At 36.3% G+C, this 116,244-nt stretch overlaps 2 protein-coding genes and 1 long non-coding RNA gene across 3 annotated transcripts; all 3 read left to right on the top strand.

Moving 5' to 3' along the window:
• The first annotated feature begins 15,079 nt into the window (after positions 1 to 15,079).
• On the top strand, positions 15,080 to 16,768 carry LOC127787446 (uncharacterized). Its single transcript, XR_008020161.1, has 3 exons — positions 15,080 to 15,194; positions 16,161 to 16,233; positions 16,523 to 16,768. It is a non-coding gene; the product is annotated as an uncharacterized LOC127787446 (long non-coding RNA).
• A 7,092-nt stretch (positions 16,769 to 23,860) lies between these two features.
• Positions 23,861 to 75,174, top strand: LOC127786466 (protein transport protein SEC23-like). The gene is made up of 12 exons (XM_052313885.1): positions 23,861 to 24,782; positions 37,527 to 37,700; positions 45,414 to 45,575; positions 47,027 to 47,169; positions 48,363 to 48,438; positions 48,525 to 48,700; positions 48,798 to 48,879; positions 54,527 to 54,604; positions 58,255 to 58,416; positions 58,551 to 58,814; positions 59,874 to 59,978; positions 74,796 to 75,174. The coding sequence occupies exons 1-12, from the start codon at positions 24,057 to 24,059 to the stop codon at positions 74,934 to 74,936; spliced, it is 2,289 nt and encodes a 762-aa protein (XP_052169845.1). The 5' UTR covers positions 23,861 to 24,056; the 3' UTR covers positions 74,937 to 75,174.
• A 1,250-nt stretch (positions 75,175 to 76,424) lies between these two features.
• On the top strand, positions 76,425 to 114,177 carry LOC127787247 (AUGMIN subunit 7). The gene is made up of 9 exons (XM_052315202.1): positions 76,425 to 76,617; positions 76,701 to 76,786; positions 77,407 to 77,468; positions 86,537 to 86,628; positions 86,842 to 86,967; positions 93,681 to 93,771; positions 94,321 to 94,428; positions 94,852 to 94,950; positions 113,560 to 114,177. The coding sequence occupies exons 1-9, from the start codon at positions 76,484 to 76,486 to the stop codon at positions 113,755 to 113,757; spliced, it is 996 nt and encodes a 331-aa protein (XP_052171162.1). The 5' UTR covers positions 76,425 to 76,483; the 3' UTR covers positions 113,758 to 114,177.
• The last annotated feature ends 2,067 nt before the right edge of the window (positions 114,178 to 116,244 follow it).

Genomic DNA, 116,244 nt, shown 5'->3' with positions numbered 1-116,244 from the left:
TGGCCACCTTCGTAGATTTGTAAACTTAATTAATATAATAATAACTTAAAATTTTAATATATAAATTGGTTTAATATACAAATTTATTTATTTGCTCACCCTACCTGTATATAGCTCAGGTGGGATCGTAATATTAATGTTATTTTAATTTTTTTCTTAATTATAAATTTATTTAATAAAAATTAAAAATATTATTTCATTAAAAATTTTAAAAATAATATTTTTAATTAAAATTTAAAATTACCAAAAATAAATATTATTTTATTATTTTTCAATATTTCCAATCAATATTGACACCAAAATTTTGGCATTAATATTTTATGATAAAATATCTTAATATTAAATAAAAGTCAAATTTTCAAAGTTTTATTATTGTAATGGAAAAAAATATTACAAAATTCATTACCCTCGATTTTATAGTTAATTATTATATAACATTTGTAGTGGTTGTTTATTACCAATTGTGTGGGTAATTGTTTAAAAAATTAAATTAAAATTTTAATAATAAAATAAAAAATAATGGAATAAATTAATTGATTAAAAAATAAAAAGAAGAGTTAATATATATATTTTTAATTTTTTAATACATTTTCTAAAATTTTTCCATGGCTAAATTTATTTTTTTATTATTGAATGAATAAATTTTTCGATAATTTATAAATTTTTATATATATTAGTTTACATGTATATATACTTTATTTTATATTTTATGCACATAAAATATATTAATTTATATGTTTAGAATTTCATTTCTATATCTATAAATAAAAAATTTATATTTTATAAATTAATATTTTAATATTTTATATTTTATAAATTAATTTTATATTTTATAAATTTGAGAAAGATTTTGAGACGAAAATAAATTCGTCTCTAATTTGAGACAAATTAATTTTCATCTCGAAATCTGTCTCAAATTTGAGACAGATTTTAGAGACATAAATTTTTCCTTCTTAAATTAGAGACAAATTTTTTTTCGTCTCTAAATCCATCTCAATTTGAGAGGAATTAGGTTCGGTCTCTAAATCCGTTTCAAATTAAAAAGAGATTATTTTTCGTCTCTAAATCAGTCTCAAATTAGAATAGATTTTTTTCCGTCTCTAAATCCATCTCTAATTTGAGACTGAAAAATCCATCTCAAAAAATTCGTCTCTAAACTATTGTTTTCTTAATATTTGAGAGGAAATTTCAAAATAATAGAGATAATTTAGTCATGAAGATAATTTATCATGGAGATAATTCGAGTTTAATTTAGGTCATGTTTGATTGGACATAATAGAAGCTAAGGGAATGAGAATGGTAAGGAAAATATGATTCTTAAAAAATGTTGCGCGATGGTTATAAAGGAATGAAATGATCCATTCCCTAGAGAATGGTCATATCCTTTCCGTCACAAATTGTATGAAAGCCTTCTCATTTTATGAAATAAATGTTATAATTATAATTTTATTTTTAATTTTTTCTTAAAATTACATATTATCACAAATTTAAATTCATTGTCGCCATCTTTCGCTACCCACTGTAAATTATTGTTGTGTTTGTTGAAATTAATTCATCTATACTTAATATCCAACCAATTTTATTAATTACACATAATTATATTAAATTACATTTATTTTTTCGCTATTAAAAATATAAAAAATTAATTTCATAAGTTGTATTCAATTGATACATTTATATTTTTAATCAATATTTGCTATTATTTTAAATGTTACTTGAATATTATTTATGTATTTTCCATTAAATAATTAAATTTCCAATTAAATAAAATTATATTTCTATTCAATTTTTATTTAGTATTTTTAGCTAAAAAGGGAAAATAATTTTTAATATGTATTAGACATTTATATAATTTTTTGGAACTAAATTTTATTTTTGTAATATTTTTTAATTTGTATAATTTAAAAGGATATTCTTGTTAACTAATTATTTTTATTATTCTACACTATCAAAATCAAGGTGTACCGAGCATAATAATGAAATAGAATAGTCATTCAATTTCTATTCATACCAAACATAATGATATAATGGAATAATTATTCCATTCAATTCCTATTCCTTTTCGCTTTTCATTTAAAACCTTTCCATCCAACCAAACGTGACCTTAGAATAATTTTTAATTATCTTTGTTGTAGAATTTGTATGTAGATCTAATAAAATTTGTACCATCTTTATTTTTTAGACTATAAATAAGTTTTTTATGTTAACTATATTTATCACTAAAATAAATACCTAATTATTTCTTTAGTCTCTCTCCCCTATAATAATAACAATTTAAAAAAAATAAAGAGATGATTACCCGTTACTTCTTTCTAATACTTTAAGAAGTTGAGATATAATCATCTTAATATTACGTATACTAGTGGATCACCCTGATGATGCACGAATATTGTAAAAAAAAAAAAAATCATTAAGGCGAAAGTTGTATAATTTAGTAGTTATAATAAATAAAAATCACAATAAAGAAGTAAAAAATAAACAAAATAATCGTATTACAATCATGAGAATACAACAATACAACAAAAGGATTACAGATTTTGAAAGAGTTCCTTATATGCATTCAAGGGTAGACGAACAATTAAAAGCACATAACTCTATTCCGAAACCATGTAAAAAATAAACTTAAATTAACATGCAATACAATAAGCAATGCGTAAAAAAAAATACAAAAATTACACGATAACAAGAAAAAAAAAAGAATAAATAATAACCAACCTCTTTATCCTAAAATATGCATTCAAGGGTAGACGTTTTTTTTCTGGATTTTCACGTGTATTTGTCTCAATATGTGCATTCCACACGAACCCTTGAGACCTAATTTTTTTTAGTTACATTCACATCACTCACTTGACAGAATAGTGGTGCTATGTTACATCCAAAGACCAAATTGGGTAAAAAAAATACGATTAAAATTTACAAAATAAAAGTAAAGAAAAAGAGAAAATTTGAGAAAAAGAATTGAGGAAGAAAAAGAGAGGAAATGGAAGGGTTGAACGGAAATGGAGATGAAGAAAAGAGAGATATATTTTTTATTAATTTCTCTTCCTTCAAATTCTCTTAGGATGTGTTTGATAGTATTTAGTTGAAAAGGAAAATATTTTTCAATTTACATGGAAAACAAAAACCATCTCCCCCTAGATGGATTTTTCCATGAAAAATAGCTAAAAACATACTTTAAGGGTTGTACCATGGAATTGAATTCCATGGAAAATATATTATGTCAAACACCAAAGATGGAATTCAATTCCTTGAATGTGACATTTTTCATGTATTTTTCATACTATCAAACATACCCTTATTTCTTTTAATTTATCAAATCACATGCCACCATTATGTTTTCCTTTTTCCCACGCTTTGCCACACAATCCAAATCTTACTCACTTAAATAATAATTTTCAAAACACAAATTTAATTTGCATTTAATTTTCCCAAGTCCAACATACACTACAAGAATAGAGGGTATTGCTGGCGAACTTTTTCCGGCAGTTTAAACAACTGTTGGGAATACATCAAAATCCCCGACGGTTTTAACAATCGCCGGGTATTCATGCACATCCCCGGCGATTTTGATAACCGCCAGGTATGGAATGCAAATCCCCGGTGGTTTAAGAAAATTGCGGGGATATGATTTAATATAACACCGCGAAAATTCCCCCCTCTCTCTCGCGCCCCCGCCCAAATCTTCCTCTCCATCCCCTTCTCTTCCAAAATCCCCCCCCTGCAAACCCTAGAACCCTCTCTCGCTTGGGCCTTGCTGTGTCTCTCTCGCTTGCTCACTCGCCCTCGCTCTCGTTGCTGAGTTGCTGCCTCCCTCGCCCTCTTGCTCTCGCTACTCGCTGCTCGTTCTCGCCCTCTTAGTGTCTATCTCTCTCACTCTTGCTCACCCTCAATCGCTCTCGCCTTCGCCCTCAAAAAAGGTTAGCCTTCAAGCTTCTGCTTTGATTTGTCTGTTGTAGGTTTTCTTTTTCTTTTTTTTTTCACAATTTTGGAAGTAGATCATATATATAGATTTGGATTTGACATATATGTGACTTGTTTTTGGATAGCAACAGACCTAATGATGTTGGTTTGCCACCTGAAGAAGGCAATTCCTTTCATGAAAACGACTTAACACAGTAGACAAAGTTCGTGGATTTTGTGCACATTGAACTGGGAAAAGCAACAAAAATAAACTCTGCATCGAATCCCGTATATTTTTGTGTGTAGATACATACACACACACACACACACACACATATATATATATATATTAAGAACTAATTAGTTTGTTTTGAGGATATTTTTGGCTTTACATAGCTTTTTGCAGTTTTGAATAACTGCATTATGTTCCGAATCTCTGTACCTATATATATATATGTATATATGTATCCATTTAACATGTGTTTGTTGTTGAAACCTCTGGTAGTTTCATCTACATGCACTAACATAGTTTACAGTTTATTTTGCTTTGATTACAAAATGTTTCGCAATATCATATGTTTGTGATTGCTCTGTTTCTACTTGATCATTTCCATTATTAAGACATGATATCTTTTCATTATTTGTTTTGAGGATGTTTTTGGTATATCGTGTACATATATATTAAGCTGATTATTGTTTAAGAATGGCTCTGGAACAATAGCAATTTTATTCTGTCATCTTTGTTGATAGTGCATATGTGGTTGGCATATGAAAGACACTTCTTGATGTGGCAATTCTGTTGGATACTAGAAACTTTTTGGTAAACACCCTATTGGTTCCTACACTATCAAGTCATTCAGAAAAAAGATTTGAAGTTTGCTTATGTTATGAAACCTCTGTGGCTAGTTGGTATGTTTATCTAGTTCTATATAATCTATCTGAATTTGCAGCCTTATCTCTGCTTAGGAGTAGGACACTTTTTGGCTTTCATCCATTATCATAGTCATATCTCAATGTATGCTTATTTTTGTTAGTTTACACATTGACGAGTACTTCATTCCATATAAAATTGCTTATGGCGTTTCTCACAGATATTATTTACTATTTAGCCCTATCTATCTGTTTTTCCAGGAGTGATTCTCTTTGTTTCATGCTGAAGTGTCTGCTGGGTCCTGTATATGTTCATGCAATACTCACAGCTCCTGCCATCTGCACTTATTATAATTTTTTGACCACCTGATGGTGGATATCCTCTCCAGTTGCTTTATGATATTCCATGAAATTTTTTTGTTGACTAGGAGTAAAGCTTTATATTATCTCCTAATGTTGATTCCTTGGCATGAAGGGTAATTCTTGTACATGTAAAATATATATTTATAACGCATGTAGGAATATACATTTTGGACTTTTACCATTATGTTCTCTTCTCTCTTTTTCAGTACAATGGTGTATGATACAGAATATGTTGTTAATTGATTGTCTTTCAACAATTGGTAACTGTCGCCAAGTCTAAGAAAATGTAATTATTAGTATGTATGTCATAAATAATTTCTTGACATTTGTCTATTGACTATTAATATTGGTAAATAGCCAATCTAATGTCTTAGTCTTTCTTTGCTTGGGGACTTACTACATTCTTGGTGAATTATTCTAAGGATTTCGCATTTATCCTATCTCCGCTGCTTTAAAAATTGTCAATGTTTGGCTTTTCCCGATGGTTAACCTTTACTGCCAGTTTTAAAACTGCCGGCAAAGGTATATCTTTGTCGGCAATTTTGAAACTGCCAGGAAAATAATATATCTTTGCTGGCAATTTTGAAGCTACTGGGAAAATAAATCTTCATTTGCCGGCGGTTTTAAAATCGTCGATAAACCGCCGATACATGTAGATTTTTGCCAGCGGTTTCCAAAAACGACCGATAATTATTACTTTTACCAGCGGTTAATAAAACCCTCAGTAAATAATTTTTTTTGGTGGTTGAAAACCGTCAGAAAACTTTCCCGACGGAGGTATTTCTGGCGATTTTTCAACTTTTTTCGACAGTTTTTTCACTGCCGGAAAAAGTTAAAACTGTTGTAGTGATATAGCACATCTTCAGAGTAGACCAATGGAAAAAAGGTGAATTAAATAAATGACAATAATCAATTAAGTTGAAAAATAAAATTATGACATTTAAAATTATAAAAAAATAAATTTAAATTAATTAAATTGTATGTAAAATAAAGATAATTTAAATAATCAATTAATTATATAAATGATAATAATCAAATTTTCAAAATTGATTATCTATACATGACTTTACATATTTCTTCTAACAATTAATTACCACATTTAAGATAGGTCAAATTTTTAAGGAAGTAACAAAAAAAAAATAAAGTTAAAAAATAAAATTATAACATTTAAGTTATATATAAAATTATAATATTTAAAATTATAAGAAAATAAATTTAAATTAATTAAACTATATATAAAATAAAGACAATTTAAATAATCAATTAATTATATAAATGATAATAATCAAATTTTTAAAATTAATTATCCATACATGACTTTATATATTTCTCTTAGCAATCAATTACCATATTTAAGATAGGTCAAATTTTTAAGAATGCAAAAAAAAAAAAATAATAAAGTTAAAAAATAAAATTATAATATTTAAGTTATGTATAAAATTATAACATTTAAAATATAAAAAATAAATTTAAATTAATTAAACTATATATAAAATAAGGATAATTTAAATAATCAATTAATTATATAAATGATAATAATCAAATTTTCAAAATTGATTATTCATACATGACTTTACATATTTCTTCTCACAATCAATTACTACATTTAAGACAGATCAAATTTTTAAGAAAGCAACAAAAAAATAAAGTTAAAAAATAAAATTATAACATTTAAGTTATTATAACATTTAAAATTATAAAAAATAAATTTTAAATAATTAAACTATATATAAAATAAAGATAATTTAAATAATCAATTAATTTTATAAATAATAATAATCAAAATTTTAAAATTGATTATTCATACATGACTTTACATATTCTTCCTAGCAATCAATTATCATATTTAAGACAGGTCACATTTTAAGAAAACAAAAAAAAAATTAAAAAAAAAATTATAACATTTAAGTTATATATAAAATTATAACATTTAAAATTATAAAAAATAAATTTAAATTAATTAAACTATATATAAAATAAAGATAAAATAAAAAATTTACTTAGCAGTCGGTATTCGGCAGTATTACCTGATATCTCAAGATTTTTTCCGATTTAAAAAAATCTCATTTTTCTGTAATTTATTTCAATTAACATTTTATGTTAATATTTAAAAATTAATAATATGGATTAGATCTTGGCTCTTCATATACTAGCATGTTTACACATTCTTCAAATACTATTTAACCATAAAAAAACCATTTACATGTTCCAATAACTATACGTTTTTCACAAATTTAAACTTAATTAATGACCTATAAAAATTTCATTTCGGGTAAACAAAAAAAATTAAAAAACATAATAAAATATCAAAATAGTAACTGAAAATGGGCGAAAAAAAATTTGACGGTTGTTTTGTTATAATATATATATAAATATATATAAAGGACTTCTTTTTCCTATGATCGTTTGACAATTGTAAAATATCTAATGAATGTATATTATGGATAAATGCAAATCTCTAGTATATGTTATGTTACATTGCTATCAAATTTTTGTTAGATTACTGGTGATTTAGGTGGTGATTATGACAAATATGAGATTGTGAGTTTGAACCATCTTATATCTATTAACGTAGATATTTATAATTATTTTCATGTATTAGGAAAACCCTAAGAAGTTTTACTTATTTGTCACTAATAATATTTATTATAATTTTTTTATTCAACTTACTGTTGGTTTTAATAAATTTAGATTTGTTATATATGAGTTTTAACTTAGTGATTGTATTCAAAATTAGCCTTTTAGTGATTTGTATTCAAATGATGACTCATTGATATAATAGAGATTGAAATCTACCTTGTATTAATAAAAAAATAATAATAGTAAAGGTAATTAAGCAAATATGTTTAGAAGCTAAAACATAAGGTACATTCACTACACATTACTTTTTTAATTATTTGTACTAAATTATATTAAGAATAAATTATACCAATAACTCATGAGATTTGACATAATTACAAATATCACATTTTTAGTTTGAGAAATTACAATAATATCCCCTAAGGTTTACACCTTCAATATAAGCCAATACCTCTATCATAAAATAATGTGGTTAAACTTCTTATGAAACAAAAAATGCCATTTATTTCATCTTTTCCTCATCTCTTTTCCTTTTTCTATTTCTTTCGCATAGGTAATAACGACGACAATGCTTCTTTTTCGACACTGTTGATGGTAACACCAACGTGTTATATTCTTTTCCTTTCTTCATTTCTCACTTTTTTTCCCCCCTAAACCTAGGTTGATTTTGAGAACCCAAACTTGAAGTGGGTTCTTCAACAATCTATGGTGACAAGCAATTGATTATTACCCACAAAATTTTGACCTAGTTTTGACTTAGATGATGTTGAAGATAAAAGTGTTAAAATTAGAAATGGGTAAGAATTGTTACCCCTTATATCTTATCTCTGTCATAGCGAGGGCCATATAGTGGAGTTGCTAATTTAATAACTACCAACGAGGATATGTGTTAAGATGGGGAAACACAAATATTGTCGTCACTAGGAGATTCTGTTGTCATCGCCACCATTGTTGCATTAAGGTATCTTTCTCTATCTAAATTAACTACACCTTAACCATTACTCTTAGCATTATCTTGTTAATTATTTTCTCTAAATTGAACTAAAAGTAAATTACACTGACCACTCATAAGACTTTGCATATAATTACAAAAGTTTCACTTTTAATTTGAGAAATTACAATAATGGCCCCTAAGGCTTAGACTTTGTATCAGCCAATACCATTAACGAAAGTTAAACTTTTAAAATTACCACTAGGGGTGTGCTTTTTTTCAATTCAACCTAACCAACCGAACCGATCGATTCGGTTCGATTAATTATGTAGCTAAAAATCGATTTGGTTATATTTATAAAAAATTTCGGATATTTCAATTAACCGAAATAACCAAATTCTCCTCCACTGCTCATTATTTTTTTTTGCCCATGGTTTACTGCCCACAGTTTCACCCCCTCCCCCCACCCCCACCCCCACCCCCACCCCCACAAGTGGTTTACTGCCCACGGTTTCACCCCCTTACCCCCATAGGCCACACACACACAAACTTTTCTCTTTCTCCCTCACGCCACCCCCCTATGTGACCCCCTGACACTCTCTGCCAGAAAGTCTCTAGTTCCCCCCCCCCCAAACTTCTTTCCCCCTCACCCCAAACCTCTCAGCCTCACGACGTCGGACTCCCCACATCTCTCTCTCTCGTGCTCGCGCCAATCGGTCTATCGCTCCCTCCCTTCGGCCTCACCACTGGTCCATCTCTTCCCTCCTGCTTGCGCGACCTCTTAGTTCTCATTCTCAAGACCCCCAATCTCTCTCTATCTTGATCTCTATCTCACTGTCACTGCCTCACCTTCGTCGCCCCTCTCCTACCACCTCACGAATGTCGCCTCATGACCGTCGATCCCCTCCCGCCGCCTCATGACAGTCTCTCTATTTCTCTATCTCATAGCCACATGACAGTTGAAGATGAAGGGCCATTTGGGCCTCTGGCCGAGCGAAGGGTCGAACCGAATAAGGGTTGGCCATTCGTCTTTGTCTCCGGCATTTCATTTCCTTCCTATGTAGAGGCAGACACCGCCCCAGCTGCATCTCTCTCCCTCCGATCATGCTCGCCCATTCGGTAAGTTTTAGTGAAGTTTGGTTATACCGGTTATTTCGGTTTCAAATTTTCAATTAGCATATCCTATCCATTCGATTCGGCTTGGTTAGTGGGCTATGATCGGTTTGGTTCGGTTGGTAAAAAAGTTGATGGTTCGGTCGGTTATAACCCAATGCTCTCCCCTAATTACCACACAATGCCCTCATATTGAATTTCTCTTTTCTTATTTGTTTCTCTGGTATAGGCAACACTGATGCGATCTCTCTTTCTCTCTCTATTCTTTTTTTTCGAGACATAGGTTGCTTTTGAGAACTTAGATTTGAATAACATCATTGGGTTCTTTGACAATCTATGATGACATGCATTTGATTGTTACCTAGAAAATTTTGACTTAATTTTAGCTTAGACAAAAGAAAGTGTTGGACTTGGAAATTGTCACAACTTTCTCTCGGAGATCTCATTAGCATAGGACATCCGAAAGGATCTCGTTAAAAATATAGGTACAGATAAGACTCAATTTAAATCATTCACTTTCAATCTCATAAATAATATAGCCACGAAAGAACATATACATTTCTTAGAAGTTCAACATTCTTTTAAAATCTCCATAGGGCTGAAGCGGGCCTATACATTACAAAATAAAAGGGCAAGAATGAAAAATTTACATCATAAGCTAATCTATCTTTTCCCTCAAAATATCCCTAGACCTTTTGGTTGAGAAAGCCCTATACACGCATATAATCACCCCCTGCTCGGACCAGCCCCTTCTTTGGCTTTACCTCTATCTTGACTGATGACAAAGAAGCAAAGGGTGAGCCACATGGCTTAACAAGTATATAATATATAGCAAGCAATGAATGAAATGAATTGAGGCATAGATAATTACTATAAAATGGGATAAATTTTTATCATAATTCATACATTATCCCTACATACATATTATTTCATCATGCCTCGCATTCACTAATATTATATGCCAATGCAATTAGGGATGACAATTGCAACCGAAATCATGGGGAACTAAACTAAAATCGAACTGATCAACGCGGTTAAAAATCATTTGACTGAGTAAAGGTTTTGTTTGGGGAAAAACCGAACACTGTTTCAATGGGTATGGTTTGGTTATGGTTTTCTTTAAATCTAAATTAAAACCCAAACCGAAAATGAACCGAATGTGTGGGTAATTGAACCAAACCAAACTGAATATACGTATATATATAGTATATATTTATTTATTTAATATATTATATATACACATAATATATATATTGACTAATGCATTTTTTTACAAGTATTTTAACTAATGCATTACAAATATATAAAACATTTAACATTTATAAAGTAATTAACAAATAAAAATAAAACCTAATATTAAATTATTTTATTTTTATCAATCAAATAATTATTAATAAAAACAACTAATTAAATATTTAAAAAAAATAAAACCTAGCAGGTCTCCAACATTTCAGATCTCCAACATTGACTCATTCTCTACTTCGTCCCTGCCGCAATACTAGCCCATCAGCATCGTCACCTCAACACCGTCGTCGCATGTTGAATTACTCTCACAGTCGTCCCTTCCGCATATGTGTCCATTGTCTAGCCCATCACCGTTATCGCCTTCTCAACGTCACGATCTCTAGCCCATTGTCATCGCCGCCTCCTGAACGTCGTCATCTCTACCCCATCATTGTCACCTCCTCAACATCCCCATCTCCAGCCCATCGTCATTGCCGCCTCACCGCTGCCTCCTCAATGTCGATGTCTCTAGCCCATAGCCGATGCCACCTCACCACCGCCTTTTAAACATTGCCGTCTGCAGACTCCAGCCCATCGCTTCCACCTCCTCAACACCGTTGTCGTTGCTCCATATCAGGTTTTATCAATCTATGCATTTGTTGTTTTTACCTTGTTGTATTTGGTGTGTATTTCATTTTTTGTATTATTCCTCTTGTATTTGTTAGTTGTATTTTATGCTTTGATAAGTTGTACATTCTATTAGTTAGTTTGTTACTAAGTTGTTAAAGGATAAAGTAGGGTAGAAAAAAGTGTATATAAGCCCATGTGTTGTCCCTTTTCTTTGGTCATGAATGAATTAACAGAATCGTTCACTCACTTTTCTTCTAGCTCAGATTCTCAATACCCTATCCCTAATTAGGTCTCAAACTCTCTATCTCACGACTGATTTTGTTGCAGTTTCTTTCGGGTTAATTAATGCATGCTTTCCTACTCGCTTAAGCATTAAATAAAATTATTATCATTTTTTCACCCGTATGTACATTGTAAATATATTCTTAGAATGGAGTTCCATGATCTGCTGAGATATTATTCATAAAACTTTTGGTCCCAAATTATTTTTGTTCTATTTTGGATTGCTTGTAATTGTGCAATGAGAACTATTTGATCTGTGTATAATCTGTGCAATGAGATTTGTATAATCTGTGTTCTTTAACTTCATTGAGATTTTTCCTGTTGTGGTCTGAGTAATAACTAATAACTTCTGAATTATGTTGTTTGTTTTTACTGAATATGGCATGCTTACAAAGTGGCAGCACACAACAATGTTTTGTGAGCAAATCTTCGTTCAGTGAACAAACTTATCAATCAATACCGGTGGAGAGTTCTCAAAAGGTGAATGCTTCTGATAAGGAAATTGGTGGTAAGACTAGAAGTGATGTATGGAAACATTTTCAAAGAGTGATCATTAATAAAGAAATTAAGTCCCAATGCAACTATTGTAAGAAATTGCTTGTGGATAAATCAACGAATGGTACATCAACTATGAAGCAACATCTCAATAGGTGTCCTAAGAGAAGATTGGTAGGAGATATAAGGCAAAGCTTTATAAAACCTGATTTGAAATGAGAGCTCTTTTCCGGTGCATATGATGAAAAAAAAAAGAGAGAGAGAAATTAGGAAAGATGATCATTATGCATGATTATCCTCTTTCGATGGTGGAGCATAGTGGATTCAAAGATTTCACAAGTATCATTCAACCTTTTTTCAAGTGTCCTTCTCGTAATACTTTGAAGAATGATATCATAAGGATTTACAGTAAAGAGAGGGATAAAGTGATGAGGTTGATTGAAAACATTGACAGTAGCAGGGTGGCTATTACAACGGACCTATGGATTTCTAGTAACCAAAAAAGAGGTTTTATGGATGTTACAACATATTTCGTTGATAAATCTTGGACATTGCATAACAAAATTTTGAGGTATGACAAGTATTTTTTAACTTAGTATATTGTTTTATTATTGTTAAATTTGATAATTGTAGTTTTAAACTTTAAGTTTACTAATAATTTATAATTGTATGTCATTTAGGTTTATCTATGTCCTTTGCCCTCATACAAGTGATGTGTTGACTGATGTGTTAATTGATGTTGTGCTTGGGTGGAATGTGGACTCAAGATTATCCACAATTACAATGGATAATTGCTCTACTAATGATAGTATGATTGGTAAGATTAAAACAAAATTGAATGTTGGATGTCTTTTGAATGGTGGATCTTTATTGCATATGCATTGTTTTACCCATATCTTGAATCTTATTGTTAAGATTGGTTTAGATGTGATTAAGCATGGCATTGATAATGTGAGGAAAATTGTAGTTTTTTGGACAACATCTCCAAAAAGAATAGAAAAGTTTTTGGACGTTTGTCAACAAATGAAAGTGTCTTGTGCTGAAAGATTAGGTTTGAATTGTCTTACTAGGTGGAATTCTACTTATTTGATGCTTAAAACTGCTTTGGTTTATAAGTCTATGTTTCCTCGACTTAAATTGTTTGAATCACAGTATAAGAATGTGCCAAGTGACAGGGATTGGGAAACTACAAAAGATGTTTGTGATAGATTAGAATTGTTTTATAATGTAACTGAGTTATTTTCTAGGACAAAATATCCAACTACTAATTTGTACTTTCTAATAATTTGTACTTTCTAATAATTTGTAAGGTTAAGTTGACATTGAATGAGTGGGTCAAGTTTCCCAATGAAGTGATTAGTACAATGGCAAAAAACATGTCAAATAAGTTTGATGCATATTGAAATGTGATTCATAAGTTGATGGGTGTTGCTGCAGTGTTAGATCCTAAGTATAAGATGACTTTTCTTGACTTTTACTCTCCTAAGGTCTATCCTTATAACTATGATAAACAAATTAGCTATAACGACCACAAAATGGGTCTAGGTGTTTTATTATCTAATTTCAATTAATGACACTTAAATATGGATCTAAGTACTTTAATACTTAGTGATAACTGTTTTGATGGCATAGAAATAATTCTTGAATTGTATAATTTTATTTTATGGTTCATATGATCGTGAAAGTAAATGTATGGGTCAAATTTTAAAAAAAATTAGAAACGATGTAATGGGCCGCAATTAATTAGTTAGTGAGGTCATGGGTTGACCTGGGTGGGAAATTAAACCTAGTGGGCTTGATATATATATATATATATGGGGTATATGTGGCTTGGGCTTAGGCCCATTGAGATAAATAATTTAAAAATAATGAAATTAGTGGTGTAATAATAATAATAATAATAATAATAATAATAAAGAAAAAAATAAATTAGCATTTGCCAATAAAGCCCCTAGATATTTCTGCCTATAATATGAGAAGAAGGGCATTATAATAATTTTGTTGAAGTTGGCGTGCAACTTGTACGTGGTCCCTTTTCTGTGTGAAAATCTTCTAATTACAGTGCAAATCATCTTCTTCTTTTTCTACTATTCCATTTTTTTTTCCTCATCACCTCAGCGTCTTTCTTCTCCCTTTATTTCAGTTTCATCTCCTTCCTCTTCTCCTCCTTATGCTATCAATTGAAGCTCAGCAAGGAGAAGGCTCAGTCAACCTCAAGCAAGTTCTTTCTGCCTTCTCATTCACATTTTGTAATCCCTGTATATTTTATCTCTTCTTGAGCAATTGTTTGTTGCTAGTCGAGTGACCCACTTGTCTTTTATATATATATATATATATATACATACATACATATTCGAACAGCCATGGTTGCCCAGCCGAAATCAGAGACCCACTTATATTATATATATGTATAGACATACACCCAGTTCGTATGCTCCCCTGTTCTTATTTAACCCAGATAAATACTATGCATATGCATAAACCCTCTGTTTAAATGCCTCTGTTCTGATCCACGCATATATTTAATAAATATACTTATATATATCAGTTGTAAAAGAGCTGTTCGTTGGGAGTTTCTCTCTCTCTCTCTCTCTCGCTGTTTATTCATATCCAGTGCTTACTCTGGCCATGTATATATATATATATATATGCACTTTTAGCTTACTTTGAATCTTCTGTTCCAGCTGAGCAAAACCATTTTTATATGCATAAATCCGCGCCCACGTTAGCTGCCCTGGTTCATCGAGCAAACCCACCCCTCTCAGTTTCCGTCCACTTTTATATATGTCTATATGCTTACTTGCAGGTACCATATATATACATATACGCTTGCCTATTTAATTAGTGTAATGTTTACTTATGTTTAGGGCTTGAGGCACTCAAATAATATACCTATATAAAGGCTTACACATGTTAACACCCTTTGTAAAATTGAAGACACCTAAATATATATATATATATATATATGTGTGTGTGTGTGTGCTCAGCACCCACGCCCCCAGTAACCCAGTAAATTGAAGTCACGCCCCCAGTAACCCAGTAAATTGATGTGTGTGTGTGCTCAGCACCCACGCCCCCAGTAACCCAGTAAATTGAAGTCACGCCCCCAGTAACCCAGTAAATTGAAGTCACCCAATATATATATATATATATATATATATATTGCATATGCACGTTTAGCACCTATTTAGCCTATGTTTTGTTTAATATCTCTACATGCTATCAAATATGTAAACCCACCTTGAACACAAGGCACCCAAAATAATATATATATATATATATATACATGTTAAAGCACCCACTGTAAAGCACCCTCTGTAAAGAATTAAAGTTCACCCAAATAAAATAATATAAATATATACATATGTTTATGTATACATATGTACGCACCATTGTATTTTTTTTTTCATGGGCATAACTTATCTATTAAATAATTTTGAATATACCAACTTATGAGAATTCATATCAAAACTTTCCTTATATTTTTAGTCATTAGTTATGGGCAGTAAATTAAATGTGTGTAAAGATCAATAGAGCCAATGTGCTTGATGTGGTTCTTTTAGTTGCATGGGAACTCGAATCACAAATTTGAGACTATTCGTGGAAATGTACTCATCATCAATACGTAATATTAAACTATGAGGATACTTATTTATGCATTTGAGAGTATGGCATCAAGATTGGTAACCTTGCGTCATTTCATAAATGGCATGTCAAAATATGATATATACACTATTGTTATTAAATTTTGCGCACCTATTATTTTGCGCAGAGGGAAGGGTACCCTAGAACACCTGGTGCGGGACGAGGTGGCCATAGCCCGGCAGGTTGGCTCCATATTGAATGTGAGTTTTTACTCTCTTGATACACTTTGGCATATGTTGTTGATGGCTTGCGAGCCTATGAGATTGGATACTGATATTAAATTTATATGCACATTTGCATATTGGTACATGGTGGTATGATACATTTAACTTGGAATTGATCAAGTCTTAAATTGTGAAACTTGTATACAACTGTTGAGTTCTGGATTACTCTCTTTTGGTGTCACCTTATTCTTGGTTCTTGTTTATTGTTTATTGTCCTAGAACTTGCTGAGCCTTGTAGCTCACTTGATCTTCTTTGCCATTCCAGGTAAAGGGAAGGCTATTATTGGGGGCGAGTCCAGTGGAACTAAGGCCTAAGGATAGTGGTGTACGGGGACGCGTCCTAACTTGAAGATCCTGTTTAGCATTTTGGTGAGGTTTGAGATGAAATGATTTTTGTTTTGTTGGTTAACATTAGAGCCTCTTAATTATTTTGTATGGCCTTCGAGCCCCAAACTTATGAGATATTGGAAGTGTAACTGAACCTTAATTTAGTTTCCGCTGCTAGTAATGAATTGAGTTGTTTTATTGAGGTTTGTTCTATATCATCTCTGTGATGACCTCCTTTCGAATATCCTATGCTAACGGGAATATTCGAGGGTGGGCCCTTACAATAGCAGTATCAAGTACCTTTATTATGATTTGATGGAGAAATATCACATTAAAAAGAACGAAATGAATTATGTGAATAACCAATAATGTACAGTAGATGTGAGTATCACTCCAGAGAGAATTTCATTTCTTTTGATCATGAATATCAATCTTATCTTAAAAAGAGGAAAACTACTAAGGTTATTAGTTTCATAATTGAATTGAACCTTTACTTGGATGAAGATATTATAGTTGATAATGATCAGTTTGATATTTTACTTTGATGGAAAGTGAATGGGGTGAAGTATCCTACATTATAAACTATTATAAGAGATATATTAATCATTCTTGTATCTATTGTTGCTTCGGAGTCGGCATTCAGCTCTAGTGGGAGACTAGTGAGTCCTCATCGTAATTGACTTCATCCAAAGACAATATAAGCATTGATGTGTGCCCAAAGTTAGTTGTCAAATGAAGTGGAAAAAGGTGAATTTATTTCATTTACTAGTTATTTTTTATTGTTAAGACTTTAAAATTTTCATATTAATTTACTTTTTATATTTATATTTTTGTTAGATGGAACTGGCTCATTCATTTCAGATGGATATGCATCAATTTATGAAGAAGATATTAATGTTGCTGATGAATGTATTAACTTTCATAACTAAATTTTTTTAGTTTAAATTATAATTTAATTATGCAAATATTAGTTTTTTTGATCTTAACAATTGTAGGTTTGGAGATATGATTTTCTATCCAAGCAGTTTGAAGTTAATTTGTAATCTTATACAAGAAGAATGTAACTTATTATAAGTTAATTTATTAGAGTTTGTCTTTGTTTGTTGGTATAGATCAAATTAAAAAAAATTATGGTTAAAACCGAAATCGAATGGTTTGGTTATGGTTTTAATTTTTAAAATCAATGGATAATGATTTGGTTTTGGTTTTAGTAGTTTAAGTTTGGTTTGGTTATGGTTTTGACAAAAATCGAAACCAAACCAAACCATTGCCAACTCTAAATGCAATGCTTAATAATATCATCCCACAGTATTGTGGACCATTGATCACCCACACTCTAGTCTTATACTAGGCGTGCCTTATGAGCTGAAGCTCCCACAGTAGGCAAATGTCTGCCAGCTTGCTAGGATATCATTTTCTTCAATTGTGGTCGTAACCGTCACACAAACTAATAAGTGCGCTACTTTCTCACACATATAAAATGCCATGCATATGCCATACATCACAAGCCACAAGTGTTGATTAAGACTGAAATAAACATTCATTATCATTATTGGGATTACTCATTATGTCATGCACAAATTAACCATTCACACTTAGTAATCATTTATAACATAACTTTAACAATTTTGCACCCATTCCCACATAATAGATTTTCCCACCCTCCAAGGATAGCAATTAAGATCACATGTTGATGAATGAGATTATGGAAAGCTCACTAGGTAACTTGGAGGTGGATTGAAAGCATAGAAAGAATGAATAAACCACTAATGGTATCAATCGGTCGACAAATAAAAGGAATTTGTCGACAGCCAGAATCCAACACAAGCCATCGGTCGATAGATAGAAGGGATTTGTCGACAACCAGAATCCAACACAAGCCATTGATCGACAAATAAGGATCGGTCGACAAATGTAATGAATATGTCAACTAATAGAATATAAAATCGGGATCGGTCGATAGATGCAATGGATCTGTCGACTAATAGAATATAATTTCTGAAGTACTCGATAAATGAAATGAATCTGTTGACTAACAGAATACAAATTCACAAGTAGTCAACAGATATAGCCAAATTAGTCGACAGATGACCACAAAAATGCCAAAAACGAAGCAAGAATGCATGCAAGAAATCCAAATTCTTGCATACCACTAAACCTTAACAAAAATTCACCATTCCTTAAAAACATGGAGTAAACCAAGACTCCATTTTGCATTTAAAATGATTTTTCCAAATTCTAAGAAAATCCATATGAAATACAATAACTAGTTACAAGCCTTTTTTAGAAATAATGTAGAAATTTAAGGATCAAAAGTCCCAAAAGCGGACAACCAAAAGATACCGTGGCGAGGGAAGAATCGGGCTATATGAAATTTTGAGGAAAAAAACCATACAATAGTTTTTACAAGAATCATAGGAGAAGAAGTCTTGTTATATAAGAGAAGGATAAGAACTTGTCTTTTGCTGAAACCAAAGAGAAGAAGAACACCCAGTTGCAATCCTTCCACTTGAAGCTTCAATGGACAATAACAATGGAGAAGAAGAAGGAACAAGGAAGAAGAAAAGAGATCATCAATCGGGAGAAGAGAGAAGAAAAAAAGAAAGTATGGGGGAGGAATGGGCTGCCATTAGCTCACCAACCATCCCTGGCTAATTATCATTTTACCCTTCTCTTTAAAACACACATAATACCCTCATTAAATCCATTTTGGTCATTTACCTCTTTTTTTTTTCTTTTTCATTTTCCTTTTTACTCAATAATACGCACAAAATTATTTTTATAAAATACCCATTTTACCCTTAGCTTTTTACACTCAACATATAAGGAAAACCTTTTTTAGTCATTCCACAATTTCATTTTATTTTAATTAGAGCACCTCAGTTTATACACATGGGCTCAACCCCAAACCTATAACCAACTCATTTTTTAGGCCCAATGATTTAACTATTCAACCCTTGACCCAAACTTAATTTAGCCTACTACTTAGGACTTTTCAATTCATTGCTAAGGCCTATGCCTTGAATTCTCAACATCTAAATCAACTCACTTATGTTGATTTTTTAACTTAAATTTAAATTCTTGCTTGACGACTTTTCAACCATTTATACCACATTTCACCTAGATTCCCACTTATATTTTATTTTCTCCCAAATTAGCATTTTCACTCATGGCCTCATAAATCACAATATTTCTAACACTTAATTCTTGATGCTAATTTATCACATGTAATAAATCATAATTTAAATAAGACTTTGAACTTACTAATGGGTCGTTATAGAAATGGCTTTGGAATGTTACCCTTCATCTCTTAATGTTTGTTAACAAGGCTATGCTTCAAGATAAAGAAGTATTTGAAAGGAATCACTCATACAGTGGTACAGGCAAAAATAAAAATTTTACCTTGTATCAGATACACGTAATAAAATATAATATATATGTCATATACTAGGTTGGGTATTTAAGCAACACACATATTCATCAAATGAATATAAATAAATACATACATGTTGCTCGATATAAGGATAAAGTACAAAAATGATTTTTGTATTGAAACTAAATCTACAAATGTGGGGGTCTTAGTCGGTCCACACCTAGTATGTTGAATGGTACCATTTCAGTCGCATTTTCTCATGCTAGACACAAAGATTTCATGTATCACCAGTGCTCACATCTCAAAATTATACTCGTAACAATTACACAAATAATTTTTATGACAACAAAATATTTTCAGAGGAAGTAAAAAGAAAGAAGAAGAAGTAGAAGAAGAGGAAACAACATGTGCGTGAGGGAGAGAGAGATTGCACAGGCCTTGCCTTTGTTTTATTATTTAATCCCCCTCCCATTTTCTTCTTTCTGCCATTTCATTTTCTTCTCACGTTCGTGCAGCCTCCCTTTTAATAATTGAGCAATCATGCAATTTACTATGCATTATGCGTTTTTTGTAATCCGTGACCACTATCAATAATTCATTTCACACTATGCACTATTTGCAATCTGCTACACCATTAATAATTGATTTCACACTATGTATTATGTATTATTATTATACACTATTTGAAGGAGGGCTAATGGTCAACTTTTGACCAATAATTTTCAGAGACATATTGGGCATACGATGTTGATACCAAGCGTAACACTATATAATGTGTGACTTTCTAGGTTCACTATCTGCTAGTAATCAAATAACATCAAAACATTTTTTGGTATCAGTCAACCCCTTGACTCATCACCGAAATTTCTCCAAATCCCGACGAAGTTCCGAGAGTTCCTGAATAGCGCATAACAGTAGTTCAAGACAATATAGGTAGTAGTAAAATCTCACTTCAAGTGAATCTATTACAGTTGACGATTATCGTGTGCTGTAATCCTTCCATCACCTAACGTCCCGAGCGAGAGCCATGGAGTGACAAACTCAGTAACTATCTACCATATCTCATTAATGCGACTAGATGACATCTCAAGAAACACCTTTCATGACTTTCAATCTGCCATGCATAGGGACTGTCTCATCACATTAATAGTAGATCATATAGAACGTTCACCCTATCAAATATCGACAAAGGTAACGGATCCTATTCCCAATACTTGTCTCCATATACCAGCAATACGGAACCACATAGATGAACGTTTTTATCTCATAATTTGATGGTTCAACTCATTAACAAATTTTGCACACCAATACACAAGACAATCATGTCGGTTCAAGTCTAAGGATCAACACACCATCGCAACCTAATGACACAACCATTATCCACCAGGCCATGCGGTCAATCATTAACGTCACATTCGATTGATCATTCCTTAACGACCACCCACAAGTCTATTAGCGACATCTCATGTCATATAGTGCGTGACACACCCCCCTCCCATCGGTATCCCCATATCGAACAAGGTAGTAACCCTTGTACTAGTCCATACTCGATTAATAGGAGTCTCCATCCAAAAAATCTAAGGACTATGAATAGTTTAAGAAGTTCTGTTACCAGATAATCTTGTCACATAGTCTCAAAACTTTGAGAATAAGATTTTCATACTGAAGATTCAGGGACTCATTTATATAATTGGTTGGTTAGAGAAAATATGAATGAAAAAAACTTTACCTTTTATTAGATTTATATAAAAATATAATTAATGCATTAAAATAAATTCGCTATATGTCATTCAAATCTAGCATAAGAGCACACAACACTAATGGTATCATATTGTCATTGATGTGAAAAAGTTTCACTATTGTTCTCATTGATAGGTTAAATAGATTAAGCACTCTTTATCTCCTATTTACATTGTTGCCGCCAATCTTTTTTTGTCTCTATTGACAAAAGAAAATTTAAAACACAATTAGCTTAAGAGAAATGGTGAATTAAGCTTTTGCCATTTGAAAAATTCAAGCAATTTAAAAATGAAAGTAATTGCAGCACATCAAAATTTTAGAGTGGTTCGATAACCTGCCTACTCCACTACCTTGGCTCTCAACCAATAATTTAGTTAATCCAAATTTACTTTTGGGTAGCTTTTGCACAACTCAGCTATAAAACTTTTATAACAAATGACTTTTATAACTGGCTCAAACACAACCAATGCCTTTTCAAAAGGGTCAACCTTAACCTTTACAACTTCAAAATAAAGTGATAGAAAAAGATACAAGAAAAGGTTTCAAGATGTATAAGAAATTTGACACTTCTCTCGGGTGTACAAAGAGATATAAAAATATGAATGAAAGTACACTTTCTCTTTCTTTTCTTTCAAAAGATCATAGGTAATGGAGGCACTTGAAAACTTTGAGGATTTGATGTATTAGGTTCACAACATTCTTTTTTTCTTCAAACTTCTAGCCTTTTATATAATGTTTTGGTCTTTAATGTTTCTATTGAATATCTTGAATAAAAGAATGTTCCTTATGTCTTAATTGTAATTTTCTGTGTCTACAACATCTCACAAATTAGTTAAAACACCAATTTTCATGTATAAATTATCTAAAAAGTATTCATTAGCATTTAATGTTCTGAAAAGTAAAAATTATGTGCATTAAATACTCTTTAACGACCATAAAATTCAAAATCCATCAAATATTACTCAATTACAAATCGCAGTTTAATTGAATAAGTTTTATGTTTACTCGAATATAGAAATTTTGTATTCGACTATTTTTCTGATTTACTTGATTATGAATTACTTGTACTCAATTAAAATTTTGCACAAAAAATTGTAAAGTTTACTTGATTTGAAAGCTTTATTTAGTTGAGTATAAATAAACTTTTAATCAATTACAAATTCAAGCACTCGATTACATCAAAATACCTAATACTTATCAACTTTTTAGATGATATATACTCGATTACAAATGAGATTTACTTGAGTACATTTAAATGATTACTCAATTACAAATTTTAAGTACTCGATTAATTTGTCTTGCCAAAAACTTGTATTATCTATTCAAGTATAAAAGTATACTTAGTCAGGTATAAATTTAAGTTTACTCAAATAGAATACACTATAACTTATAATCGATTATCTTTAAAACAGATTTTACTTACTCGATTACAAATAAACCTTACTCGATTAAAAAGATAGGTTTTATCTGATTTGGCTTTTAGTTTTATTTTAAATAATTTATTACTTGAGTATATAACATTTTTATTCAAATAAAATATTGAATATAGAAAGTTACTCGATTACATAAAAAATTATACTTGATTGAACGAATAAACTTTTTAACTTGACATGATTAATTGATATATTACTCGAGTAATATAAATTTGTACTTGATTAAGAAGACTGATTTACTCAATTAATTTATAGACATTACTCAATTATATTTCATTGACATTTGCCATCTCTAATACATTATTTTGATAATCATAATCAATAAATATATTTTTTTTATTAATTCAGAATTTAATAAATTATTCAAGAGACAAGAACGTTGTATCTTATATTCTCTTTCTTTCTCTATTTCTTTATTGGAATCCCCTCCCCCCCCCCCCCACAATGACTTCACTAGAATCCATCCCGCGTAATTTTTTTAATTTTTATATTTTTTTTGTAATTTAAAAAAGAAAATAGAGATTAGAAGAGCAATTTGATAATTTTTATAAAATTAATTGTTGAATAATTTATGACAAAAAATATATATTGTTTATTAGTCGAACTCAAAAAAAATGAGTGACATTTTTAAAATAAAAAATAATTAATAAATTTGTTATCCAAATTTTAAAAAATGACGTTTTAAATTTTATTTACCCAAATTAAATTGAACCAAGAATCCGTTCAATTGCCAAAAAAAAAAAAAATGATGAAAAATTGAACTGAAAACCACAGAGATTCATCGTCTCGATCGATCCTCACTGTAACTCCGCCATATTGGCACCTCTCTCTGAGATTCATCGTTGCGATCGATCTTCACTGTAACTCCGCCATATTGGCACCTCTCCCCCCCCCCCCCCCCCCCCTCTGTGAATTTCAATTCAGTTATGGCGGAGTTCCAGGACCTGGAGGCACAGGACGCCGTGCGAATGCCGTGGAACGTGCTTCCGGGCACGAAGCAAGAGTCCTCCGCCACCTCCGTCGTCCCAATCGCTGCCGTCTACACACCGCTGAAGCCCTTCCCGTCGATGCCCCTCCTCCCCTACTCCCCCCTCCGCTGCCGGACCTGCCGATCGGTCCTCAACCCCTTCGCCATCGTAGACTTCGCCGCCAAGATCTGGATCTGCCCCTTCTGCCTCCACCGCAACCACTTCCCTCCCCACTACCATTCCATCTCCGACTTGAATCTCCCCGCTGAACTCTTCCCCCAGTACACCACCATCGAGTACGAATCCACTCCCGAAAAGCCCTCCGTCCCGCTGGTTTTCCTCTTCGTCGTCGATACCTGTATGATCGAGGAGGAAATAGCGTTTCTGAAATCCGCGCTTTCCCAGGCAGTGGGCCTTCTGCCGGAGAATTCGCTCGTTGGCTTGATCACGTTCGGCACCTACGTGTATGTCCACGAACTGGGAAACGGTTTGATTCCTAAGGTGTATGTGTTCAAGGGGTCCAGGGAGGTGACCAAGGATCAGGTTCTGGAGCAGATGGGATTTTTCGCCAAGCGGCCGAGGCCGGCCACCGGGGTGATTGCCGGCGTGAGGGATGGGCTTTCGCAGGAGAGCATTGGCCGGTTCTTGGTGTCTGCATCCGAGGGCGAGTTTGCAATCAATACGGTATGGTTTGCTGCTGTGAATTGGCTTCAGACGTTCCTGTTTTTCTATATTTTTATAGGTAATGAGTATTCTCTATGATAGGTCAGTGTACATCTTCAATAATTGGCAAGTGTAATTCGATATATCTCTGCGGGTTTTACTATTAGTTTGCTCTTGCATTGTTGTTTTGTTTGTTTCCTACCTGCAAATTTAAGTAATACAATTGTAGGGGCATGGGAAGAATGTTGTTTACTATGGATTCTTCCTGACTAAAAGATCTGGCTTTTTATGTGGCAATTTTTGGTGCTTGGTTTGACATGGATATTCAGCTAGTGGTGTTTTTGAAACAATTAGAGAAAATGGTGTTTATTTTTGTATTCGTTGAATAAATTTAAAAACAATCACGTAATTGGGACTTTTATTTTGACAAGTGAAAAGGTTCGATCATGTATAAAAAAACACCTAGAGGTAGTGTTACCTCCATGAAAAAATGAGCAGGAAATAGGAGCTCTGGCTAGAAATTAATAAACAAATATTTGTCATCCAAAAACTGCACAATGTGGCACACAAAGAAGGGCTGTCCATCATCATTCAAGAACAAAAGTAAAATACGGTGTTACCCTTCTGTCATAAAACTAAATTGTACAGGTTCTCCAGGCCCTCCTGCTTCTGTCCTTTCAAGTACACCACCTGACCCCCTAATGCATATAGGGATAGCCATTCAGACAGACCTACATGCTATAGATGGACAGCTCTAAGATGCACACAAAAACTTGCAAACTGAGGCTGGTATAAACCATGTAATTCCCAAGATTGAATTGTTCCGAACTTCCTACGTTACCAGGCAATGTAAAAGGATGCAGTCCACACTCCACAGTCCATGACTCACTACTCCTACAAAGAGACCACTATTCTATCACTATGCGCCTATGCTTTATCAGATTGTCAGATGTTAAGATGGCTCCAATTGTAGTTGTCTACCACAAAGAAGGCAACTTTGGGAAGGGCACTTGTTCTCCAAGCAGTTTTCGAACAAAGTTTGACAAAGGGTCCCATAAAAAGATTGGATGAAGAAAGTCTCCCTATGTGATAGCTCCACACCCATTTGTCATTTTCTGGCCTTATCAAAGGGGCTGCTTGCAGAAATTTTTGGGAGAAGAACTGATTTCATTCATCATAGTGAGCGGAATATATATACAGCATACATCTTTCTGGTTGCCTAGTATATACGCTACAATTAGGAAATTATGTTTACATTACTTTAAGAAACCTACAGCTAGTTGTGAGGGAGAGAAAGAGATTTATTTTCTCTACTCAAACTAGGAAATATGTTGACTTTACAGCAAGGAAAGTTGGAAAATAGGAAACAGAATAATTACTTGGCAGATATTCATGAAATCTCTACACTCCCCCCTTAAGCTGAGCTGAATATGTTGTTCAGACCAAGCTTGCAGCTCAAATCTTCAAATATTTTCCTCGACAAGGCTTTAGTTAGAATATTTGCGACTTGATTGTTGGTAGGAGTATAGATAAACTGAAATACCCATTCTTCCAACTTCTCCTTGATGGAATGCCTGCCAATTTTCACATGTTTTGTTCGGTCGTGATGAATTGGATTCTTGGCAATGTTGATAGTTGATTGATTGTCACACAATACCTTCATTGGTTTAGCAACATTCATTTTCAAGTTTTGTAGTAATCTTCTCAGCCATATTCCTTCACAAAATTCTTGAGCCATAGCTCTAAACTCAGGCTGGACGCTACTTTTAGAGACCACATACTGTTTTTTGCTGCACCAAGTGACTAGATTTCCCCACACAAATGAACAATATTCAGAGATTGACCTCTTGTTTGTCACGACCCTAGGGGCAGATTTGACTTTTGGCTATAATGCGTAGACCACTTGTACTAGTTAGTTATTGCTATATTAGTTGTACCCTTTCGGTTATGCCTTTCAAGTGAAAGGAAGAGCCTATAAAAGGCTACCATGTAAGAGGAAGGAAATTATGTTGAGTAATAATAGTGATTCTTTGCCTCTCAAACTCTCTTTTCCCTCTCATTTCTATCTCTAATTTCTCCCTTCTTCTTTCAAATTCTCCCTCCAATTCTCTTCTCCTTCTCGGAACTTCCATAATTCTAGAATTGCCTCAAACCTCATCCTCGAGGTTTGACATTTTGGTATCAGAGTTGATCCTTGGTTGTAGAGTTAGCTAAGGCGATTGGTTAGGCGCAACATAGAGGAAGAGGTCGGACAATTGTTCATCTATAACAATTTCGATCTGAATTGGAGATCAGGCCAAGCAGTGGTTCCTGCCGTTCAACGTTTTGTGGAGTTTTAGATTGGGGGTTATCCGAAGGAGTAAGACACACTCGAATTTGGTTATTGAAGGATGGTTGAGGGAACCAAGATGAAACAACTCGAAACAAGGATGGAGGCATTGTAATTTGGGATGTCGCAGACTCAGGAGGCCATGATCCAAAGTAGGGAAGACATTGCGGCCATCTGTGCGTGGTGATCTCAGTGCAACTGGTGAGAGTATGCAGAGAGAATTGGAGAAGGATAGGGAGACCATGGAGCAATACAAGGAGATCATGGAGCAGTATGGCCAAAGAATTAACAGCGTGCTCAACATGCTGGTGTAGTTACCTCAATTTCGATTGTCACCAAACTTCCCACCATGAGCAAGCACCGAGCCGATTTTGCCGCACCGTGGCATCCTTCCTAGGGCCAACGAAGTGCAAGAAATAGAGGACCATTCTACTTTGGACCTGGAGATTTAGGTAAGGGGATCCCCCTCTCAAACTCATATTCACACACCAATGCCAAGACTAGAGATCCTGGTGTTTGAGGGATTGAAACCAAGGTGGTGGATCCGTCGATGTAAAAGGTTTTTTCAATTTTATCGAGTGGTCGAAGAGTAGAGGATTAACTTGGAAGCATCGTATCTAAATGATATATGGGTGATTCATGGTACCAAGGATGGACTCTAGCCAAGGGAAATTATATTAGTTGGGTGGAGCTTGCTGAAGAGTTGTGTGACCATTTCGGTGAGCGAAATATGACATATGTGATCAAGGAGTTCAACAAGTTAAAAAAAGATGGTTCAGTGGTGGAGTATCAAATGAAATTCGAGGAACTAAGATCTATAATGTGGAATGAACAACCAGGACTGACAAAACAATACTTTGTGTCGAGTTTTATTAGTGGTTTAAAAGATAAATTGAGGCTTATGGTTAAGATGATGATGCCTACAATGGTGAAACAAACGACTGAGAAGGCGAGATCGCAGGAACTCACTTTGGAATCCATCTTCAAAAAGTGTGATAAGCGATCTAAAAATTGGAAAAGAAGAAGAAGAGCAAGTTGGGTGAAGAAACGGGTCCAATTGTAGCAGATTCTTGGGGACAAGAACTTGGGGGGGGGGGGGGGAATTGTCATCACCCAAGGACAGTAGTAATTAGGTAATAAATGAATTTCTTTTAGTTGTATTGCAGTAGCCTTCAGTTGTATTGATTTGAATAATTGGTAGTCGTATTGACGCTAAATTGTATATAAGGCTGATCCAATCTGATTCAAGATACAACAAAATTATTGAATGAAAATTTGATTTCAAACTCTCTTTCAATTTCCCTCTTTTCCTCGGTTCTCCCTAATCTCTCTCATTGTTCTGTTCTTCCCTAATTCCCTTCCATTTCTTCTGATCTATCTTCCCCAAATTCCTTCCAATTATCTCTTAAACCCTAGGTTAAACCTTAGGTATGTGTCAGTCCCTACTTGAGGAAGTTCATACTTGTTTTCTTTAATGACATCCTCATTTACAACCCTAACTTTGAGCAACACCTATCCCACTTAAGAATAGCCTTTGAGATCCTTAAGTCTAATCAATTATTTTTTAAGTTATCTAAATGTACTTTTTTCCAGGGCCCATAGTTTTGAAAGGCACGAGGCGCAGCGAGACGCAAAGGGTCCTGGAGCCTGAGGCGTGCCTTTTAGAAAAAAAACTCAAAATTTTGTAAAATTATAAAAACTATCAAATTATCAATAATAACACATGCATATCATTAATGATTCATTATCTTCAAATTCTAAACTAACATCATCAAAGTTGATTAATTCATCATGCAAATTCTAAACTAGAAACATCATCAAAGTTCAAACTTAAAGACTCAAACTCAAACAAGTACCAATCATCATGCAAAGTTCTAAACAAACATATAAACACTACAAGTCCACAATCAATAAAGAAGTTTTAATCAATCATCATCAAGGAGATCATCAACATCAAGGTCAATATCTTTATCATCCCCTTCAATCACCCCTTCATCTTCTTCTTCACGTCCCAATTCTTCTCCCTCTTCCAAGTCTTCATCATCTTCGGTCTCTGTCTCACTTTCCTCCTCCTCTTCAATCACCTGAGTTACTCGCCGCTTTGAAGTCGAAGCCGAAGTTGAACCCGATTGTGATCGAGTTTGTTTAATACATTGGGTAGATACATTGGTCTTTTCCTACTTTGAGGCAACTCCTCCTCATCATCATACCCTTCACCAAATTGAAAATCATCATCTAACGGTGCCATATTTCGCTCATCCCTGTTATTCTTCTTCTTTTGCATGTACTCTCCAATTTCTTGTTTTACTGATGGAGAACATTTTGGACAAGTTTTAGTACTCTCCACAATCAATAAACACTACAAGTCCACAATCAAGAAAATGTTTTATTTTGAAAAATGTTATTTTTCTAAGTCTGGAAGATTAGTGCATTATAAGGAGACATATAAGATAATGTTTTCATTTTGAAAAACTATTTCCCGGTATTTTGATAGCTAATATTCATTGTTGTTAAAATGATTTTTTCAAGAAATAGTAGGTATGTATTTTGGGGATGGTAAAATTGCTAAATGCTGAGTTTGTACTAAAACCAAAATTCTATTTTTTTATTGTTATGGATTTTGATTTTTTAGATATTTTTATTGAATCCAAATGGGGGGTATTTTCTTATTTATATTTATGTATTAAAGTAAATGGAAGGTAAAATATAAATAAAAGAAAATGTGGACATTTACTTAAACTAAAGAAAATATAAATATGTTGTAATGTATACATGTTGGAATTGAGAAGAGGGAAGGAATTGGGCTGCCTAGGTTTTAATTAAACTTATGTTTCATACCTAGGTTTCATGAGGCGCGCCTCTCGCCTCGGCGCCTCACCGTGCAAGGCGAGCACCTCACTGAAATCGCCTCGCCTCAGCCCAGGTGAGACACTGAACTGGCGCCTTAACAACTATGCTAGGGCCATGTAATTTCGGGTGAGGGAGTCAGCACTGACCCCAAAAAGATAGCATCCATGGTGGAGTGGCCTAGACCTGCCATAGTCAAGGAATTAAAGGGATTTTTAGGGCTAACAGGGTATTACAAAAAGTTTATTGAACACTATGGTATAATCAGTAGACCCTTAACAAAGCTGCTCAAGAAAGATAATTTCCATAGGAACCCTAAGGCTAAGGTAACCTTCTTGGCACTAAAGAAAGCTATGACACAAGCCCCCATTCTATCACTGCCAAACTTCTTTAAGCCTTTTGCAGTAGAGATGGATGCTTGTGATAATGCTGTAGGGGCTGTACTCATATAGGAAGGAAAGCCATTAGCTTATATCAGGCAAGCTTTGGCCCCAAAACACCTAGGTTTGAGTGTATATGACAAGGAACACATTGTTGTGTTGGTAGCAGTTGATAAGTGGAGGTGCTTCCTGCAAGGAAATCCTTTCGTAATTAAGACAAATCATGAAAGCCTCCAATATCCATTACAACAATGGTTACACACTCATCTACAAAGAAAAGTGCTTTCAAAGTTATTGGGATTGGACTATACCATTCATTACCGAAAAGGGAAGGAGAATGTAGTAACTGATGCCCTCTCAAGAAGAGAGGAAAAGGGCAGCTACCAAGCCATCACTACTGCTGTTCTTGATTGGGTTAAGGATATTACTGGAAGTTATGAATAGACAGATTGGTTGAAGGACTTGTTAGCCTAACTCATTGCCCAGCCTACTGGGGATTATGCCCAAGGGGAGATTGGTAGTGGGAGAAGACAAGCTATTGAAAGAGAGGATCCTAAAAACACTACATTGCTCACTGTTGGGAGGTCACTTAGGTATAACAACTACATACTACTAGGTGAGACAACTATTTTTTTTGGCTAGGACAGAAGAAGGACGCGGTGTAATTTGTGTTGGCTTGTGCAACCTACCAACATTGTAAGCATGAGCAAGTGGCCTATTTGGGGTTATTGCAGCCACTGGCCATACCCAAACAGGCTTGGGAAGGGATCTTCATGGACTTTGTAGGGGGATTAACCAAATCTAAAGGGAAGGATGCTATTTTGGTGGTGGTGGATAGGTTAACCAAATTTGCCCATTTTCTCAGTTTGACTCCCTTTTTTACAACTCAAGAGGTGGCTTAATTGTTCCTAGATTTAGCAGCAAAAATCCATGGGGTTCTAAAGTCCATTGTTTTCGACAGGGATAAAATCTTCACAAGTACTTTTTGGTAGGAGTTATTTAAGAATTTGTGGGTAGGGCTACATATGTCCACAGTATATCATCTTTAAATAGATGGTCAAACAAAAAGAGTCAATCAATGCCTTGAAACGTACTTGAGATGCATGTGTTTTACCAAGCCTAGAAGTTGGAACGAATGGTTATCATTAGCACAATGGTGGTACAAGTCCAATTACCATAGTGTTATTAAGAGGACACCCTTTGAGGCAATGTTCGGCTACAACCCTCCACTGCTATTAGCAGTTTCTAACTCCCCAATCACTATGGCTAGTGTGGAACAATACTTGCAACAAAGGCAGGAGGTCTTGATGATACTAAAAAGGGAGCTTGCCACAACCCATAATTGGATGAAACAAATTGCCAATAGAGGAGGAGTGACAAATCATTCAATGTTGGGGACATGGTATATCTAAAGGTCAAATGGTTCCTACAACAACCATTTTTGACCACCCTAGTTTCTAAGCTCAACCCTAAATACTTTGGGCCATATCTCATAGAGGCCAAGGTGGGAGAGGTGGCTTACTGGTTGCAGCTTCCAACAGGGGTAAACACTCATCCGGTGTTCCATGTTTCATTACTAAAAAAATCGATGGAATCCAGTGGCCCAAATCTACAACCTATAGATGAAGATCTTGAATAAGTGATTGAGCCATTGGCCATTGTGGACCAAAGGGTGATATATAAGGGGACAACACCCTTGACCCAAGTATTGGTTCAGTGGACACATCTACACTCGAATCACACCACTTGGGAGTATTTGCTAGGCCTGCTGAAATAGTTTCCAAGGGTATGTAACCTACTCTAAATTCTTGGGGACAAGAATTTTTTTTTTTTTTTTTTGGGGGGCGGGGGGGGGGGGAATTGTCACGACCCTAGTGGTAGATTTGACTTTTGGTTGTAATTCATAGACCACTCGTTCTAGTTAGTTACTATTATATCAGTTGTACCCTTTCGATTATGCCTTTCAACTGAAAGGAAGAGCCTATAAAAGGCTACCATGTAAGAGGATGGGAATTATGTTGAGTGATAACACTGATTCTTTCCCTCTCAAACTCTCTTTTCCCTCTTATTTCTATCTCTAGTTTCTCCCTTCTTCTTTCAAATTCTCCCTCCAATTCTCTTCTCCTTCTTGGAACTTCCATAATTCCAGAATTACGTCAAACCTCATCCTTGAGGTTTGACACTGTCAAGAATTGAGCCAGTCCAATCTGCATCACTATATACTTCCACATCTCTGTTTTCTGTTTTCTTGAACATCAATCCTTTGCATGGAGTTAACTTTAGATACCTTAGGATGCAATACACTGCTTCCATGTGTTTTTCTTTATGATCATTCATGAATTGACTCACAATACTAATAGAAAAACTTATATCCGGTCTAGTGTGTGATATGTATATAAGTTTTCCCACCAGTCATTCATATCTCTCTTTATCAACTTGAACACTTTACTTGCCAATGTCTAACTTTCTTGCAGATTCCATGGGAGTGTCTGCAGGTTTGTTGCCCATCATACTGATTTCATTTAGGAGATCTAAGATATACGTCCTTTGGGAGATTGAAATACCATCTTTTGACCTTGCAACTTTTATGCTTGAGAAATATCTTAGGTTTCTCAAATCTTTAATCTCAAACTCCTTTGCAAAAACTTCTTTGAGACGTCTTGTTTTAGAAAAATCATTTTCTGTGACAATGATATCGTCTACATAGACAATAAGGATAGAAATTTTACCTCTTGAGGAATGTTCGACAAAGAGGGTGTGATTTGCTTGGCATTAACCATATCCATGCTTCTTGACTGCCTTTGTGAATCTTTCGAATTGGGCTCTAGGAGACTGTTTGAGCCCATAAAGTGATCTCTTTAGTCTACATGCCCTGTTTTTCGTAAATTTAGTTTCAAATCCAGGAGGAATGTCCATGTAAACCTCTTCTTCTAGGTCTCCATTTAGGAATGCATTCTTCACATCTAATTGGTGGAGAGATCAATCCAAAATTGCAGCTAGGGAGAGCAGTACTTTGATGGTATCTAGCTTAGCCACTGTGGCGAATTTCTCTTAGTCATCAATACCATAAGACTATGTGAAGCCTTTTATCACAAGTCGGGCCTTATATCTTTCAATTTGCCCATTTTCTTTCTATTTCACAGTAAACTCCCATTTGCAGTCCATGGGATTTTTTCCATATGGTAATTCTGTAATATCCTAAGTCTCATTCTTCTCCAAGGCTTGAATTTCCTCAAGAAGAGCTTTCTTCCACCTTGGTTGTTGAAAGGCTTCCTGTATGTTGTTAGGAACCTGCACTTTGTCCATACTTGAAACAAATGCACTAAAGCTAGGTGAAAGACACTTATATGATATACAGTTTTGAATTGGCTGTTGTGTGCGTGATTTAACACCCTTTCTCAGTGCTATGGGCCAATTGAGTTTATCATCAATAGGTTTATCATTGGAATTACCTTCACTTACCCTCAAATCTAGGTCAGGGTCTTGGTCAGTCCTAAGACATGTTCGTTATTCAATCCCTTCTTGATTAGATTTCCTTCGAGAGTAAACTTGAAATTCATTGGTATGAGGCTGGGAAGGATGGTGATTGGTGGAAGGATTTGGATTAGATTTGGATTAGGTTGTGATTGCTGTGAACTTGAATTGGATGGACCAAGTTGTTGTTGTTGTTGTTGGCTCGAGATGAAAGGACTAGAGATGGAAGGAATGTGCCAAAAATGATATTCTTGAGGATTATTTAGAGTGTCCTCTCCCTGAATATCAATTTTGGAATAATAGGTCTGATTTCAAAAAAGGTTACATCCATTGAAGTGAAAAACCATTTATATTCTGGGGAATAACATTTGTAACATTTTTGATGAGGAGAGTAGCCAAGGAATATGCATTTAATAGATTTGGGATCAAGCTTGCTGCAAAATTGGTGATGGACATGGACAAAGGTGGAACAACCAAAGACCTTTAGGGGAATGTGTGAAAAGAATTCGAGTGTGTGGGAAAGATTGAAGAAGAAGTTGACTTGGTGTTTGATGGTTGAGACTTCGTGAGGGCATTCTATTGATGAGATAGGTGCTCGTAAGAATGGCTTTACACTAAAAGTGTTTAGGGATATTTGAAGAAAACAAGAGTGATCTAGCCACTTCTAAAAGATGTCGATTTTTACGTTCAGTAACCTCGTTTTGTTGGGGTGTATCAACATAAGAGTTCTGATGAATAATGCCTTGATTTGAAAGATAGTCTCCAAGGATCAAATTGAAGTATTCCTTGGCATTATCGGTTTTCAAGATTTGAATCTTGGCATGAAATTAACTTTGAATCGTTGAATTAAAATTTGACTAGCCTCATATTTTTCTTTCATAAGAAATGTCCAAGCAAGGCATGTATGATCATCAATAAAAGAGATAAACCAACGAGAACTAGTAACATTTTTTACTCGAGAGGGCCTCCACACATCACTTTGAATTGTAGAAAAAGGATGGGATGCTTTGTAAGTTTGGCTTGGATAACTATTTCGAATATATTTAGAATATTGACAAATTTCACATTGAAACAAATGTGGATCTTTATTCTTAAACAATGAAGGAAACAATTTCCTAAGGTAGACAAAATTGAGGTGACCTAACCTGTAGTGCCATAACATAATTGCACCATTATTATCAGAAGGAAAATTAGAGGGACAAATAGAATGCTTTGAGGATAAGTAGCTACTGGGATGAACTTGTTTGCTTTGGAAGTCATTCTTTTTGAGGAGATAGAGTCCTGAACATGCCTTAGCATTGCCAATCGTCTTCCCCGAAGTCCGATCCTGAAATTCACATAGATTATTTGAGAACTTGGCCACACAATTGTGATAAGTGGTAAGTTTATTGATTGACAATAGATTGCAATCTAAGTTAGGAACCAAGAAAACAGATTTTAGGGTAAGGTCCTTGGATAGAGCTATAGAACCTATCCCTACTACTCTTGACAGGGACCCATCTGCAATCTTTACAGTCCAATTTTCAACACGGGGATTAAATCTTGTCAATAGCTTTATATTTCCAATCATGTGGTCAGATGTTCTTGAGTCAACAATTCACACAGTTGATAGTTCATGTTTAGCATTCAAAGCACTTAGGAAATTACCATTGTGGGCTATTGAATAAGAGGCAACCACTAAAGGTTGAGTGGTCTGTGACTGGCCAAACATTTTTTTGAGCCATTCCATTTTTTTGATCCATCTGTTCCTTGCTGAAAAAATTTGGTTTTGAGCCTGTAATGGTCTCCTCCATAGAGGCTATGTTGACTTGACTTTTCCTCTCATGAGTAGGTTTCCAATCTGCTAGTTTGCTGTGTATTTCCCAGCAGGTGTCCCTTGTGTGGCCTATTTTATGACAGTGATCACACCAAGGATGCTTCTTTTTTTGTTTGGTTGGTTGTTGAATGCCCCGAGTGGTTAGGGCTGAAGTTTCCAAGCTTGGAGTGGCAGTCTTCAGCATTATTTTCATCCAGCTCTCCTCTCGACGCACTTTAGAAAAGGCCTTCTGAATGCTTGGTAGAGGTTTTGTACCTAGAATTCTCCCTCTCACTCCATCTACGTTTTTGTTTAAACCTATAAGGAACTTGTATAATCTCTTTTTTTTCAACAATCTGTTTGTATTTGGCTGCATCTTTTGGACAATTCCACTAGATCGTATCAAACTTATCCAGTTGAAGCCAGGACTTGTTGAGTGAATTAAAGTACTGGGTAACATGGGATTGTCCTTGCCGTAGATCATCAAGTATGTTTTCAATCTCAAATAGCTCCGATGTATTTTCAACATATGAGTAAGCCTCCTTAGCAGCTTCCTAGATATCTTGTGCAGTGTCATACAATAAAAAATTCTCACCAATCTCATTATTCATGGAGTTGATAAGCCAAGACATTACCATGTTCTATTTCCACATCCAGAACTTTGGGTCTTCCTCCCCCAGTTTGCTTGTGGCTCCAATTAGGTAGTCATCCTTCCCCTTTCCGTAGATGAACATCATGATGGATTGGGATCATTGGAGGTAGTTCTGCTCGTTTAACTTGTGGCCAGTGATAATAAACATATTGTTGTCGACGGCTCCCGTGTTGCTGGTTGGACTGGGTATGATCTCCGAAGACAAATTGCTTTTCCCGGACATGTTGTGATTCATAGATCTGAAGATTGCAGGAGTGATGGAAGGATTGTAAGACAGATGGCATGGCAGTCACTGCCGGTGTGGATGTGGTGGTAAAGGAAAGATAAGAGCTACCTAGGGTTTAACAAAAGAGAAGTATTTTTCCCTGCTCTGATACCATGCAGAAATTTTAGGGTGAAGAACTGATTTCATTCATCATAGTGAACGGAACATATATACAACATACATCTTTCTGGTTTCCTAGTATATACACTGCAATTAGGAAATTATATCTACAGTACTTTAGGAAACTTACAGCTAGCTGTGAGAGTGAGAGGGATTTATTCTCTCTACTCAAACTTGGAAATAGGTTAACTTTACAACAAAGGAAAGTTAGAAAATAGGAAACAAAATAATTAGTTGGCTGATATTCTCGAAATCTCTACAGCACTGGAATAAATTAAAACAAGCTGGCAATGAATCATTTTCTATTCCTGAAAATTGTGTCTAAACTTTGAGCCTACCCTACTGTGAGAATCCCATATCGCCTCAGCAAGGGAGACTTGGGCTATATATAAGGAGGATCCCTCCACCTGTGAAGCTGGCTTTTTAGATTGGAGTTCTATCTCTGACTTCTCACACCTACTTTACTAGGAGTGATGACAGTCCCAATCTGCTAGCTTCTTTTTTAGTTGCCACATCATAGAGACTCGGATAAAGTTCACAAAAATACTGACCGTAGCACATCTTGGCAGAAGCTAACCCTGTCCAGCAGTCCCACCTTAAAGTTGATAAACTGACTAAACTCACCCTAGACTCTCATGATTGCTCTCCATAGACCAATCACATTATTGGGAATTTTGTAGAAAATAAAAGATTTAGATAGTATTACCTCTGTTAGCATGTTTCTTGACATGAATTGAATAGGAAGATTAGTCTCATGGGGTATGACGACCTTGCTTCTTCTTTTCTGTCATTTGAGGAATTTAAAATGATCTGTATCATGCCTCTCATGTTTCACCTTTTTTTTTCTATTTGCATTGTGCGTTTGTTATTTATGTTTTATTTGTTTATTTGCTGATCAATAAGGTATTGGAGGAGCTTCAAAAAGATCCATGGCCTGTCCCGACAGATCAAAGGGCAACGAGATGTACTGGCACAGCATTGAATGTGGCTGCACATTTGTTAGGAGCATGTGTTCCAGGTTGTGGGGCTAGGATCATGGCTTTTATTGGAGGGCCTTCAACAGAAGGGTTGGGTGCTGTAAGTGTTTCTCCAACTTTGCTCATCGGTTACATGAAATTATGAACTCAGTTGATATATTTCTTCAATCATTCTTCTTTACCTTTTATGGCTACCAATTATTTATCTTCTTTAATACCTAAGAATCAATATAATGTGAATATTAGAACACAAGGAAATGATTACTTGACTGACAAAAACAAGGCCATGCTCAGTGCCAATGCTCTCACTTTGTTTTACTGAAAAATTGTAACTTTCATGTGATACTAATTGTACATTGGGAATGATCATTATTGGTTCCCTTGGGCAAGTTTGGTTGTTCCATGCTTAGTAGTTTTTGTAGAAATTGGTATAGATTGGACGTGAAGAACCACAAAAGAATTGTTCTATTATGTTGTATAGACACTAAATACATTCCCTATTAATAGGGAAGAAGATTACACTATAGGAAAGTTATAAAAAGGGAAAACATATATGCTGTACACTATACAAGGAAACTAAATATACAATCACAGATTAGGAAACTTATTAAATCAGGATCACTTTCCTGATCTTGGAGAAGATCTGTCTTGATTCTAGAAAAGTCAGCTCACGATCTTTCTCCTCTAATTTTCCTTCAATCTCGTGAATTATTCAACACTCCCCCTTAAGTTGGTGAATGAATATCTATCATTCCTAGCTTGCTTACAAGTTCTTCAAATCTCTTGATAGTTAGGCCTTTTGTTAATACATTAGCAATCGAATTTGCTAAAGAAACAAAGGGTATACATACCTTCCTAGATTCCAACTTCTTTTTGATGAAATGATGGTCAATCCCAACATGTTTGGTCCTATCATGCTGAACAGGATTATGTGTAATGTTGATGGCCAACTGGTTGTCATAGCCTAACTTCATTGGTCCATGGCTAGGAATTTTAAGGTCTTCCAGCACTATCCTTAACCACAATAGCTCACATAGACCAAGGGCCATTGCACTAAACTCAGCCTTTGCACTAGACCGAGCCACCACACCTTGTTTTTTGCTCCTCCAGGATACCAAGTTGCCTCCAAGAAAGACACAGTACCTTGTAGTTGACCTTCTATCCACTAGAGAGCCCCTATAATCAGCATATGTGAACCCTACAACCTCTGTTTCCTTCCCTGGTTTGAATAGCAAGGTTGCCTTTAGGTAGCATAGGATCCTTCTCACAACTTGCATATGTTCCTCAATCAGATTATGCATGAATTTACTCACCAAACTGACTGCAAATGTAATGTCAGGACTAGTGTGAGAGAGGTAAATCAAGCGTCCCACCAATCTTTGATATCTTCCTTTCTCCACAACCGGACTATTAGAGTTTTCTAGCTTTAGGTTAGGCTCTAAGGGTGTACCTGCAGTCCTGTGTCATGTCCCTAGGAGCAATAGAGGGGCAATATTGTAATAAGGATATAATACTTGTTAGGATTACAGTTGTATTGCACATGGGCGGCTGTATTGTACATGGGTGCAATGGCTGCGAGGCTATAAATAAGCCACTGCTGTAGGAGGGTAATCATGTTTTGAATTGTTGAATGAAATCTCACATTTCTTTCTCTTGAATTCTCTCAATCTCCCTCCAATATCTCTCTAATCTCTCTTAATTTCCCTCTCTTTTGGTTCTCTCTAATCTCCCTCTCTGTTTTGTTCTTCCTTAATTTCCCCCCATTTCTTCCGATCTAACTCCCCCAATTCCTTCCAATTACGTTTTAAACCTATCATGAACCCTAGGTTGATGACCAGCAATTCTATGGTATATTTTCTTTGTGAGAGAAAAATACCATCCTTAGAGTAGACCACTTCTATTCCCAAGAAGTACCTAAGTTTGCCAAGATCCTTGATATCAAATTCACAAGCCAGGTCCTTCTTTAATTGCTACTGCTCCTTAATATCATCTCCTGTAACAATGATATCATCTACATACACTAATAATGTTGTTAGACTTCCTTTCTTTGAGTGCTTAATAAATAGGGTATGGTCTCACCTACTCTGCCAATATCCCATGGTCTTCATTGCCCTTGAAAATATGTCAAACCAAGCCCTTGGGGATTGTTTTAATCCTTAAAGGGCTTTCCTTAGCTTGCAAACCTACCCTGTAACACCATTGTTAAAACCCGGAGGTGGCTCCATAAAAACTTCCTCTTCTAGATCACCATGAAAGAAAGCATTTTTAACATCCAATTGCATCAATAGCCAACCATAACAACGAGCTAAGGATAGAAGAATTCTTAATGTGGTCATTTTTGCCACTAGTGCAAATGTTTCCAAGTAGTCAATGCCATAGGTTTGTGTATACCCTTTGGCAACCAATTTGGCTCTATACCTTTCCAAAGTGTCATCTGCATTATACTTAACATTGAATACTCATCTACAACTCATAGGCTGAACCCCTTTTGGTCTAGGCATCATTTCCCACATCCAATTTTTCTCTAGAGCCCTCATTTCCTCTTGTATAGCATGCACCCAATTTTGATTCTATAATGCCTCATCTAGAGTCTTAAGAATGACTATAGAATCAAGGGAAGATAGAAAGCACTTGTGCTTAGGTGACAAACAATGGTAGGAAATGAAATTGACTATAGGATGCTGAGTGCATCTCCTAACTCCCTTTCTAATGGCAATGGGAAAGTCCAAATTAGTGGGATCAATGTGTAGGGGGTCATGAGATTGAGAGGATTCCATACTTGATTTTGAGGAGGAAGTCGGTCCTTGCTTAGCCCACGGGATAGGCTGACTCCTTCTCTTGTACACATAAGGTGATCATTTGACCTTTGCAGGAGACATAGCTGAATCTGGGAAAAGATTAGGTAATTCTTGATATGTTACCTCTTGAGGGGTTGAAACTGGAATAGGAGAGAGAGGAGGAGAAGAATTAGCATAGTCAAGTGGAAGTGGAGTTGTGGACTGAGGAGGTTCATAGGATAAGTTAAGAGGTGGCTGAAACCTAGTGATTCCAAACTTGGCAAGCTCTGCTCACCACCTATACTCTCCCTCTGGTGACCAGAAGCTCAAGGACGGAAAAAAGCTTGATTTTCCACAAATGTGACATCTTTAGAGACAATCAATTTTTGAGTAGGAGGATAGTAACATTTGTAACCCTTCTGAGTAAAAGAATAACCAAGGAAGAGACAACAAAGAGCCCTAGGATCAAACTTGTCCTTGTATTGTTTAGACACATGCATAAAGGCCACACACCCAAATACCTTAAGTGGAAGAGGGGAATGAAGATTGAGTTATGGAAAATGAGTTGTGAGGCATTGAAAAGGACTAAGATGCCCTAGCACCCAAAAGGGAACCCTATTAATCAAATGTGTGGCAGTTAACATAACTTCACACCAAAAAGTTTTAGGCATAGAATTTTGATGCAAATAGCTCTAGTCACACTGAGGAGAGGCCTCATTTTTCTCTCAGCAACCCCATTTTGCTGGAGGGTGTCAACACAAAAGGATTTATGGAGAATTCCTCTCTGTTGAAAAATCTGATTTAGGGTGTGATTGAAGTAGTCCCTTACATTATTGGTTCTGAATTTTCTAATGGATACCCCAAATTGGGTGAGAATCATCCTATGAAATGACTGTAAGATATTACTAAGGGTTGCTTTTTCTTTTAACAAGTAAACCCAGGTCATTCTAGTGCAATCACTAATAAAGGACACGAACCATTTATCCCCAGAATAGTTGAGAACTTTAGAAGGCCCCCATATATCAGAATGCACCAATGAAAAGGGAAATAAAGACAATTTATTACTGATAGCATACGGGACTCTATGATGTTTTGACAACTCACACGCATCATAGAGAAAGGGGGATGTCCTAGTCTAAGGTGCTAAAACCATACATTCCTTTTGGTAGAAGCTGGTTGGGAAGAACATGTGAGAACAGGCTGGTCTCTTGCAGGTGATTCATAGGTCTTCTGCAAGTAGTACAACCCCTTGTGTGCTTTAGCAACACCAATCATCCTCCCCATGGCCAAATCCTGAAACATACATTCATAGGGAGAAAAAATCACACGACAATTAAGGTCTTGAGTCAGTTTGTGTACTGAACGAAGATTGGTAGAAAGGCTAGGAACATAAAGGACATTTTGGACTTGAAAAACAGGGTTTAAGCACACTTTTCCCTGCCCAATAATTGGAACAGATTGACCATTGGCTACGGTAATTTTTTTGGAGCTATTTATGGGTTCATAGGTCTCAAAAAAGCTTAGGTTAGGGGTCATATGATCAGTAGCTCCAGAATTCAAAATCCATAATTCATTCCAAGGTGTTTGAGAGGTAATAAAGATCTCAGAATTAAATCACATACTTGCTTGAGCTAGAGAGCATGAATCCCCCTGAAAAGTTTTCAAAAAATATTTTAGCTTACTGATCTCTTCAACTCTCCTAGATCAGGTATGGCTGTTTGTTCACCTTTTTCAGCAGTTTCTTCTCCTTCCTTAGTGGACAGATAGGGTCTTGTGGGATGTTTGGCCAGTAGGTTCTTAAAACCTCCTCCTATTAGCTTCTTTTCCATGCAATTTGAAGCATGTTTCACGTGTGTGTCTAGGCTTCTTACAGTAGGAACACAACACGCCTTCCTTATTCTGTTTTAGGGAAGGCTGATCCCTTCCTTGTGATGATTTTGACCATGTCCCCCTGCACTCTAATAGAAACCATAGCAGAGCCTTCCACATGATGATCATTAAACATTGCTACTCTTCTATGTTCCTCACTTCGAACTATGAAGTAGACCTTGTTCAAAGATGGCATTTTCTCTCGGTTAAGGATCTGTGCTTTGACCTAATCAAATTCAGGATTGAGCCTGGCCAAAAACTCTACTATTCTATCTCTTTCTAACATAGAGGTTAGAATAATAACAGCTTCACTACATACCATCTTAATGTCTTGATAGTGGTCTAATTTAAGCCAAAAACAATTCATCTTGTTATAATAATCGGTCACAGACATGGACCCTTGTTTTGTGCTACTGATTTTAGTCTTAATCTCATAAAGAATAGATGCATCTTGCACTTTTGAGTATGTTCTCTTAACTGATACCAATAACTAATCATCGTTTGCTTCACCCAATTATTGGAGTTCACCTGAATTCGCTTATCTCTGCTTCGTTAGATCAGTTGATAAACATTGCCTTAATCACTCGCATCAGTCGAGAATCAACCTGACACCACCTTTGTTATAGTCGGATTTGATAAACCGGTAGCTTGTGAGTTGCCTTGAGCTTAGCTCCCTAAATCGATACCTACGAATCCATTCCGCTTCAATGTTGAACCTGATTTAGGAGCAGGAGAGGTCGCACAATTCCGCAACTTTGATCGGCCTTCAAGAGTTGTTGAGATCTCTTGACTCTTAGCTGAGAATTAACCTTCATGCGTCGGAATCAAGTTCCGAAAATCAACCGTGTCCGAAGGTAGCTGTCTATATCCGTCAAAATTACTTAATAGAGAGAATTGCTGAGGAACGATGGCTCTGATACCAAATGATACGATCCTAGGATTTGCCTAGGGTCTAGGAAGGAATTTGTTAAGAATTAAAGGAATATAGGGCAGAAAGGGAGGGAAATAACTGAACGGACAGAATTGAGGAAGAAGAGAGAAAGACGGGAGAGAGAACTAGGAGAATTGGGAGAGGGAAAATAAGAGAATTCAAATAATTCATTAAGCTAATTTCCTCTAACTACTCAAGCTTATTTATAGGTTTACAATTGAAGATGCTAACAACAACAACAGAAAATACAATTAATGCAACTAATAAGGAAAACACATGATATGTATTACTAATATATCCTTGGGTTCCTTGGGGTCGTGACAAGTTCATCAAATTATTCATAATTTTGTCATGTTCCTCAAAAGCTTGATATATTTCCCTAGAAAGATCATCAATTTATATTTTGTTGCTATGTTTTTTTAATAGTTGATAACAAATTAAGAGTCTTATCAATTTTCATACAATTTTTTTGTTGGTTAAATGTGATTCTATAGTTTTGCTCATTTTTTTATAATTTAAAGTAATATTTAATCATAAAAATTAGAAAATTAATTTTTTTATATTAAAATAATATCAATTACACAAGCACTTTACTAATGACCTTTTTGGTAATTTGATTGATAAATGTACTTTTTTTCCTCATAACTGGCCAAGCACATAACAATAACAAAAGTGTTTCTTAGATGATATGGCCAAATACGAAACTCTTTTTGCTTAAAAGTGATTTTTGCTATAACAATTCTCATTGTTATGTCATTTGTACTAGATTAGGATTTTATGTGTAAACAGATATTTTTTTGTATGTTTGCATTTGTATGTTTCTTTTTTGTTCTAGGGTTAGAATGAGTATTCTTCTCGAAGGCATGTTTCTAGAAGGACAATTGACTGATTTAGTTATTTAGTTATTTCCAGTTAGGCAGTCAGGCTGTTAGAAAGTTGTAATTCACGACCCTACAGTCTATAAATAGGGATCGTGCGGGTAGACAGGGTGCGTGCTTCATTTTGAGACATTTTCTGTTACTATCTTGTGGGTTGGGATCGATTGAGTGGCTGAGAGTAAGGCTGGGGACAAGCTTTGTAATCTTAGGGAATCCAGGTAGCTTTCAGGGTATATGGGCTGGGTGTGGATTCAGGTATTCTCTGTAATCATTCTAAAGTTTGTTTCAAGATAGTGGATTGAAAGGAGGCAGCATCAGTTTGGACGTAAGGTCCCAAAATTTGGGACTGAACTAGGATAAATCTCTTTGTTTGTTACTGTTTCCATTATTCTTGTTTGTTCGCTTATATCGTTTGTGTTCTTGGAGGTGGTGAGTGATTTCAGTGAGTTATTGGGTTGAGAGAATCTAGAGAGATTGCTGTGTTCTTACTCTTAACACTCATGATGGCAGAAATTTCACTGCAATGCCAAATAGGCATCAAAAGAATGGCATCATATCATGTTTACATTGAATGGTCAAATTTGCAGTTATCTAGTCCCAAGTTGACTTTATAGGGAAAGGAAACCTTAACTATGATTGTTATGTGTTTGCATCGAGTGTAGCCTTGAAGAAATCAGTACTGTCAAATTTGTATTCAAGTGGCAGATTAGTTAGTTAGATTATGTCTAACGGTAACTTGTGCATAAGGGGTATATTAGGTATTGTGGTGTCTTTTATATTCCTTGTATAGTCCGCCCAAATGTCTATAAATATAAGGCAGGGGCAGTCGCTAGAGATATAGATCATTCTATTCTGTACGAGTGCTTGTGACTGAGAGGAAAGTCTAGATATCAGATAGCCTTTGTAATCTCATTATCGGTATCGGTTGTACTTGTGTGAGGGACTCTTGTGTACTGATTGATTTCAAAGTTCTTAGTGGATTTCTCTTGGGATCAAAAGGCTGGATGTAGGATCATTTTTGGATGATCTGAACCAGGATATATTGCTGTGTTCTTGTGTGGTTTGCATATCTCTTCTCTATTTTTAAATTCTGTTCTTATTTGTGTTTCTGTTTTGGTTCAAACCGTGTGTGTTTGTGTGTGTCTTGAAATTGGTCAAGATTGAGTGCATTCCAGTGCTCCCAATTCAACAATGATAATAGCAGTTCTGCTTATAATTAGCAAAAAAAGGAAGCACTGCATGCAGATGGAGTTAGATGATTTTATTTGTGTGAATCTTTGCTATTAAATGCTTGTATGGGGCTTTTTAAAAGGTTACTATATTATCTGAGCCCTTTGTTTTGGATATCAAACTTGCAGATTGTGTCAAAAACTTTATCTGAGCCTATACGCTCTCACAAGGACCTTGATAAAGATTCTGCTCCCTATTATCATAAAGCTGTGAAGTTCTATGAAGGACTTGCAAAGCAGCTTGTACATCAAGGGCATGTCCTTGACCTCTTTGCTTGTGCACTTGATCAGGTACTTCTCTCACTTATCTTTTTTCTTCTCCCTTTTATTTTGCATTGCCCTCCTCTTTCCTCTTTGTATTGTTGATTACTTTGATCTGTAAAACACCAAGGTTCTTTATGTTTTTCCTAATCCCCACATGCTCCATTTCTTTGGCCATTTAAATAAGTTGGTTGCCGATGACTGTGGTAGGACCCTGATATTCTGTTGCGATATGTATAGTATATCATGAAATGCCCATCATCTGAGTTTGCATAATCTACAAATATTGCAAATAGTATGAGTCATCATAGAATTCATATTCAAACAGAAAAAGGCATTAAACGCAGACCACAATACACAAATATGCATTCATACACAAGATAAAATCAGGTGGACAAGAGAAGTCAAGTAGGTGGTCTCTTTGGAGTCTTAAACAAATTGTTAGGTAGTTTCTCTTGGAATGCACATAAACTTTTCCTTCTTGTATGAGCACAATATGTTATTTGAGATCAGTCAGAAAGTTGATGCTTTTGTGCTTGGAGGCCCATAAGCTTGGTTGAAGCCAATGAAAGAAGAAAACAAAAGAAAGATGACAGCATGCCTAGTTAGTTAAACAGTCTTCTTTTGTTTGTTAATTAAGCAAAAGTATCAACATTAAATCACTTAATTATCTACAGAGTTTCTTTTGCTTATCAGCTTCTAATTGAACCAAAGACTAGGGTTCACATTCCAATATAGATTCCTTTCTCTGCTTTTTGGCCATAATATACTGTGTTAGTCCATCAAATACTGGTCAAGGTGTTATCTAGTATCTACTCTAAAAATAAAGTGGCACCATAAAAGGCCTCTCTTAACCCTTTGAACCCTGTGATATATGATTATCATTGGTTTTTGTTGTTATTTCCTATCTTTCCAAAACTTGAGGAGCCTTGTGTATGTTTAGAATCATAAGCACTTTTGCTTGATATTTTTTGTGAATTTAATCTAATAATTTCTGGCCTGTATTGATGTTCGGTAACCGTTTAACCCTTGTGCTTCATATGTGAATCAATTTGCAGACTTCAATTATATTTAGTTATTTTAGGTTGCACAGACATTTAGTGTAACGACCCAATCCCACATCAATAGCCTATTGGGGAGGTCGCGGGTGTATTGTATTACTTGAATACCTTCACCTAGCACTTTTGGGTGAGGGCCTACGGTGTTGCATTTAGGTAGTAATGGTTTTGTTTTTTCATGTTTTTTTGTTTTAGAAATTCTTATTATTCCCCACTCCCAAAAATCGATTCCAAGCTATCTAGAAAGAAATTTTGATCCTTGCATGCAAGCTCGTTCAATTTGTTTCCAAGTATGTTATTAAATGCTCTGATGAGGGGGCTTGGGTTTGCCACAAATGCTATGTTTACATAATTTTGGCACCCTCACATAGGGCCTAGGAATGAACTTGTTTTCTTCCCCCCTAAATTTCTGCTATTTATTAGGTTGGGGTTGCTGAGCTTAAAGTAGCAGTTGAAAGAACTGGAGGACTTGTTGCCCTTGCAGAAAGTTTTGGCCATTCAGTTTTCAAGGATTCTCTCAAACGTGTTTTCCAATCTGGTGACTATGATCTCGGTCTATCATCAAGGTAAGGTTTGGTTGAACTCCTGTTTGCCTTTTAGTAATGACTTGTTAATAACTTGAGTAATGAGAGGTGCTTAGGGGCGGAGCCAAGATTTTGATTCAGTGGGGCGAACTAAAATACAGAAAATATAATTTTAAAAATAAGACAATAATGATAAGATTAAAATGCAAAAACTTTTGACAATTATTTCTTATGACTTTTCATACTTTGATAACGCCGCATAATGATCTCATTATCAATTTTATTAAATAGATCATTTTCAACATACACAACTAAACTATCATTCATCCATTGGTCTTCAATCTTATTACGCAATTAATTCTTCATAATGTTCATTGCAAAAAATACTCTTTTAACTGTAGCAGTAACAACCGAAAGAGTTAATGCTAAAGTTATAAGTTTGTAAATTAATAGGTACACTATATTTTTTTTCGTCACAACCAGTTTCTGTGCAAGTTCACTGAGTCCCGTAATTCTTCAAACTATTCTTTAAAATACAGCTTATGAAAAGTTATTTGAGTGACTGATTTATTAATATAAAATATTAACTTTTAAATACTTTCTTCAAAAAAATTCTGGCCCAGTGGGGGGCCTCATGTGACTCTGCCCTTGGCGGTGCTATACAAATAGAAAAGTTTTACAGAATGCAGTGGATGGTTCTGAGCTACAAGTTTAACATACTAAGAAGTTTTCCAGTTTCTCTCTATCCATATGCAACACATCAAGCACATGGGTGCAACCATCGTCTACCCAAGTGATACCCAGTCGCCCAACAGTCAAGAAACTGAAGGACACAAATCAGTGCAACCAAAACTCAAAACTGTGCCTCCTGTGAAAAGAAGCTCTGCAAATCACTGGGCACCTTGTAGTGAGGGAATATTGACTTACTGATTCCTTGGAACTACAAGTAAAACAGCAATTAAGGGGGCAAGTAACCCCCTTGACTAGATTATCAATTGTGAGAATTAAGATCAAGGCCTCTGTCCACAAGAGACAGACCTTGGTATGTACATGGGATCCTTGGGAAGCCGCCACTAAATGGAGTATTAACTTAATAGTGATTTTTTCCCCTTGTCATTATATCTCATATCATTTATTGGTTTGTAATCTCAGCTGGGTGCCTCCTATTCTTTACCCTTCTGTGATTGGTATAATCTCAACTGCATATTCAATTAATTTGTAAAAATTGCATGCAGTGGTATATTTGAGGTCAACTGTTCAAAGGATATCAGAATTCAGGGCATTCTTGGTCCTTGTGCATCTCTTGATAAGGTATATTCTGAGCATGTGAAGGACGTGTCTCTTTTGTTAGCTTCACTTGAGATTCTTACAAGTTGTGGGAATGCGGCTTTGTGCAGAAAGGTCCTATATGCTCTGAAATTGTTATTGGTCAGGGAAATACCACTGCATGGAAGATGTGCGGCCTTGACAAGGCAACATCCCTGTGCCTTTTATTTGAAGTTGTGAAGAAGGACAGCCCAGAAACTATTGTTCAATCAGCCAACAATCAATTCTACTTTCAATTTTTAACTTAGTATGAAAAGAAACTTAAGCTTTCTTGAGAAATTTTTTATTAGCCTCTTTTGCTCAACAATATGGAAGTCTAACTTAATGCAGATAATTTGATCCAGTTATCAACATACTAGTGGACAGATGAGACTTCGAGTGACTACCCTCTCCAGAAGATGGGTTGCTGGACCTGGAACCAAACAGGCAAGCTCTGTAATTTGTTTTTCTTTTTGTCTTTTAAACAATTTTTGCTTTTCTGGAGATAGTTTGGAAGCTTTATTTCAATTTCTTTAAAGAGAAATTCTGTCTCTATTTACCAATCGCTACTCATGAATCAAGCAATTTGTATAGGCATGAAAGTGATTTTTTATGTGGCATTCCTTTCTTTGCATCAATTATTTAATCTAAATTAAAGCATAGTTCTCATTAATATCATTGCAGATAGAAAGGGGTGGGGGGGGGGGGGGGGGAATTTGTTGATCACTTCATCTTATATAAGTCAGCGGCTTGACAGTTCTGGATCTTGTTTAGCTTTCTTTGGAGTTCAATAAATGATGTGTGCCTTTTTTTCAATTTTCTTTATACATATGGTAGGACTTTCCCAATGAGGCATTTGGAATTGGTGTGGAATAAATTGTGGAGTATATGGCAGAAAAGAAACACAACAGACTTTGAAAGTGTTGATAGTCCGACTCCTTTTTTTGCCTATGTATAGCATTTATTCCTTTTTGGTGGTTTTCTTTTGTGGCATCTACTTATCCCCCTCCCCACCCAAAAAAAAAAAAAAAAAAAAAACACAAAAAAGGAAAAGTGGAAAAAAATTGCTCCACTTAAAGGAACTTAGTTCATGGTGCTGCCTGTGGCTCTATGTATTTCGCATAGTAGCCTTTTGTGTTGGTTTCTAATGTGAGCCTGAGGAAATTGACTAATCTGTGTTAAAGAACTTAGTATACAACAGTTAGCTTTGTAGCTTTGCTGTGTGTTTTAATTTAAGCTGCTTTAGGCGCTTATTAATGTGTTGCTGTAAAGCTTTAGCTGTCTTCTATATAAATAGCAAAGCTATCTGTTTGTTCTATTCATTCATTACTTTTGAAATATGAATTACAAAGTTAGTATAATTTTCTCTCGTCTAGTCGATCTCCTCTCCTAGGGTTTCTGATATTTTACAATCTGAATGTTTTTCTAATCTTAGATACTCTTAACTTTGCATGTATGCTATTTGTTAGAATTATTAGTATAATTGTATATATTGTAATTATTGTATATGTGTGTTTTATTTGTAATTAGATTAAGCTCATAGGTTAAGCCCGTAGGTGTTTAAGGCTCGTTATGTCTATTATAAATAACAAGTTAAAAGAAGTTAATCTTTTAGGTTTTTCTTTCATAATTATTTTCTCACATGGTATCAGAGCCACCGATGAGAAAAACCCTAGCCATCGCTGTGTATCTTTTTCCAACAACCTTCAAACCCTAGCTATCATCGTCATTGCCCATGCTAGAACGCCACTATCCAACCACCACTTGCTAACACCACCACCACCCTAGGGTTCGTCGCCATCAGATTGGCCAACCACCAAAGACCCATCGCCGACGGACCACACACGCGCGCCACGTGTTACCTCCACCTCCACGTGCCGACGTGTGACAATGCGTGTGAGAATCCCACATCGTCTTATCAAGGGAGACCTGGGCTATATATAAAGAAGAAGATTCCTCCACCTGTTAAGCTGACTTTTTTAGGTTGGAGTTCTACCTCTGATTTTTCACATTGTATTAGAGCCAACCCTTGGCTGGGGGACTACCCTCAGTCGTGGTCACGGACCAGTACCCTGCTCGATCATCTGGGCATGTATTAGTTACTGGAGAAGTTTCGCAGGGTGAGGGAGTGAGAGAATCCTGCATTGCCTTAGTAAGGGAGACTTGGGCTATATATAAGGAGGATGATCCCTCCACCTGTTAAGCTGGCTTTTTAGGTTGGAGGTTTACCTCTGACTTCTCACAATCCGTCTGCCGGTCACTTTTCTTAGGCTTCTCCAGATCTGATTTCTGACGGCCCCTCAAGCCGTTTCCGGTGTCAAAGTCCTTGCCATGTCTGATCCCAGTGACGTAGTTCTGCTGGTGCTACTCCCGTTCTGGCATCTGTTACCCCTGTTGCCTCTCAATCCTTTACTATCTCCAATCTTGGGACAACCAATATTACCACTATCAAGATGATAGGGTCTGCCAATTATCTCTTATGGGTGCCTTTGTCAAAATGTGGTTCAAAGGGCAAGGTCAAGCAGATCATCTTACCACAAAGGCTAAAAGTGTGCCAGAAGCTAATCGAGCTAGATGGGAACAAGTTGATGCCTAGTTATGTAGCCTCCTATGGAAGTTTATTGATCTGTCCATCATGGAACTCTTTCGCCCATTTGAAACTTGTGTTGATGTGTGGAAGGAAACTGAAGAGTGTTATACAAATGATATCCAACGTTTGTATACTATGGTCTCTAATATCAAGAGCCTCAAGCAGGAGTCATCCATGGAATCTTATATGGGGCAAGTTCGGGCTCTCATGCAATAATTTGATGCTCTTCTTCCTCTTACTACGATCCACACCGAACAGATTGCTCAACAAGAGAAGTTTTTTATGGTTATTGCTATTTCTGATCTGAAACCAGAGATTGACGCCTTACATTCGAATGATACTTGGGATTTAGTGCCTTTACCACCAGGAAAGACTCTCGTTGGTTGTCGGTGAGTATTCACTCCCAAAGTGAGTCTTGGTGGACAAGTGGAACGTCTTAAGGTCCGCTTGGTTGCCAAAGGCTTTATATAGATCTATGGGCTGGATTACAGTGATACCTTATTTCCTATTGCGAAAATGGCCTCTGTTCGCCTCTTTCTCTCTCTCGTTGCCACACGTCATTGGCCACTTTATCAGCTCGTTATTAGAAATGCCTTTCTTCATGGTGATTTGCAAGAAGAGGTATATATGGAGCAACCACCTGGTTTTGTTGCTCAGGGGGAGTCTAATGTAGTCTGCAAACTCAAGAAGTCTCTTTATGGTCTGAAACAATTTCCACGGGCGTGGTTTGACAGGTTCAACACTGTGGTTCAAGCCTTTGATCTCACTAGAAGTGAAACTGAGCATATTGAAATCGACTGTCACTTTATTAGAGAAAAGCTGGTTGAAGGTGTTATTGTTACAGAGTTTATTAACTCCAATGATCAACTTGCAGATGTCTTCACCAAGTCTCTAAAGGGTGCTCGAGTGGAATATATTTCTAACAAGGTTGGTGCATATGATATCTATGCTCCAGGTTGAGGGGGAGTGTTAGAATTATTAGTATAATTGTATATATTGTAATTATTGTATGTGTGTGTTTTATTTGTAATTATTTGTAATTAAATTAAGCCCGTAGGTGTTCAAGCCCCGTTATGTCTATTATAAATAACAAGTTAAGAGAGACTAATCTCTTAGGTTTTTTTCTTATAATTATTTTCTCACACTATGTATTGAAGTGTTAACCACCATCTCATTTAAAAGTTTAAGTTGGTAGATAGAGGGTTAATTTTATCTTTTGTGTTATAATTTTTACTTTCAACACTTCACTGCACTTGTCGCCAAGCTTCACTATATAATTGTTCCAAATGCGTGCAAGTATTTAATATTGGGTTGCGTTGAGGTTTGAACACAATATCTTTTCCAACTTTGATACCGTATTGAATTGGTAACCACCATTTCATATAAAAGGTTAAACTAATAGATAGAGGGTTAACTTTATATTTTATATTATAATTTTTACTCTCAACACTATGCTTGGCAGGAGAGAAGAATTCAAAGATGGGAAGGGTCTCTTCAGTTATAGAGAACATTTTCTAATTTTTCAACTCAATTTTTGATTGAATGGTTGAATCTTTAATTAAAAAATGGAGAACATCAAAATAGATGTTCTCTAAATTTTCTAGAAATGAATGCTATTGTTTTTTAAAACATAAAATGTTAGAGCATGTTTAGTTGTAAAATTGGAATTGAAAATTAGAAAATGCTTTCTAAAACTGAACGGACCTGAAATGTTTCAAGTAGATTTTGTTTTTCTTTCCATTAGCATGTAAAGTAGAAAATAAAAGAAATAAGTAAGAAGGATTTTAAGATTTTTTGATTCCTTTCTTCACCTTTTGAACCAAAAGTTTGGAGAGGAAATCAAGGGACAAGAAAAAAGAACACGTAGATGTTTTATTCACCTTCCTCTGCCTTGACTTTCTTTCTCCGCCAATTGTTGAAGGAATTTTCTCTTTTGTCCTTTCTCCTCATTTATATTCTTTTCTTTAGCATGTTCAAAATTTGTAACTGATTTTTACCCTTCTTATTAAGTAATGTGTATAGTCCACATTCAGAATTAGGTGGAAAAGTAATATTGGAAGTTTTCTCATAAGAGAAGATAGATTTATTAATAGTAATCCATCATGCAGAGACTGTATAGTGTGTCCAGGTTCCAACAATGAAAGAAGTGTCATGCCTCCTGCAAAAAGCTAGAATATTGACTTAGAAGCTGAGGTCAAGGGGTGTGGAACCGATGCTTAACATAACGGCTCTCCCCATAAGTATTTTCCAAGATAGGAAACATGGATTGTGGCTTAATCATCTCCATTTTTACAATGAAGTGATTAATGGACCATTCTTAAGATGGTTTTGGTCTTTAAAATACTGTATTATGTTTGATGTGATATTAATTGTCAAGCATCTTATCATCATTACCAGCCCTAATCCCACTAGGTGGGGTTGGCTGCATACACTGTAGTTCTCTAGTCATGCCTATCCATAATCATATTTTTTATAAGGTCATATGTCCAATGGCATACATAAGAGTTTTTCTCTATGGTTTTTTCTTTTTCCTCCCCAGTCAAGCATCTAGTTAGATTAATTTGTCTTCTTGATAGGCTGGATAGATATTGATCTTTCAACTTTGTTTCCATGGTACCCTTCTAATTGCTAAATAAGAAGCACAAATACAAATACGGATACATATGTTTACAGTTACAAAAATGGACACTTACATAGATATTAGAACAAGGATGAGACATGATAATTAAAAAAACAAATAAGGATACAAATATAGTAAGGATATGAAGGAAATAGAACTTCTTATATTTTTTTTGGATAATGTTTCTGAACATTATAACCAAAACATATTGTAAATATTGAAAGAGTATCATTAATATAATACGAAAATATCATTAATTTCATAATAATGATAATACACAAAACTACTGGGGACAAAAAAAGAAAAAAACTATTCCAACACAGAGATACCATAAATCCACTTTAACAGTAATTTAAATATCTTTCAATGTAAAAAAAAAAAGAAGGAAAAAAGTAGTTATTTTTGTAAGAGTTGTAATTAGGTTTGATTGTATTTTTTATTTTTTATCCAAAAGTTATTGTATACAAAATATTTTGTCCCGAAAAAGTTCTACAAACTCTATTTAAAGCCCATTGTGCCCTCAAGCATATCTGTCATGTATCCTTTGGTTGGACAAGTGTGTTTGTTGCCTGTTGTAAATACATCTAAAAACAAAAGAATAATAACAATTTAGGAAATGGCATGTCTGACATGGATATGGCACTTGAAATGAGGTATATGAGTTTCCTAGATGATTGCCTAGACTTGTGAATGAAATTGTATACAACTCAAAATGTATACAATTAGTTGTTTTAAAATGCATGTTACTTTCTGTTATTGGTATTTCTATGCTGTTATACTCCTGTTCTATACTTTCTATAGCAAGCTCCAAAACCTCTTTATGCAGATCTGCTTTCGTTTTATGATTACTGATAAAGTGATGAATCTGTGATCATGTGTAATAGGACTTAATTGCTGGGTTTGACCAAGAAGCAGCTGCTGTGGTCATGGCACGCTTAGTTTCTTTCAAAATGGAAACTGAGGTAATGGTCTTCATGATATTTAAATTGCCGGAATTAAATATTTCTACATGCACATGTCTTTGTCTTATATCTTAGTGATTAGAAGTTAAGCAGTGCGCTCTACCCTCCATTGAGAAAAATGATGTCATTTATGGAGTTTCACCTTTTATATTTGTTCTTTTATGGGCATGTGAGCACTAGTTCCTATGCCATAACTGAGGTTAAACCTTGTTAGTAGATTGAAAGCCCGCCATCCAGCCTGTTAAGTCTAGTTCTTGTCAAATTTTTAACCCATAAAAACCCAAATAATTTTTAACCATAAGTAAGGACCAACAAGCTGATTGGCAAGTAATTAGTGCTTTTCAACTGTATACAGTGATTATGAATCTTGATTAGAGGGCTTTGAACATTGTCCTCCTTTATTTGTTCTTGGTTGATTCTTCCGGCCAGGCTTATAGGTCTTAGTTATCCCAGCTACTTGGGACTCATGGCTCACTAAATGGATATTTTTAACATTCTGCTTGTGAAGTGATAGAGTCAGTGTCTTTCAGATATAGTGTCTTTCTTATTATCTGAAAGTTAATTTTGCGTTCTTTTGCCCTGTTCTATTACATTTATTTTTTATTAGTAATGATACACATGAATCAAAGTACCAAGATGGTGCCCGTGTACAGCAAAAGGACCTACATAAAGGGTGTTCCATGCACAAGGCTTCCCACTTTGCAAGGGTTGGAGCAGGGTCGTTTTTGTTGCTTTTTGCAAAGACATGATTCCACAACTTCAACCTGTGACCTTCCAACAACAAAGGAATAATCTTACTGTTGCTCAAAATTTTATTGTAAGATGGATTGGAATCGCCTTATAACTAAGTATGAAATAGAGTAAATACCTTATATTTAATTTATAGCCGGTTTCTGAATCTGTAGAAAGTCCTTCAGTTGCCTAGCCCATAATATCCAAATAACACATGCAAAAGTCAAGTGCAAGCTTTATACTTTTTACACCTATAAAGCATCCTCTTCAAGCTCATTGCAAATTGGAGGCATGTTTGTGCCTAAGCCACATCAAAAGAGCTTGAGGACTATTCCTCAACCTCTATCCTCTGAAGACTCCTGGTCATCTAATCTTACACATGGAACACCAATTAATAAGAAATTACCCCTTCTAATTAAATTGTCAACATTAAGAATATTGCCACACTTTGATGTCTGAACAAAGCGCAATCTGGGGAGGGGACCCATAACTTCATTCCAGGGGTAGTTGGACTTTGCTTGACCCATCAAAGCTCCAATATGAACACACATCAAAGCAAGCACTTAGAAATGCAATAACCTTGATGATGGTGAACAAGCAACATCCCAAGCTTCCAATGAATATTTACTAACACAAGCAAATATTGATCGAGGCTGACAATCATTCAGAACAAAGAAACAACCTATTACAAGGAATGACTTGAATTATTGTTTTCACAGTAGAATGTGTCTTCATCATTGCATATACATGGCAGCATTCTTCTTCTTCTTTCTTTTCTTAAAGGGCGTTCTTGATGCACAAAGCTCCTCGCCTTGCAAGGGTTGTTTGTTTTTTTTTTTGTCTGCCGATTTTACCCTTACCATTTTCCAAAGAGGCTATTTCCACTATTTGAACTTGTGACCTTCCAGTGACAAAGAAACATCTTAACCTTCTTTTTTTACTTAAAAAAACACCCTCATTTGTGTTATTAATCAATTGTCATTTGCATGCAAAAACCTTTTTTTTTTTTTCTTCATTTCATCTTCAAATAGGCACTACCTTTACTACATCACAAGTCGGTCAATTTATAGCCCTATCTTAGTTTGTTCTACAATCCTTTAACTCAGCATCCTCGTCTCAGTTAATGTTAATGTAATAACATTTTGGTTCTGATTTCATGTTCCATTGATTATCTTTAAGGATATTCCTTTTTATGTAAGGGCTGTGTCTAGGTATAAAATAGGCAAACTAGTTCTCTACTTGGTCAATCTTGCCTTAATTGTACGAGTAACTCGAGCTCAAATTTTTTACTTTCTATGTATGATTGTTACCAGGTGTCAAAAATTTCCTGCCCTAGTTGCTCCTATAGATATGACTGTTATCACTATGGTCATAGGTTCATCATAAATATATTTGTCATTATGCTGTAAATATTTGTGAGGGGTCTAATTAAATTTTGAATCAGTCACCAGTTTCTGAATACAAGGCATACCAGTTTAAGTCTATGATAAGCTTATCTAAGATGGAAAACTCAGTGAACGATAGACCAGTGTGAGACAAATGACTCTAATTAATTGGATTACATTTTTTTTTTCTGTAAATATAATTGGATTACATTAAGGATCTAAATTGAGCCATTACTTTTTTTGCTTTTTTTATGCATAAATTAAGAAAGCACATCCAAAAAAGTGGTGCATGTTACTTAGCAATCAGTAATATTTTGATAGATGAGACAAAAGTAGACATGAATATTAAGCTAGAATTATTTTTCAAATGTGGGATTAGGGCATTGGAAATACAATATAATTGCTCTAGAATTTTTGCTAGACAAATTATTATAAATAGGTTACTTTCAGGCATCCAAGTACAGAAAAACAAAAGTCATATAGTTCTCTATGTAAAAGAATGGCCACAATTATTCATGGTCCTTCTGATTAATAAAACTTATTTATGCAAATTTGTCTAAAACCCACGTTATTTTCACTTGTCCAATATTTACAATCACATAAAACACTCAATGTACTTCTCCACTTTACTCATCCTATCTTGATTCTATGAGTAACATCATCAATAATTTCCCCTCTTTGTGAACAGCTGATTCAAGATATCCAAGCCAATTATTTGTATAACTCGATCTCCAAGTTTTACCCACTAGTAACTTTCGATGTGGATCCAATCACTTTCCTAATTGGGGCACAAATACTTCACAACTATATCAATAAATTTGCCTGGCGTATCATTGTACAAATCATCCTCTACTCCTTTCTTTGAAGTTGGAAATTTTATTTCATTTCCTATTATAGAGAATTGGCATGTTTGTCCGATTGATTTGTGTCATTTTCAGATTGTGGATGTGTCTGAATTATTTTCTTAAATGGTATTTTACATGCTTAGCCATTTTGTACAAAATGTCACTTCTACATTTTGAAAGCTTCAGCTGTCTACTCTTTGGGAAGTTCATGCTACCTGATAACAACTCCTTTGTGCAGCCAATGCAAAGATTAGGTCTGTAGCCAGTCCTAGTTTATCCTTCTGGTACCTTCAATTAACTTGGACTACTTGGCGAAGTTTTCACTACCTATTTCAATGGCAATGTCACATTTACATCTGCAGTCTTTAACAAAGAAAATGAAAAAGTTCAGTCTTCCACTTAGGGACCTTTATTCAATGACCATGTCACGAGTGTTGGTTCTGTAATTCTATGCTGACAGCAATGTCTATTTATATGTTTGACATGGTAAATCTCACTGACATGGGAGGGATTCTTTTCAGCACATAAGCTTAGTTTGATGATTATATTTGTAGCATATAGACTTGTTCAAGAAAAGAGATTATTGCAAAGTTTTTATTATTTAATGTAACACGGTGTATATTTTGTATATGCTTTCATTTCATAGTTTCCATGCCGTGCTAAACCAAAGAATGAAATTTTCCCACAGGCAGAATTTGATCCTATAAGATGGCTAGATAAGTCATTAATACATGTATGTTCTCGCTTTGGAGATTACCAAAAGGACAGCCCATTGTCATTCAGCTTATCTCCAAGGTTGTCAATATTTCCTCAATTTGTGTTTCATTTACGGCGTTCTCAATTTGTGCAGGTATGACAGTTTTTTTAGGTCAGATTTCTCATGTTGTGCCAGATCGTATATTTTCTCTTGTATGATAGTACTTAAGTATGATGTGTAAATTCTATTTTCTTGGCTCAATGTTGGTATTCTTTTGTTTGGTTCAGGTTTTCAACAACAGCCCTGATGAGACAGCATATTTTAGAATGATATTAAACCGGGAAAATGTTGCTAATTCAGTTGTGATGATTCAGCCTTCATTGATCTCTTACTCTTTTCATTCTAGCCCAGAACCAGCTCTCCTTGACGTGGCTGCAATTGTCTCTGATAGGATCTTACTTTTGGATTCTTATTTCACTGTTGTCGTATTTCATGGTTCTACTATTGCTCAGTGGCGAAAAGCTGGATACCATAATCAGCCTGAACATGTGGTAATCTTTTCTGGACAGTGAAAATGATAATAAAAGTTTGACCTTGTTTTTTTCTGTCTGAGCTTTGTAAAATTTTTGGATCTTTAGGATTGACAATAAAAGCTGGATACCATAAAAGTTTGACCTTGTTCATCTTGCCTGATCTACTAAGTCACATCATAACTTGATGCTATGACATTAAAAGTCTTGCGTGTAATTGTTTCTTAAAATGTTGATTCAATGAGGTCATTCTAAATTTTACGTAATTGACTTAAGTGGGCACCAGTTTAGTGAGACAAGGTTACATTTAAGTACTTTCTGCTTTTCCTTCTACAATTCTTCAAGGTTTCTCTTATTGTTGGTCAAGAATTATAAACTCAATTATTCAGTTCTAGCTCCGTTCTCTTTTATTTATTTATTTTTTTTTACAAACAATAATGTAGCAATATATGCAAGAGCTTGCTCTTGATTTGTTTCTTAAGTTTTAGCACAGATCCACTGATCTGACTATCAACTCTCTCTCTCTCTCTCTCTCTCATGCACGCGTGCGCACATGCATGCTTGGAAGTGAAGAAATTTTGTAGCCTGCCTTTCTTGTAAAGTAAATAGTTGCTCAAACTTGTTTACCTTACACATGCACATGAAACTATAGCAAGATGTTTCTGCTTGTCAATGTAGTTCTTGTTATCTTTGTATTTATGTATACTTTGGACAAGCAAACATATCTATGAGGCATAATCTTTGCATCTGTGGTTGTTTGAATGTTAAATGTGGATATGTGACAAAAGAAGTTAGGTATACTTGTTTCTTCATAAATAAAGTCAAGAAATACATTTTCCCTTGAGCCATTATCTTCCTGTTTCCAGTTTCATGAATTGCATGGTTCTGCCATATACTTCCTCATGTTAGTTGTTGGTTTACTTTTATTTCTCATCCTCATCAGTATGAGTGATCAACGTTTGCAGAATTTGAGACTTGGATCTTTAGGATTATCTTAAATTTGCTTTATTTTATCATTCTTCAGTTTTTCTATTTTCCTGCATAACTAGTTTGCTCACAGAAACTCTACAACCTCTACAGGCATTTGCCCAGCTGTTGCAAGCTCCTCAAGATGATGCAAATGCAATAATCAAAGAGAGATTTCCAGTACCCCGTTTAGTAATTTGCGATCAGCATGGCTCCCAGGTCATTAATATTTTTATGTAATGCATTAAGTCTTTGAGCAATAGATTATTGTCCACTTCTGAGTGGTTTTCGTCACCTGTTAGCTCTTGATCTCCCTTATTTTTGGGCATGGTATCTGAACAATTTAGAGAATCAAAACTCTAATTGAGAAGAAATCCAAAGCACAGAAACTGTTCTACTAATTTTGTGGTACACGGCTATATTAAATACAACAATATAACTCATCTCCTAGCTAAAAAATAGGACATTCAAAATACAAAATAATAACAACAGATTTAGATAATAAAATTCCTAATTTTTCAGATATGGAGAAGCTTTATTTTTTTATCTTCTTATCTCGCCTTAGCTTCAAATCTTTAAGATATAATTCGGCTTTATCTTTTCCGAGAATATCTTCAACACTCCCCCTCAAGCTGGAGAATAGATATTCTTCATTCCCAACTTGCCTCTTATCACTTCAAAGCCTTGTTTGTTCTTTGCCTTGGTAAAGATGTTAGCTTCTTGTAGGCCAGTAGGGATATACACCTGGTTTATTCCACCATCTTTGATCTCTTTCTTGATGAAATGCCTATCAATTCTCACATGTTTCATTCGGTCATGTTGAATCCGATTGTTTACTATATTGATGGAAGATTTACTGTCACAGTATATTCTTGTAGGATCAGTATTAGGCATCTTCAAATCATTCATAAATTTTTTCAGGCATATTATTTCATAGACTCCTTGAGCTATAGCTTGGTACTCTGCTTCAGCACTACTTCTAGCTACCACACTCTGTTTTTTACTTCTCCATGTAACAAGATTTCCCCATAACTTTGTGCAATAACCAAAAGTTGATTTGCTATCTTCAAAGGAACTTGCCCAATCAGCATCCGCAAACTCTTGAATTCCTCAGTCTTCGGTTTTTTTGAATAAAATACCCTTGCCAAGAGTTCCTTTTAAGTATCTTAGGATATGATAAACTGCATCAAGATGTTTACCATGAGGTGAATGCATGTATTGACTTTACTTACTGCATATGAAATGTCTGGCTGGGTAAGAGATAAGTATATCAGCCTCTCTACTAATCTCTGATACCTCTCCTTATTTACTTCTTTTTCTGTCCCATCTACACTGGCCTTCCAATTGGGTTCTAGTGGGGTACTAGCTGGTCTACAACCCAGCTTGCCTATTTCTTTGAGTAGGTCCAATGTATATTTTCTTTGAGATATAAGGATTCCCTCCTTTCTCCTTGCTACTTCCATCCCAAGAAAGTATCTCATTTGCCCAAGATCTTTTACTTCCAAAAGTCTGCTGTAATTGTTCCTTTAAAGCTTTAATCTCCTAATGATCATCACCTGTAATAATAATGTCATCCATATAAACAATTAAAATTGTTTTTAGACTATTAGCAACATGCTTAGTAAATAGGGTATGGTCAGACTTCCCTTGTTGATATCCTAGCCGATGTAATGTGGTACTAAATCACTTGAACCAGGCCCTAGGAGATTGTTTCAGTCCATATAATGATTTGATTAATTTGCAAACCTCCTCTTTTTCTTCAAATCCGGGAGGAATTCTCATATATATCTCTTCCTTTAGTTCTCCATTCAGAAAAACATTTTTTATATCAAGTTGGTGTAGTTCCCAATCTAAGTTAGTTGCAATTGATAATAACACACGTATAAAATTGAGTTTTGCAACGGGTGCAAAGGTCTTTTCATAATCTATACCTTGGGTTTGTGTGAATCCTTGGGCCACCAACTTTGCTTTGTATTGTTCAATGCTCCCATTAGCTCTGTGTTTTGTTGTGAAAACCGATTTACTTCCTACCACTTTCTTGTTTTCAGGTAGTTAAGCTAGTTCCCACATGCCATTTTTTATTAGAGCATCCATTTCTTCAATTACAGCCCTTTTCCAGTCAGGATTTTGTAGAGCTTCACCAATGTTTTTTGGTATGTACACCTCATTCATCTTTATAGTAAATGCCCTGAAACCTGGGGAAAGCTGAGAATACACCAAATGATTAGCAATGGGGTATTTAGTACATGATCTTACCCCTTTTCTCCAAGCAATTGGGACATCCATATCAACTGATTGAGCCTCCAAATTTCCAGTTTCTGTTTTTTGATTCAACATTCTGTGTTCTGCTGAGATCTCCAATTGGCACTGCTGATTCATTTCTTTCTTCCTCTTCATGTGTTGGACCTTGTTCCGAGAATGATGATTGGTCTTGCCTCGGTTCAAGATCCTTTCTTCTTGAATATACCTTGAGTGGCAGCTTTGATTTAGGATCTGCGGTTGCAGTTTTTTCTGCAGTGGTTTGTAGCTGCTGTAATTTTTCTGCAGCAGATTTCTGCTATATCTGTTGTTCTCCCCCTGAATAAGTTACAGTACTTGGGATGCAATTTTGAGTGATAATTGTGAACGAAGGCTGTGCATCCCAAGACTTTAGGGGATAAGGAATTCAGCATGCAGGTTAAGAGAGGATATGATGTAATGAGAGTGTTTAATGGGGTTTTGAAATTGAGGATTTTAGTAGGAAGCCTAGGCTGCTGTAAGGATGGCTTCTCCCCAAAAAGATGTAGGCACAAAACTAGAGAACATCAATGTGCGAGCAGTTTCTAGCAAATGCCGATTCTTTCTCTCAGCAACTCCGTTTTGTTGGAGGTTATATGGACATGTGCTTTGATGAATAATGCCATTGTCACTCAAGTATGTCTGGAATTCAGAGGAGAAGTATTCTTTTCCATTATCCGAACGAAGGATATAAATGGATGTTTGAAAATTGTTGAGAACCATTTGATGAAAGTTTTTGAAAATTTTGGCGACTTCTGATTTTTCCTTCATCAAGAACACCCAACACACCCTAGTATGGTCATCTATGAAAGTGACAAACCAACGAGTATTGGTTAGATTTGGTACCCTAGTTGGTCCCCATACATCACTATGGATAATGTAAAAATGTTTAGTTGGTTGATATGCATGAATGGGATGAGAAGATTTAGTTTGTTTAGCAAGAATGCACTCTTCACAATTGAATGAATCACTCATTTTATTGTCAAATAAACGAGGGTACAAAATCTTTAAATATCGAAAATTCGGATGGCCTAATCTTTTGTGTCACAAGTAGATGTTAGAATCTGAAACAACAGAGGAAACAAAGGAATTCTGTAACCTATAAAGAAAAGCAGGAGCAACAGTCGATCCTTTCACATAGTAAAGGCCTTCTCTCTCCTTAGCATTGTCAATCATCCTCCCCAAAATGAGGTCCTGAAACACACAATGAGTAGGAAAAAAAGTCACTTTGCAATGCATATCTCTAGTAGCTTTGCTGATAGATAACAAATTACATTTTAATCAAGGCACATATAAAATAGATTTCAGCCACAAGCCATCTAGATATACCGAACCTTCTCCTTCAACCTGTGATATTGTGCCATCTGCCATAGTCACCTTTATATTCTTCTCACAGTGTTTGTAACCCATCATACCACAAGGGATCCAGCCATATGGTTGGAAGCCCCCGTGTCAACAATCCAATCATTCTTATTAAGCAGCTTAGAAAGATAACAATCATGAACTATACCTTGTTTCACATGGGAGGCTATTGGGTTCGGTTCTTCTTCAGAATCAGTGGGTTTTGTAACCCTTGTTTGGTTTAAAACTTGCTGCAGGATTTCCAACTGGTTAGAAGTTAGGATGACACTTGTACCTTCTTCTGTATCCGCTGCATAGGCTGGTTGTGGTCTTTTCTGATTCTGGTTTCTCTCTTTCCAACTAGCAGGCTTTCCGTGTAACTTCCAACAGTTTTCTTTGGTATGGTTTGGTCTCTTGCAATGATCGCACCAAGGTCTATCTCTTTTATGATCTCCTCAAGGTGCTGTTGTCTTTTGTTTGGAGACTGTGAGTGCTGATCCACCTTGATTGTTGACTTTAGTTGCTGTGTGCATCATCACCTTTTTTCTGCTTTCTTCCCTCCTTACTTCGGCAAAGGGCTCCTTGATGGAAGGGAAGGGTTTTATCCCTAGAAGCCGTCCTCTGACTTCATCTAAGTCAGAGTTTAGTCCCTGCAAGAAATCAAACACTCGCTCCTTCTCAACCATCTTTGCATATTTCACTCCATCTTTTGTGCACTCCCAGTTTATATCATAATATAGATCCATCTCTTGCCATAGCCTAGATAAAATATTGTAGTAATTAGTAACCGAGTTGTTACCTGGACGGGTGGTTCTTAAGGCCGATTGTACCTCAAAGTATTGTGTTGTATTTTCCATATCCGAATACAGACTTTGAACGACATCCCACACTTCCTTGGCTGTCTTATAGAATAGGTAGGTTCTCCCTATCTTTGGCTCCATAAAATTGATGATCCAAGCCATCACTATGGAGTTTTCAGCATCCCAGGTATTATACTCGGGTGTATTGCATCTGGTTGAGTTGTTTCACCTGTGAGATACCCCATCTTACCTTTCCCTTTCATCACCAACATAACCGACTGAGACTATTCCCGAAAATTGGTCCAGGTAAGCTTATGTTGTGTGATTTGAATAGTATGATGATCTACCTAGATAGGAGTAGGGGATGGAAGGACTGATGGAGAGGCGGGAGGCCGATATTGGAGGTTGCACTGGTGATTGAGAAATCGGCCATATTGAGGAGAGTTAATGTGGTACAAAAGGTATGGTGATTTACACTAATCTAAGCTCAGATACCATGAACAATTTAGAGAATCAAAACTCTAATTGAGAAGAAATCCAAAGCACAGAAACTGTTCTACTAATTATGTGGTACACAGCTGTATTAAATACAGCAATACAACTCATCTCCTAGCTAAAAAATAGGACATTCAAAATACAAAATAATAACAACAGATTTAGATAATAAAATTCCTAATTTTTCAGATATAGAGAAGCTTTATCTTTTTATCTTCTTATCTCGCCTTAGCTTCAAATCTTCAAGATATAATTCGGCTTTATCTTTTCCGAGAATATCTTCAATAGTATCATATTTAGATGTAAATAGTTTCCTAGTTGCATTTCTGAAGCTGATTGGCAACATAGGAGGATGGCCAGCAATTCCTAGCCTAGACGTTTCTTAGTTTACTTATTCAGCTTGGTCTAACTAGAAAGAACAATATGATAATAGTTTTGAAAACATGCTGAAATATGCTTATGTTTTCTCAAAAATGGTCATTTTACTTATCCACAACGGTCATAAACTTTTCTTTACCATCTACTATATTTGGAAATAGGATTTATCAAGCAAAAGGATAATGATAGGAAAATAAAATTATTTATAGGTATGTATTTTTGGTGGATAACCAAACTAGGAATCGTATTTTTTTTTTTTTTTTGGGGGGGGGGGGGGGGGGGGTGGTGGCGAAGTGCCAAATTAGCCCCTGTAGCTTGCTTGGGTTACTTTTTTTTTTTCTACTTGATGACAAGAGGCAGGTGGGGTGACTTTGTGACCACCTTCATGCCCGCACTCAAGTTATAGGTCCGTGTACTTTCAAAAGAACTAAATATGCCCTCATACTCATACTCGGGGCAAGGTCAACCCTTACAATGGATGTCGTCCAAATGTCATCCAAAGGCATTTATACTCCATTAATGGAGTCAAGTCTACTCCAAAAAAATCCCTAACCCCCAAAATTTAGATTCAAATAAGAGCTCAAATAACATCACACATACTTTACTACTAGGGTTCTTGTGTTCGATTTGAGTGAGGTTGGGTTCATTTGCAAATGCCTTTGTAAATGCGACTGTGAGGTGCAATTGTGATTGAAGTTAGATTTAGGCTTTAGTTTGGGTTCGATTTGGGCTGCTAGGGTAATTATTTTTATACTTCAACTACTTTTGGCCTTGAGTTTAAAGTGTGAGCTTATTTTTGCCCTCTGAAAGCGAGAGGGCCAATTTGCCCCCAAGTGAAAGTACAATGGCTAATTGGCACATAGCCCTATTTTTTGCATACATGTGCTCATTTTCTTTTCTTTCAAACACAACTAAATAAGTAAATTGAGCTTCCATTCTCTCATTTTACTTTCCTCTCATTTTCTTTTTCCTCTCCTCTACAAATCTGAATCCCAATCGGACTTTGCTTCAAAAGGGGGAAAGAATAAAAAAACTAAAATCTAAGATTTCACAATTTCTATTAGACAAAATTACCATGTTGCTCCTTGTGAATTACACAGTTAGGTTTAAGAAATTATACGACTAACTTGAGGAGAAAACTGACTATCTAGATGGTCTATAGATCTACCCTCTCAACATACTGTTTTGGAACATGTGGAGTTCCTTATCCTTGTCATATTCTAGATAGCAGTACAATTCATCCTGACATAGTTTAGCCTTCCTGCAATAACATAGCATAGAGGTGTCATTTATTGGGGGCAACATAAAGTTTGTTTCTAGTAACTTCAGGAATTGTATAGAAAGCAAGTTAGTTTTGGAGGCCTTTTTTTGGCAAGCAAACTAATCCTTCTATTTGAAAATGGGGCAGATGCAAAGGGGGAGTGTCTGTTACAGAAAGCAATTGTCTAAATTGTCAAAACCCTAGGTTTCAAATCTAGGGTTTCTAGTTGACAATTGAGAAAAAAGAAAGAAAGAAAGAGAAATGAGAGAATTTAGGGAGAAAACAGAGAGAACAAAGGGAAATAGGGAATGGATAGAGAGAATGAGAAAACTTCAATTAAATGATTACTAATCTCGGTACAAAGTGGCATAACCTTATATATGACTATCCACGGTAGTTATTTACAGTAGTTATTTAGTTATTTGAAGCAGTTATTTGGTTATATTGTTAACAGATTCTACTAACAGTTGTAAATGTAAAATAACACTTCAATTGTTGTTTTCTGCTATCTCCTAATTCTTCGGGTCACGAGATTTCCCTTTCCTTCAAAATTTTCTTGTCCTCAAGAAAATCAAAGAAACTGAGCAACTCGAGGAGATAGAGCTAGGAGATTTGATAGAAATTCTAATGTATTGTTATCTTGGTGTAAATGGGTCCATATAACGAGTACTTGAATAATTGAAACTTGATTCTTGTAGATGCTTCTTGAATATAGCCTTTTCTGTCAGTTCTTGCAGTTTTGCATTCTCCGTTGCCTGCTTAGCTGTTGTAGGTTGTAGTATCTTCATTGTTGGGTAAGTTTAAAACTCGGAACAAAATATGTTTTCGAAAGAGAAGTGTTGGTAATGATCATTAGTGATTGAAGTTCTTCAAACTTGGTCTGATATTCCAAAATCATTCCAATCTGTCTCAGCATATTGAATTCTTCTATAACATCAGTCATTTTCTTCCCCCAAAGTTCTGCCAAACACATTCTTCTCTAAGCCTCACCCAACCTTGAAACCATGCATAAGCTGCATTGTTCAAGTAAGTTGAAGCTAGGTTAACCTTTTGAGACTCTCCTATGTTGTAGAACTAAAAAAACTTCTGACATCTCCTTACCCACCATCCAGGGTTCTTGCCGTCAAGCATAGAAATCTCCAATTTTGGCACAGGGGCAACACTATGAGTATAGGAATTATCCATCGAGTTGTTTCCCATCCTTTTATCATTCATCCTATCGGCCATAAACTCTCTGTCATTCATATTTTTCACTTCTATTACAGGAGTTCTAGTTTGTCTGAGATTTAAGCCATTACCTTCCAAGATTGGATCTCCATTCTCTTGGGGCAGAAAATCCTCTAATAGGCTTAACTATGGAATCCTAGAAAACATCTGCAAGAATCCCCTGTCACGACCCTAGGGTTTAGCTAGGGTCTAGGAAGGAAATGAGAGGAATTTGGAAGAGGAACGGAGAAGAAATTGGAGGGAGATATATTGCAGAAATAAGAGAAATGAGGGAGAGCAAGGAAAGAATCATAGAGAGAAAATAGGGAGGGAAAACATGAATTCATTCTATTCTTTCAGCATACCTTTCTTTACATATTATGGCCTATTTATAGGCTGTTCAATTAGAAGTAGAGTCTAGGAACAGCACCATGTGCACTACAACAGAACTAATAGCATTTCCTAACCAACAATGTAACCAATTACAGCTTTAACCCAAAAATAACCCAAGGGTCGTGACAATTCCCCCTCCTTGAAAGGTTTCTTGTCCCCAAGAACTTATTACACCCTAGCCGGTGTTACTTCATCCAATGCCTCTCTTTACCAATTGGTTCCTTCTTCGTCTTTTCTTGTTCTTCTCTAGTATTTCTCTTTGCTGTTGCTTTCTCTTTTCCTCTTTCTCAACAATAACAGTATTATGACCTACTGCAACACCAATCTCAGCCATTGACTTCTTCCTTGTTGCCATTAAAAATGGTTTTGAATGAGCTATCAGTCCTGCAACCCTATCTTTTCCAATCATGGAGATAATTTCAAACCTCTCTATGTGCAAAAATCTGTACAATACTTCCAATTCTTCTGGCTGCAATGTCACCTTTGTCTTGTCTTGTGTGCCCATGCCAATGACATTTGTATGAGATGTTCCAAGCAAGTTGCCCAGTACAATCCTCTCTTCTTCCACCTCCTCTTCTTCCTCCAGATCACCCCAACGTTTGGTCTTATTAACTGATTTTTCCTCATAGTTGGGCTGGTCTTGTCGCAGAACCCTAGAAACATCACTATCGAGCAGACTAACATATTCATCAGCAAGAGGTTTGCCCCAACCTCCTACTTGCTGATTGCTGAAGTATACCCTAGGCACACTTTCAACAAGTATTTCCTCCTGTAGAACCTTAGCTTAATGTACATCATCTTCCTTTTCCACTGCTACTTTATTAGCTTCTTGCACTACCTGATTAGTAGTCTTAGAAGCTCCATTACTAACATAGGTTTTGGTCCTTTCTCCAAACCGGTTACACAAGTCAATTACAAACTGTGGCCAGCTCCATTCTACCCTTCCCCAGCTCCAATTCTAAAACCAAACGCTTGGAATTCCACTCAAATTAGTTGCAGCCATTTTTACCTTCTCCTTTTCAGCTACTCGGTGTTGGTAGAACACCCGCTCACATTGCCAGATCCACCATTTTGGCCTATCCTTGTCAAACATCGGAATAGCCAATGGAGCAAGAGTGGGCAAATCGGCACTTGGAACTGAAGTCGACAAAGTCCGATTAGCAGTCTGAAATTTATGTGAACACATGATCAAAAAATCGTCCAGTTGCCTACAAAGGTCCTTAACTTCCTTTGTTGCAGCAATTAGTCCTTCGGCCATCTCCTCAATTCAATTCTTTGAAATTGCACATGTAACAGCCTTTAAGGATCAGTCTCTAAGGATCCCTTCAGTAACTCCTCCTTGTATTAAAATTCAGCAATCCTTAATCCCCGATGCAGGAGCAGCCTCCAAAGTCCAGCTGTTGCTGAACAGCCTCCAATAATCGCCTGATCCGAAATGCAGCCGTGACAATCACTCGGCTCCCTGAGTCTCCTTCAAAATCAGATAGGAATCGCTGTAGATCAGCAATTGCCCGCCTCTGTAATAACTTCCAAAGACCACAAGCTGCTTCGGGAAAAAATCAATTCCCTTCTTACCACTTCCGACCGCAACTTCCTACTTTCCTCAACCTCAATTCAGCTATGGTTGATCTCCAGGTTGCCCAATCGAATTTGCCTAACCGTTTGGTGTTAGGACAAATCAATGTGGCAGCCACAGCATGCACCTAAAGCTGGATTTCTCTTTCTGGATCCCGCGCTGCTTGGCCTTGCTACCTTCTGATCACAAACAGCAACACAACATGCGTACTGGTCTGTTACTTAACCATACAGAATCAAATCACCTTTAGATGAGCAGCCGAAAGTTGATCGCAATAGCCAATAGTGACTTCTCCTCCAGCTGGAATCGATGTCTTTGTCTCTCAATTCAGTTAATCCGACCGATCTCAAGCAATAAATTGGAGCAGCTCACTAAGCGATGACTCCCGACTGACAAAGAGGCTTCCGAATCGATTGCTAGCTTCCTTCGGTAAATCAGATTCAATAATCACCCCAACCCATGCCTAATCACCGTCCAATTTGCTCCAGAATTTCCCAGAGTTTGCTGCTTCTTGAATCTCCTTTCGTAACTTGTTCGATTCCACACCCAATCACCGACCAAGCTCCGTAACCACCGAAATTCCTTGTCTCTGCCTTGGCTCAAATCGCAGAACTCCACTTCCAGATTACAGCTAAGATCAAGGTCGGTTGCGTTCGATTCCTCTCTGAGGAACATCGCCTCCAATTTTCAGTCAGATTAGATTACGGAACCAGCTCCGCCTACGCAATTCAAATCGAAGTTCGCGGCCGAACGTCCTCCTCTTGCTTCGCCTCCCAAGATTGACCGATAGTTGCTTGCTCGCCTGGTTACAATCGGCCCTTGGTTCCTTCAGAATTGGATCGGAAATGTTGGCCGATGTGATCCGTTGAAGCTCTTCGAGAGTTTGACTATATCACTGGAAATTCACGGCCAAGGATTGATCGGCCTTCTTCGCCTTCAGTTCCGAGCCCACACTCACCTCCTCGTGCATCGGAATTGCCTAGCCAAGTCGCCTTCAAATCCCGAACTAGAATTACAGCCAATATTCGATTGGAATTCACCAGCGGATCTCGGATCAATCCTTGTTTCCTTCCTACTTAGATCTGAAATGTAGACAAAATCGCTGCTCGAACTCGCCTGAACTATCTGTTTCCGTAATCGCCCAAGCTTGCATCCACTTCCAACCACACCACCCTGAACTACCTTTAGATTCTCTCGGAGTCACTGTCGGAACTCACCTAGCTGCTTTGCTTCGTCTCCAATTCCGAGTCGAAATTGCCTTGCTCGGCCTCGCCACTTGCAACTGATCTATAATCGACCGCCTTCCTTATTCACTGTAATCTCAATCGAAATCATTGGGGTTCCGCGCCTTCAAATCCACCAAAAGTTACTCGAAGGACTCGCCTGGTTTGCTTCCACGCCTTGTCTCTTCCAGTCACGTTCCTTGTTGTCAAGAGTCCTTCTAGTCCGCTTTCAATTTCCGTATTGTCCAAACAGCAATGTTCGCTTCAATTTCCGAATCATTGGAACAACAACGTTCAATTTTGAATCATCACTGGACTCGAAGTGATTCATCGATCGCCTTCTGCCATTCCGAACACCTTCTGGCGCGCTTCAATTAAACAGATCAACACGCGGCCTGACGTCGGAATCACAGCCGAGGACGACTGGCTCTGATACCAAATGTCACGACCCTAGGGCTTAGCTAGGGTCTAGGAAAGAAATGAGAGGAATTTGGAAGAGGAACGGAGAAGAAATTGGAGGGAGATATATTGCAGAAATCAGAGAAATGAGGGAGAGCAAGGAAAGAATCATAGAGAGAAAATAGGGAGGGAAAACATGAATTCATTCTATTCTTTCAGCATACCTTTCTCTACATACTATGGCCTATTTATAGGCTGTTCAATTAGAAGTTGAGTCTAGGAACAGCACCATGTGCACTACAACAGAACTAATAGCATTTCCTAACCAACAATGTAACCAATTACGGCTTTAACCCTAAAATAACCCAAGGGTCGTGACATCCCCATCCATCCTCTTGGCCAAACCCTCCATCGAAGCATCCAGCCTGTTTTCCAACGACTGAATACTTTCTTGATTCTTGCTCGCCCCAGACTCTAATGCTTCCATTTGAGTCTCCAAATTGGTCACTAGGGAGTTAATCTAGTTGATCTGTGCCTCCAGTTGCTTCATTTGAGTACTGTTCGCCATGGCCCTAAACTTGCAGATTCATGCTGTCGTGAATAGCAGTCCAAGAACCAACAACTCTGATACCAATTGTCAAGATCCTAGGTTTTGAATCTAGGGTTCTTAGTTGACAATCAAGAAAGAAAGAGAGAGAAATGAGAGAATTTAGGGAGAAAACAGAAAGAATAACAGAGAATGGATAGAGAGAAAATGAGAGAACTTCAATTAATTAATTCCTAATCTCGATACAAAGTGGCATAGCCATATATCTACCTACAATAGTTACTTACAATAGTTATTCAGTTATTTAAAACAGTTATTTGGCTACATTAACAGATTTTGTTAATGGTTGTAATTGTAAAATAACACTTAAACTATTGTTTTCTGCTATCTCCTAATTCTTTGGGTCACAACAAGCTCAAAGGTGGCACCTAAGGCAATGAGGTATTGGCTTTTTGGATGTGAGGTGCACATTTATTCAAAATTTGTATAAAAATACATAATACATCATTCTTTTCATTATATACCAATAGAGAGTTAAATGCAACCTCATAAAATAAATAACACGCTACCAACACTATATTATTGTAATAACAACTAATTTTATTTCAACCATTATAATAAATTAATAACAACTTAGTATTTCAAGAAAGTACCTAGAAGTCTAAAACAATAAAATAAATAAAAAATTAGAAGAAAGAAAAACATAAAATTGTTTTACTGTTACATAAAAAAATCATTGAAATTACCTAGCAAAAAAATTCATTGAAATTCTATAAAAAGAAATACAACATTGATTGAAAAAAGCAAAGAAAGTTAGTGAAGTGTGAAGAGTGAAAAAACTCAAAAAGAAATAAAGAAAAAAATAACAAATAAAGATTTTTTTTTTTTTTGTAAAAATACTTATATTGATGGAACTTGCAAGAAGAATATAATCATAAGGGATTCAAAAATTTGTATAAAAATACTTATATTAATGGAACTTGCTGACACCTGAAAACTGGCTCTTTTTGTCTTGAGGTTTGAAGTGTTAATTGAAATTAAATAAATGAAACACAAACTTGATGTCAAAATAAAAGGAAAAAAAAATTGAACAAGTTCCGTCAATATACCAGGCATAATAGAAATGAAAAATAACAAATAAAGGAAAAAAGGCGTGTAAACAGTGAAGAAACCCACAAAATTCAATAAAACACAAGCAACAACAGAAAATAAAAGAATAGTCGTCAGAAGTTCGCCTGCCTCCAGTGACACTGCCACTGAAAAGTAAGTTGCCACAGTTAGGCCCATGTGCTGAAAATTTACTGGCATGTTAGAGAGCTCGCCGGAAAGGCTGCTGGTGCATGGGACATCCTGCAAACCTCAGGCTACCAGCTTCTTGCTTGTCTCTCACCAATTTATGTGATTATGTTTTCATATTGTTCAAACTACTACATATTCTTCAGTGACAAATAATGCTAAAACCTCTTGGAAATCAGGAAAAAGAAAAACATGACCTAACTACCTAAGCGCAGAAGGCATGTGCTTTGGAGCCTAGGCGTGCACATTAAGGAGGGCACCTCGCCTCAGCTGTGCAGAAGCGCCCTCAGCTGAGCCTTGTGCCCAGGTGCGCCTCAGGCTCTTTTGCCAACTATGACACAAGAAAGGATGAAACAGCCAGTCAACATTAGTTATTAGAAGTCAAATAAGGTACTTGAAGGTCAAGTCATCCAAATAAAAAATCAATCTTGATATCTTGGATCAATCATCTAAAAAGATGGGGGGAGATTAATGAGGATGTTACCCATAGAATTAAAACAAGATGGCTGCAATGGAAAAATAAATTGAACATTTTATGTGGTGGTAAGATTCTCTCAAAACTAAACAGAAAATTTTATGAGATGGTTATAAGACCAACTTTGTTGTATAGAGTAGAATGTTGGGCAGTGAAGCACCAACATGTGTAAAATATGAAGATGACAAAGATAAGGATTATTCTTAATGAGGTCAGAGTGGTTCCTATTGAAGATATGATGTCTGAGATGTGATTAAATGTGATTGACACAAAGGTCTGTCTTTAGAAATTCTTATTTTCTCAACCCCATTTCTCTTGTTTTTCATATGTGGTGGCTTCTACACATCCAAATATTTTGTAAATATCTGGTCTAAGACAAATGCAAAAAAAAATTGATCATGTCACAACAAACTCTGTAATCTTAGTTGGTATTTGATTATTTACTTGAAGAAATGAATTCTTTGCAATAGATAGTCGCAAAGGAATATGAGAAAATGCTTTCTACTAAAGGCTACCCATGTATGCTTATGAATATATGTGTGTTTGTGGATGTCAGAGATTTTAAATGTATCCATTTGGCAATGATAGAAATCAAAATGAAAAGCTAATAGGGCTTGATATGTTGTTGTTTTAGATGGTTGGTTCTGATAAGATGGTTCAGTTATATGAGAAAATTAATAGGGGCTTTTGACTCCTTCAAGGAGAATGGATGGAATAGAGCAAGCCTTTAGCAAGAAAGCTAGAGGAAACCAAGAAAAACTTAGTGGGAAACTCTTAAATATGATAGGAGTTATGAGGGCTTAGAGGAGAGATGACCATAGATAAAAAGGATTGCAAGCTCGAATTTTTGTAACCAACCCCACTTGTAGGATTAAAGGTTGATAACTTGATATGTTGTCGTCATTCCTTATGATAACTGGTAAAATTAGATCTTGCATTGTAACAAAAGTTTTTCAACCTTTGTTGTTTCTAAAAGGAAATTACTGAAGCATGTGCCATAGTGGAACTGTGCAAACATGATTTCTTTTATGGATTTAAATGGATGTGTCTATGAATTTAGTGGTCTAATGTCATTCTCAAAATACCATTAATTTTGAAAGGTCTTTCTCGTCTAGGTTGTGTCTTATTCTTACTGTTTTGTCCTTTTTTGTATCTTCTATTGTTTTTTTCTTTTCCACTTCATTTTTTCTTTTCTATTCTTTCCTTTCTTTTTTTTTTTTTTTTTTTGGGGGGGGGGGGGGTGACTGCGTAAGTTACCATATATACTGGTTTTGTTTCTTACGTGATTAGACTGATTTGTGCTTTAGCTTGACTTTTATTCTCAACAGTCAGTTGTAATAATACAGTTCTCAACCAATGTATCGTGCAGGCTCGTTTTATGCTGGCAAAATTGAATCCTTCATCTACATACAGCTCTGATATTCCTGCTCCTGAAAGGGAAGTTCTCTTTACAGATGATGTGAGTTTTGAAGTCTTCTTAGATCATTTGCAGCGGTTAGCAGTTCAATAGACTACCTACCTATCTTGCTGATCATCTTCAGAGTTTAGCAGTTAAATATAGCACGACAGTACCTTCTAAAATTTTGTAAGATGTAGTCTGAATTGGTTGTACAGAAATGTGCACATTAGCATTTATTTTAAAATTGTCATCAGCTTGTTCTTAGTTGTTTGCAAAAGCTTGTACTGATTTTTGAATGGTATCAATAATGTGAGGTGATCAAACACCTCAACATGGCCTTCTTCCCTCCTGCTTTTTCTCTTTCTTCTTTTCATCTTCTAGTTGCTATTTGGGATGCATGCATGTTATAAACAACTGAGCTCCCAGTAAAATGGTCTGAAGTTGAATTTTGTATGTTTGTTTTTTGATTGTCCTTAATAGCAATTAGCATTTTGAAATTCCCTTTATTGGGGATAGATTGATACATAGACAAAGGGGTTAATTATCAACCCAAAAAAAATCTGAACTTTAAGTGAGTTTTTAGTTTTAGATTAAATTTTTAATTTTTTTTATGGTAGTATCCATCTTTTGTTTATATATACAACTCTTAAAACTTCTGTTAATAATGTTTGTTAAATGTTGATATGAGATGTTTTAAGTGGCAAATGAATTTACTATCTCACTAATTATATCTATGTCATATAGGCGGCTTAGGGATTTTTTTCTTTTTTTTTTTCACGTGAAAATTTAATAGGTATGAATATGATAAAAATTGGTGAAACCCTTAAGTTGCCTATCTAACATGACTAAAAAATAGTGAGTAACAAGTTTATCTGTCATTTAAACACATCATATTAGCACTAAACAAATATTGTTGACAAAATTTTAGCATCAATACATAATTGATATTAAATAATTAAATAAAAATTAAATATTACTATTAAAATTTTGATCTAAAATTAAAAAATTGTTTAAAGGTAAAGTAGTTTCTTTTGGTAATTAACCCTAGAAATAAAATGTTTCATAATTTCTCTCTTTAACAAACCATTATATTCTTCTTTAACAGCAATTCTTAGTTTACATTTAATCTTTTGAAATCCAACAAAAATACAAGAAAATTTAAGCTTTTTTAGTTATAAAAGAAAATTTTAAACCACACATAACACAAAGCAAGTTATTTAGTTTGATATATAATATACATTCAATACGTTTTTAATAAATTATCTATTAATCGAATATTGTGAAAACATCTAACTTTTTTAATTACAAAAAGAACAATATTACTCAATTTAAAAAATAAAATTGATTGCAGAAATAGTAATAAATTTGGTCAAATTTGATAATTAAATTTTTATACTCAATTTGTAGAAAAAATGGGTCGTACTCAACAAATCCTTTGGATTCGACTATATTTTATATAAATTAATATTAAAAAAATATTATTAAATATGTACTCCTGTTACGTAAAATATCCAAAAATGCTACCGACTAAATAAAATAATAATAATTTAGGGGTTGTCGTGCAATTTGCCAAATTTGTTGGCACAGCAATGCTCTTTATTGACGGGGAAGAAATTCAAACTCAAGTGTTCTCTCTGTCTCTCTGTGTCTGAGATCGAATGGCGGCGAAGCAAATGGAAGAGGTGCAGAGGAAACTGACGATGCTGAACTATCCAAGAGCCAACGCGCCGGCTCAGTCCCTCCTCTTCGCCGGGATGGAGCGCTACGCCCTTCTCGAATGGCTCTTCTTCAAGTCCATCTCCGCATCCTCCCCCTCTCCCCACCCTAACATTCTCCATTTCTCTCATAATTTCAATTTCCTCGCTTGAATTGCAGGCTGTTAGGTGACAAGTCCCCGTTTTCTCAACAGAATCTGCAAGGGGACGCCATGGATCGCGACGAGGAGACCGCCCGCATCCAGTGTAAAAACCCTACAAAGCCAAGCGCATACATCAAATTAAGATATATATATATATATATAAAATATGTTCGTGCATAATGTAGTTGATGGAGTACATTTTTCTGATCCTCGCGCGGAAAATTTTAGGCCTAACTGTTACAATTTGACTGTCATTTCCTTCGAAAGGTTTGCCAGTGGAACTGTGCATATTTTTCTTTTGCTACTATACTATCTATGCCTCTATGTATTTCAGGTTTTTTATGTAACACTATAAGTATTAAGTCAACGTAGTCTATCAAGCTACCTAATTCTTCCTTCACACACGGCAGTGGATAGCCAAGCAAACTAAATAAACAGGCTCACGTTATGAGAGATTGCATACTGTGAGACTTGAATCTAGAACATCTCAAAACCTTACTTTGTTATCATGTCACACCATCAATTTCCATAGATGGCCCCAGAATATATATCAAGCTATGTAGGACGTTGGTACATTGTTCCTGCTGCATAATATATATATATATATATATATATATTTATATATACTGATGATATGTTAGGTGTGGATAATCCTATTTTGACTAGGAGTATCCTTCCATTCTTTTGGAGACTTTGTTTCAAGCTACACTTGCTTTTTTGCAGATTTGGCAGAGATTGCAAAGTTTCTGGGTATTACCTCAAGTATTGATACAGAAGCAATTCAAGTGAGTTGCTTTCTTCGTTTTACGTTGGCAGTATCTAATTTTGGCCAAAAAACATTTTGTGGCTGCAATTTTGCAAATACTTTTATTTGGTATCTATCTCTGTCTTATTTACTGTACAACAGTTCATACATTTTCAGTTATAACTTCAGAGTAATTGTTTCTTGTCATATTATCCTCATGGTAGCTGTGACATAGAGGAAATACGTTTCTGCTTCTTTTTGATAACGTACGTGCTCTTCAATCTGAGGGTTCTAACTGTTAAACCTGAAAAGAACAACACAGATCATGGCCCCGATTTAACTTACTTGCTCTTCAAACTAATTGATATTTTTTGTATTTCTAAGTGAAGAATACCTCTTAGCTTTTCTACCTATATAGTCTAGAGAAGGGGAACAATAGAAAAATTGATGAGTGTGGTATTTGGCACCTTTTACTTTTGTCTTTTATCGTTCTTTTGTTATGTAGGGCTGTAACTTATCCAGACAGTGGGTTGTTCAGGCTTGGACTGATAACTGGACCAGTTTCAGTGACTTTTTTATTTTTTTGCTAATTAGTTTTACTGACCTTTTAAGTTTGGGTCATGAGATGGTTTGTACTGTGTGATATTAAGGACATACTTCTGTATATATTAAGGGTTATGTATATATGAAGTGCCTTTTCTCTTTGGTGCTCATAATATAGGAACCTTGTTCGTTATAATCATTTAACCTAATATCATTATCTATCCTACCTCTCCATTAGATTGAGCTTTATCTTCATCCTACATTTGAAATGTGGTTAAGCTGCTGAACTATGGTATGATGCTTGGCAAATTACAGATATTTGAATATGCACATGATCTTCATTCCCCACTCAAATTTTAATGTTCAAATGCGGGATTAGGGCCCTTACACAATATCTACTAGGTTGCGTTTGGATGGAGAAATTTCAAATGATGTCATTTGAAATGACATTATTTGAAATTAAGTGTTTGGATAACTATTATATATGAGATTTGAAATTCAATCTTTCTAATGTAAAAAGAAAATGTGAAAAAAATAAAATTAAAACAAAAAATATATGCTTAAATATTTTTTACATCCCATCAAAAAAATATTTCACACATATATACATATATGTATTATATATATACATATGCACATGTTCGTATATATTATAGATATACATATATATGCATACACATGTTTATATATATGTTCATATATATACCTATGTATGTCTATATGTATGTGTGTAAATAGTACATATATATATATATGCATACATGTGTAGGAAATTTATATACCCACACATATATAGGTATTTTATATACGTACATATGTAACATATCTACCTATATGTATTATTTATATATGTTCTATTTAACACACATACACATCCTTCCCCCCATATATATGTACATATATTATATATGTGTGTATATTAATATTACATTACATATTATATAGGAAAAAGGCATAAAAATGCCCCTGAACTTTTCCATTTTGCTCGTGTGGCACCCCCAACTCATACTTTGACCTTTTGTGCCCCTCAACTGTCTAATTTTGCAACAATTAGACACCTCTTTGTCCAAAATGCAATGCGTGTAGTCACGCAGTCTGACACAAGGTATTTCTATTTGATTATCATGACCCCACATTTCATAAATTTACTCAAACACCTTAATTCATTCAAAATATTTACAAGATCTCCAATCTCTTAACAATTTACCCTTCGTCCCACTAGTTTAGAGAAATTGCACTAATACCCAAAACATTCAAAGGTTTACAACTTTCACATGCAATTTCACCAATGCCCATAGGGTTAAATTGTATTTCAGTTATAACCATTTAATTTCAGTTTATTGCAGCCAAGCCCACAATTTTTAGAAATGACAGTTTGTCCCCTAGTCACAACACCCTTCTCTTTAAACCTTGATTTCTAGTCCGTTTTGACTTGGATTGATACATGAAAGACCTCCTCAGTATACTGGAGGTTCCGTAGAATTAGATTATAGCCTCAAATTAATGAAATCATTGGACAAGGCTTTGCCAAAATGAGCTTTAAAGGTGGGAGTACACTGGCTGAATAAGCTGTCCATTCTCTGCCCTGATTTCTTTGACACCTCTTACTTCTATGACACATGTAAAGCCAACCCAAGGGTCTTAGAGGTGCGAAGAAAAGGATTATAGCTTCAAATTGGATGAAAAATGGAAGAAAAACGGAGAAGCGACAAGGTTAAACTTAGCGAAATCTGGCACTTACCAAAATCTGGCTGAGCAGCCCCCTGCGGTTTTTGGCAACTTGCGGCCTTGCTGTGACAACTTTTCCTCTTCTCTGATATTCCTTTCCTCCCTTTCATTCTCTTCTTCTTTCTTCTCGATTCTTATCTTTTTCTTGGTGGAATGATTGACAATGGTGTGGGTTTCTATACACACACATCAACTTCCATTAATTACAGTTCCACCCTACCAATTCCACCTTATCTCACAAGGTTCCGAGGAACCTCATTTAAACCCCCTTTGTTCTATGTATTTAACTTAGACCCCATTCCTTTCTAATAATTCCATAAATGCCCTTATCACATAACTCAACATTTATTAATTTTCTCATTTTAACCCCAAACTTTTAATCTTTAAGTTCCTTGAGCCCTCGGGAATTCTTAAAATATTCTTGGGTCTACACTTCGAGGTCCACTTGTGCCCGTTTGAGCTTCTTGAATTCTATCTTTTTGCCCTCATCTTTCCTCAACCAAAAAGAGCATGTATTATGTAGTAGTACAATATGTATGCATATACTTACAATATTTATACATACATATGCCTATATTCTTATGTACATATATGTAAATTGTACATACATATAAAAAATATATATACTTATTATATATATAATATCTATATGAATATATATTTATTATTAATGAATGAAGATAAAATATTTTAAAATTAATGTGTAATTAGTTATCTAAAAGAATTAATATGTAATTGAATCTTATATTCCAAATGACACCCCTTTGGGAGTCATTTCAAATTCTCTACTTTTTAGGTCCAAATCCATGATGTATTTGGACCCAAATTCAAATCACTACCAAAATTTTTGTATCGAAACATGGGATTTGGGATTTGAAATCTCAATTCTCAAATGATGGGGTCAAATGACCCCATCCAAGCATAACTCTGTATAGTTATCTTTGAATGAAAAACTATATCAAGTTGCCAATTACCATCAATTTGAATAAGTTAGACCAAACCTACATAGATATTATCTTTTGGTGGCCGCACGGGAAACAATAGACGTTCAAGCCTTCATATTCGACTCTTTGCCATTTACCCCCTCCAAGCACAACTCTATATAGTTATCTTTGAATGAAAAAGTATATCAAGTTGCCAATTACCATCATTTTGAATAAGTTAGACCAAACCTACATAGATATTTGTAGAAACCCTAGGATTAGATCAAGGACACAACGAGAGAGAGAGAAAAATAATACCTTGAGCAGAACTCTTATTCAAAGAATCAGAAAATGAAGTTAAACCATACGAAGTAACTATAAGCTACTTATATAGGCAGCTTGATCATCAGAAATAAGAATATCGCCTATACTAGAAACATCAATAATCAAAATATAAATTGTAGCTACAAATTACATCAATTTAAACACAAACATAGCTACAACAACAAACTGTTATAACAAACTATTTGATGCTTCCACACACCCCTTCAAACCAGACTCCGTAGAAGACAAGAACTTTGCGAATAAAGTTGCAGCAACCTTAGTTGTTTTTAACTCAGCTTTAGATGCTTCCACACTCCCCTTCAAACCAGACTCCGTAGATAAAGTTGTAGCAGCTTTAGTTGGTTTTAACTCAGCACACACAAGTGACACTTTTAAACCAAGTTTCTTACATAAAGACTCAAACCGGTTTCTAGGCAATCTTTTAGTAAGAATATCTGCTGCTTGATCAGATGTAGGAACGTATCTAATGTCCACTTCACCACATTCAACTTTCTCCCGCACAAAATGAACATCGATTTCAACATGCTTGGTCCTAGAATGAAACACTTGATTCTCTGACATGCTCTTAGTAGCCAAGTTGTCACTCCATACAACTAGAGGGGTTACACAAGGATATACCAACTCAACAAATAATGACTTCAACCACATTAGTTCAGTCACACCAACATCAATTGCCCAATATTCGACTTCTCCAACAGACCTAGCAACAACAGATTGTTTCTTGGAACCCCACACGATAAGATTGTGACCAAAATATACACAAAACTCACTAGTAGAACACTGAGTAACCTTACAACCAACATGATCTGTGTCGTGTAAGTCACTAAGGATAAGTCATTTAGTGAAGGAGTAAAAACCAAACCCATACCAATAGTGCCTTTAAGATACCGAAATAACCTCTTACACGCTAACCAATGTTGAGACTTAGGACTAGACAAGAGTTGGCTCTATTTGTCCACTGTAAACATTATATCTGGACGTGTGTAAGTGAGATATTGCAGTGAACCAATTAACGTCCTATACAAAGATGGGTTAGGAAAAGGATCCCCTTCATCAGTCAAAGAAACTCCAGTAGCCATAGGTGTGCTACATGGCTTGCAACTCTGCATGGTTGCCTTTTTCAACAAATCAATCACATACTTAGACTGAGTAAGATAAAGACCATTGCCATCTCTATAAGCTTCAAACCTAGAAAATAATTCACCGATCTTAGGATCTTAATAGCGAATTGGGTGTCCAAATCATGAATACAAGAATTAAGAGCTGTTGAATTCGATCCAGTGAGTAGTATATCATCAACATAGACTAGAACAAAGAGCACATAAGTAGCTGTCTGTTTAATAAATAAAGAGGCATCTGATATAGACCTTACAAAACCCCAAGATTGTAAGGCAACTCTCAGTTTTGAATACCATGCTCAAGGAGTCTACTTGAAGCCATAGAGTGACTTATTTAACCGACACACATGAGTAGGATGCTAATTGTCTACAAAGCCTTCAGGCTGAGCCATATAAACAGTTTCAGTTAAGTCTCCATTAAGGAATGCATTGTTAACATCCATTTGTTGTATATCCTAGCCAAAATTTACAGTTAACGAGAATAATACTCTGATATTGGGGGCCTTAACTACTAGACTAAAAGTCTCCGCATAGTCCACACCTGGTGTTTGATGAAAGGCTTTTGCCACCAACCTAGCTTTATATTTGAAAATTGACTCATCGGCATTGTATTTCACCTAGAACACCCACTTAAAACCAACTAAGTTCATATCCTTGGAAAAGGGAACTAAATCCCAAATATGATTTCTCTGCAAGGCTAAATACTCTTCTTCCATGACCTTAACCCATTGTGAGTCTAAAAGAGCCTCACGAACGGAACTAGGTTCAATGTTACTCACTAAAGCATGAGAGGAAGAGGTTACAAGGTGTTTGGCTTTAGACTGGGTGAGCATAGGGTGAATTGAAGGGGCTGGAACAGCCTTGGATGTGGGCAAAGAAGAAATGATGGCTGGTGATTGAGTGGGTAAATTTTGTAGTGTAGACGAAGTGGAAGGAGTTGTGGCCTGAGAACTGGTAGTATCAGTGTGATTTGAAGCCTGAGGGGACTGTGCTACTTGAGGACATTTTGAAGAAGTAGGAGAAGTAATAATAGGTTGAAGAAAGTCAATAGAATACCCCAAAGATGATAACATAGCTTTAGGAGCAGAAGAAGGAACGAAAAATAGAGTACGAAAAGGAAACTCATTAGCATTAAATTTCACATTTCGAGACACATACACTCTCCCTGATGGATGCATGCTTGAGTATATCCAATAAAGATACATTTAGTGGAATGAAAGTCAAACTTGTGCTTGTTATAAGGACAAAGATAAGGAAAACAAGTACGACCAAACGGTTGCAACAATTGATAGTTAGGTGACTTTTGATAGAACATTTCAAAAGGTGAGTTGTACTTAATAGGTGAAGCAGGTAACCAATTTATTAGATGAACATATGTCTGAAAAGCTGCCACCCAGAACTTTAAGGGCATGGCATGAGATAACAATGTTAGACCCATTTTAGCTATGTGTGTGTTTTCTTTCTGCTACACCATTTTGTTGATGTGTGTGGGCAAGTAAATCTAGGCTGCATACCATTGGATTGAAGATAAGGTAAGAATGCTCTAAACTCCCCTCCATTGTCAGTTTGTAAGGCTCGAAACTTGGTTTAATACTGAATTTCAGCAAATTTATGAAAGATAGTGAAAGCTGAAAGGGCATCAGACTTAAGTTTTAAAGGATAAAGCCAAGTATATTGAGTGAAAGCATCCACAAAGATTATGTAGTATCGAAACCCTTTAATTGACACAACAGGTGCAGGTCCTCAAAGATCTGAATAAACCAATTCTAATGGTTTTGTAGCTGTAACTTCCTAGCTAGAAAAAGGAAGTTGACTTAGCTTACCAACTTTACACGAGTCACAAAATGTCAAATTGGAGAGTGAACAAGACACGCCAATTTTATTCAATACAAGTTTCAGAACATTCAAGGAGGGGTATCCCAATCTAACATGCCATTGCTGACAATCAGTAGTTCTTTGAGCAACATTTACAAGATTTGACAGCTCATGACTAAATGAGTTCTGTCTTTTACATGCTTTTTGCTTATTATATGTATTCGAAGAAAGAAAAGTTGAAGCAATAGATAAAGGCTCTAGGGATAGGGCAGAATTCTTGTTGACAACAGAGTAAGATGTTGGCAGCAATTGATGGAGCCCATCCTTAAGATGTCCCCTGAGCAGCACCAGTCCGATAATTTTGTCCTTAATCAAACACACATATGAGTGAAACTCAACCACAATATTATGATCACGAGTTAATTGAGAAACACTAAGTAAGTTTTTCTTCATATTTGGAACATGAAGAGCATTAGGAATTGAAAGGACTGAAGTAGGTTTGAGATTAGTATACAACTGACTAGTACCGACATGAGTTATAAGCAGTTGCTTACCGTTACCTATGACAACTTTTTCTCCACCATTGTAAGGTGTGTGTAAGGATAAGATGTTCAAGTTTGATGTAATATGATTTGTTGCTTCAGAATCAACAAACCAAGAAGGATCTGAAAATGAAGACTGAGTAACAAAAGTATCAGAAGAAGTAGAAGATCTAGGGTTATTGCCATTGTGAGAACCTAACATAGAACCTATCTCACTCATGTAGGCTCCATTAGAATCACTCATGGAAGCCATATAAGCTCTGTTATTATACTGATTTCCATCATTTGCTCGAGTAAAACCTTGATTAGGCACTTGTTGCTGAAAATTCTTATCAAAGCGATGATAACACTTGTCAACAAAGTGACCTGGTTTGCCACACAACTGACAATAAATTCTTCTATTGGACACTCTTCCTCGACCTCTCCCTCCTCTATTCATAAAACTGTTTCCTCTTACTGAATAACCTCCTCTATTATTGTCACCAAAGCCAGTATTATTTTGTGAATTAGATGACGCAACATTTGCATGCATAACTGAATTCAAAGAGGAAGCACTCAACGATGAATTCTTAACCGACAATCGCTACTCATGCATTAGAAGTAAATACTGGACTTTCTCCAAATCAATTTCATCCATTTGATAGGTAATTAGGCTCACAACAGTTTCGTAATCATGATCTAGTCCATTCAAGATTGCAAGCAGTAAATCTTTATTGGTCAATGACTCACCTATAGCAGCTAGAGAATGACCGATTGTCTTCATTTTCAGAATGTAATCATTTATTGAGAGATCATCCTTCTTGATTGATCTTAATTTCTGTTTCAATTGAAATGACTTAGTTATAGTTTGGCGTGCATAAAGATTTTCTAAAGTAAGCCATATCTCAGCAGATGATTCACAATGAATCACCTGCGCTAAAACTTATTCGCCAATTGTTGAGAAGAGCCATCCCAACAAGAGCTGATCAGATTGAATCCAGTTCAAGTATTCTGGATTGATAACTTCATCTTCTCCATTTGGATCGGGCAAACTTTTTGTAGGAGGAGTGGTTTTGTTAAGAAACGAGACTAGATCAAATGCTCGAATTATAGTAAGAATTTGAGCCTTCCAGAAAATATAGTTATTGGAATTGAGCTTTATCGGAATGAAGCTAAAGGCTTTAGCTACTACTGAGAAATTAGTTTGAGAGGCAGACGACAAAGAAGATGAGGATTGAGGAGAAGGAGAGGAGGATTGATTGCCATTAGAGAAGAGCAAAAGGCTCTGATATCATGTGGAAACCCTAGGATTAGATCAAGGACACAACGAGAGACAGAGAGAAAAAAAAAAATAATACCTCGAGCAGAACTCTTATTCAGAGAATTCAAAAAATGAAGTTAAACCATACAAAGTAACTGTAAGCTACTTATATAGGCAGCTTGATCATCGGAAATAAGAATACCGCCTATACTAGAAACATCAATAATCAAAATATAAATTGTAGCTACAAACTACATCAATTTAAACATAAACATAGCTGCAACAACAAACTATTTGATGCTTCCACATTCCCCTTCAAACCAGACTCCGTAGAAGACAAGAACTTTGTGAATAAAGTTGCAGCAGCTTTAGTTGTTTTTAACTCAGCTTTAGATGCTTCCACAATATTATCTTTTGCTTTTTAATGGAATGGAAATGTCATCTAAATTTGCAGTCCTTTAACCCTTCATTTACTATTCACACACACACACACAATATGACCGGCAATTTAATTGTCCAGACTTTAGAGGCACTTTACGTTTTGCCAAATTATGACACTGGAGTTACATACAAGAAGTTCTATGATTCTGTTTGCTAGACCCAAAAGGTTGAAGTTGGAATTGTTTGGGCTCAGCTTATTTTCTAAATCAGCTTTTAATTAAAGCAAAAGCATTGTTTATTGGGAAACACATGAATTGGAAGTGGGATACTTGATGTAGTTTGCAAATAGCTTGGTTTATTTGTGGTTTAGTGCATTGTAGATTTAATTGTCTGATTTAGCAATATTTTTTGGCATGGGATTGATCATGGCACATTTCGTTAGCTATGTTAAATGCTATGCTTATCTACTGCAGGGACGAGGAAGCTATGAAGAGCGTGCTGAAATGCTACGTATCATCGTGGATCTTGTAGAAGCATGCATCTATGCTGATAACTCTGAGTGGAGGTTGAGATCATATCTTCTTTTCCCTGATTTTTTTTTTAAATAATTGGATATTCAAGTAATAGTGACAAGGGATTTTTCCCCATAATTTCAGTTAGTATTCTAGTTTCCTTTATGTTTCTTTTGATTATCCAGCTTTTCCCTTGGTTTGCACACTGCAGTTTGCCTGCCAGCTGGATCTTTCCGCTTTTCTCATTTTCTGCTCTTTCCTAATAGTGTCGATGAGCAGGTCGCAAAAGACATACAATTAATAGATGCCATTGCTGAAAAACAAGCTCAGATTTTCTCTGAAGAATGCAAGTTGTTCCCAGCAGATGTGCAGATTCAGTCCATATATCCATTGTAAGTGTTGATACGTGTTAATATTTCCTATAAATATTCCTTATAATTAGCTGATTACTTGCTGTATTTAGATGATGATACTAGTTGAATTTAGATCAATCAATCTCTAAAACTAAGGGAGTTGATTGAGGTTCTTGTAAATATATATAATCATGAAGGCTGTGAGAGATTCTTAAGCCATATTACAGACCAAATATTCTCTTTTAACTTGATATCAGAGCTGGTTCATCCTGGGGCTGCAAAATCCCCAGCAGCCAGTCTCCCTCATCTCTCACGCATGACTAAACTTGTGGGAAAAAGGAAATGGTATTCCTTCATGTTTTATTGATGTAAATAACATAATTTATACAAGAGTGTTCTTAAGAATTCTCCTAAGTTTTAGAACTAGATTACATTCCCTATCTTTTAGGACTAGATTACTTACCTTATATCTAGAACTATATTACAATAATTTAAATGTACAACAAATAGATAAAACACAAAATAGATAAAAAAAAAAAAAAAAAAAGAAGGTAAAAAGATAAAATCCTATCTCTATCTTGATTCTTGGCCATCTCTTATCTCCACCGCTTCTTAATCTTGTTCCAACAAAACTTGATAAAATTGAGAAAATACACTCCTTGTCTCCCGACACTCCCTCTCAAGCTGGTGAATGGATATCTTCTATTCCCAGCTTGCTTGTTATCCTTAGAAAAACTGCACCCGAAAGACCTTTAGTGAGTAAGTTTGCAAGTTAACTTCCTATTGACACAAATGGTGTACAAATTGGACCACTTTCAAACTTTTCTTTTATAAAATACCTGTCAACCTCCAAATCTCTAATCCAGTCATGTTGTACCGGATTCTGTGCAATATTTATAGTTGACTTATTATCACAATATAACTTTATAGGAGTCTTCCACATAACTTTCAGATCCTCTAGAATTATTTTTAGCCATAACAACTCACAAATCCTAAGGGCCATTGATCTGAATTCAGCCTCTGCATTGGATCTTGCCACAACATTTTGCCTCTTACTCCTCCAAGTCATAATATTTCTCCCTAGGAATGTGCAATACCTAGATGTTGACCTTCTGTCAATCATTGACCTTACATAGTTAGCATCCGTATAGGCTACAAGAGTTAGGTCTTGCCGTCTTTTGAACAAAATTCCCTTACCCGATGTACCCTTTAAGTAATGCAAAATTCAATGCACTGCTTTCAGGTGTACCTTCTTAGGATTGTGCATGAATTTGCTAACCACTCCCACATCATATGCTATGTCTAGCCCGCTGTGTAACAGATAGATGAGCCTCCCAACTAATCTTTGGTAGAGGCTCTTATTTGTTGCTGCATCTTTTGGGCTATCACCAAGTCAATGATTAGGCTCAATAGGGGTTTTTGTAGGCCTACATCCTAGGATACCTATGTCTGTTAATAGATCAAAAATATATTTCTGTTGAGATATGAAAATCCCTTGCTAAGTGAGCCACTTCGATGCTCAAGAAATACTTCAACTTGCCTAATTGCTTAATTTCAAGCTCCTTTATCAAATGCTTCTTTAGACTTTCCATTCCTTCTAAGTTATCCCCTATCATTATAATGTCTTCCACATAGACTAATAAAACAATTACTTTTCCAAAAATAAAATGTCTTACGAACAGAGTATGATCACCTTGGCTTTGCTTGTATCCCAAACTTGGCATGGCTTTAGTAAATCTTCCAAACCATGCTCTTGGAGACTGTTTCAAACCATATAGAGCTTTATTCAATCTGTGTACAACATCCTTTCCTGCTTTTGAACATAATCCTGGTGGCACTTCCATATAGATTTCTTCCTCTAGATCTCCATGTAAAAAAGCATTTTTCATATCAAACTACTACAATTTCCAATTAAGGTTAGCTGCTAGAGATCACAATATTCTTATGGTGTTCATTTTTGCAACCGGAGTGAAGGTTTCAAGATAATCTACACCATAGGTTTGGGTATAGCCCTTAGCAACCAATTTTGCTTTATATCTCTCTAGTGACCCATCTAAGTTATATTTAACTGTGAAGATCCACCTACACACCACTGATTTCTTCCCTCTAGGTAGCTTTACAAAATCCCATGTTTTATTTTTTTCAAGTGCCTGCATCTCTACCCTGATAGCATTCCTCCAATTCTAATTACTTAATGCCTCAAATACTGTTTTTGTATGGGAATGGAGCTTATGTTGGTAAGAAAAGCTTTATGACTAGGGGACAGATTTTTGTAGGACATAAATAGGTGTAGAGGGTGCTTTGTGCAAGCTCTAGTTCCTTTACGATTAGCAATAGGAAGTTCACTATCACTTGAGTTAGATGGGTTAGTACCAGGTTCAATCTCATTAGGAGAGGTGGAAGGAGAAGTGCTTACCTCATTATGATCAATGTCAGGACCAAGTGTTGATTCGGATGCTTGAACAGGTGTCGGATGAGTAGCTGGTCCCTTTCTTCTTGAGTATACCTGAAGTGGACGATGTATAGGCTCTTGGGTTGGACCATCTTGTACATGTTCTTGGGTTTTGGACTGAGTATTAGATGCAGGTTGTAAGGGTGAAACAGTAGGTTGTAAGTGTGGAACAGAGGGGGGTAATGAGGATGGAAATTCAAGGAGAAATACGTCTCTGTCCTTATCCCCAGTTATTGAGGTCTCCCCCTGAAGAGGATGCTAAGCAAAATACTAATTTTTGTTCAGCGAATGTAACATCCACAGATACAAAGAATTTTTTGGTTGGTGGATGGAAACACTTATAACATTTTTGAGTAGGTGAATACCCCTCAAATATGCATCTAAGAGCTCTAGGATCAAATTTTCCCCTGTGTTGAGAGTGTAAATGAACAAATGCTACACACCCAAATGCTCTAGGCATAAGGCCATTAGAAATTGAAAATTGTGGAAAGAATTGAGACAACAATTGGAGTGGACTTTGGGAATTTAGGTTTCTTAGGTGAGTAGCAATTAAAATGGCTTCCCCCCAGTACTGTTTTGGAACATTTCTCTGAAATAGGAGAGCCCTTGTAATAGTAAGAAGGTGTCCATTTTTTCTCTCGACCACCCCATTTTGTTGTAGGGTATTAACACAAGAGGATTCATGGATTATGCCTCTTGCTTGAAAATAGGAAGTAAGGAACTAATTAAAATAGTTCTTAGCATTATCAGACCAAATTCTTTTAATTTCAACATTAAATTGAGTTCTCACCATATTATAGAAAACTAAAAATATGGAACTAACTTCAGATTTGTTCTTTAAAAGATATATACTCAGGTGGCACGAGTACAATGATCAATAAAAGACACAAACCATCAAGCCCTAGTGATGTTAGAAATGGGAGAGGGACCCCATATGTCACTATAGATAGGAGCAAATGGAGAAGAACTCCTTTTCATATTAACTGGAAAGGACGTTCTCTTATGTTTTCCAAATTCACATATATCACACTGAAAGTCTTATCCAACTAATCATTTGAACAATAAAGGATACATCAATCTAAGAACATTAAAAGATGGATGGCCAAAACATAGGTGCTATAACCAAATTTTTTCTTTACGTGACTTTGAGGACTCAATCAAAAAAGATAGTGGGGAGAACTTAGCTGTCCTATTCTCCTGTCCACTTTGTTTCTCAAGATAGTAGAGACCCTCTTTCTCTCTAGCATACACAATCATCCTCCTCGTGTCTTGTTCTTGAATTTCACAATAAGAGGGATGAAAAATCACCCTACAATTAGAATCTGTGGTGAGTTTTTGGATTGAAACAAGGTTAGTAAACAACTTAGGTACATGCAGGGCATTTTTTAATATAAGAGAGTCATTGATGTAAACATCTTCTTGATCAGTTATCTTAGTCGTTGTACTGTTAGCTATAGTTATCTTTCTATTGCTAGGACAAGGGGTATATAAAATAAACTTTGGGGAGGAGCAGTTCATGTGATTTGTGGCCCCTGAATCAATGATCCAAACACCTGAGAGAGTAGTGTTTGAGGCATTTAGAGCATGAGAGAGGGAAGAAATACCTGAAAAAGTTAAGGTACAAGTACTTGATCGAGTTGGTTTCTGTAAGGATCCAAGTAAATGTTTCAATTTTGTAATTTCTTCCTTGTTAACCTCAGTCAGTGATTATGGAGAATCCCCTTCCGCATATTGTTAGAGTGTTTGCCACATATGCCTGTTCCTGTCTTTTCTGCTTACCTGATGTCCCTTTGTTCTCAACTTGAGGTTTTCTATGTAGTGTCCAACATTTGTCTATGGTATGTCTAGACTTATTACAATAAGTACACCACAATAGATCCTTGTTTAACCGAGACCCATCTAGTGTTCTTTTAGCCTTACCTCATTGTTGTTCAAAACTGGAATGTTGTAGGGTCATTCTTCTTGTCATAAGAGCTAAATTATCTCCCGTACGGGTCTCAAGCATGACTCCTCTCCTTTCCTCAGCACAAACAATGGCTAGAGTCTCATTTAGGGACTTCAAGTCTTCTTTCCTAAGTATCTATACCCTCACGGCATCAAACTCAATATTTAAACCAACAAAAAATTCATAAATCCTATCTTTTTCAACAAACCTTTTTAAAAGGGTTCCATCCTCACTATAGGTTATCTTCATACACTGATAATGATCCATCGTCTGCCATAAAGTTTGCAGGAGATTGGAGTAGTCAGTGATTGACCAGTTTCCTTGCTTTGTAGCTGAAATTTTTGTTATAATCTCATAAATTTGGGCTGCATCTCGAACTTTATAATAAGTCTGCTTAACAAAATCTCAAATTTCTTGAGTTGTGCTTCAAAACATGACAATGTTACTTATCTCCAGAACCATTAAATTCCATAACCAAGACATTACCATAGTTTTCTTCATCCCAAGCCTCAAATGTAGGATCCCCTTTTTTAGGTCCAATGTCAAGCAAATGTCTCAGCTTGTAATTCTCCGGTTGGAGTTGTACCTTTGTTCTCTTTGCTGACAGTTGCTGTAACAGGTGCCTCAAATGCACCACTAGATTCTGTTGTGGTAGACATGGTCTCTAGATGGATCTCACAGGATCTCTTGGGTCAAAAAATTGGGGTAGAATTTTATCTTGCAATAGTACACGTTTGCCAGGCTTAAGGACACGAAAGATGGGTGTATCAATTTCTAGGAAAAAAAATTGGCTAAAACTTTGAGACATGATAAAACTTAAGCAAGAAAAATTGTATTTTATTTCTAGCAAAATATGACTCAATATATAAAGTTTTGAAGGTTAACAACCCACTTCCTCAAAAAAAGAACACACCATCTAACCACCTAATATGAAACCAAACAAGAGAAGGATAAGACTCAGCCCACTTTTGACCATAACAACCAGATAAGAATAACCAACAAATGAAGGAGAAAACAATAGGACACAAACTCATTGGATAAACCTAATAAAATTGAGAAAATACACTCCTTATCTCCCAACTTCTTTGCAAACACGCCCCTTTCGTCAACTTTTAAGGTCTAATGCCATCTATTATAAGTCAAATGACGTCGTTTTGTGACGAATGATATTAATTAAATTATTTAAATCAAAAAATAAATATAAAAAAAAAGAAAAAAAGAAAAGAAAAAATGGCTTCCTACTAGAACCCTTCTAGTCAGGGGAAAACTTCTTGTCAGTGGGTTAAGTCACCAGGCACTAATGATCGATTCTTGAGGAGATCGATGTAGAGAGAGAGAGAAGAAGAAGAAGAAGAAGAAGAAGAAGAAGGGTTTGAAGATTAAACCCATTTGGCTTCGAAGACTAAAGATTGAACTATAACAAACCATTTTGGTTTGAACCCACCTAGAATGAAGAGTTAGAAGATTGAACCTATTTGGTTCGTTATCCATTTGGGTTTGTTTTGGTTCAAATCCATCTAGGTTCGTTTTGGAATGAACCCATCTGGCTTTGAAGATTGAATTATAACGAACCATTTTGATTCAAACTCACCTAGAATGAAGGGTTTGAAGATTGAACCCATTTGGGTTCGTTATAGTTCGAATCCAATAGGGTTCATTCTAGAAGGAACCCATTTGGCTTCTAAGATTGAACCAGAATGAGTCATTTTGGTTTGAACCCGCATAGAATGAAAAGTTTGAAGATTGAACCCATTTGGGTTCATTCTAGAATGAAGCCATTTGGCTTCGAAGATTGAACCATAATGAACCATTCTAGTTCAAAACCACTTCGAAGATTGAAACAGAATGAACCATTCTAGTTTGAACCCACCTAGAATGAAGGGTTCGAGGATTAAACCCACCTAGAATAAATGTATTACACATATATATTCAATGTATAGAGGAAGAAGAATAGTTGTAAATGTAAATCTTTATTGAGGTTAATGTTGCCTGTTCATAATTTAACTTTCTGCTTCTGCTGTATGGTAGAAAAACTGCTTTTGCTATCGTTCAAAGCACTTCTAAATTTTGGCCAAACAGTACAAAATTTATCATCTGTATGGCTAAACAGGCACTGAGACTAGCTATGAGTGCTGGATTTTGTTGTACATTTGATTCATCATCTGTATCTAGTAGTTAAAGGAATATCCATTTCAAGCTGCCTTTTGAAAAGGAGTCTACTTGTGCTACGTTTCTGTTAATGCCATGCCATCGGACTAGTAATTGCTTTTACATGCAAAATATCACATAATTCTTAACATTGTTTCTGACCAGATTTAGTAACCATCTGTTCCCTTAATCGAAGTTTACTTGCAGACCAGATATTTCTGATTTGGAAAAACAACTGGCTGACCAATCAAATAGACTGTTGAATCTCCGAGAAATGGTAGATGATTTGGCATCAAAGGTTTATCCCAAGTCCTGGAACTTGCTTTTATTGTGATCTTTTGAATTTTTATTCATCTACTAATGGAGCTTGATTGCAGCTTGGTCCTTCATCTTGTTTTGTTTTGTTAGATAGACATTGTACAGAAATTGTTGTGTTGGTTTTACTTTATAAAGAGATTATCCTTATTTATTTGGATTTAAGCTTCTGTCTATGTTGTACAGTTCTAATTTTGCCATCCCCTAAACTTCCTCATGTTTGAACCTGCCATATTACAAAATTGCAACAATTTCCTTGCTTCTGGTCATTATCTTTGAAGTTTCATGAAGTGCCTCAACATTAATAAGTAGTCCTAGGTTAGCAAATGGAAATTTCATGAATTATTTTTCTTTTTCCTGTTTGCTTACCCCAGAGAAAGGAGGGATAGAGATAGAGGAGAGGGAAAAAATGAAAGAGGGAAATATGTCCTTGGTCATAATCATCTGGCTCATTTGTTTATGTTTCTTTGGTTTGCTCCCTCTCTGTCTGTGAGAAAAATAAATATCTCCTTGATTTTTCTGTTTTTTGTAGCATGCGTATAATCCTGATGAGAACTATGCAGAGGTGGAAGTAAAATTACGAGCACATCTGGAATCTTTCTTAGAAACTGCAAGATCCTTCAACGTGATTTATACCAAGGTGCAGACTTGCTCTTGCTTTCATTTGAATGCTTGAAAACTTTATTCTGAATATTGCCATGCTCTTAGAATGCCATCAACTAATGCGTTCTGTTGAATTCTACAGTTGTTAACATGATCCTCGGTCTTGTTGATGTAATAACAAACTCATGCTTTCTGGTTGGCATAGGAGTGGTTTCAGCTTAAACTTTAGTACAAGTCCTTGGGGAAAAATTTCAATTTTTCTGCATGTTTATGTTGTTTTTAACATGAGCCTTGAAGAACCTTAACTGGCAAAAGGTCTTGTAAATAGTGGATGTTGTGTGTGCATGCTCATGGTTAACAGGCAACCAGGCATGTTATGTTATGGAATCTGCATTTCCACTTTGCTGGCTTGTGGACATCAGCTACTATATTTTGGGTACTTGTTTTCTTCTTTATGTAGGAAATTCGTCCTTGGACACATATGATGGAGGTACCACAGCTTCACGGGTTTGGCCCGGCTGCTAATCGCTTGTTGGAGGCATACAAGATGCTCTTGAAGGTAACTCAGTTGAATACTCTGTATATTTACACTTCCAGCCTTTTACTTTCCACCTTGTAATTCTACTTCTCGTTGTACTTTCTTTTTGATGCATACTTCTCATCAAGCTTGAATGTTGAGATATGCATCTCTGATTTGGCCTTCCAGTCTTGAATGTGAGAGGGGCAAAATATAGTTGTTGCTAGACTTGTGTATTTCCTGTTTGAAATGAGCAACATTTTTACTTGATGAAGAAACTGCAACTACATGTGGGATGTACAACAGTTATATTGTGCAACATAAGTACATAACCCTGGCCAGGAGATGGAAAGAACTAACAGGATTCCAGCTAACAACTTGAAGCTCATCAACTTCATGTCCTATCTTGTCATTTTCCCTTGACACAGGATCAAAATCATACTCTTTTACATTCCTTCAAGATTCCAGCTAAGATAAAGATCGATCCTAGAAAGTGAAGAATAAGGAAAACCCTGAGTCAAGGTAACTCTTTGGGGTACAGTTTCTTTCATAAGTTAAGTGATCTGAAAAGGTTTTTAGAAAATGAAAATGACAATAATTAAGAACAATATTAAGGAAGGCCCTTTAGAACTTTGCTAGATGGCCTAATATTCTTGGTACTCATTCTGTTCCTCCAGCATGTACAAATCTGTCTGAGTATTTATTAATCAAATAATTCATCATCAAATTTACTTCTACATTAAAGAAAGCATCTAACTCAACCTGTCCACTATGGGCCTTCTATTTTCTGATTTAAGAAGTTGTTGAAGTATTTGCCTAAGGATTAGACATATGGTCACAGGAGAGGAAGTTCGAAGAGAAGGAATTAGATTAAAACTTCTAGAAGATTGGTAGTTTGGGATTGTAACAGTAACTCTCACGTGTACAAGGCGGCTACCGAGGTTAGTATCCTTATAATTCCTGCCCTCTATAGTCTATAAATAGAGGGTTCGGGGTCTCATTTTCTTCTAATCAGTTTTCATTCTATCTTGAGTGTGATCTTTTGAGAGAAAAATGTTGTGTTTCCTTATTCACAATGTGATATATCTATATATACCAATAAGGTACAACTAGCTAAAGCGCTAGGTACAACCCTATCTCTATTATATATATATATTACACATATATATATGTACAACACTGTATATAATATACTAATTCTAACACTCCCCCTCAAGCGGGCGCATATATATTATGTGCCTAGTTTGGTACAAATATAAGCAAGTCGTGGACCCCCTAACGGCTTGGTAAGAAGATCAGCTAGCTGGTCATTAGACCCAACAAATGATGTACTAATTTCTCTAGAAATCAATTTCTGTCTCACAAAGTGACAATTTATCTCTGTGGTTGGTCCGCTCATGAAAAATTGGATTAGAGGCAATATGAAGAGCCATCTAATTATTACAAATAAGTTGCATAGGTCTTGAATCTCTAAACTTTAACTTCGTAAAAAGTTGCTTGAGCCAAATCAACTCACATGTGGCTAAGTCATAGCCAGATATTCCGCTTCTGCACTAGATCTAGCCACCACATTCTACTTCTTACTCTTCCAAGACACCAAATTTCCTCCAATCAGAATACAATAACCTGAGGTAAAGCGTCTATCTGTGAGACAACCAGCCCAATCTACATCAGAATATCCAGCAACTTGTTTGTGCCCTTTGTTCTCAAACAACAAGCCTTTATCAAGAGCACTTTTAATGTATCTCAAGATACACATTAAAGCGTGCCAGGGACCATCACATGGAAAGCCCAAGAATTGACTTACCACACTAATAGCAAAAGAGATGTCTGGTCGTGTGATGGTGAGATAATTAAGCTTCCCAACCAGTCTCCTATATCGCCAAGGATCCTCCAATGGCTCCCCCTGTCCTGGTACAAGCTTAACATTAAGATCCATAGGAGTATCTATAAGCCGGGAATCAAGCATACCGGTCGCTTCCAAAATATCTAAAGCATACTTCCTTTGAGAGATGCATGCACCATGGGCATACTTCCTTAATGCCAAGGCATACTTCCTCAATGCCAAGAAAATACTTCAACTTGCCCATATCTTTGGTATGAAAATAAGAATGCAAGTGAGTCTTCACTTGCCCAATACCAACGTCATCATCTCTTGTGATAATAATGTCATCTACATACACCACTAATAATATGACTCCACCAAGAGAATGGTGATAGAAAACAAAATGATCAGCTTCACTTCTACTCATACCAAAAGATTGGATGACCGAACTGAAGCGACCAAACCAGCACCAAGGAGATTACTTCAGACTATATAAGGACTTTTTCAGGCGACATACCAGTCGGGTCTCCACCTGAGTAACAAAACCAGGAGGTTACTCTATATACACTTCTTCTTGAAGGTCGCCATGAAGAAAATAATTTTTAACATCTAGCTGATAAAGAGGCCATTGTTGCATAGCAGCTATAGCAAGAAAAACACGAACATAAGTAATCTTAGCCACAAGAGAGAATGCATCATTATAATCCAGGCCAAAAATTTGAGTATAGCTCTTAGCAACCAACTGAGCCTTTAGATGATCAATAGGACCATCCGGTCCAACTTAATTGTAAACACCTGTCGACAACCAACAGTAGACTTCCCCGGAGGGAGAGGAACTAGATCCCATGTCTCATTAGCTAACAAAGAAGACATCTCCTCATCCATAGCATGTCTCCACCCAGGGTGAGAAAGAGCTTCAGTATTTGTCTTAGGGATAGAAACAGACGAAAGAGTAGAGACAAAAGCAGAATAAACAGGTGATAAACAGTGATAGCTCACAAATGTATATATCAGATGAGGATTACGAGTGGAACATGTATCACGGTGAACAGGAACTTGGGCAGAGTCGGAGAGAGACGGAATAATGGCACCATCTGGAGGAAGACATGAGTCTGGAGAAATACCATCATCTGCAATAGGAGGAACAAGATCTAAAGGCATTGATGGAGGCTTAGAACGATGCTGATAAGTTTAGAGAGGAGCATAAACAGGTATTGGGACTAGAGAAGGAAAAGAAGGGACAAGTATGACCTCATAAAGGGAGGAAGAAGACCCATCAGACAAAGAAGAGAAAAAAGGTGTAGACTCGAAGAATGTGGCATTAGAAAAGAGAAAATATCTACCAAGTTCAGGGGAGTAGCACCTATATCCCTTCTAATGATAAGAGTAGCCTAGGAACACACACTTGATCGAGCGAGGAGATAATTTATCACAACCAAGGGAAAGAAGATGGACAAAACAAGTTGATTCGAAGACATGAAGGGGGAAAAAGTAAAGTATGTGGAATGGCCCTATTCAGAATAGTGTATGGCATCTGGTTGATTAGATAACTAGAAGTGAGAAGAGCGGCATACCCAAAGATAGGAGGAACATACATGTGAAGGAGAAGTGTTCGAGCAGTTTCAATAAGATGGCAATTTTTACGTTCTACCACCTCATTTTGTTGAGAAGTATAAGGACAACAAAACCGATGAACAATACCCCGAGATGAGAGAAAAGCCTGAAATGCATGAAAACAATATTCCTTGGCATTATCACTGTGAAGAATCTAAATGGAACAACCAAATTGAGTAGAAATTTCATTACAAAAGGAAGTGAATAAAGATTGCAATTTAGTACGATCTTTCATTAAATAAAGCCAAGTACAATGAGAATGATCATCAACGAATGTAACAAAATAGGAGAAACCTTGTTTAGACTTGACTCTGCTAGGACCCCAAATATCTGAATGGACAAGATCAAAGAGAGCATCAGCTCGTTTGTTAAGACGATTAGGATACGAAGAACGAACATATTTTCCTAGTTGACAAGACTCGCATTCTAGAACAGTCAGTGAAGACAATGAAGGAATTATCTGTCGAAGAGTAGATAAGTGAGGATGACCAAGCCGTGAATGAATTTGAAGAGGAGATGCCCCGTGTAGTAGCTCAAGCAGATGCCATAGAAGACGATAGGGCAAGATGGTAAAGTCCCTCAAACTTACATCCAATGCCAATTGTTCGTCCTGTACCTCGATCCTGCACAAAAACAGAATCAAAATCAAAGATAACATGACAGTTTAAAGAATGAGTGAGACGACGAATAGAAATGAGACTATATGGACAACTAGGGACATGTAAAACAGAATTAAAAGAATAGGCGGAAGTGGATCAACCCTATCGATACCAGTGGGAAGGGTTTTAGACCCATCAGCTACAGTTATAGGAGGAAGGGACGTAGAGGAATCAAAATGAGAGAATAAGGACTTATTATCGGAAATATGCTTTGAAGCGGCTGAATCAAGAATCCAAGGACTAAGTTGAGAACGAGTAACGTAAATATGAGGAGTACTATTAGATGACTGTGTAGAAGAAGTAGATCCATGGGCAATAGAAGATACAGGAGATGAGGCCTGCTGAGTTGCCCGAAGCTGACGATACTCAGCCAACTCCTCAGCAGAGATTGCATGTGTAGAGGCTGGTCACTCAGTGTGAGAGATATTACGTACCACGGACTGTGTCCATACTCTTAGGAATTGCAACATTGGCCTTAGGAGGGCGACCATGGAGTGCATAACATGTATCCTTATAATGAGCAGGGCGATGACAGTAATTACAATAAGGGCACCTACCACTACGTCCACGACCACCTCCAAGTCCAATCATAGAGGAAGATCTAGATCGCTCTCCAACTGAAGCCTCAAAAAATGTTTGTGTACTATGGAGGATCCCAACAAACACCTCTTCCATGGTAGGAATAGTGGGACTACTCAAGATCTGAGTGCAAACGCCCTCCATATTGGGCCCAAGGCCTACCAGGGTAAGTACCATAAACAACTTGTCCCTTTGCTTCATCTGTTCATTGAGATCGGCTATAACTAAGAGCATAGCATTAAAATTTGTCGCATCAGACTGGATACTACCCAAGTAAGAAGGCATATCTGAGTCCCCCCTTTTTAATACTGAATAAATTACTAATGATAGTGTATAAACGCATGATATCATTAGTATATAGCTGTTGAGCATGAGACCAAATATCGAAATAGTTCTCGTAGACACGAAATAAGGGGATTAAATCACCATCTATGGACTGCCATAACAACGTAACCAACTGTGCATCGATGCGATCCCATACAGTCTTATCTGCTTCAACAGTGTCAAAAAGCCTCTTAGTTAAATGGTCATTAACACCATGGCCACGAAACCACATTCGAACAGATGCTGACCAAGACATATAGTTCTTACCATTCAATTTGTCAGTAGTAATGGTTGTAATACCGGATAAACACGATACAGGGACATGAATAGACATAGGTGAAGAGAAAGTCACAACATCAAGAGAAGGGGTGCTCAAAACTTCAGGATTTGAAGAGGTTATACTCTATAGTGAAAACCAAGCCCAACCAAACTAGATTTGAGATTGCAAAGAAAAATCAGATCTGAAACAACTAAACAATACTGCAAATTAGATCTTAAACATATCTAAAATTGTGGAGACCAAATCTAAAATAAAAGAAAGTTGCTGCAAATTAGATCTGAAACTATAAAACCCAGATTTGAGGCCAATGGTCTGATAGATTGCCACAAAAGTGAAGAAGAAGGATGGCTAGAAGCAAATCTGGGCTCACCGTCACAGGAAGAAGCAGATCAGGGCTAGATTTGAGGTTCGACAACCAAATCTGACTAGATCTGAGGGATTGGCAGTCAAATCTGATAGATTGACAGCGGGATCTGAGAAATAATGGCGGGATCTAAAGACTGGCGGCCACATATAAGAAACCAACCATGAGATCTAATAAGTGGTTGTGAGACCTGAGACGGGAGTGGTTGGATCTAGACGGGAACGGCCAGATCTATGAAACCAACCACTTATTCTGATAAACGACAGTTGGATTTGGACTGGAACGGTTGGATCTGAGAGAGTTAGGCGTGGATCTTGGTGATGGAAGATGAAACGGCAACAAAATGTTCCAAATCTGAGAACCGGACAGCCACACGAACAAGATCTGAGAAACAACCAAGAGAGATAGCGGAGGCGGTGATGGTGTGGTGAAGAGGCCGTCGACCGATGATAATGGAGAGCCCAATGACGACCGAGATGGAGAGGACTGACTAATGATGGAGATTTGACTGTTGGCGGTGTTCGATGGCAGCAGCGGTGGTTGGGTCTAGAGAGTTTGTGGCTTTGATACCATGTGATATTTTGAGAGAAAAATGTCTTGTTTCCTTATTCACAATGTGGTATATCTATATATACCAATAAGGTACAACTAGCTAAAGCACTAGGTACAACCCTATCTCTATTATATATATATTACACACATATATATATGTACAACACTGTATATAATATACTAATTCTAACATTGAGAAAGAGTATGTGTTGTGTATGTGCGAGAGAGGAAAGTGTTCATTGCTTTGTAATCTCCGAGTAAGGCAGCTTGGTAATAGGGCTGTGAGTGTAATTAGTGCATGTAATCTTGGTTTTCTAGTTTCAAGATAGTGAAGCACAAGATCATCCCAGTCTGGATGTAGGTTTTCCATTAGGAGTTCTAAACCAGGATAAATCACTTTGTGTGTGTGCGCTTTGTCTTTATATTGTTTTCTTGTATCCTACTTTTTGTCCTATCTGTGTGTGAGGGATTGTATCTGTCTAGAGGGAGATTTGAGTGAGTGTGGACGGGAATTGTCACAACAATCTGATATCAGAGCATCCGTTCCTCCCACATCCAAGAATTCAAGAAAAAACTCAAGGAGACGCAATCTATTAGGCGATCATGGCTTCCATTTCATCCGCTTCTAGACACGATATAGAGAAATTCGACAGGCAAAATGATTTTTCCCTCTAGAAGATGAAGTTGTGTGCACTCCTCAGCAATCTTGGCCTTGAGGAGGGAGGTATTGGAAGGAGAGGACAAGATGCCTAAGACCTATACGACAGAACAAAAGAAGGAGATCGTCAAGAAGGCCTACAACACGTTGATTCTAAGCCTTGGTGACAAGGTACTAAGAGAGGTGTCCAATTTGGCTCGAGCTGGAAAGCCTCTACTCTACATGACCAAGTCCTTGTCCAGCCGTTTATGTCTCAAGGCTAGGTTCTTTACATTTAAAATGCATAATGGTCAAAAATTGCATAATCATATTGACGAGTTTAATAAACTCTGTCTTGATCTTGAGAATATAGATATAAATTATGAGGATGAAGACAAGGCATTAGTCTTGCCATAATCCTTTAGGAAATTCGCATACTCGGTGACAGTTCTGTTAACTTGTTTGTTGCAGCTATTTTGGTCTTCAACTTGTAGATCTGGGTTGCATCCTTCACCTTCGAGTAGATTTGTTGGATAGACTGCCAAACCTCCTTTGTTGTTGACAAAAACATGCAAGTATCACTGATTTCGGGAGCCATGGAACTCCACAGCCATGCAATGATCATGGAATCTTCTTTATCCCATGTCGCATAGGCTGGATCTCCTTTCTTTGGTCTGATTCCTATAATATGGTTAATATTCCCTTTTCCTTTCAAAATGGTTCAAATCATCTAGGACCATTTAAAATAATTTCTTCCATCCAACCAATAGGCAGTATTGATTGGTTGTAGTTCTCCCGAGTCCTGACAGCTGAAGCATTATGGGTGCCGGTGTCTCTCTTGTATCGTGAGAACTAGCTTCATTAGTGGTGGCTGACATCTCCGATTAATAGGAAGGGCCAAGGGAGGAATGGGAAATAATGTACTATCGTAGCAATGAAGGCTGCTCATGATGTCTATCAGTAGCAGTAGAAGAGTAGTCAGCGATAAAGGCTCAAAAAGAAGAGTCCTAGGGTTTCTTACGCTTTGATACCATGTGGAAAAAAGAGAAAAACAATGTTGAACAAGATAGAAAAGAGAGAAAACACTTTTTAAGAGTAGAATTCTATATTAGGTATAGCATCCTTCCCTTGAAATTTATAGTAACTTGTACTATAATTAAGGCATAAATAATAGCTAATTACATCTAATCACATGCTAATTGACAAATCTTCTTTCCTTGATTTATGGCTAATCTTTCTTCCTTGATTTATAGCAAAGAAACTTTTCCTGATTTATGGTCTTGATTCACGACAAATAACACCCCGAATAGAGTTAAGTTGGCCACAAGTGCAAATGTTTCCTCATAGTCAAGGCCTTGAGTTTGAGTAAAACCTTGAGTTACAAATCTTGCCTTGTATCTCTCAATCTTTCCATCTGATTTGTACTTCATTGTGAACACCCACTTGTTGCCTACTATATTCTTTCCATCTGACAGTCTCACTATCTCCCAAGTATTGTTCTTTTCCAAAGCTTGCATCTCTTCCATGACTGTTGTTCTCCACTTCTCCTGTAATGCATGATAGATATCCTAAGGAATAACCACATCATCAACATTGACTGTGAATGCTCTGAACTGAGGAAATAGTTTTAAGTATCCCAGAAAATTGGAAATGGGGTGCTTAGTACAGGATCTAACCCCTTTAGAGCAATAGGAATATCCAAATCATACTCTTTCTTCCTTCCTTTGTCATCTTCCTTGTTAGGAACCTCAACATCTCTTGCTGTTGTTCTTTCTAGACTTATCCTTGGTTCAAATAATATGACTGGCTGAGGGTCACGAGGTCTTCTTGAGTAAACCATCAATGGTGGTTTACTTTGAACCTGATCATCCTCCTGATTTTGGTGTTCCTTATTCTCTCCCCCTTGATGGTTTTGGGTAAGAGAAATAGGAGCTTAACAAAATTCAGGTATAAGTTGGGGTGAGTCACCATCATAAATAGGTGTAGGTAAGGAAGTGGAACAATCTGAAGTAGGCATCATTGGATCCCAATGGTTTGTTGTTTCACTAATGTTTTCTTGCTGAGAGTGATCTTTGTAATGAAGTGCTAGGGCACAAGAAAATGAAATTACGAAAAGGAAGAAAGGGACTCTCGATAGATTCACAAATTAGGAACTACAACAAATGACAATCCAAAATAATAGCAAGAGGTGCAGCTATATATAATAGCGAAAACACCGACAGAAATAAAATAGCGCCTATGTGCTATGCACCTGACTAACTGATTAGCAAACAATGCTAATAAACAAAACAAACATAACATAAATACTTATGCTTCCACACCTCCCCTCAAAGCAAACTCCTCTTTGGAACATGCAATTTATGTTTCCACACTTCCCCTCAAATCAGACTTCTCTGGAGAAGAACATTTTGTAATCTTCAACCGATTTAAACAGGATGATGTAGGAGAAATATGTTGCTGCACAGGAGACACCTTTAGACCAAGCTTAGAGCATAAAAACCAAAACCGATCTCTAGCCAGACTTTAAGTGAACACATCAGCAATCTGAAATTCTGTAGAAATATAACGAACTTCCACTTCACCACTCTCAACTCTTTCACGCACAAAATGCACATCAATTTCAATGTGGTTGGTTCTAAAATGGAACACAGGATTTTCAGTCATACTTTTTGCTGCTAAGTTATCACTCCAAACCACAGATGTAGCATGCACTGGATATCCCAATTCGGTAAATAAAGATCTCAGCCACAATAGTTCAGTAACTTCTAAAGCTATAGCTCTATTCTCAACTTCTCCTACTGATCTAGCCACCACAAATTGCTTCTTAGAACCCCATATAATCAAGTTGTTGCCAAGAAACACACTGAAACCATTGTTGATTGCCAAGTTTCTTTGTAGCCAGCATGGTCTACATCAGTGTAAACCTTTAAAGACAAATCACCGATAGATGAGGAAAACCACAAACCCAATCCAATTGTTCCTTTGATATATCTAAGTAGCCTTTTACATGCAGTCCAGTGTTGAACTTTAGGAACAGATAAGTATTGGCTAAGCTTATTAACAACAAAAGCAATATCAGGACGTGTATAGGTAAGATATTGAAGAGATCCAATGAGAGTTCTATACAAAGAAGGATTAGGAAATATATCACCCTCATCAATCAAAGGAACGCCTGAAACCATGGGTGTATCACAGGGTTTACAATCTTGCATGTTGGCCTTTTTCAGCAACTCTAACCCATATTTAGATTGAGTCAAGTACAACCCACTTGCATCTCGAAAAGCCTCAAATCCAAGAAAATAATTGACTGAACCGAGAGTCTTTAATGCAAAATGTGTATCTAAATCAGCAATACACGATTTGAGAGCTAGGCTGTCCGAACCAGTAAGCAATATATCATCCACATAGACCAGAATGAACAAAACATAAGAAGAGGTCCTTTTAATGAATAACGACGCATCAAATGTGGCCCTAGTGAAACCCCAGCTCTGTAAAGCCATCCTCAACTTATTATACCAAGCTCTAGGTGCTTGTTTAAAACCATACAATGACTTTTTCAGCTGACAAACATGTGAGGGAAACTGAGAGCTAACAAAACCTTCTCGTTAAGTCATAAACACAGCTTCTATCAAGTCTCCATTGAGGAAAGCATTGTTTACATCTACTTGCTGCACATCCCAGCCAAAGGCTACAGCTAAAGAAAACAATACCCGAATGGTAGGAGCTTTTACAACCGAACTAAATGTCTCACCATAATCCAAGCCAGGATTTTGAAGAAAACCCTTTGCAACTAATCTGGCCTTGTATTTAAGAATAGAACCATCAGCCTTATACTTGATCCTAAACACCCATTTGCACCCAATTAAATTCATATCCTTTGAAAATGGTACAAGAACCCATGTACAATTGCAATGCAAAGCAGAAACTTCCTCCTTCATAGCTTGAACCCATCGTGGGTCTAAGAGAGCTTCATGAACTGAATCAGGTTCAAGAGTGCTTACCAAAGCATGAGGAACAGTAGGAAGAGTTCTGGATTTAGATCTAGTGACCATAGGATGGATAGAAGGATTTTGAGCTGGTAATGCAGTAGACGATGAGGAGCTTGATACGATGTGTGGAACAGAAGAAAACAAAGATAGAGTAGGATTAGGATTAGGATCCGGAGATAGAGCTACACAAGGAGATAAAGAAGCAGAAACTGCATAAGAAGAAATAAGAAACGAAGAAAACACAGCAGTAGATCCTCCAAATTGAGTCTCACTTGAAATAGGCTTAGAAACAGAAGAAGATGAAGGAAACAAAGAAGTATAGGGAAACTCAAGGGGATTGAATTGAACATGCCTAGACACAGACCCTTCCTGAAGGATGCAAGCATTTGTAACCAGCTTGAGTGTGACTATATCCAATGAAAACACACTTAGATTTATGAAAATCAAATTTATGCTTGTTGTAGGGTTTAAGATAAGGAAAACAAGCACAACCAAAAGGTTGCACCAAAGAATAGTTGGGAGATTTATGATATAGCAGTTTAAATGGATTTTTAAACTTGAGAGGGGAAGCAGGTAGAAGATTTATAATGTAAACTGCAGTTTGAAGGGCTTCAACCCAAAACTTTAATGGCATATGAGCATGAGCTAACAAAGTGAGTCTCATTTTAGCAATATGCCTATGTTTTCTCTCAGCTACACCATTATGTTGATGTGTATATGGACAAGTAAATCTGGGTTGAATACCTTGGCTTTGAAGATAAGGTAAGAAAGCCTTAAACTCACCCCTATTATTAGTTTGTAAAGCTCTGAGTTTGGAATTATACTGTAGTTCAGCAAACTTGTGAAAGATGACAAACACAGACAAGGCATCAGATTTCAATTTTAGAGGATATATCCATGAATACCTAGAATAGGCATCCACAAAGACAATATAATATCGAAAACCTTCAGTAGATAAAGCTGGAGAGGGTCCCCACAAATCAGAATATACCAATTCTAATGGTTTTGTGGCCTTAATTTCACAATCAGCAAAAGGAAGCTGATGAAGTTTACCGAGTTTACAAGAATCACAAAAGGATAAGTCAGACTTAGAAAAGAGAACATGAATTTTATTCAATACTGTTCTCAATACATTTGATGATGAATGCCCTAATTTGGCATGCCATTGTAAGCTATCAATATTACATTGAGTATCGGAAGACTGCTGCTCATGAACAAATGAGCTGGGTTGATTACAATTTGAAAAAGCTGAAACATTTGACACCAAAGATACATTTGGAGAATGAGAATGAATGGAATTGCTGGAATCACCATGAGCAAGAGCTAGTGACAGCCGATATAATCCATCCTTAAGACCTCCTTGAAGTAGCACTCTCCCGGAATCCTTGTCCTTAATGAAACAAGAAGTAGCATGAAATTCAGCAATAACATTGTGATCACGAGTGAGTTGTGAAACACTAAGCAAGTTCTTTTGCATACTAAGAACATGCAAAACATTGGGTAAAGAAATGATAGAAACAGGTTGTTGATGAGTGTATAAATTGCTGCAACCAATATTCGAGATAGGTAAAGTCTTACCATTGCCTACAGCCACTTTGTCATCACCAGTATAAGGAGCATGAATAGAAAGATTGTTTAGATTAGATGTGATATGATTTGTTGCACCAGAATCAACAAACCAAGCAGGATCTGCAATGGATGCCGAATAATGAGACAGATTATCCGGTTGTGGAGAAGAAAAGTGACTATAGTAAGGACCACTTGAAACTGATCCTAAATCACTCATGCAAGCTCCATTAGAACCACTAAAGGCAGCCATAAATGCCTTAGAATCTGGCTAACCACCAGTATTATACTGAACACCATTATTAAACTGACCAAAGCCTTGATTTGGCATTCGTTGAAAGTTCCTGTCAAATCTATGGTAGCATTTGTCAACAAAATGTCCCGGTTTCCACAAACCTGACAATAAATTCTTCTATTTGAGAATCTACCTCGTCATCTTCCTCCTCTATTAATAAAACCTCCTCCTCTAGGCATGAAACCTCCTCTATTAGCAACAAATTCACCAGTTCTAGCAGTTTGTGCAACATTAACCATTTTTGTAGAGGTTAACTCCGAATCAAAATTAGAAGCAACCAAAGGTGCATTCTTAGATGACAGTCTTTGCTCATGCATTAATAACAAATACTGCACTTTCTCTACATTGATCTCATCCATTTGATAGGTTATTAAGCTGACAACTGTTTCATAGTCGTGATCAAGTCCATTTAGAATAGAAAGCAGCAATTCCTTATCATCTAAAGGTTCGCCAATTGCAACTAATGAATGTCCTATAGTTTTAATCTTGAGAGCATAATCATTCACAGACATTGCACCTTTCTTAAGAGATCGTAGTTGCTGCTTTAACTGGAAGGACTTAGCAATAGTTTGTCGAGAATAAAGATTCTTTAAGGAGTTCCATAGCTCAGCAGATGATTTAGAATGAATCACTTGTGCGAGAACTTCCTTTTCGATTGTGGAGAACAGCCATCCGAGCAGCAATTGATCCGATCTCATCCATGTCAGATACTCTGGATTAACTTCATTATCAGCTGCTCCATTAACGATGTTAAATCTGAATTCACCAGATACTTTTGTGGTGGAGAAACCTTATTAACAAAAGGCACTAAATCAAACGCACGAAGAGTCGCAAGAATCTACGCTTTCCAAAATATGTAATTGCTCGAGTCGAGCTTGATTGGAATGAAACTGAATGCTTTAGCCACCGCAGAAAAATTAGATTGCGAGACTAGTGATGAGGAAGAGTTACGAGGAGATGTAGAGGTAGAATTCGAAATACAGGCCATTGGCTCTGATACCATGTAATGAAGTGCTAGGGCACAGGAAAATGAAATTACGAAAAGGAAGAAAGGGACTCTCGGTAGATTCACAAATTAGGAACTACAACAACTGACAATCCAAAATAATAGCAAGAGGTGCAGTTATATATAATAGCAAAAACACCGACAGAAATAAAACAGTGCCTATGCGCTATGCACCTGACTAACTGATTAGCAAACAATGCTAATAAACAAAACAAACATAACAGAAATACTTATGCTTCCACAATCTTGAAAGAATGGTTGCTTCTCGATGAATGAGACATCACAGGAAACAATGAACTTTCAGGTACTAGGATTGTAGCATTTATACCCTTGCTGAGTCGGAGAGTAGCCCACAAAAATGCACTTGAGAGATTTAGGATCTAGTTTGGACTGAGTGGGTTGATTTTTGTGAACAAAAATAGTGCATCCAAACACTTGAAGAGTAAGGGAGTTTAGGACTCAGAGTATGATGAGGGAAGGCTTCAAGAAGCACATCTAAAGGAGTCCTAAACTTTAGAATTTTTTAGGGAAGTCTATTGATAAGATAAGTAGATGTCAATATAGCTTCTCCCCAATAAGAATTTGGGACTGAATGAGTGAACATTAGGGCTCTTGTTGTCTCAAGCAAATGGCGATTCTTTCTTTCAACTATCTCATTTTGTTGGGGGTTGTAAGGGCATAAGATTTGGTAAATGATACCATGCTCAATTAAATACTTGTTGAACTCATTAGAAAAATATTCCCGGCCATTATCAATTCTCAACACATAAATTGATGTTTGAAAGACATTTTACACCATTTGGTGAAACCTTTTGAATACAAGACAGGTTTCAGATTTGTCTTTTAGGAATACCCAACATATCTTTGTATGGTCATCTATAAAAGTGTTGAACCATCAAGTATTAGTGAGATTCGAAGTTCTAGATAGCCCCCAAATATCACTATGGACTAAATGAAAAGGTTTTGAGGGAGTATAGACATGGTTAGGATGAGGCTCTTGGTCTGTTTTGCAAAAATGCAATGCTCACAAAGGAAATCTTGAATTTTATTACTAGAAAAAGGAGGATATAACATTCTAAGATAATCAAAACTTGGATGTCCTAAATGTTGATGCCATAGCATTATATCTGACTCTAAAATAGTAGATAAAGAAGATTGAATAAGTGACCTAAATGCAGTAGAATGATCAAGTCTTGGTGTTTGATAGAGTCCCCCTTTCTTCTCAACATGGCCAATCATCTTCCCCTAGGATAGGCCCTGAAAAACACGATAGGATTGGAAGAATGTCACCATACAGTCCTTTTAATTAGTTAGTTTACTAACTGAAAGCAGGTTACACTTTAAATCTAGTACATATATGTTATGTCCTAGTGGCAGTTTTGTAATTTTTGAGTGAATTCTTGTAATAACCGTAGCCCACATGGGCCACTTGTAGCGGGAACTAGAACTTTCACGATTACGCTATGAAACCGCGGGAAGGGCCTATATAAGGCTAGATGTAGGAGGATGGGACTTCTATGTTGAATGAGAAGATCTTTTCCTCTTGAATTCTCTCTTTTCCCTCTCATTTTCCTTCCCAATTCTCTCTCTCTCTCGATCTTTCTAATTCTTTGCACTTCAAGTCTCGTGCCCGAGACTGGACAATATAGTACTAATTTAAGAGTTAAACCTGCTACCCAAGCTGTTCCTTTTCCTTTTGCAAAGGATATTGTGCTGTCAGCCATAAAAACATTTATGTGTTGATCACAAGGTTCATAATCGGGCAGTATATTAAGAGAGCCTGTCATATGATTTGATGCTCTAGTGTTTATGATCCAACAACTTGTAGGAAACTTTTGAGAGATAAGAGAGTATGTAGCATTACTTTTCTTTGCCAGAGACACCATCAGATTAGGGTTGTCTAAATTTTCAGATTTAGTCAGCGTTCTAAAACGCGGCCGCCTAGGCATTAGGCAGACCCTTGCCACCCTGAATACATGCAAGTCGGCATCCTAGGCGTCGGGCCCGATTAATTGGGTCTAGGCGGCCCAAGCGGTGTCTAGGCGGCCAAAACACAAAACAACGCCTTGGCACCGTTTATATATATATATATAAATATATTGTTTATTGTTTATATATATATAAACATATATATATATAAGTTTCATTTGTCTTTAATTTTGATTTATCTAAAAATAACATGAAATTATATAAAAAATTTAAAAAAACAAAAAAAAACAACAATCCGCCTAGGCATCCTAGGTGCTAGGCCCCAGTCTGACGCCTGACTATCGCCTAGAGCATTTTAGAACACTGGATTTAGTCACCTTCGTTTGGCTTAACAGTTGTTGTAAAGCCTCCAATTGATTTGCTATTAAGGTGAAGTTTGTGGAATTTCCTTTCTCAGCTTCTACCATGTAAGTTGATTGTCCTCCCTTCTTTTGATTCCTTGGCTTCCAATTTGCTAGTCTTGCTTGAATTTTCCAGCAAGTTTCTTTAGTGTGGCCAGGCCTATTGCAGTGGTCACACCACTGTTTCTCCTTTAGCTGAAATAGGTGTTTTCTCTCATAAAATATTAGAGCTGAGGATGAAGAATAGGCCTCTTTGCTGGAATGCCCTAAATCAGAAAGCATTACCTTCTTCCTTCTTTCTTCTCTTCTAACTTCTGCAAATACCTCTCTTATGGATGGAAAAGGTTTTGTACCAAGTAGCCTATCTCTTACCTCATCTAGGTCTGAATTTAGACCATGTAGGAAGTCAAAAACTCTCTCCTTTTTCACTATCTTATCATATTTTCTTCCATTAGCAGAGCATTTCCATGTGATCTTATAAAAAAAATCCATCTCTTGCCATAATTCTGTCAAGGTATTGAAATGTTCAGTAACTGAATTTGTACCTTATCTTGTGGTTCGAATGAGTGATCTGATTTGGAAACATTGGGCGGTATTCTGTAGGTCTAAATAGATTTCTTGGACTGCCTTTCAAATCTCTCAAGCTATCTTGTAAAATAGGTAGGTTCTTCCAATCTTCCATTGAATTAACCAACCAAGCCATAACAATGGCATTCTCAGCCTCCCATATGCCATAGGTTGTTGACTCTGAACTTGGCTTAGAAACAACAGCAGTTAAGTAGCCTTCCTTCCCTTTTCCTCTAACAACTAGCAAGACTAATTGGGACCATTCTCTGAAATTGGTACCATTCAACTTGTGTTGTGTAATTTGGAGAGAATGACTTTCAATGGCTGTTGGAACAGTTAGAATGTGAGAATCCTTCACTAGAGGAGAATTGGTGGTAGAAGTCTCATTGGCCAAGTGTTTTTCTTCCATCCTGTAGACTCCTTCAAGTAGTTGGAGACGAGAAAAGAAATCAGGTGCCACAAGGACGTGGCTCTGATACCATGAAAGAATTAGTTATGGGAAGTTAATTCTTTCACCCATTGGTTGTTCCATTAACTTAGGAAAACTTATATACAAAAAAACTCCTAAAAAATCTCCTACTTTACAGCAATAGATAACAATAACTATCAACTGATTCCAAGATTACTTTCATCCTTTTTCCTTCTCCATCTAGAAGTTTAACTCCTTCTCCATCTAAGAGTTTAACTTACTGTTATCCTTTCATACATATGCATCTTCTTCCTTATCCTTTTTATCTTCCAACAAAAACAAAAGCTAGAAATTGAAAATAGAAATCAGAAGCTCTGTAAAATGCCCCTAAGCTTTTTATCTGCAGTTGTTTAATATTTGCAACCAAGATAGAGAAAGCTGTTGGACTCCACTGTGCTCATTACAGTCAACTTGTGATGCAACTCATCAAATAATTTCTTGGTCTGAAATTGCTTAGGCCAACTGATGTGCTCTGAATGCTAAAAACTTGAGTGAACTTCATCATGTAGCATCAAGCAGATTTGACTTTGAGGATAAATTGATTCGTGTTGCACAAAAAAGGCGACACCGAGCACAAAAATATCAATTTGTGTTCGTGAATCAACGACAACTTAGCCTAGTTTGTGTTTGTGAATCAATGGTAGCACCAAGCAAAAGGAGTTGTGAATCAACAACATTGAGTACTACCAGGGGGTTTGCATCCTCATCCCTGTCTTCACCTTCCTCCTCCACAAGGCTGGGGTTGCCAGCTCTGACCTTCTCTTTGTTGTCCACCTCCTGCCCCACCTTCTCTCTTGCAGCATCGAGACCTAGCTCTATTGTGCAATAATCCTTTTTCCACGTCCCTCTCATTGGCCTAGTCAATGAGTGGGTCCATGTCAGACTGCATGTAACTCACACACAGTATGTTGCTAGATGAGGTGTGTGATTGTTCTAAAATTGAAACTCAAGGGCATAATAGGTCCACTTTAAAGTTGAGGGGGCCAAATGACTAAAAGACCAAAGTTGGGGGGCATTTTTATGCCTTTTGCCAATCAATTTTGGCTTTTCTATTACATGGCATAATGCCAGTGCATATTATTTCAAATGGTTTCAATGTACGTCTTCCAAAACTTGCACAGATATGCAATTATTAATATAATACAACCTTTTAACTCTCATATGGATTCTTCCAAAATTGTGTAGAACCTTTGTCAGGTAGCTGATACTTGAAATAGGATATGGGACTTTGTCCTATATGGTGTTGGACATGGACTTGATTAATTTTGCAAGTACAAGACTAACCTTCGAATTATGCATGTCTCATATTCAATATATTAAAAATTCATTACTATCTTATAAACACCATTCCACATTAGATACCATAAAAAATTATTTAAAAAATATGAACTTTGTTGGACATGAAAATTGGATGAGGCTGGGACTTGGATAGATTCTTGCACCTGACACCTGTATCTCAGCTCACCTAAAATAGCCTAATGATTCAAATATATTAGGAGAATAAGCATGAGAAAAAGCAAGTGTTTGTACCATTGAGAGGATATGCATGAGAATAAATTGGCCAATAATGTGGTTCTCTTTTGCATTTGTTACAGTTTCTGGGAAATTTGAGGAATCTCCGAGACTCACATGCAGCAGTGGCTGTTGGATCATCTGAAGCAGTTGCTGGCGAGCCTTCTTCTATCACGAGAATAATCTCGGAGTGTGAATCTGCATTAACATTCTTGAACCGTGATCTTGGAATTTTATCTGCTTCTATTGCTCGAGAGCAAGGTGAAGAGGTGAAACTCTGATGGACATTATCATAAAAGCAGAAGGGAACTATTCAAGGACACTCATCTCATATGCAATTTTTCCAATGAATGATTGGATGACTCAACATTTAATGCCGAAAGTAGCAAGCAAGCAACCGCTTGAAATACCTTTCTTTCCCCCCTGCAAATAAAGAATATCAGAGTGCTATTTGTTGTCTTTGTCGTGGATTGAGCAGCAATGGTTGGCCAAGTGATGGTTCAATTCTTGTTTGTGCAGTGAATTTTTTTAAAATTAAGCAACCGGTTTGTTTGCCAAATAGATTGTTCTTCTGTGTAATGGTGTTGAGGGTGACTTGGTGTGAGAATGGATTGTCTGGTGCAGGTTTATGTCGATATCCAGATGCTCTGTTTTTTTGTCAATTAATCAATTAGAAACACTTGAGCTCCATCTTGATTATATACATGTAGGTGGCTTGTGAAGTTGAATCAACCATACATCTTTTTGTGCAAAATATTAGGTATGGTCCGTATGGATAGCATCACTGTAGAATATATATATATTGAGGAAATGGTAAATGCATATATTTGAGTTGAGACACATGTTAAGCCTTTATTTCCCTCCCTCACACATGCCAAACCTCCCCCTCTCTCTCTCTCTCTCTCATTTGTCTAAATTGTATTATTTATTAAAGGGATATATTGATAATGAAAATTAGACATGAAGATCTTTATACTAATATTGTGAGTCATATTTTTACAATTTAAGACTTTTCTTTCTCGATGAATGAAATATCATCTCCAATATTAATTCTGTATACGTGTTGGCATATCATTAATATGGTCAACAAGAAAATCTATGCCTTTAAACATGAGGAGGATCTCAAATTCTCATTGAAAACGATACATACTTTAAGAATAACAATTTCCACCATCTCATTGTCGTACATCATTTCAATTATTGGGTCAAGGCCAAGGGAAAAGTGTACTCCACTCTGCGTGAATTACTCCCACCATCATCTGATTTTGATCAAACTAACTCACTGCTGCCTCTGCCAGAATTTGTCAAAACCATCTATCAAATTTGAGAGAAGACCAGATATGAGAGCTTGTTGATGGCAAAACTTGTAGCCAGAACTGTGGAAGATGATGGTGACACTCAAAAATCGCATTCCCATGCAGTTGCAGTGGGACCATCAAGGCCATAAGCTTCTTTGGGGCTGATTCCCTATTCAGGGATGGAGGCATATCTGCAAGAGAAGCTGAGGTTTCATGCATTGATGGAGAGTCCATCCTAATTAAATATATAATATCTGGAGAGATCTTTTAAAACAATTTTAAATAGAGATGGCTGCTTGTATTACATGAATTGAAACAACTATGAACCACATGGTTTGCGCAGCTTCCATTTTTAGAAAGGATCGAGAATGTACCGTGCTACTTGTACATATGGGATGACAGACTTGATGATCGAATCGGAGTTTATCTAATAATGAAGTCCGATTGAAATCATCAAGCCATCATGATGGGAGAAACCCAATCGGGTTTCATCCAAAGACGACAACAAGGAGGCAACAAAATGGTGCAACGGCAGTCGGCACAAGGCACTATGGTGAGGTGACGACAGGATGTAGCGACGTAGACATGGCCAAAATTGAACCGGACCGGCGGTTCGAACCGGAACCGGACCGGCCGGAACCGGACCCGGAACCGGTCGAACCGGAACTGGAACCGGAACCGGACTGAACCGACGAAATTCGGTCCGATTCCGGTTCAAGGTTCCAGGGAACCGGAACCGCCAGTTCTGCGGAACCGGAACAACCCCCCCTCCCCCCGTGCAGCACCCCTCCCCCCCACCACCACCCCCCCCTCCCCCCCCCGTGCAGCACCCCCCCCCCCAACGGTCCAATTCTAATTTTATTAATTTTTTTTTTTAATTTTATAATTCCTATCTATATATACCCCTCCCTCCCCCACTCATTTTTCACACTCTCTCTCTCTCTCTCTCTCTCTCTCTCTCAAGTCTCAAGCTATTATTCTCTCAATTTTGTCTCTCATTTAATATTTCAATTTCAATTTCTTCAATCTTCTCATTTTGTTATTTATCAATTTATTCAATTATATTGTTAATTATTTATTACTTGTTACCATATCCAAAATTGAATACAACAATATTTAAAAAAAATTAAAAAAATTCGGTTTGAACCGGAACCGGAACCGTTGACCGAACCGGCTCAAACCGTTGACCGAACCGGTCCAAACCGTTGACCGAACCGGCACGAACCGGAACCGGAACCGAACCGTCCCAAACCGCCCTTGGGCGGTTCAGTTCAGGTTCAAAGATTTCTTGAACCGGAACCCGCGGTTCATGAACCGTGGCCATGTCTATAGCGACGATCACGCGAAGGGCTACAATGGGGCGATGGCAGGATGCAGCGACGGTCGCTCGAGGCGCTGTAGTGAGGCAACAAGAGGATGCATCACGGGTCGACAATGGCGATGAGGTGACGTAGGGCAACAATGAGGCAA

Source organism: Diospyros lotus, chromosome 12 (assembly GCF_014633365.1).
Source record: "Diospyros lotus cultivar Yz01 chromosome 12, ASM1463336v1, whole genome shotgun sequence".
Classification (NCBI taxonomy): domain Eukaryota; kingdom Viridiplantae; phylum Streptophyta; class Magnoliopsida; order Ericales; family Ebenaceae; genus Diospyros; species Diospyros lotus.
Note: the sequence above shows the minus strand (reverse complement) of the source record. Positions and strands in the feature narration are given on the sequence as shown.

Excerpts from the sequence above, each read along its gene's own strand:
- LOC127786466 (XM_052313885.1), top strand. The coding sequence starts at position 24,057 with ATGGCGGAGTTCCAGGACCTGGAGGCACAGGACGCCGTGCGAATGCCG. Across the intron at positions 47,170-48,362 it reads GATCTCGGTCTATCATCAAG|TGGTATATTTGAGGTCAACT; the intron begins GTAAGGTTTGGT and ends AATTGCATGCAG. Across the intron at positions 48,701-48,797 it reads TACTTTCAATTTTTAACTTA|TTATCAACATACTAGTGGAC; the intron begins GTATGAAAAGAA and ends AATTTGATCCAG.
- LOC127787247 (XM_052315202.1), top strand. The coding sequence starts at position 76,484 with ATGGCGGCGAAGCAAATGGAAGAGGTGCAGAGGAAACTGACGATGCTG. Across the intron at positions 76,787-77,406 it reads GGAGACCGCCCGCATCCAGT|ATTTGGCAGAGATTGCAAAG; the intron begins GTAAAAACCCTA and ends GCTTTTTTGCAG. Across the intron at positions 77,469-86,536 it reads TTGATACAGAAGCAATTCAA|GGACGAGGAAGCTATGAAGA; the intron begins GTGAGTTGCTTT and ends TATCTACTGCAG.